General features: G+C 43.8%; 6 protein-coding genes across 10 annotated transcripts in view; 3 read left to right on the top strand and 3 right to left on the bottom strand.

The window, feature by feature from the left end:
* Positions 1 to 13,201, top strand: part of smurf2 (SMAD specific E3 ubiquitin protein ligase 2) — a 51,628-nt gene extending 38,427 nt beyond the window's left edge. The window contains exons 10-19 of the mRNA XM_086170929.1: positions 139 to 297; positions 451 to 498; positions 3,175 to 3,376; positions 5,925 to 6,028; positions 6,267 to 6,381; positions 6,511 to 6,689; positions 8,930 to 9,188; positions 9,264 to 9,465; positions 10,355 to 10,430; positions 11,385 to 13,201. Of these exons, the coding sequence (XP_086027055.1) occupies positions 139 to 297; positions 451 to 498; positions 3,175 to 3,376; positions 5,925 to 6,028; positions 6,267 to 6,381; positions 6,511 to 6,689; positions 8,930 to 9,188; positions 9,264 to 9,465; positions 10,355 to 10,430; positions 11,385 to 11,484 (1,444 nt within the window). The 3' untranslated portion in view covers positions 11,485 to 13,201. The remainder of the gene's footprint in view (positions 1 to 138; positions 298 to 450; positions 499 to 3,174; positions 3,377 to 5,924; positions 6,029 to 6,266; positions 6,382 to 6,510; positions 6,690 to 8,929; positions 9,189 to 9,263; positions 9,466 to 10,354; positions 10,431 to 11,384) is intronic.
* Positions 13,202 to 15,370: 2,169 nt separating this feature from the next.
* On the top strand, positions 15,371 to 20,989 carry ddx5 (DEAD (Asp-Glu-Ala-Asp) box helicase 5). 2 transcript variants are annotated; one of them, XM_086170885.1, is made up of 13 exons: positions 15,371 to 15,560; positions 16,268 to 16,433; positions 16,552 to 16,648; positions 16,727 to 16,860; positions 17,156 to 17,221; positions 17,387 to 17,528; positions 17,606 to 17,766; positions 17,867 to 18,039; positions 18,129 to 18,239; positions 18,315 to 18,376; positions 18,453 to 18,512; positions 19,855 to 20,076; positions 20,280 to 20,989. In XM_086170885.1, the coding sequence occupies exons 1-13, from the start codon at positions 15,490 to 15,492 to the stop codon at positions 20,663 to 20,665; spliced, it is 1,851 nt and encodes a 616-aa protein (XP_086027011.1). In that variant the 5' UTR covers positions 15,371 to 15,489; the 3' UTR covers positions 20,666 to 20,989. The 2 variants fall into 2 exon arrangements, with proteins under 2 accessions (XP_086027011.1, XP_086027012.1); XM_086170886.1 differs by having other exon boundaries at positions 15,376 to 15,560; positions 19,855 to 20,089.
* A 3,239-nt stretch (positions 20,990 to 24,228) lies between these two features.
* Positions 24,229 to 37,480, top strand: LOC147221020 (envoplakin-like). Its single transcript, XM_086170884.1, has 22 exons — positions 24,229 to 24,340; positions 25,972 to 26,071; positions 26,506 to 26,660; positions 26,757 to 26,880; positions 27,549 to 27,674; positions 27,760 to 27,801; positions 27,882 to 28,043; positions 28,893 to 29,000; positions 29,072 to 29,167; positions 29,273 to 29,383; positions 30,513 to 30,659; positions 30,752 to 30,906; positions 30,990 to 31,087; positions 31,844 to 32,016; positions 32,099 to 32,277; positions 32,394 to 32,532; positions 32,724 to 32,917; positions 33,006 to 33,156; positions 33,263 to 33,346; positions 33,436 to 33,567; positions 33,661 to 33,753; positions 33,841 to 37,480. Exons 1-22 carry the CDS (start codon positions 24,303 to 24,305, stop codon positions 37,324 to 37,326), a joined length of 6,093 nt encoding a protein of 2,030 aa, XP_086027010.1. The 5' UTR covers positions 24,229 to 24,302; the 3' UTR covers positions 37,327 to 37,480.
* Positions 37,481 to 47,783: 10,303 nt separating this feature from the next.
* On the bottom strand, positions 47,784 to 50,890 carry LOC147221019 (serotonin N-acetyltransferase-like). Its single transcript, XM_086170286.1, has 3 exons — positions 50,709 to 50,890; positions 49,646 to 49,800; positions 47,784 to 48,999 (listed from the first exon to the last, which is right to left on the bottom strand). Exons 1-3 carry the CDS (start codon positions 50,833 to 50,835, stop codon positions 48,631 to 48,633), a joined length of 651 nt encoding a protein of 216 aa, XP_086026412.1. The 5' UTR covers positions 50,836 to 50,890; the 3' UTR covers positions 47,784 to 48,630.
* Positions 50,891 to 54,493: 3,603 nt separating this feature from the next.
* LOC147221018 (myosin-10-like) lies at positions 54,494 to 124,747 on the bottom strand. 4 transcript variants are annotated; one of them, XM_086170281.1, is made up of 43 exons: positions 124,460 to 124,747; positions 123,168 to 123,559; positions 112,516 to 112,672; positions 89,627 to 89,654; positions 88,119 to 88,221; positions 87,760 to 87,789; positions 84,993 to 85,085; positions 84,120 to 84,183; positions 83,852 to 83,950; positions 82,993 to 83,136; positions 82,780 to 82,875; positions 82,452 to 82,570; positions 81,684 to 81,836; positions 80,432 to 80,605; positions 80,174 to 80,347; positions 78,022 to 78,136; positions 76,081 to 76,143; positions 73,337 to 73,530; positions 72,031 to 72,152; positions 71,797 to 71,866; positions 71,520 to 71,680; positions 71,276 to 71,384; positions 70,974 to 71,105; positions 69,637 to 69,843; positions 69,429 to 69,566; positions 69,220 to 69,343; positions 68,929 to 69,100; positions 68,306 to 68,518; positions 68,063 to 68,207; positions 67,754 to 67,960; positions 67,138 to 67,242; positions 66,561 to 66,713; positions 66,221 to 66,469; positions 63,809 to 64,021; positions 62,927 to 63,139; positions 62,689 to 62,850; positions 61,547 to 61,675; positions 61,343 to 61,431; positions 60,411 to 60,534; positions 59,330 to 59,538; positions 59,119 to 59,227; positions 58,836 to 59,008; positions 54,494 to 55,320 (listed from the first exon to the last, which is right to left on the bottom strand). In XM_086170281.1, the coding sequence occupies exons 2-43, from the start codon at positions 123,510 to 123,512 to the stop codon at positions 55,167 to 55,169; spliced, it is 6,033 nt and encodes a 2,010-aa protein (XP_086026407.1). In that variant the 5' UTR covers positions 123,513 to 123,559; positions 124,460 to 124,747; the 3' UTR covers positions 54,494 to 55,166. The 4 variants fall into 4 exon arrangements, with proteins under 4 accessions (XP_086026407.1, XP_086026408.1, XP_086026409.1 ...); XM_086170282.1 differs by lacking the exon at positions 87,760 to 87,789; XM_086170283.1 differs by lacking the exon at positions 76,081 to 76,143 and having other exon boundaries at positions 124,460 to 124,746.
* A 179-nt stretch (positions 124,748 to 124,926) lies between these two features.
* ddx47 (DEAD (Asp-Glu-Ala-Asp) box polypeptide 47) lies at positions 124,927 to 130,316 on the bottom strand. The gene is made up of 12 exons (XM_086170285.1): positions 130,167 to 130,316; positions 129,872 to 129,965; positions 129,551 to 129,739; positions 129,397 to 129,468; positions 129,120 to 129,238; positions 128,953 to 129,024; positions 128,467 to 128,583; positions 128,178 to 128,324; positions 127,512 to 127,649; positions 127,365 to 127,435; positions 127,146 to 127,275; positions 124,927 to 125,277 (listed from the first exon to the last, which is right to left on the bottom strand). The coding sequence occupies exons 1-12, from the start codon at positions 130,290 to 130,292 to the stop codon at positions 125,074 to 125,076; spliced, it is 1,479 nt and encodes a 492-aa protein (XP_086026411.1). The 5' UTR covers positions 130,293 to 130,316; the 3' UTR covers positions 124,927 to 125,073.
* Between the last annotated feature and the right edge of the window lie 12,619 nt (positions 130,317 to 142,935).

Below are 142,935 nucleotides of genomic sequence, written 5' to 3'. Positions count from 1 at the left end.
CTCGTGTTCCAGTGTATTAAAGCTTATTTTGTGAACGTGCGTGTGCCTTACCTTCTCCCGCATTAAGCCAACTGTGTTTTCTTTAAATCATCACATACTAATGGTTTATTGTGGGATGTTTTCTTTGTGATGTCTCAGAGATCTGAGTAATGTGAACTGTGAAGAGCTGGGCCCTTTACCCCCTGGATGGGAAATACGGAACACTGCCACCGGGAGGGTCTATTTTGTCGACCACAACAATCGAACCACACAGTTCACAGACCCTCGGCTCTCCGCTAACCTGCATTTAGTTCTAAAGTGAGTCACACAATTACTGATTGAAAACACTCCACAGTGAGTCCAATATACTACACACACACACACACACATCACATGACTTACAGGCAAAGCACAGACTGTCTGTAAATTATTTATTTCCTGTCCTCATGTTTCTTTGTTTTACGTTTGCAGTCCAAGCACCAATGGATCTCGGGGAGCCATCGAAAGTCAGAATGTCAGGTAAGGTTCCGGGCTCCCGTCCAGTTGTCCCTTAGACATTCTCAGACACACATACCTTGCCTCCCCCCGTTCGTCAGTGTTGGTCACTGGGATCTCATGCAAAGGTGTGTTCAGCACCTGTCAACAGTCAGAACTCAGGGGAGCCCATCTGCTGTGCAGACTTTTATGCACTAATAGACACACACACACACACACACACACACACAGACTTCCACAACATTAAACACACTCTTTCCACATAGTTATTCAAATTCCTCAGCCCCGTAGAGATTTTGATCATACATACTGTATGTTATGGCGCACAGTCTGCCACAAACACGGAAACCACGGCTGCGATGGCAAGGCCAGGAGAACCTCTCGGGTCCAGGAAATGGTGCATGAATTTGATGTCCGAGCCATTTCATTAATGGGGCATGTGTTTATCTGGTAGGTTTATGTGTCTGGTTCATGGCTCTGTGCTTTGGTACGTCTGGATGCACGTGTGTCGGTCTCCTCTCAAGTGCAGCTGCTCAAACACACCACTGTGATTACCACAGAATGTGTTGTGGCGAGATTAGGTTTCTTTTATCCCTTTCAGACCCATCCAAGACCATGTATGGGACTTTATATTAATTCTTTTTTTTTTTTTCTTTTCCCAGTTTGTCCGGGTCCTCCAGTCTATTTCGAATGTAGACTTTTAGTCATTAGCATGACTATGCACAACTATGTTATAATCTTGCCATTAGATTGTCTGTTGGATGTGTAAAAGCCTGAGTGAAAACATTATTTTAAACTACATGTTATCTCCCAAAAGCTGTGATTAGTATTATAAGGAATTTGGTGTTTCGAGAAAACACGGCTTTTTTGAAATTACCCCAAATCTCATCATCGTCTCCCAACAGTAATGAAACTATCAGCCTTTTACACAGTTTCTGTCCTGACTTGGCATTTTGAAGATTTCGCGCTAGTCTGTTGCTGATCAATCAACTCTGAGTCAGGTTGGGGACTTGACAAATGTTTACCACACATGCAACATCCTGCAAATGTGTTTGAGAATCATATCATTCAGTTTTCTGTTGTCATATTTTTTTATTTTCTTAAATTATTGGCTAAGCATTTATAACACATACTCCATGATGCAGTTCCCTGTTCATGTAGCTGATTCATATCCAAATACATTGTATCCAGTAGGTAAACACACTTTCTAGTCAAAAAAAAATCTTCTTCTCTCACAAGACTTGTGATATGTTGCAAAATCTTTGCAGAATTTAAACAACACAAGTCTGAAGCTAATGTTTTCCCACAACACATGGCAGATTTCCGTCCATCGCCATGAATTAGGAGAGACAAGGAAAATACTGGGGGAACAAACATTAGAGAGAGTGCCAGAGACAGCAGGAATGCTTGATATATGGGTGAAAGTGCAGGAAGAGATGCTCTGTGTCTCCTCTGTCTCCCCCTCCCACCCTCTGAGTTGTCTACGATGTTTGGGTGCTGTCAGGAGAGTGCCCTTCCTGCTTCCTTTCCCTCCCTCGGAGTCTAGTCTGCAGGAAATAAAGGGGCTCGAGGAGGTTTTGAGTGTCCTATGAGACCCTGTGGCGTTGTGGGAACACAGGAAGTGATTGAAAAAACAAAACCTGACTCTACTTGGCAGAGACAAGAAACAAAATGGGTTGTCATTGAGACTGCAGAAAATGAATGTAGGATAAATACCTATAAATGTTGTTGCAGGCACAAAGACCACATCCTGACTTCTATTGACCCTTCCTCTGCCAAATTGCAGCCCTCTAGCTGCTCTAGCATGAAAGCTAGCTGTAGCATCTGTCCATCTTCCAGTGCCTAAAATGTTTACATGAGAAGCCATTGTTTTATTTATATCAGTTTATAGTAAATAGTCTGTTAAGCCCACCTACTTGGGATGGCACTTAAGTGATAGGATGTTTACCCTCTGAAGACTTCCTAGGTTGTACACACGGGAAAGCCTGCGACCCCCACCGACATTCAAGAGGGCATTGTGCAAATAGTCCTGACTGCAGCCCCAGTTGAGGGTCTTTTGATCCTCTGTCTCCCTGTCTGATGCACACTGAGTCTTCTTCCTCAATGCAGCATTTTGGTCATCAAAACCTTTATGCATAATGTGTCTGCAGGCTTGGAATGGTGATTCTACATTACCTCAAATGTACAAAAGTAATGGAGCATGGATTAGCATAGTCTCATTCTTGGTGCAGAATTTCTCTTTTGCATTGCCGGGTGGAGATGTGAAGGTGCGTGTGTGTGCACACACATACACACACACACACACAGACACAGACATCTCACCTCCAACCACCCCATCTCCACAGCCATGTACTCGTCTCTGCTGGCCGAGGCAGCTGTTTGACTCGATGTGCTTCCCAGATGACCTCAGCGTGTTTACGCCTAGTTCTTTGCAGTCAGCGGAGAACAGACAGGACAATCACTGTCAGGAAGCCCCTCCGCTGAGATTTGTGGCTTTTGTTTTGTTTTTGAAAGAGCTCTTGTTTACGTCTTTCTCATTAGTAAACTTGTTTGTGATGTTCTGGAGTTTGTCTTACATCGAAGAAATACCGCTTTTGCTATTAATGTTCCAAATCTTTTCTTCTGGACTTTTTCCTTTCCTGCCGTCCTATGCCTTGTTTAACTCATTCTCTGTTTTTTGTTTTTCTTCCTCCCCGTCAGTCGCCAAAACCAGTTGAAGGATCAGGTCCAGCAGGCTCTGATGTCCCCAGGTCAGCTCCCAGAAGAGGCCGAGTGCCTTACCGTGCCCAAGTACAAAAGAGACCTTGTCCAGAAGCTGAAGATCCTCCGACAGGAGCTATCGCAGCAGCAGCCTCAGGCCGGTCACTGCCGGATAGAGGTGTCCCGTGAGGAGATCTTTGAGGTATGCATAGAGCTTGTGCTAACTGATATGAACGGGTGAAACAAAGCTGAAAAAAAAATGTACAGAAAGTGTTTTACTTCATGGGGCTGCTGTGACTCAGTTGGTTGAGTGGGGCGTCCCTCCCATCGGAAGGTTAGGGGTTCAATTCCCGACTCCTCCCTTCTACATATTGGGCGAGTCACCAAACCCCAAGTTGCAACAGATGGCCCGGTTAGCACCTTATGTGGCAGCTCTGCTGCCATCGGTGTATGGGTGAATGTCATCTAGTGTACGGCACATTGAAACCATTTCTGGCAGTTGAAATTCTTCTCAGTTTCCAAAGAATCCCAGAGTACTTGATTTGCCCCATTAATAGTTGTTACCAAACTGTTTGTAATTCTTTATTTATTACCTATTGTACGTAGGCTTTTACTCCCTTAAACATCTGATAATGCCCCTTTTTCACTTGGTTATGTATGATTGTGCAAATCTAAAGCAGACCTCCTCTTTTAGATGAGGATTTTTTTTTTTCCCAAGTAAATTTTCTCCCGCCGCCTGACTCTGCAAGACGCAGGGCCTTTATCGGCACAGCAACACCTGCAACGGACCACATGGCGCTCATAAAATATACACTGGAATGTGCTGGAAACGCTATGTCTGTTTATCTGAACTGAGACATTTTTGTCAGTTGATCTCAATGTGAAAGATAGGCCAGGGCAGAAGATGTCTAGAGGTTATGGGAGCGGCATAGCTTTTCCAGACCAGCTGAAGCATTTAAATTATGGCCAAAGACGCAAGCATTAGCCCGTGGACTCTCAGAGCTATTATTATGTGTACTTTTTTGACAGTCCAACTCCTCCCACTGCACCTCATAGTTGCCCGATGCATCCAAAGTGCATAGTCCTGATAGTCAAGAAGGATTTATTATTCTATCCTCAACCGCTCTTTTTAATTACCTCTATTGACCTGCAGCTTTTGCAGAGGATGAATACTGTGTCAGGCTGAGTGGTTTTTCAAAGTGCAAACCTGTTGCCATTTCTGGTGTGAAACATTTCACGATGCCAGTCTTGTCCAGAAAGCATGAGGTTTCCAAGGTGGTGCAGTTCCACTATATGGCCAAAAGTATTCATTCACCCATCCAAATCCTCGGAATCAGGTGTTCCAATCACTTATATGGCCACAGGTGTATAAAATCAAGCACCGAGGCACGTGGACTGCTTTTACAAACATTTGTGAAAGAAAGGGTCGCTCTCAGGAGCTCAGTGAATTCCACCGTGGAACTGTGATTGGATGCCACCTGTGCACCAAATCCAGTGGTGAAATTTCCTTGCTCCTAACTATTCCAATCAACTGTCAGCTGTTATAAAAACATGGAAGTCTTTGAGAGTGTCAGCAACTCAGCCACGAAGTGATAGGCCACGTAAACTGACGGAGCGGGGTCAGCGGATGGGGAGGCGCATAGTGCGAAGAGGTCACCAACTTTCTGTAGAGTTAATTGCTACAGACCTCCAAACTTCACGTGGCCTTCAGATAAGCTCAAGACCAGTGTGCAGAGAGCTTGATAAAATGGGTTTCCATGGCCGAGCAGCTGCATCCAAGCCACACGTCACCTTGTGCAATGCAAAGCGTTGGATGCAGTGGTGTAAAGTAGGCCGCCACTGGACTCTGGAGCAGTGGAGACGCATTCTCTGGAGCAACGAGTCTGCGTTTGGCGGTTGCCAGTAGAATGGTACTTGTCTGACTGCATTGTGCCAAGTGTGAAGTTTGGTGGAGGGGAGATTATGATGTGGGGTTGTTTTTCAGGAGCTGGGCTTAGCCCCTTAGTTCCAGTGAGAGGAACTCTGAAAGCTTCAGCATACCAAGACATTTTGGACAATTCCATGCTCCCAACTTTTTGGGAATAGTTTGGAGCTCGCCCCTTCCTTTTCCAACATGACAAAGCAAGGTCCATAAAGACATGGTTGACACAGTCTAGTGTCGATGAACTTGACTGGTCTGCACAGAGTCCTGACCTCAACCCCATAGGACACCTTTGGGATGAATTAGTGCGAAGACTGAGAGCCAAGTCTTCTCCTCCAACATCAGCATGTGACCTAAGAGAATGGTCAAAAATTCCCATAAACACCTAAACCTTGTGGACAGCCTTCCCAGAAGAGTTGAAGCTGTTCTAGCTGAAAAGGGTTGATTGACATCACATTGAGCCCTATGGATTAGGAATGGGATGTCACTTAAGTTGACATGCGAGTCAAGGCAGATGACCGAATACTTTTAGCCATATAGTGTGTATATATAATAAGTGACATTAAACATTATTCATGTCCATGCGCTCTGCAGACTTGACATGAGCACTACTGTATAAAGCATAGGGCTTAAATGCCATGAAGGTAGAAGGTATTACTGGCACATCTACAATAGTGTCTTCGTTGTTTTTTTTCCACTGAAGGGTTAAAGGCATTGATTTTGCAGTTGATGATTCGAGTTTTCAACTTCTATATTTAAGTTTTCAACTTCTATATTTAACCTAAGCTGTCTGCTAAAAAGTTCCTGTCTCTGTTTGGTTGCCTTGCAGGAATCGTATCGACAAGTCATGAAGATGAGGCCAAAAGACCTGTGGAAGAGGCTCATGGTCAAGTTCAGGGGAGAAGAGGGACTGGACTACGGAGGAGTAGCGAGGTAAGGGTGCATCGGCACAAACGGGCGGGCAAACTTCATGAGAAACGGTCCTTAGCTTTGAGAACGCTGCATCACCTTGGATACGGAGGTCTGCCTCCTAGTGGTAGTGTCAAAAAGTACACATTTAGTATAATGTCTAAAATGGATAATGTGCCAGAAACCCAGTGCACAGTGGTCTTTTAGCTGTTAACTGCCCTTCATCTCTGGTGTGCTTGTGTGTGCGCGCATCTGTGTGCAGGGAGTGGCTCTACTTGCTGTCACATGAGATGCTGAATCCATACTACGGCTTGTTCCAGTACTCCCGCGATGACATCTACACCCTGCAAATCAACCCGGACTCTGCTGTCAACCCAGTGAGTCACGGCCATGGCACACAACAAAAAAACATACTGTCGAACACATATCCAAGTGTATACCCTTTACCTCTAGCGAATAGTTTGCCCTCTCGTTTGAAAACTAAAGGTTTTACTTGTAACACACAGGAGCACTTGTCATACTTCCACTTCGTGGGCCGTATCATGGGGATGGCAGTTTTCCACGGCCACTACATAGACGGCGGCTTCACTTTGCCCTTCTACAAACAGCTGCTGGGTAAACCCATCACCCTGGATGACATGGAGTCTGTAGACCCCGACCTGCACAACAGCCTTGTCTGGATCCTGTACGTACAAGACCCTTTACAATATGTCCGTGGAGGTTCTCTGGCATATCCAGCACATGGTGAATTCTTTACGAGATCTCCTTGTCGTGGCAATTCGACTTGAACTCCTTTATCAATGATTAAGTCCCATCAGATTTAAATTACCGTATTTTTTGCACTATAAGGCACAATTAAAATCCTTACATTTTCTCAAAAATCGGTTGTGCACCTTATAATGCAGTGCGCTTTAGGTATGAATTGTTGTTGTGCTTACTGACTTTGAACCATTTTGATGTGGAACACTGAACTCAAACATCTGTTGAAATGTTTTAGTGTGACTTTGGTAAGTAGCGAAGCTGCTCCGCTTAATTGATTGTGGGACAGTTCCCACCTGATAGGGGAACATTGTGTTAAAGTCGGTCCTCGATTGAATATGGGTTGCAACGTCAGACAAAGTTGCATAACTAAACGTAGTGCTGGAAGACAACATTGTTCCAACCTCACACTAACTTCAGGTGTCCGCCAATCAGAACAGTACGGAGGGCGCTTACCTCTGCCACTTTTTGTAACACCAGTATGTACTGTAGGTCGACATAACATTACTTAACATTTGTGTGTATGAAGACCCCTTAAAAATGGCACCTGTTAAGAGACATGCTTATGAAGCATAATTAAACTCAAGGTTATCAGTCACGTAGTAGATCATGGAACTAGAGCAGCCACAGAAGAATTCAACATAAGTGAATCAGTGGCACTGAAGTGGAGGAAGCTAGCAGATGAAGTGTGCCAAGTAAAGAAGACCAAACAGCGTTTCCGAGGGAGCAAAGCAAGATGAATAGATTGAATCAAGTTTGACTAAACCGACTGTTTTGTTTCGCTTTATTTACCGTATGTTTTGTCATGCGCCTTATAACGCGATGTGCCTTACAATAATACTCAAAACTACATACAATGTGCATTATTCTGGTGTGTACAATGACCTCGGGCAAAGAATTCTTGTACTTAAGCAACTTCCAAGATAATTTAAGTTGTATTATTTTCAATCAAGGCAATATATTTGACGTTTTTACTGGTATGCAAAACCAACTAGAGGCAGCAGATACTTTTAATTGTGCTCAACAGACATCAGGTGTTTGTCTAAAAGAATCGTGTGAGATGATGATGATGGTTTACTGAAAGCAATCGTGCTCCCTGAGTATTAAAACTACCTCAAAGGCACAAATTATTTTGCTTTACATGATTTTAATCCAAAAATGTATGATTTAATTCCTTAAGAATATCGGTAAAATTTTGATTTGACTGTTGATTAAACAGCTGTTGTTCAGAAGTGAGACTGACATACCTGATAAACCATCTGTGGGTTGCAATGCGTGGCCAGCTTAAAAAGTTAGTCGATCCTCACAGACTCTCAAATGGCCAAGACTACACCAATGTTCCAACTGCTCAGAGCTTAATACAAGTTGTCACTAACTGCTACCTTTTGTCAGTTCCTACTCTCACACCACTCCAGTCCTTTGTCAAAATATGAATATTTCGGATCACAAAAAAAACAAAATGGCAACAGTCAGAAAGCCAAACTTGTGGTTTGTGGCTCCATCCATGTATTTATTCTTGTTTTTTTTTCGTACAGTCTGTGGCTGAATTGAAAGGGTCAGTTCGGAGCAGAGGAAATATAACAAATTTGAGAGAATGTGATTTTTTTTACCAGCCGCCAACACAGTAAAACCCAAGTCAGTGTTTGGTTAAAGTATGACATGAATGTTTGTGTCATGATATCATTGTCACTTGTTGATATAGATATTTAAAGCCCAGAGAAAGCTTTAAACTTCTGTTTTTGGATAATTTGGGGCATATCATGTAACACATCTGTTTGGATTTGCCAACCTGTTTGTGGAATTCCATGGGTGTTGGCCATGGAAGCCGGACCTTATTGTTGAAGTCTTGCAGAAGATTAAATCTCGTGATGTATTTACAGACTTTGAAGGTGTATGCCAAAAGAGCAAAAAATGTCTCCAAACCAGCTCAGATTAAGCAACACCACTAATATGAATTGATCACCTGAGCCCTGTATTTGCACTGTGTTTACTCACTGCGCCGTTCACTGACAGTTTCCGTTAAAGTCTGCTTTTTCCTCTGCTGTCCATCAAGGTCACTGACATTGAAATGCTTTTAAATCTCGTTTTATAATATTTCCCTTCAGTGAAAAAAAATAACTTTTTTATTTTGATAGTTAATAATAATTTGAAAAATTGTGTCTTTAGGGACAATGACATCACAGGTGTGCTGGACCACACCTTCTGTGTTGAACACAATGCCTACGGAGAAATCATTCAGCATGAGCTGAAACCCAATGGCAAAAGCATCCCTGTCACCCAGGACACTAAGAAGGAATATGTCCGCCTTTACGTCAACTGGCGTTTCCTGAGAGGCATAGAAGCCCAGTTCCTTGCTCTGCAGAAGGGTTTCAACGAAGTCATCCCTCAACACCTGCTGAAGGCTTTTGACGAGAAGGAGCTAGAGGTACCGTCTTCTCGTTCACATTCATATTTCACACCTCTTCCAAAGCGACCGTAAACATCATTCCCCTGCTTGCAGCTGATTGTGTGCGGCCTGGGTAAAATCGATATCAACGACTGGAAGTCCAACACTCGGCTCAAGCACTGCACCCCAGACAGCAACATCGTGAAATGGTTCTGGAAAGCAGTGGAGTCATTTGACGAGGAGCGTCGAGCCCGTCTGCTGCAGTTTGTGACTGGCTCTTCCAGGGTTCCCCTGCAAGGCTTCAAGGCCCTCCAAGGTGATTACACAAGTACCAAGACACATTAGTCATGTCATTCTGTAGAAAGGGGATACAGGATAACACTTATCAGACCCATTTTGAACTGGTTCGCATGTGCAGTGCTCTACCGATGAAAGGGATAGGCATTAGCGGACAGCTTCAGACACTGTGCTGGTGTAACATGGATAATATTCTCAGGTTTATGCACACGGGTTTTAGCTTGCCAAGCATTTGCTTGTTCATGTAACAAAAGATGGTTTGGAGCTTAAAATATACATACTTTTGCACAGAAATGCGTCAGACTGCATTCATCCCCAGTTTTTGGAGCCAAGTGTTTAATTTCGTAGGAGGCGTGTTTCTCCAACCTTAGGCGAACTCGATTTAGTGAGGTCAGCAGATAGTCCAATGGTTAAGCTGCACCATCCCGGGTAACTTTTTTTTTTTTCCCTAAGAGACTGACTGCATAGGAGCGAGGAGTTTGCCATGATCAGGAGCCGGCAGCTCCATCCGAAATCACTGTTCTTTCTACCAGAAGGAAAGATGTGACCAAAACAGACCAAGAAACATTTTTTATACTTCACTAGATTATTTGAGGGACCTTTTGCATAGTCCAATGCCACTTCGGTCTGGGTTTCAAAGCTACTGAATATACAATTAAATTAAAATTGTCAGTCTATATAGACAATGTAACAAAAATTAAATGGCTAAGTCTGAAGTGTGAAGTCCAATCGCTGTCAGTGTGTAATGCGTGTTTTTTTTTTCTCATAATCTGTCAGACTGCAAAGATAAGTCGGTGCCTGCCAGTATCAAATTAGCTTTAACCAAATTTCATGACTTGTTTTATATTTACTCAAGTCAATTTTACTGAGCAGTTTTGACTGAAACCTGTTTTTTTGTTTTTCCGCAGGAGCTGCTGGCCCGCGGCTCTTTACCATCCACCAGATCGATGCCAATACCAACAACCTACCCAAAGCCCACACCTGGTGAGGAACATGAGCTTTGTGCACACAGAACCTGCCTTCCAGAAAAAGAGATCTTATGTCCCTGAATTTAGCTTTCGGCCAAGCAGTATACATTTTCATATCATTGGTGAAGAAGATAAGGAATAATGTACTGAATATAGTCATGCAGTTTTCAGTAGCGATGACTATTAGCAGTGGGTGGAAAGGGTGTTGTTGTACATGTGAATTTTAAACATTACTTAGAATAACTGCAAAGCTATTGGCACACCATTTTTATGGATTCACTGTGCAGATAACGGACACTATTTTCGGGATGAGCCTCAGTTTACAGATTGATTGACGAGCATATTGTCCTTTTATTTTTAAGCACACATCCTGTGTTCAGAGGCCAAATTTGTCATTTAGCAAGTAGACGTGCTCTCACTGACCGCCAAAAGACCACTACCTGGCAAATTAGCGTGACTGACTAGCAGACTCCTTTCTCACTTCTGTGCCTCTTGTCACGAAGCTAAACGTAGCTGCAGATGCGATGGAATCCCTTAAGGTGAATTCATACGTGCAGGAAGCTTATTTGTGGGCATGCTATCGGTAAATTTGTTACAGGTACACTCCCTATTTTTCCATATCAAACACGAGAAAACCTAAAATAAAAGAATAACCTGTGCCGTCCATTTGACCAACAATGCTTGAAAATCAGTCCAAATACCTGAAACCGTTTGTTTGTTTGCACATTTTGCTCACATTTGCAAGCGAATGGATCAAACTGCGGAGCCCTGCACTGGCGGAAATTTTGAACTTCACTTTAATGTGACTTTTGGACATTTCAGACAATTCCGGAGCAGCAAGAAGTTTCATTTTGAGGAAGTGACACATAATTAATATGGATGTGAAGTGTTACATCAATCTAATCTTAACATGCACTATGTGATATTGCACTAACTATGGTTTCAAATTCTCCTCATCTGTATGTTACAGTTTCAATCGGATTGACATTCCTCCCTATGAGCACTATGACAAACTGTACGACAAGTTGCTAACTGCTATTGAGGAGACGTGCGGCTTTGCTGTCGAGTGAGTCGCCGGTGCGTATGGAACTCACCAACCCAGGAGCCACGGGTTTGGCCAAGATCAGATGGGGCTGGTCGAGGTTGCTTCACTCCGGGAAAACCTTATCCTCCCGTGGACATGTGGCCAAGCTAAAGGAGGGTGGCAGACAACCAGAAAATGCATTTGTGGTCTTTTAAGACCCAATCCTCCTTTATCTCTTTTTATTTGTTTTTTTTTTAATTTTGTTTTTTCATCATTGATAATGATCACTTCAGCTGCTAATAACTCAGACTATTTACTAACTTGTGGAACCTGCAAAATTAGCCGGCTCTTCCCTTTTTATATGTTCATTTTAGCATTTAAGAATACCGACTATTATTCCATGTAGCATCGCTCCCTCTCACCAGTCTAAACACCATCAGTCCATTCCGAAACAATAACCGTGTTTTGCTAGAGTACAGGGTTTATTAATGGTTACCACAACCACTTGGAAACACTACACTTTGATATTAAACATGGATAACTCAGGCCCATTTTGGTTCCTCAGTCATGTTAATGGGGCCGTCAGTAATGCCGAAGGATGTGCAGAAGAGAAGGCAAGCCTGAATCACAACCTGCTCCAAAGACTGCAGCAGAGATCGTCACTCTGAGTCGCTGCCCCGCAACTAACTCTGCATTCCTAAAACCCTATTTCTCGTTTTGAACACCCGGTTTTGTTTGAAAATGACTAAATGAATGAATCGCTTGAAATGTGTTGTTTTTCTTATCACAGGGTAAATCAGAAATATCCATAAAATCCTATATAATATGTATAATTTATTGCTGTTATATATATATATATATATATATATATATATATATGTCAACCCTTTTTCCATTTTACTGCAAAATGTTATTTTTTAAATTTCTAATACACAGTTGGAGCGAACAGAATTAAGCTTGACTGTATTTCAGTTTTGCATTTTAATCCTAGACCTCACCTTACTGTGCAAGGAAAGGTTTGTTTTACAAGCAAACCGATCCCAAACACACAATCTCCTGAGTGCCAAAATTAATTTGATTACTATTATTATCTTTTTTTTATCGTCAGTCGGACCCTTTAAATTCTGCTGAGTTTGTTGTGGAGCAACATGTGTTTATTGTTTTTAACTTTCCCTTTAATTTGGAATTAACGGTTTTGTAGCCGGGCTGTACGCCTGAATTCTAATGTTTTTGGTTCTGAATCGAAGAGTCCAAAGTCCATTACGATCTATTTCGTGCTGCCTCCATGTTTTTAGGGAGAAAAAGGAAAAACCTCTACTACCTTCTAGCCATTTGGTGCTAAATAGCATTAACGTTTGTCTTGTAATGGCAACTTTAACCATTGACATACTACTGTTTAAAGTGCACAATACACTACTTGTGTCCCATCTATTTGTGGCCACAAAATATATTAAGAAAGAGTTGAAGAGCTCGACCTTGCCACATTCTCAGGAGATGTCATGTAGTTTGTGATGTCATTTTCTTGACAAGAAACTCAATTCTGACCATCAGCTTGATTTCCTGAATGTTACGAGGCTAAACTGGCTGATCCTTTGCATAGTTTTGCCCACAGTAGACCATTAACAAACACTAATTGCTGCATGTCTCCATTTGTACATTTAGTTGAAAGTAAACTGAATGTGATGAAATCCTGTTTTAGCCTACTTATACAGTCATGTCAGTGTTTTTATTTGAGTAAAAAACGGGGGGGGGGGGATTGTTTTCTACAAATGAAAAATAAATTCTTGAATGTTACCCAGGGATTGTGTAGCAATCTCTGACTGTGGACTGTTAAAATTTGTACACAAATACACACAAACACACGAAATGTTTTTTTTTTCTGTTATATTAACAAGTGTATGCAAAGTGAAAAGTGTCCTCAGATGGTGCTTTGTACAGTAATAAGATTATTGTTCATATATGTGGATCAAACAACTTGTAATTTATCGTTAACTTAAAGCGAGAAGAAAAAATCCTTGGAAAAAAAAAGGAAAAAACAACGAAAGAATTGCACAAAAACACACGGAGGTTGCCCTTTGTATTTAATGGTGACTTCCAGACCAGATATTCATCCACCTTTAAGTCCAGTGCACAAGCTGATGACCCTACTGTCCCCACACTACACCGCACCGCATTGCCCCATCGCTGCCTCTCACTGAAGAACTGAACTTTTTATTAAATGAGTTGACACTCGGAGCTGTAGCTCTTGTCTATTTTCTTTTTCTTTTTTATAGCATGATCCACTAGGAGGACTATTAGCTCTCATAGCTGAATGATGCAATTTGATGTATGTTAACACTATCATTTGTAAGAGTATTTTATTTTTGTGTGTAATTAGTTCTAATTAAACTTGCCTTTGTCTCACAATGTAAGGCCTTATACAAACAAAACTAGTCTGTTTTTTTTTTTCATTCTTTCTTTATGTCCTGCAGATTTAAAGGATTTTTTCTTAGGCTGCTCACAACAGCGAGCTGCAGCCATGACCTTTGGCATGGTAAATATTTACACTGAATACTTCCAAGTGTATGGTTGGCTTAAAAGCCCTATCAAGCAAAGTTTACATCTGTATGGCCAGTGAGCAACCACCCGGGGTTTATTCACACATACCACAGAAAAGACGTGAAAGGGTTCATTGATCCAAAGCCGTTGGTAGAGAGAGGCATCAAATGAATCCTTGTTCTGCACCTCAGACATGACAAACTGAGAACATTGATCCTAAAACCTGAATTTTGTATTATCTCACCCCCGTAACCATCACATTTTACCCTTTTTCTACCAGGTATATTGTGAGAATGTTGGCTTTTTTCCCCTTTTCATAATAGTGCTTTATAGCCCTGCTAGTCTTTCATTACTATATATTTCCTGTGCTTGTTTCTGCGAGATTTGTAAACACAGAGGGGATTAATGAAGTGTCGATCTGCACTTTCAAGAAGATGGGAGAGAGACAACTTTAATACCTCCCATGGTGTTTATTTGAATTAAGTCAGGTGCCCTCTTGTCTGATGTGGCAGAGGATGAGGAAACGTGGTTGAAGAAACCAGTATCTAGGTTTGCCTGCGACAGCTGAGAGCATCCAGGGGCCTCAGCAGGGTTAGGGGTTATGCACCACCGCGATAGTGTGTTCAGGCAGAATTACATTAATTTTCAAACTATCTACAGCATAAGGAAGAAACAACTTGAACTCACGTCCCAGTTAAATTTTTTAGAACGCGTTAGTTGTAGTGAGGTAGTGAGGAAAGCTTTCTGTATTACAGTTCTGTTATTTATACACTTCAGATATAATTGATTTCTACCGTCTGTATCAACTATCGTTGCGTTGACAAATATTTGATTGTATATTTGATTTAGCTTAGTAACAAAATAATGGGACTTAACGGGTAACAAGATTGTGGATTGAAGGCAGCAACAATTCGCTATGTTAAGGCATCATCTCTATGAAAATCTATTTTATGCACCGCTAATATCATAGCTAATGATAAGAGTACTGAAAGTAAAAGATCACACGCAAAAATCTGCGTCATGAGAACGAAGTTTCAGTTCATTTAGCGCTTTTTAGGACGGAAAGTCATCTGCTTTGTGTTTCGGGCTGGTCTGGATGACGTTACTTACTGACAAAACACCGGAAGTGTATTTGAGGCCGGATTACCAGATACTGACTGGTACATATCCATCCGCTGAAGTCAGCGGGTTTGTAGTTTTAGTTTCCGCGTCTGTGTTTACGTAATTAAAGAATTGGGATATCTAAACTATTTTATTATTTGTCTTCGAATTGAGAGGACTACATATCTTCTAACTGATATTATCTCATATTAGATGTCGTTTAAGTGTTTAATTTGTCAACATTCCGGAGAAGGTAAAGTTGATAAGCGTTCCGCGGATGGATACATCAGAACGGGGACGTCCTGATACGATATAAGCCAGACCTCCTTTTTTCTTACCGGCGTTTCAGCACCGTCGCCGTTGTCCCTTTTTATCGACGTTGATCGATAAAAGTTATCTTTATATTAACAATATGCCTGGATATGCTGATAGAGACCGCGGGAGGGACAGAGACAGGGATAGGGATAGAGATAGAGACAGAGGGTAAGTACATTTTCTACCTCGTTTTCGACGGTTTTATACCTCACGGAAAATGGCTGACGAAACTTGAATGCGAATGCGATAACCCAAACTCGAAAAATGAGGAAATGAGGCTCATGGTTATGTCAGATTCCCGTTTCGTTTGATTAAATGTCCCTTCAACGTGTCAGCCGGGACGAAATATATTAATTGTTACCTTATTTGTCCGGGTAAGGCGGACAAATAACGGATTCGAATCCCGTCGCCGTCTCCGGCTTTGAGGCCTTGTCTGGCCTCATGTCCCGGCATAGCCTCTTTTTCCCGTTAGCATTAGCGTAGCTACGGGTAGTTTGTTAACCAAAACGCAGGAATTTGCCGCTTCACACCTCTGTTAAAATTATTAGTTTAGAAGCAAAAGTTCTTCCTACTTTAAAGTCGATGGCTAAGTCGCTTTGTCCTCGATACACGTGTGGTTTGAGTAACGACTGATATTGCTAATAACCGTTGGCTAGTCGGCTTTTCGCCATGTGGCAGAAGGCAGAATCAAAATGCCGGCTGTTTTATTTCCGTTGTTCCTCTGGCGACTGCAAAGTAAATTATTGCCGTAGGATTGAACCCAAGCAAGACCAAATGAGTGTAATCGCGTGTGTTATGTTCTTGCGGTACAGTCTAAGTAGTTTTATCGAAAGACTACAACTACCATTTTAATCGTCCGCCATTAACGATTTCAGCTATGGCGGTGGTCCTCCCCGCTTCGGAGGGAACCGCGGCGGAGGCGGCGGCAAGTTCGGCAACCCCGGCGAGCGGCTGCGAAAGAAACACTGGAATCTGGACGAGCTCCCCAAGTTTGAGAAAAACTTCTACCAGCAGCACCCGGACGTGGCCCACAGGTCTATGGTGAGTGCCCGCACGGCCGACGCGTTACGTAACCGCATTGTGCTCTCGAGCACGTGTTGTACCCGCATGGTTCTAACCACTGGAGTTAACTTGTCGAATTGATCTCTTAAAATTACAGCAAGAAGTTGAACAATACAGGCGGTCCAAAACCATCACCGTGAAAGGGAGAAGCTGTCCCAATCCCATCCTCAAGTTTCACGAGGCCAGTTTTCCCTGTAAGTCTCAAGTCATTAAACATCACTATTGCTGACTTTCTTTCGCCATGGTGACCTAATTGTTGTCCTTTTCCCCAGCCTATGTGATGGATGTGATCAATAAACAGAACTGGACTGAACCAACACCCATCCAGGCTCAGGGTTGGCCCCTGGCCCTTGGTGGCAATGACATGGTTGGCATTGCTCAGACTGGTTCCGGCAAAACCCTTTCAGTGAGTTTCATTTGTTTTCCATTGAATCCATTATACATAGGCTATGTGATGAGGAAAAGATGGAATTGCATTTTAACCACGTATGTACATCAAGGTTTAATTGTGACAAAGTATGTTTGTCTTGAAAGTTTTTGACAACTTGTGTCGAATGAACATGTGTTAATTTGACAAAATTGATTTAATATTTCAGTTACAGTGATGTCCCGGTGTCTTTAGAAATGTACATTACTTCAGGAAAACTTTTTTTGTGTTAGTAATGAAACAAAATTAACAGTTTCTTTTTTCTAATTTGTAGTATCTGTTGCCTGCCATTGTTCACATCAACCATCAGCCTTTCCTTGAGCGAGGGGATGGGCCTATTGTAAGTATTCTCAAATTATTGCATGTATTCCACTTGAAACTGTTTGTAATGTCACACAGAACATGTCTTTATCACACATCTCAGGGCAGTTGTCTGGGAAAAAGATGGTGTTAAACCAGCCCTCAAATATTGTTCATTGGACCCACTGTATGCCTTCCTTCACAGTGCCTGGTCTTGGCCCCCACTCGTGAACTTGCACAGCAGGTGCAACAGGTGGCTGCAGAGTATGGCAGAGCTTCTCGCCTGAAGTCCACCTGCATCTATGGTGGAGCACCAAAGGGACCCCAGATTCGTGATCTTGAGAGAGGTAGGATTTTTCTTAGTTAGCAAATGTATTTACTTTCGGTTTGTTCCTTACTCCTTTTTTTTCTTGTCCTTTTTTAGGTGTTGAGATTTGTATTGCCACACCAGGCAGACTCATTGACTTTCTTGAGGCTGGAAAGACAAACCTCCGTCGGTGTACTTACCTTGTGCTGGACGAGGCAGACAGAATGCTGGATATGGGTTTTGAACCGCAAATCCGAAAAATTGTCGATCAAATCCGAGTAAGCGTCTAGTTCGCTGGGGAAAAATTCCTCTGCCATATAGTCATTGGTGTGGAACAGTTGAAGTCATGCATTTTGAATGTGGTAATTTTCTGTGCAGCCCGACCGCCAGACACTGATGTGGAGTGCCACTTGGCCAAAAGAGGTTCGCCAGCTGGCAGAGGACTTCCTGAAAGACTATGTGCAGATCAACATTGGGGCGCTGCAGCTGAGTGCCAACCACAACATCCTACAGATAGTGGATGTCTGCAGTGATGGAGAAAAGGAAAACAAGTAAGGGCGCACACAGTCTGACATCAGCATTTATACTAATTTTCTTTTCCTGTATTTTAATAGACCCCCTCCCCCTCTTTAAATATTAGACTTATCCGTTTGCTTGAGGAAATCATGAGTGAGAAAGAGAACAAGACTATTATCTTTGTGGAGACAAAGAGGCGATGTGATGACCTGACCAGGAGAATGAGACGTGACGGGTAAGTGTTTATTCATAATACTACTTGACATTCGGTTAAGCTCTACAACTATGTAATGACGCTTGGCATTTTCAGGTGGCCAGCAATGGGTATCCATGGGGATAAAAGCCAGCAGGAGAGAGACTGGGTTCTAAATGGTAAAGTTAAGAGACTGTTCAAACTTCCTTTTGATGTTTGGTTTACAAGACCCCTCATGCTTTTTTTTCCTTGCAGAGTTCAAATATGGAAAGGCTCCAATCCTCATTGCTACAGATGTTGCCTCCAGGGGTCTAGGTCAGTATCCACCATAACCTTTTTTTTCTTTATTCTCTAAAGTATTTTTTTAAGGAAAGAAAAAAGAAAGTGTATTTGCTTTCTTTAACTCTTCTGCTTCTGAGTTTCTCCCCTTACCTGAAGGAGCAGTCTGTATGGCAGGGCCTTGGCATGACAAGCCCAGGTCTCCAGAGGGGGAAGGAGGATTCTTGGAGGTGTCCTGACTGGCGAGGCATGGGTCTCCCAGTTGTGCAGATAAACAGAGGTGACAAGGCCCAAGTGCAGCATAGCACGCTGGCCTGGCAAAAAATGGCAGCAAGTTGAGGGCGGGCCACAGTTCCTCCCCATATGCTTGTTCGTTCTCTGGCAATGGTTTGGACTGCTTCACACACCCAGGCTCTGTAACTGTCCCAGCTCAAAGCCCTGCTGTGCTGTTTTCTATTGTCTTGCTTGTATGTTTGGGCACTGCATTGCAAGTCATTGGAGTCATTTGGAAGGTGCTTTCTGTTGTGTAGACTTGTTGTAAAGCATGGGTGGCGTTAATGTTGCAGTTAAACTTCTGTCGGAAGAGCAATATGACCGATCGATCATACCTTCACCTCTGTAAAGACATGGCTACTGGCGCTTTTGGTGACAGTGGGACATGCTAGTTGGACACCCTTGGACAAAATCCAAGCTCACACTCCTCCCTCGCCTGCGTTTCAAAGTCATGTCGAGACCTGCCAACGAGAGACTATGATCATATAAACTCTGGGTCTGGATAAATCTTGCAATGACGATTGAGGATGCGCTGTTTGTAGGCATCCTGCTAATTGGTCCATATCGACACTTTGGCAAGAGACACTGCGCTGTGAGCTCGATAGCCAGAAACTCATGAGTGTACGTGACAATGGACCTTGTTTTTAAGTGCTGGTTTTGGCACATTGGAGACATTGTGTGCGTGTTTGTATAGTAGCGTGACCGATGTCAAGACACAGCGGGGTGACTTAAAGGGGTACGGGCTGCAATGGGAACGGACTAGTGAATGCATACTCCAGTAATGGGGAAGACTTGTTTTGCGCTCTTTCCAAAGTAACTCTGACCATTGGTAAAAGAGGATAGGGTTTTATTTTTAATCTTCTGGTTTTGGAAGCGGACGGAGTGTGCATCGTTTTTCTCTTCCCACCGTAGTCTCCCCGTGGACTAAGTATGTCTGTAATTTTCATCTAATGACTTTTTGCAGCCTCATGGCTTTTCCAGCCATTCCCACATCATGAAAGTACTAACACGACTTTGTTTTTGATCTGGTTGTGGTGGCACTGGCGCATGCCTCTGTGTGCTGTTCTACTTTTCCTTTATGCCACACCGCAACACAATCTTACAGATGTTGAAGACGTGAAATTTGTCATCAACTTTGACTACCCCAACAACTCTGAGGACTATATCCACCGCATTGGCAGAACAGCACGTAGCCAAAAGACAGGCACGGCTTATACCTTCTTCACTCCAAATAATGTAAGGCAGGCCAGCGACCTCATCTCTGTGCTCCGCGAAGCCAACCAGGCAATCAACCCCAAGCTCCTCCAGATGGCGGAAGTCAGAGGAGGTAAATCTAATTGGTGAGATACAGAAACTGTGCAGTGAACTGCAGCTACACTTTTCTCCGCTGCTCATTTTGTTTAACCGAGACGTGGATACCTTGATAGTAATCTCGGTGTCTCTCTGTCAGTGGCTGAAGTTTTGTTCCAGACAGCTGCCAGAGCCACGCTTAAGTGTGTCTGTTTGTGTCCTGTCCTCTTTCCTGTCCAGGTCGTTCAAGGGGAGGCAGAGGTGGTGATTACAGAGATGACCGCCGGGATCGGTTTTCCTCTGGAAGACGAGATTTTGGCAGTTTCAAGGACCGGGATAATGGTAGAGGGTTTGATAATGGACCAAATAAAGCTTTTAGCACAAATTCCCAGAATGGAGGCTATGCAGACAGCAGCAATGGCTTTAGTGGAGCAAATTACAATGGCAACGGACAGTCCTTTAGCAGCAACCAAACCGGATCTTTCGTAGGCCAGAACAACTTCCAGGCTGGTGTACAGAATGGTGCGAGTCACCCCCCATTCCCTTTCCCCCAGGCTCAGGCCCCGCAGCATCCACCACCACCACCACTGGTGCCCTACCCCATGCCGCCTCAGTTTTCTCAGTAAATACACACTTGAAAGAAGTAATTTATTGCTTTTGATGTTTTTAAGTTCTACATCTAGACTGTTCATTTTTTGTATTTACACAACAGGGTTATAATAAAACTTTGACCTAATCAAACATAAGATCTGCAGTGCAGCAATAGTATTTGCGCACAAGGTTCCTCCCATTTGCTATTTAATTTGTTACATTCTTTGGTAATGTTTAGTTATGTTTTGTACTAGGTTATTACAGATGTAAGGATTTTTCATGTTTGTCATTGAATTTGAGAAGCTCTTATCCTGGAAGTGCACTGCATGATCTTTCAAATAAAACACCAAATTCAGTAATTGCTGTCTCCCTGAGTCTTTGTTGAAACTTCAATCTCATCATAGTTTGAAACCTGCCTCTACATAATGGACGCAAAAGGAATAAGGTTGCGTAGTGCTTCTAGACTTACACATTGCTTAGAGAAATTTAAACCAGACCCTCTGCTCCTGTACTCTTCAGGTCAACCTCAAGGAGAATAACTGAAGTCTTATGACCTCAAACTAGTTTGAACAGATCTGCAGACCAGGAAGGACCTTTTTGCAGCAAGCTTGACCAGAGTCTAGAATTGCGGGGTCTCAGTCAGAGCTCCTACCCTGATGACTCGGGCAATCAGTGGAGCAAAGAACAATATATTTAAGTGCTACATTTTAACCTGAAGTGATTGAGTCTTAAGTGATTAACTGATCCAAAAACATTCCACAACAAAGAAAGCTTCAAGGTGAAATCTATCCATGACTAATAGCTCATCCATGTGTTAATAGCATATTAACTGCTTTCCTTCAATGGTAGAGGATGTGACAGCGGGCATAACAGTAACCGAAATGTGACTGGAGCAATCGTCTACATGCGTCGCCCATCAGCCATATCTGTCATCGGGCCTATGATGGGTCACAAGCGATGCGGGTGCGGCTGCTTGAAATCACCTTGCCACATATTTTCATAGACAGGACCTGGGAGTATGTGGAGAATGCCTGCAGTGAAAATACTCTTGAATGTTCCTCATGCTTTTCTTTTTTTTTTAATACGGAAATCTTTAAGCCACACCCTGTACTTAGTCATACCTGTAGTGCATGGGGTGACAATTTGTCTGCAAAAAAGAATAAAGTAAAAATGAATCAGAAATTTACCAAGTCTTACTGTCAGGTCAATGCAATGTAACCTATGGCTGAAGTGCATGCGAGCATGTTGCATGGTGACCTTTAATTCCATATAAAACCTCCAAAACAAAATAATTATAGATTTACAAGATTAAAATATAAATGCATGTTTATACATGTTTCTATTTTGCAATGTCTCCATAGAAATGACATTTAAAAAGGACAAATTCACACCATGATACCGCAGAATTATGAACAAACCTTTTTTAACCTGATATCTGCATTCTACATTCACCCTTTCGGTTTTCTTCATTTACCTTTTTACAACATGGGATCTGATTGAAATGTGCAGAATTAAGGGATTTGAGCTGTCGCCAAGTCCCTTGCTCATTGGCAAATGTTGCATTTCTGTCAATTTTCTTAGTGTAGTCTTGATTTGCTCCCCATAGAAAGTGTCATCAGACCTCTGGGTTGTGATTTGGTATCATAAAATAAAATCTAACTTGACTTGATAATGAATTTCAGATATTGTTTTCTAACTGGAAATGTACATAACAAGAAATAACCCAAACGGTAACATGGGGCAAATGATGTGATTCCACATAATGAAATGATTATCAACGTGATTTTCATGTGAAAATCTAAATCTAAAATCTCCTATCTATCTATCTATCTTAATTTTTTTTTTTTATCTCATGGTATTTGTCTTGGAACCCTTCACTTAAGATTTGTCGTTTTCCCGGCAGGACATTTTCATTGATTTACACCTTTTTTTCCAGCCATTTTTTGCTTGTTTTGGAGAAAAAAACTCACGGCCTTCCAGCAAACAAGCAGTGAAGAAAAACCAAAGGAGGCTGCAAGACTGCAAAAACCCATTATCGCCAATCCAAGATGGGTAGTGTAATTTTCTCACAAACATGGGAAGGCCACATGTTCAAAAATGATATATTTGGAATCAAAGATTTTGACATAACAATCCTGGATGGGACGCTGCGTTGCTCTCTACCAGGCAGATGGCTGGAAAAACAGGTTGCAGGAGTTCTTGTGTGTCAAAGCCCGCAGAAGGTGTTGACAAAAGGCCAGGGATGGAGGCTGAATACTTTCAGACGGTGTTTACTGGATTGTGAAACTCGCCGCGGCTCAGGATGTGCGTTTGACACGCCCGCCGCAAGCATGAGACAGAGCGGCGTCCTGAGCCCATTTTAATCTCGCCAAGGTGTGATGCCCCTGTCCCTCGCTGTGATGCACCGCTGCTACAACCCTCAGGTTTCAGCCACAACGGATACATTTGCTACATTTCTCTTTTTTCGGAAGGGTCAAGCAAGACCTCGACTCCTCAGTGGCTACAGTGCTGATGTTGCTGGGTGTGTGTCTACTACACTCTGATTACCTGTAATTACGCTTGTTTAACTAATATAAACAAATCCAGCTAAGGAATCATAGACAAGAATGTCTGTAATTATTGTTCTTTGTCTCTTAGCATTATATTTGCAATGAAAAAGTTAGCTTAGCTTTTCATTGAGAAAGTGCTTTCCCGCTGGAGGCCATTACTTATTTTTCTAGCATCGTAGTGTGTGCGGGAAAACAGAAAGGGACGTGCGAGGTGGCCTCATCTGCTACATGTGTGGGGCCAATTGTCAAAAAATATTCATTCATTCATCCATTCATCCATTCATCCATTCATCCATTCATTCATTCTTTCTCTATATTGCTTATCCTGCAGTCAGGAATGGCGCTCAATGTCATATGGACATAAACAACCATTCAACCTCTCATTCACATTCATTCATTCATTCATCTGGAGCCTATCTCAGCTATCATTGGGCGATAGACTGACCATTCAGCCTCTCATTCACACATCATATAGACAAATAACATTCACCCTCTCATTCATTTAGTAATTCTTTCATTCACAACCATTCAATGCTAGTCATGTGTCATATAGAGACATATGAGACATACAAGCATTCACTCATTCATTCACCTCTTGCATGTTTTAGGAGTGCGGGAGGAAACCCATGCAGACACCTTCTTGCTGTGAACTGTCACAAATAACATAATAACACGGGGGAAAGCAAATAGTGTCTTTTAGACAAAGTAACAGCGGGCTCATGGTGAAAGCTGTAAAATTCTGTCTTATATAGTAAACAAACAAGGAAACACCTTTTCAGGTAAGCGGGCCATGTTAAAAAAATCACAAAGAACGACTGGTTGAAAGCAAAAGCGCTTCACAAGAACACAGGATCCCTTGGCGTGACCGCAGAACAGGTCGGCCCGGTAGTCCGCTTCGCTGCTGCTTTTACAGATGACACACCTACCCGGAGCCTGGGAGGAGCCGGACAGGTGGACTGGGGCGTGTGTGTGTGTGTGTGTGTGTGTGTAGGTGTGGATGACAGGGTGGGGGGGATTCCACAAGATGACTTTAAGAAGCGGGAGAGGAAGGAAAAGCGTAGAGTGAGCGAGGAAGACAGTCCGATTCAGGTGGCGTGCAGGCCTCCGGGGTAAATCTACCGAGATGTCAAACAAGGAGAGCAACTCCGTGAAACTCAACAAGTGAGTACTCTCCACTTGTATGTGTGTGTGTGTGTGTGTGTGTGTGTGAAGTCTCTGCATTTATCTCTACCGCTTCCCAACACTTTTGCTCCAACGTGCACGAGCCAGTCCGACAAATCGGTAATACTTTAGTGGTTGCTCTTCCGGCTTCTTGACCCACCCGACGGGGCATCTTTGCCGAAGGGTCATCTCGGCGGCGTTCCGTCGGCCGCAAACGACATGTCTGCAAACGCGCGGCGCTTGGCTCAAATCCCCCGGCAAAAGCACACGGCAGATCAGGTTTTCCCGCTGACATGCGGTGGAACCGGTGTGGAAGTTAGAGTGATGCTCCCCGCCCCACTCGTCAGGCACGCCAGCACGACTTGCAAGGTTGCACAACTTCTACGACACCCCCGCCCCATCTTGAAGCGACCCATGGGTCAGTTATTAGGACCTGCGGCCCGAGCCCTTGGCGTTTCCTCACCGAGAGGGCGTCCTGGACGGTTCGAGGGGGGCCTCCATGTTTGACTCAGAGGGGCGGGACGGCGATGGGTTGTTAGTGAATGAATTCCCCCGTCCGTCTGTTTGGACTCTTGCGACATAGATAAGAACCTGCCCTGATTGAAAAGCAATAAAAAGGAGGCAGGGCAGGGGCAGCCGTTTGCACACACACACACACACACACACACACACACACACACAAACCCTCAGGTATGTCTTTACCCAGAAGGGCTATTAGGGTGATGCTTTTCAAGCAGTTAGGTAAATAGTGACTTGCACCGACTACCTGAGAAGCCCAAAGTTCTCCTCTTCGGGGAAAACCTAAACCCCCTGCGTTTAACCCCTTTTGGGTCACAAGCTCTGTATGATGACTATTCTCATCATCCAATCGCGTCTCTCGGACACGCGACCATTATACGCATCCGTGAACGGTTGAAAAGGTCACCCACGGCCCAAACTGGGTTTACGTGCTTCGCGGTTATACTAGATGGGTTATTACACCGGCATGTACTCACTAGAATGCACCATTGTATTCATTTACCCGCCCCAGTGAATGCTGCAGGTTTACCTGCTTCTTCGGTAAAGACATCACTCATCGATTTTCACCTGTACCAGGGTGGAGATGCGTACCTGCCAGGAGACCACTCAGGTGTGCAAAGAACATCCGATACCATCAGCATGCGGCGACCCGCGGGTCATCCACGCCTCTGCAGGGCCCTTTATCTAATGAGTTGAATGGTGCGGTGCAGGGTGACACGTCAGTCGACAACATTCCTGACTCTACGAGAGGGGACCCAACCCCATTCCCCACCTCCAGCACACACACATGCACACACACACACACACACACACACACACACAGTCTATCTGGGTGTGTCAGAATACAAAGTTGGCTCCATATCGCAGCCAGCCAGGAATGACTTTGCAAACAACCCAGAGAGCACAAACAGGTCGGAGGGTAGATCCCGGGGAGTGACGTGCCGATAATAATAGTCTTGCGAAAGATCTCAGTCTTATCCGAGAAAGCCGGGCATCCATTCGTCACGCCCCTTTGGACCCGCGGCCAATCGCGTTACGTGGATACACATCGACACATCGTCAGCGTAGAGATGTATTTCATATGTCTGCACATATGTCTTTTTTAATTTCAGGAGTCAGGCCACAGACCTGGCGGTGTTGATCGCTCGCATGCAGAAGAATGCCGACCAAGTGGAGAAGAACATCCTGCGTTCCGAGCAACTTCTGAAGTCGGTGAGAAATAAGCCTTAACCAGAAGAGGCTTTAAGATGACACTAACTGAGAGCAGTTCTTCAGCTTAGAACCAACAGAACCAAGCAGAAAAGACACAAAAATCTGCTTTATTCTTCCTAATAACCCGGGAATCAGGACATCATCCAAAAGTGTGAAAGATATGTAATTTCTGTCTATTAACTATCAGGTCCTCAAATTCCTTTTTTTTGTTTCAACTTCTGCATTTCAAGAGATCCTCCTTTTGAAACATATAAATGAAGATTTAACTTTCCGATGATATTCAAATGCGGCTCCAACGCAGTCAAATTTGTCCACATTGAGCAGCGGCCCGTTGCGCGTCAGATTGGATCGATTGAACAGGATTAACCAAATCGTTAAAATCTATCCATCCTGCTCGTCGATGATAGAGGCACCCTCCTTTTCTTGCCGTGCAGGACACAGCGCGCGATGAGATCCATCAGACCCTTATTCATCGCAAAGAGGGTGCGGACAACCTGGCCCAGGCCGAGGGGCTGCTGAAGGACCTGTTCATGGATGTGGACAAATCCAAGAAGCTGCACCACCCGCAGGCCTCCGAGATCGAGAAAGAGTGAGTCCAGTTATCGGTCGCTCACAGTCAGCGGTGAAAATGCCACCCGACCACCGGCGGATTTTCAAGTGCTTCGATTCTTCATGTTTTTTTAAGTGTCAGAAACCTCCATGACCGCTGGGCCAAGGACTGCGAGACCTACAGGGATCTGTATGAGCAGGTGCGGGACTTGGACACGGCGCAGAGGATCGACTGGGGCCCGCTGCTGGATGAGAAACTGGTAAGTCATTGCGCAATAAAATGGTTCTGTCTCTTGACTGGGACTTGTATCCCTCTTTCCCTCCTCCACAGTTACGCTAAACCAAAGTGCAAATACTTCTTGAGAAATAATCAGCATTGCCCCGTGAGAAGGTACCTTGTAGGAAGAAAACAAAGTTTTAGGAGTTGTTGGAAATCAGGTTTGAGACAACGTCAGCCGGTCAGCACGTCGCCGCTGAGGTTAGCGACTCCGCCTCGCAGCAAGAAGGTCCCCGGTTTGAACCGACAAGGGGCGTCTTTCTGCGTGGGGTCTTGTTCTTCCATGTTCCTTCTGGTGTCCAAAAACGATGCAGGAGGTTCACTGGAGACCCTAAATTGTGCAGAGGTGTGATGAGAGGGTGAATGGTTTTATGTCTCTATATGAGGCCCTGTGATCAACTGGCAACCAGTCCAGGGGGAGCCCTGCTTCCGGTCCAGTCACAAGCTCCAGCCCCCGGTGCTACTTCGACCAAATGAATGTTAATTATCTCCTTCGTGCTTAAGTGACTGTGCATTCATTGCGAAATAGCTGAGAATTCAAACCTGTCAGTTTACGTCTCCCCGCCCCGATCCCTGTACGCTTCCTGTACGTCACCAAGCGGTATGGTGGCCGGCTCAGGGTTGAACGTGTCGTCCTTCTGTTTTTTCCAGAAACAGTTAAAGGTGCAGAACTTCGGCCCCGGCCTGGCCGACGTCGAGAAGCAGATTGCGGAGCACAACATTTTGCACCAGGAAATCGAAGCCTATGGCGACCAGCTGCAGCCCTCCACGCCACAGGTGAGACCACCAAAAAGCACCCGCTCTCAGGCCAGTGCGGAGACGTGACATCTCATTCCCCCCCTTCCCACCGACGTCCTCATAGGAGCAGTTTGCTGCCGTGAAAGGGAAATACGCTCAACTTGTCGTGAGTCTATCTACTTTTCTTCGTCGTTGGTTGCCCCTTGCACCCGCCTCGAGCCTCAGTGCTTTCAATGTGTCCTGCAGGAGAGCTCTCAGCAGAGGCGGAACCACCTGGCGTCCCTTTACGAGTACATGCAGAGCTGCTGCAAGGAGCTGGTCTACCTGTCCAGCCAGCAGGAAAGGATCCTCCAGAGGGACTGGAGTGACACCATGGTGGATCCACCGGGCGTCCGTATGGAGTACGAGGCAAGTAAGGGGGAAATATGAAAAGATGAACGGAAAAAGGAATGGAAAAACACAACAGATGGGAAAGATGGGAAGGGTTCAGCTGTCCAGATGCTGAACTCCCACCATCCCACTCCCTCTATTCCGCCCCACTCCAAGATGCCAAACTCTCCCCTGCTTCTACTGGACTCTGATCATATATCAAAACATTACCACTTTTTTTTTCCTTTTTTTGCACTACTGCTACTTTGCACTGACAAAGCCATCATGCTGCTATTGCACCATATACCATTAGGGTCTGACCTAATGACCTTTGCACAAAAGTGTACACACACAAAAAAAAACCCCATGCTGCTATTCTCTCATGCTGTTAAATATCAGTTTGTATCTGCGTCCACTTTATACTTCATATCCCATGGTTTAATATCTACTGTTTAGTGTCACCGTGCACTTTACTGCTAATTTGCACTCTATCATTATTATTATTATTTTGTTAATTTCACGAACTGATTTTGAATAAAGGGGACAAATATGGCTGCGCATAGAAGCATTTTTGATAAGTGGGACAAGATCCGTTTAAGCGGGTGTGCGTTCAACAAAACAAACCGTGCTCGACGTCTCAATCGCAGCTGTTCCGCTGACACGAGCTTTTGTAGTGAAATGATGTCTCATTGGGAGTGGACGGTGCGGTTATGACAAATCTTGTGTGTTAGCTTGCCCCGGAGCAAACCGTTGTACTCCTGTTTGGGACCCAACAGGTGTAACCTGTATGTCGCACAGCAACTGCTCTGCCGCTGGGCAGGGGGGGGGTCTGGATACACTGTCGGGACGTGTACCATTCACCCTTTTCTTTTTTTTTTTTGCATGCAGAAATTCAGAAATAGCGGTCTGGTGGCGCACGAGCATGAGATCGCCAAGCTCCAGGAGGAGGGGGATTCTCTAATGAAGACCAATCACCCTGGGAATTCGGTCATAAAGGTACATCCTGCATCCTTGGTTCGATTTAATTTCTAAAACTGCATGAAACCAGACTTTTTGGCTCTTGTCAGGCTCACAATGACGCCGTGCAGACCGAGTGGCAGGCCTTCCTCAATTTGTGTCTAGCCCAGGAGACACATCTCGACAACATTGAAGACTACAAGAAGGTAGAGGACGTCCAGAGCCCCCTGGCGCTGTATTTGTTTTCAGAACTTTGCCTAAAGTCCCACTCAAATCCTACAAATAAGAGATGACTGTTTGTTTATGTGCAGTTCCAGCTGGAAGCAGAGACGTTGTCCAAATCCCTGGAAAGACTCAATTACACCCTGGACCCAAAATCCTTGGCCAACAAAAGCAACCCTGAGGCCCTTTTGATGCTGGAGGTATTTCCTGATGTCACGGTTGATGCCTTACCTTTAGCTAGCTATTTACTACATCACCAGACTGGTGTGTTGACACACAGAAGTATATTCATCATTAATTCAACATTTATACAATTTATCCTGCACCTCGGGGTTACAGGGGGACTAGGGCTTATCCCAGTTGTCTTTGGGTGAGAGGATTGGTTGGTGTTCACCCGCTCATTCACACATCATATTTTGATTTATCTTATTATACTTTATTATTCCCTCGCGGGAAATTATTTCCCCTCCCTTCAACCCCCTCATATGGAGACATACAATTATTTACCCTCATTCTATAATGACACTACTGCATGTTTTTTGGACTGAAACTATTAGGTCACCATGCTGCCTTCAGCGCAATGCACATTGCTTCATTCACAACATGCCGATACATATGACCAAATATTAAATATCGTCACTCGCCAAATTTCTCTTCGGTTCAAGCGATCTGAAAGTGACATGATCTCTTTTTAACTCCATTCTAAGCTTTTAATCGCCACTCAGCATGACATTCAGTGTTTGTCTAGTCGTTGCAGCTGCTCGGGTGTATCCCGAGAATCAGGTTTACCGACCTGTCCGGATGGAGTAGTGTTTAGCTCCCCTGTCTCACAGTATGAAAGTTCAATTCCGACGGGAGGCCATTCGTTTTTGGAGTCCTCCGACAGTCCAAAAACAAGAGGGAGGTCAACTGAATATCGTAAATTGAGCACACAGACATGAATGTGCAACAGGCACTGCCTTGTGTGGCTCTACATGGCCCTGTGATCGATTGGTCCAGTCTCACCCAATGACAGCTGGAATAGGCTTGGCCTGAACCTGCCACTGAGTGCAGGAAAAGCGGTAAAGACAATCACTGAATGAATGCGTTTCTGAAACTAACTTTGATTCAAGACAAATGGAGCAGTTGCCTAGGATATAGATATTTTTGTCCAAAGATTCCCGAACTTGGACTACCTTTGGGACCAGAAAAAAAATCATCATTCCCCTAACAACTTCATTGTCATACATATCCTAATATTTTCTATCATGTTTTTTATCGTATATCTTAGAGTGTAGTGCCCCATTAACTTTCAACATCCTTGTTGTTTTCATCTGAAATCATCTTCAGGGAGATGAACCGGCAGTCAGAAGAAAAGAGCAGCTCATTGCCGACCTCAAAAATCTCAGTGGCAAAATTGTACCTCTGAAGCTACGCCGCACTCTGCCAACCAGACCCACCGTCGCCGTGTCCCTCTGTGACTGGACAGACGAAGATGTAAGAAAAGCCATTGTTTTCTTCCAGCGAGAATTGCGAAGCCAATAGCGTCCTTGTCGTCATTACTTTGTCGTCTTCTCTGGCCGCTGCAGGATACGGTGAAACGTGGCGAAAAGCTAACGCTGAAGTCCAACTCGGATCAGATGAACTGGGTGCTTCAGAACTATAGTGGGAAAACCAGAACTCTTCCTGGGGTGTGTTTCATGATCCCGCCGCCTGATGACGAAGCCCTGGAGAGAGTAAATAGGTATCAAATGGCCAACTCGCCTGTCGCCTTTCTGATTTGACTTCTCTTACTTGGGCATGAATCAAACGCGTCTTTGTGTTCAGCCTGGAAGGAAAGTTGAGCGACATTAAGAGCCGTAGATCTGCGCTGCTGACCTCCTTGAGGAACCCTGTGGTGGAGGTGGTTCGGCCCCAGAGGACAGGTGAGGACAGGAACATCTTTTGCAGAGCTCTCGTTCATATTTGTGATTAAACGATCTTTAAAGCTTCTGTCATGGATGTGCGAATGATCTTTGCAGATGACACTGTGATATGTAGTGAGAGCAGGCAACAGGTGGAGGGAAATCTCGAGAGATGAAGGTATGCTCCAGAGAGGAGAGGAATGTAGATTAGCTGCAGCAAGACAGAATACGTGTGTGAATGAGAGGGACCAAGTGGAACCATGAGGCTACGGGGAGTGGAGATAAAGAAGGCAGAGGATTTTAAGTACTTTGGGTCAACAGTCCAGAGCAATGGAAGATGTGGAAAAAATATGGGGAAACATGTGTAAGAAGGTTGGAACGGGTGGCAGAAAGTGTCAGGGTGTCAGCCGGGATGAAAAGAAAGCTGGAGAAAACAATGAAAAACTAAAGAGAAGACAGGAGGCAGAGCTGGAGGCAGCAGAAACGAGGATGTTGAGCTTCTCTTCGGGAGTGAGAGGGATGGAGAGGATCATGCATGAGACGGTTTGGACAAGGACAGAGGAGGGAGAGTGAAGATCTGGGTAGAAGGATGCTGAGGTTGGAGCTACCAGGCAAGAGCAAGACCAGCGAGGAGGTTTATGGATGATGGGAAAGAGGGCATGAAGTTGGTCGGTCCGATGGTGGAAGATGATTTGCCGTGGCGACCCCTGAAAGGAGCAGGAAAAAGGAAAAGAAGGAGGCATGGATGTTTGAATAGTTGTATCACATCTTCCTTAGCTGCGGTATCAAGCGCCCCACGAGATCCCAGAGCTCTTGAGCTCGCCATCCAGGTGGACAAGCTCAATGCTGACCTTGATCAGTGCAAAAAAGAAGTCCTGGGACGGTTGAGACCCCCTGTGGACACTCGCAGCCCAATAGAAGACCTGGCAAACAGGCTGAAGGATCACGAGGTAATCTGACACAACATTTACCCCTTTTGCTCTCACTTGTTCACAGCTTGCCGTTATTAACACCTTATTACCTGCTCCACAGAAATCCTCTTTGAAACTTCAAAACTTGGAGTCTGAGAAATTTCTCATCCAGAAGAAACTGGACCCCATTCTGGCCGAGAAACCCCTGGGGCCCACGGCCTCGGGCCTCTCCGTCAAACTCGGTGCCGCCAACAATAAGATTGACGACATCGACAGGCTCATTGATCTTTCCAATAAAAAGTAAGGGATCGGGATTTTCGGTTTCATCGAAGGCAACCGTGTGGCATGACAAAACCGACCCTGACAAAAAACAATTTATTTTTATCTCCTCCATCATCCTGTCATTACTTTACCAGAGCTAAAGCCTCCCTAACCCTGGAGAGGCAGATGCAGACCGTAGACAAAACCGTCTCCGCGTTCGAGCAGAAGCTAGCCGAAGATACCGCCCTCCCCAACGTGCCAAACATCCTTCCCGGTCATATCCAAAAGCTGCAGGTATTGTGTTCCGCAGAGACGTTAGATTAATAAGCACTGAATCACGGTAAATACAACAATCAGGTGAACGTAATGCAGTCTTTGGAAGGTTTATCGATCGTTTATCGATCAGTGAACCGGTAATTCCCTAACAATCGGCAATTATCGTCCCCAAGTATTGTTTTTAAAGTCATATTTCATGCCGTTGACAGGTAATGAATAAGGACGTCATCTCAAGGGCGGATGAGATGACCACTCTGGGCAGAGACTTGGACTTGACAAAGCAGGCTTGCGGATCCCTGCAGCAGATTTTCAATGAATACAGTCTAGACATCCAGCGGCAGGAAAATCAGGTCAAGCATTTGAAGAATCGCTACACCAATGTTAAAAATCAGCTCCAGGAGAGGTAAGAGAGACAAAAACGAGTTGTGTTTTTATGTGGATGAACAGATTGTGCGATCTTTTTTTATTCACTTTGTAATTTTGTGCTTCAGGATTAATCTTATACGGCAAGCAACCAATAAAAACCAAGATTTCCAGAACGCCGCTACGTCGTTGGATTTCTTTCTGGTCAATTTGCCGAATAACAAAATCAAACCGACTGATGATCTGGAGCAGATAGCGGCCAAACAAAGCTCGCAGCAGGTAAGTGGAAGGGTCTTAGTGGACCGTGAACCCCTACTGTTGACATGTGTTACAGCAATGAAATAATCCAGTGAGTCCCAGTTGCTGAGCAATGATCTGTCTGCAGAAAGTGATTGACGACATCGAGAAGAAGTCGGGTGACTTTGACCGCGTCAAAGACCTTTCTCGGGATCTACAGAGGACCTTGAATGTACCTTCAGAAATTCCTCCTGATACATCGCAAAGTGAGACGTTATCCTCTTCTTGAGTATATTGTCTTTTCAATTCATGCATTTGTAGGAATACGAGGTCAAGTCAAACAATTACCGCGCCTCACTGAATGATGACGAGGACGATAATGACGGCGAAGACGACGAACTGGTTCCAGAGAGACGTAAGACCATGACCGTGGCTCAGGCTGTGCAGAGAAAGGTGAAAAAATGGCAAACCATTTCGAAATGACAAAGGGGTATTTCGACACTTGAAATCTGCCTGAACACGGATTGCCTTCTACTTTCGCCACAGGAGAATAACTTACTGAACCTCCGCTCTGAGGTGTTGGCAGAGAACAACCAGCTACTCAACCAGATGAGGATAGCGAAGAACATCATGGCAAGAGTATGTTCTTATGGAGGGAGAGAAACATGCTTTAGAGGTATCATTTCTGGCAACTCATTTCCATCTTATCCTCTTGCTTGTGTGCAGAATGAAGAGAAAGAAAGTCAGGTAGTCGTCAGCCAGCAGCTGCAACTCCAGAGCCAGAAGAAGAACTTGGACGAAATTGATGGGCTGAAGAGAGAACTTAGTGATGAAATTGAAAGGCGCTCGTACGCTGAAAATGACCTCGAGACGTACAGGAAAAGATTTCTCTCTCTCAAGAGCAGGAGAGGAGTGGAGAGGCTGGAGGAGAAGGAGGTGGTGCAGTACTATCGTGACCCCAAGCAGGAGGTGGAACTTAGGACCCTGAGAGACAGGATCCAGGATGAAAAAGTGAAGAGGTCAAGAACCGACTCGGAAATAGAACTCACCAAGGAAAGGATCATCAAGATAGAGACACAGCTGACCAAAACTGAGCCCAAACTGGTGACCAAAGTAGTGACCGAGTACGAACGAGACCCCCAGCTTGACAAGGAGATGACCAAGATCAAGGATGAGATGAGGAGGCTACAACTGGAGCTCAGGACAAGAGACACTGAGACAGTTCAAGTGAAAAATGAGCTCACTCTCTTGGCTCAGCAGAAACCGAAGATCAGAGAGAAGGTCGTAAAGAAGGAAGTCGTGCGGCTTGAGAAAGATCCAGAGATGCTGAAAGCTGTTCTGACCTTCCAGAGTAGTATCCTAGAGGAGGAGTCCCGATGCAAGTCCCTCAACGATGCCATTTTCAGTACCAGGAGCCAGATCAACACGCTGGAGAGGGTCATTCCCACCATCCAGCCAAAGATAGTCACCAAGGTAGTTAAGCGCATTCAAGAAGATCCAGATATGCTCGACGAGTCAAGGAAACTACAGCTGTCCCTGGGAGAGGAGAAAGACGAGAACGTTATTTTGAAGAAGGACCTGACCACGCTTCAGCTACGTCATGAGGAACTGGAGAGGCTACAACCCAGAGTGGAGGTCAAGGAGGTCATAAATGAGATTTACAGGGTTGATCCCGAGACAGAAGTTGAGCTGTTGCGTCTGAGGAAAGAGCTGCTGAACTGCGGCCAAAACCGGACGGACGTGGAGAAAGAAATAGACACGGTGAGGGCGTCTCTTACTGAGCTGCGTGCACAGAAACCCAAAGTGGAGTACAAGGAGGTGACCCAGGAAGTCATCAAAGAAGAGAAAAGCCCAGAGGTCATCAGGGAAATGCAAAGGCTGAACAACCAATTAAAACATCTGAAAGTAAACTGTGACACGACCCTGGAGCTGCTGCATCGCCTCATTAAGGAAAGGGATGAGCTGAAAGTTGAAAAATCCAAGGTGGAGACAAAGCTAGTGAATAAAGAGGTCATCAAATACGAGAACGATCCTCTCCTGGAAAAAGAAGCGGACAGACTTCGGAGGACCCTGAGAGAAGAGATTCACCAACGCCGTGGTGTCGAGGAATGTCTCTTTGACCTTCAGAACCAATTCATTGTCCTCGAAAGGCAGAAGCCGGAGGAGAAGATAGTGATGCAGGAAGTGGTCCGTCTGCAGAAGGACCCCAAGCAGATTGTGGAGCATGAGAAATTGAACAGGTCCCTCGACGATGAAGTCAAAGGACGTAGGAAACTCGAGCTAGAGGTCAAACACCTTAAAGCACTGATCGAAGAAAAGGAAAGTACCCTGGTAGAGACGGACGATCGTCAGAGGAAGATCCAAACAGAATCAGAGCTCAGGCAGATCAAATCTCGCATCCTTGAACTGGAGACGTCTCCAACACCGGTTGAGGAAAAAATAATCGTTGAAGAGGTCCTCAAAGTAGAGAGGGACCCAAAACTAGACAAGCTCACCGATGGCATTCGACTCGACATGGAGACCGAGAGGACCAATATCAGTCGCCTTGAGAGAGACATTTGCAACTTGAAGCTGAGGTTAGACATTTTGAGAAAGGAGAAGTCGCAGGAAAAGGTCGTGTACAGGGAAGTCGTCCGTGTGGAGAAAGATCCAACAGTACAGGCTGAGTGGGACAATCTGAGGGAGCTGGTCACACTCGAGAAAAACCTCAGGAGGGACCAGGAAGATAGCATTCAGGCCATCACCATCAAGATTAACCATCTGGACACCTCGAAGACCATTACGTCCAAGGAGGAGAACATTCTCATTGCTAACAGAGTTGCGCTTCAGAGAGAAAAGGAGGATCTTCTCAAACAGATCAGAACGCTTGAGTCTGACAGACAAAATACCAGCATAAGTTTCCAGCAACAGTCTAAACTGATGAGTGAGAGAAACCAGCATGCAAGGCAGAGGAGTCTAAAGAGGTCTTCGGAAATCAGGCAGCTGGAGCAAGAAATCTTGAATGAGAAAGACAAAATACACCAGAAGGAGAACCTCATCTTGGAACTGCAAGAAAGCATCAGGAAAGACGATCAGTCTGAAACGCACACCAGAGAGACGAATCTTTCGACGAAGATCACTATCCTCGATCCAGAAACCGGGAAAGACATGTCTCCCTATGACGCCTATTTGCAGGGACTGATCCCTCGCGCCCAGTACATTCACCTGTCAGAACTGGAATGCGACTGGGAGGAAATCACCTCGACCGGTCCAGATGGAGATTCAACAATTTTGCAGGATCGCAAGAGTGGAAGGCAGTACTCTGTCTTGGACGCCCTACGGGACGGTCGCTTGAAGCAGAGTGACATTGCTCGTTACAAGGGAGGGAAGATTTCCATTTCTGAATTTGCGCTTCTTGTTGCAGGGGAAACCAAAAAGCCTGATCTTCCCCCCATAACAATCCCTTTGTCACCCACCAAACCCCTCTTAAACTCCCCCCTAAGCACTATGTCAGCGTCCCTACGGTCTTCCCACAATAGTCTGAACAAAAAGATGAGTGGCAGCTTGAGTAACCTAATTCCTTCTGCGATTGACGACACGTTCCCAATCTCTGGCGTCTTCGACACCACCACCGAAAGCCGCATGTCTGTCAGAAGCGCGCTTACCCGCAAGCTTATCGATGCAGACACAGCTCTAAAGTTGCTGGAGGCGCAGGCGGCCACGGGTGGCATTGTTGACCTTGCCAAAAAGGACAAACTTTCTGTGCACAAGGCGGCAGACCACGGCCTCATTGAGAACAGTCAGATGTACAAACTCCTGAATGCTCAGAAAGCTTTCACCGGAGTAGAAGACCCAGTGACTAAAGAGCGTCTTGCGGTAGGGCAAGCGGCGCAGAAAGGATACATCCCCAAAGAAAATGCCACAAGGTACATCGAGGCACAGTACCTGACCGGTGGGTTCGTTGATCCCTCGAGACCTGGACGCCTCACAATCCAAGAGGCTCTTGCCACCGATGTCATCGACAGCACAACAGCCAGCAACCTGCAAGATGAGTCTGCGCACACTAAAGAGCTGATAGACCCCATCACAAAAGAGAAAATCTCATACAAGCAGGCAATGGACCGGTGTAAGAGAGATGTTGGCACAGGGCTCCTGCTCCTTCCTGTAGTCTCCACCAATGAGACCAATACTCCATCATACTCAAACTTTCGTTTCACTTCCAAACACATGTAGAATTTGTGGGGATTCTTCACGTTTATCTTTAATTTTGGTTGTTTTTTTTTGTCGGAAAAGGTTGGGGTCTTAAATGGAATACGAAAGCACTCGGTGAAAAAAGAATTGCTGTCTTCATGTGTATTTTGAACCTTGATTAAATTTTAATTTTCGAGGAAACCATTCATGTGATGTCGTCTTTGTTTTTGATCTACTATTGTAATTTAATTGCTCAATTCTTTCTGTTCAGTTTTGGTCTGTTTCCTCCATGAATTATAATTCAACTCAACATCATGAGACCCTATGATGGTAATGAAAAGGCTGTCTTAGTCTCCAAACATCTTATGAAAAATGTTTCAGGACCTGAACCTTGGGTGGCACGGTGGCGTAGTGGTTAGCGCTTCTGCCGTACAGTAAGAAGGTCCCTGGAGCGAAGGAGTTCAAGTATCTCAGGGTCTTGTTCACTTGTGAGGGAAGAATAGAGCAGGAGATTGAATGGCGATCCAGACCCTGACTCTTCTTGACTGAAGAGGGAGCTGAGCTGAAAGTTGACACTCTCAATTTGCTGGGATCTACATTCCCAACCTCACAAGGATGAGATTCCACAGAAGGTTGTATCGGCGCTTCCTTAGAGCGGCGGTCGGGAACCTAAAGCTTGCGAGCCACATATGGCTCTTCCGGCATATGACTCCCAGACAATTTAAAGTAGGAAAAAAAAATCTGTTCGGAACTGATTTTAAAATACTTGTGATATTTCCTCATAATACTGTGTCATTTTAAAGTAAACAGAAGTTTTGATGATAAATTTTACCCGTCAGTCAGGTCGGGAACAAATGGCTTCTGAGCTCGTCCGGGTTCTTGTAAAGGTGAAAAAATCCATTTTATCAGATAGCCAACTAGTTTATTCGTGTCAACCCTTGTAACGGAAAAGATGTTGAAAAGAAAAAAAAGACGATGATTACCGTGCATTCCAGGCTGCTTGGACAAAGGAATTTGCATTTGGATCTGCGGAATGTCTAATATGCAATGATGAAATTGCATCGATGAAACGGTCAAATATCAAGTGGCACTTCGAACAAATCCATGCGGCACCGGATGTCGCATTAAAAGTAAGACATATACATTATACGTTTAAAATACTATATGGCTCTCCATGATATATATCTAGAAGAATTTGGCTTTTATGGCTCTTCCAGTCACAGTAGAGCTGCTGCTCCTCTGCATTGAGAAGAGATGGATGACACTACTTTGACATCTGGTCTGGACACCTCACTGGTGAGGTGGTGCCCATTGGGAGGAGGCCCCCTGGAGGGACTGTGTCTCTTGGTGAACACCTCGAGAGAGCTTGACCAAAAGGCTGGTGAGAGGGAAGCCTTAGCCTTTCTGTTTCGATTGCTGCCCTTCTGACCCTACTGGCAGAAGATGGATGGATTGTGTCGAAATTAAAAATTGGTCTCAGATAGCAAAGCATAAGTTCATAGGTCGTATCTCCTTGACCTCGACAAGAAGAAGTACCATATTTTCCGCACTATAAGGTGTACCTGAAAGCCTGTAATCTTCTCAAAAACCCAACAGTGTCACGGTGCGGGGGGGCGGACTCGGGCAGGGAACCACACCTCAGAGCAGAAATCTGGATCGAAAGCGCTTCATTGGATTGAAACGGCAGGTAGGGTGTCGCTGGTAAGCCCCTTGCCCCGAGACAGAGTTGCACAGGGCTGGGTCTCACCAGGCAGGGTGGCACACAGGACGGGTTGCAGACAGGGTCAGACGTTGCACCGGCCGTCTGGGTCCGGTCGTAACAAGGGAGGAGCCAGAGGTTACTACCGGCTGGCTGGGTCCGGTCGTAACAGGGTTGGGGTCCGGTCATGGCAAGGGTGGGGGTCTAGTCATCGCAAGGCTCTGCAGTGGTCTGAGAGCCACAATCCCCCAGTGCCAGGCAGAGCGTGCCGCTGCCCTTTATAGGGATCTTGATTAGCGGCATCTGCTGCAGCTGGCGCCGATTACAAATTGGGATCAGGTGTGGTACCCTGACAAACAGTGTGCCTTATAATCCGGTGCGCCTTACATAGGGGTCAATACTGAGCCGTAGAAGAAGTACTGTGTGGCGTATGCTGGGATATATGACTGCGCGAAGCGTGCATTTTCATTTCCATTCGTCGTGTGTGTGTGTGTGTGTGTGTGTGTGTGTGTGTGTGTGTGTGTGTGTGTGTGTGTGTGTGTGTGTGTGTGTGTGTGTGTGTGTGTGTGTACCCCAAACTGGCACCTTTCAAGAGACACGCTTACTACGCAGAGTTTAAACTCAAGGTGATCAGTCACACAGTAGAACATGGGAATAGAGCAGCAGCGAGAGAATTCAACATTAACAAATCAATGGTGCGGAAGTGGTAGAAGCGACGAGGTGACCTGCGCCGAATAAAGAAGACTAAACAGAGTTTCGGAGGGAACAAAGTGAGATGGCTGCAGTTAGAGGACAAACACGCGAACTTAAGATCAATGAATTTAGAGGCAATCCTTCTTGGTGCTTTTGTATTATGAAACGCTTCAAACTGTGACAAATTGAGTTGGAAATACATTGTTTTCAACGAAGGTGGCGCCAATACCGGTAAGAGCTACCGGTACGTACAGTACCGTAATGTGAATGCATTAACTTGTTTTGGGAGTGAATGGAGTTGTCAGAACGTTGGTTTGTATTCTATCAATAAAGTTTAACCGACTGATCTGACTGTTTTGTTGACATTCCCTTTAGCACAGCTCCATTTAGTGGATGCATAACATAACCCCAGCCACTTGTAGCTTTTATTCTATGAGCATTATAATGTGGTGCGCTTTATATATGAATTTTTTTTAAAGTAGGCCATTCATTGAAGGTGCGCCTTATAATCCAGTGCGCCTTATTGTTCGGAAAATACGGTATATAAAAATAACTCCTGCTCCATACAGATATTTTCATTTTGATGATATTTCAAACCCAATCCCATCAGTTCCTGTCAGATATGGAAAAACGGCTCTTGTAGGCCGTTTCCATTTGATTTAGAGAAAAAAAATTTGTTATTTGAAATTATTTTCAAGACTTTTTTAAGCAATCAAGCACAAGAAGGGACGTCATACTTAACAAATGTAGAGTTGAAGCCATCTTGGGAAGGAAGAATGTCATGCGTCATGATTCGTAACAGGAAGTGTGTAAATGTCACGATATAACAGCAGGTGAGATAAGGAACCTTTCAGCAAGTCTTGGTGCCCGGAAGTTCCAAAGACAAGAACAGAAAGAAGAAGTGTAAAACCAATGAACACCAAATAGCAGATGTTCTATCGTATGTTTGCCAGAAGGTGGCGGCCTATCCGTTTCAAACGATGCACCGTGTACACCACAAGTCCCAAGAAAATACTAACGCTTTCAACCAATGGTATTTTTATTAGATATTTTTGGACTTAAGTCTAGGGGCACTTCAGAGAAATCCAACATTTTTGCAACCAAAATTCTCTCGGTTCCAGCGATAACTGGAACTGCTAATATTTTAAGAGGCACCTCTTTGCAGAATATAGGACATCTGCACTCTGAACGGCATGAGGAAGATTTATCAAATGAACTTTGGCTACTATTTAAAAGCACAAAACAAACATTTCAATTAGATTAAGTTAAATAATAGAATATTTTCAGCAGGGAGAACTAGATTTTTTTCTTAACATAAAAGGGAAACTCTCAAACTCAGTTTAGTCCATGTATGCACATGTATAAATTAATGTGTATATTAATGTATGTGCTTTATATATATACACAAATATGTATATATACCATACACACATACACGCACTATATACATACATACATACATACATACATACATACGTAAACATCATATTCATTCATTCACTTATTTATTATGCATACCTCTTATTCGGCTATTTTGGAACAATCATGGAGCCACATAAAGAGACACACATGTAAAATTTGTACTTGTTGTGATAATCATCATTTACCCCGGATCCAACAAATCACCAAGAACCATCAGACCCAATAAAATGATAAATTAAGCGGGATAACATAAAACCCTCACACATGTTGAGGTTGAAACAGAAAGTGGTTTGTATCTTTGTAGCAAGTCAAATCCTGCAGATCGAATATTTTCAAAGCTGAATTTGTAGTTGCTTTTCCTAAAACAAGATGTACTTTGTAACCTGGAAACCTATTTCCCTGAAGTCATCTATCACTGTTTGCTTCCCCTCTCTGCATGCTGAAGTGTCCTGGGGCAAAGACACTGAACCCCAAGTCACCCCCGATGGCCCGTTTAGCGCCTAGCATGTTGTGTCTGAGTGACTGCTATCTGGTGTAAAGCGCTTTCAAGTAAAAAATATGTTCCTAAATAAAATTTCCTTTCGGAAAATTAATTGGACATGCAATGTATCAAATACTTATATGCATGGAGACTTAAATTAAGGCTTAGGTATCCTTATGAATATTCCCATTGAGTTGCTGATGCAGGTGTAGACTCTTCACATTCCCCAAGTTTAATACAAAAGTGACCCATGCTACCATCTTCCTTTACCAGAAGATACTTCCTTGCCATGAGAGTGACGGGTCCAGACAAGGATATGCACCTTCTCATTACTGTACATGTCTCTATATGACGTGCATGAATGAGCGAATAGTTATATGTCTCTTATATGCGGCTCTGTGATGAACCGGGTAAAACCCCACCTCTCGGCCAATGACGACAAGGATGGGCATCAACCTCCCCCGCGACCCCTGGGCGACCCCTGCAAAGTGGCTTCGTTTATTATTCGCCGCTTGTAACCCTGTCGTGACTCATACGACTGAAAACGATGGATTAAGAACAGAGATTAGATATGACTCATGCGTGGTCAGCAAGGTCAAACTCACGGGTCACAGGGATAAGAGACACGTCTCAAAAACGTCACACGCTGAAAATATTTCAGTTTCACAGGAATGATTAGCAGAAAATGTACTTAAGAGCAAACAAAACCCAGCCCCTATTATCTGTCAACATATGTGACGGCAAGGGTGTGATACACTTTGAGCGTAAACTTTCAAATTCCCATTTTTTTTGTTTTAGTGGGTCGGCGGATCCTGACTCTCCAACCCGTTGCCACGGTTGCAATGGTCGGTGTTGATCAAGGGAACATGCCACCTCTGTCCCAATCCGTCTGCTCGGCAGATTACCTGGCGACTGAGAGGACTTTGGGAGATTACCGCACGTGACTGTCTAGGGGCTGATATGTCACCCATGCAGTGAAGGACATTTCTTAAAGGTTGGTACACCGCTGGTGTGATTCTGTATGCAGAGTACACTGATAGACCACCACCAAAGCCCTTGTTACAGGTACATTAAGCAGAAAAAAACATCAGCACCTGTACAGAAGTTATACACTCACGCAGCACAGTGCAATAAATCCTTTTTTTTTTTTACATCTTTATTTTTTTCTTTCTACATATTTATCTATTTATTCTTCAAGATGTTATTTATATATTATTTGTCTTATATATTTTATTGTTTTTCTATATTTTTTTTTTTTACATTTTCTGTTGTTTTTAAGGTTGTTTGTGTCTGTTTTGGATTCCACTGAATCTGAGAGCTGCTATCCCGGAATTTCGTTGCACTTTATTTAATGACGATAAAAGTTTTGAATAATACCAGATTTACCCCATATCTTCGGTATTTCATTTATTTATTCACCATCAATGGCGCTGATCATGGACCCGTCAACCATTCACTCTCTTATTCACATGTCATGTTGAGACACACGTGGTGGGAGGAAACCGGGGAACCCATGTGTCCACCATTGTTATTTTTTTTAATGAATACTGAAGCTATTATTGGTCCATTCCAGCTATTACCATGTACAGAAGTCCATTGTTTATAAATGAAAATCCGCGATTTTATTCCACATTTTTATTTTATTATTATCATATATATTTATTAGCGCTTCGGCCTCACAGCACAGACCCTGATTCGATCCCGACGCGGGGATCTCGTCTGAGTGGACTTTGCATGTTCTCCCCGTCTCTGTGTGTGTTTCCTCGGGGTTCTCCAGTTTTTCTCCTGCATTCCCAAAACATGCAGTAGGTGAAGTGGAAAAAATTGGGGAAATTGCCCCGGATGAGTGAGTGAATGCTGTCTGTGTGTATATGTGGCCCTGCGATTGACTGGCGGCCAGTCCGGGGTGCAACCCGCCTCTCGCCCCATGGCATCTGGGATAGGCTCCGGTATCCTCCACGACCTTGAGTGCAGGATAAGTAGCAGAAGACGAACAGATGGATATATTTTCAAGCTTTATGAACCTCCCCACACTCTCATTCACCTTTCCCACACTCCTATAACCCTCCTTTAAACACTTCCTATACTCTTAAATTGCACATCGGTGTGAAATGGACATGGTAAGATGCTGAATGCATGTTTTGCAGGTGAGATGCATTGAATGATATTACCGTCGCTGAGCCAATCAGAACCCGGGATACAGACCGCCATGCTCTGATTGGTCACCACTCTAGAAAATGCTTATTTAACATAAAACAATTGAAATAATAAATATATAAAAATGCATTTATATGGCAAAAAATTCACAATATAGAATTGCAAAGTCGTAAATGTACAATTTTCATATAGCAGGTTTTCGCTATACTACATGTTTGTGCAATTTTATATCTCAGATTAAAAATCCTCGTTGCAGTAAGACAGCAAAAGGTGAACCGCGATATGGTGATGGGTGACTACTGGACACACAGCCTTTAGATGACATCGTACTGAAAATATGCGGGAATGTTAATCGAGAAGTTGGTGTGTTGTAGATTTCAGTGCAATGGAGTAAAGGCTTCTCGTCGCCGCCCCTGCAATACTGCAACACACTTTTGAGGGGGGTACATAGGAAATAAATGGTTTATTGTTACTGGGCCCATTATATGAGTGTTCTACGTCATAATTGGCGGCTTTTTCCTTTTGTCGGTTTTCATAATACTGGCCCTGATTGTTGAGCACCGTTCCCATTTGACTTTTATTCACTCAATAAATAACGCAGCTTGTGATGGGCCCACTCCGCAATTACAACCGTTGGTGAGCCGCGATTAAAACACCCATTTTCACCATCCGCTATTTTCCCTCTGACCTTTTTACACAAACATTCGGTGAAAGTGACTGGGCAAACATTGCTAGCCGGCCGTTCCCGTGTTTCCTCTATGGAGACCATTGCCTCCATTCATCTATATATATATATATATATATATATGACACCTTTATATCTTCTTCTTCTTCTTCTTCTTCTTCTTTCGGCTTTTCCCGTCAGGGGTCGCCACAGCGAGTCAACTTTCTCCATCTAACCCTATTCTCTGTATCCTCCTCTCTCACACCAACTGCCTTCATATCCTCTCTCACTACGTCCATAAATCTTCTCTTTGGTCTTCCTCGAGACCTCTTGCCTGGCAGCTCCAATTCCAGCATCCGTCTACCAATATATTCACTATCCCTCCTCTGTACATGACCGAACCATCTCAGTCTGGCTTCTCTGACCTTCTCTCCAAAACATTGAACATGTGCCGTCCCTCTGATAGACTCATTCCTGATCCTATCCATCCTGGTCACTCCCAAAGAGAACCTCAACATCTTCATCTCTGCAACCTCTAGTTCTGCCTGCTGTCTTTTGGTCATTGTAACAGTTTCTAGTCCATACATCATCACTGGTCTCACCACTGTCTTGTACACCTTTCCTTTTATTCTGGCTGAAAGTCTTCTATCACATAGTACCCCTGACGCTTTTCTCCATCCATTCCAACCTGTTTGGACCCGTCTCTTCACCTCTTTTCCACACTCTCCGTTGCTCTGGACCGTTGACCCTAAGTACCTGAAATCCTCCAACTTCTTGATCTCCACTCCCTGTAGCCTCACCGTTCCACCCGAGTTCCCCTCATTCACACACATATACTCTGTCTTGCTGTGACTAACTTTCATTCCTCTCCTTTCCAGAGCATACCTCCACCTCTCTAGATTTTCCTCTACCTGTTGTCTGCTCTCACTACAGATCACAATGTCATCCGCAAACATCATGGTCCATGGAGATTCCTGTCTAACCTCATCTGTCAGCCTATCCATCACCATTGCCAACAAGAAGGGGCTCAGAGCTGATCCCTGATGGAGTTCCACCTCCACCTTGAACTTCTCTGTTACCCCTACAGCACACCGTACCAGTGTCTCACAGCTAGCATACATGTCCTGCACCAGTCTAACATGCTTCTCTGCCACTCCAGACTTCCTCATACAATACCAGAGCTCCTCTCTTGGCACCCTGTCATATGCTTTTTCTAGGTCTACAAAAACACAATACAACTCCCTCTGACCTTCTCTGTACTTTTCTATAAACATTCTCAACGCAAATACTGCATCTGTAGTACTCTTCCTAGGCATGAAGCCATACTGCTGTTCACAAATGCTGACTTCTGCTGTCAGTCTACTTTCCACTACTCTTTCCCATAACTTCATTGTATGGCTCATCAACTTTATCCCTTTATAGTTGCCACAATTCTGCACATCCCCTTTATTCTTAAAAATAGGCACCATCACACTTTGTCTCCATTCTTCAGGCATCTTCTCACTCTCTAAGATCCTGTTGAATAATCTAGTCAGAAAATCTACCGCTGCCTCTCCAAGACACTTCCACACCTTCACAGGTATATCATCAGGACCAACTGCTTTTCCACTCTTCATCCTCTTCAATGCCTTCCTTACTTCACTTTTACTAATTTGTGCAACTTTGTGGCACACCTTTATATATGTATTTATATTATATCTGACACCAAGCTGCACTCAATGCAGCTGGTGTGCCCTGCACTTGCACTGCCAACACCGTTCACAATTATAATAATGTTTACATAACCTATTTATTGTCAATACAAATGCACTGTGGACAGCAAAGTAAGAATGTCATTTTAAAGGGAAACACTCCAGATTTTACAGTAAACACTTAGAATCTTGAAAAAAAAAAAAAAAAAAAAAAAAAAAAAAAAAAAAAATATATATATATATATATATATATATATATTTGTGTGTGTGTGTGTGTGTTTATAATAACTGAAAGGTCAATATCCCAATATAGGTCAATAGATAATGCTTATGTAAGGGGCAGTGGTGATTTTTTCTGTTTCAGTCCCTCACTAGAGGACTTCATGTGTTCTCTCCGTGTCTGCCTTCCTCAGGGTTCTCCGGCTTCCTCCCACGGTCCAAAAACATGCCGTAGGTTCACTGGAAACCCTAAATTGTCCAGAGTGAATAGTTGGATGTCTCTATATGTGGCCCGGTGACCGAACCCCGCTTCTCAGCCAATGACCGTCGGGATAGGCTCCACCGCCATGGCGACCCTGAGCACAGTTTAAGCGGTATAGATATAGCAGTATAGTGAATAGATAAGTTCAATCGTTTTGTCAAAAGCACCTGCTCTGTGAGGTACGCGCCCTCCAAAATGAAAAAAAATATCAATATGTAAAATATAAGCTCCCTAATTCTAAATCTGTTTTTCTTGCTTGCTATTGGTCAGAACTCGTGGCCAGGAGCACATCTAGAAAGGTCCAGACTCTGCAAAGATGCCAGCTGGCTGCATCAGCTTGAAACCAATGAGGCTGCAAACCATGTTCGTTTCGTACATTTTATTTATTTATTTATCTATTTATTCATACCACGAGAGAAAATATGACTTTTTTTCTACAAGAAAAAAATCACTGTAATGTAATTCCGGCGACGGTTTGGTTCCCGAACCTTTGCTACGCCAAAAAGGAAATGGTGAGTCAGTGAGCGAGTACAGTGTATTTCATGACACTTGTGTCACAAAGCTGTTTATTTGGGTTTCATTGCGTTCTGCTTAGCCCCTTTGCTAGCATCGCTACACCTCTCAAACTCGTGTTTTGCCGTGCACTCGCTGTTCAATATGACCTTGGAGTGATTTCGTCATTCAGACCAGAGGGAGCGGCCCTAGGCGCATATTATTGGATGCGATTGGGGTCTGCGGATTAAAGATCCGTCCTGGAGCATAGGGATCCCTGCAGAACAGCTTCTGAACTGTCTGGTTCAGAGGCAGTTGATCTTAAATTACATATAAATAGGTGACAGATGCCGCCGGCGGCACTGTGGCGGAGTGGTTAGCGCTTCAGCAAGATGGCAACAAGTTCACTTCTGATTGGGTCTTTGTCATTGTGTTCTCCTTGTTGTCTTGCATGGGTTTCCTGTTTCCTTTCGCTGTCTAAAAACACCCAGGAGTTACCCAAACATGTGAATGAAAGACTGAATGGTCATACGTGTGTGACTTGTTAATGTAGGACTGAGCGTTTTTTTTGCCGTGCAAACGAGAGAATGAATGGTCGTATGTCGCTATCTGCAGTCCGGGGATCGGTCACTGCTGGGATAGGCTGACTGCACGCAATGCAGTAGAGATAATGAATAATCGCATGATGGGATGGATGACGGAATGAACAGAGGACACCATTCTTGGTTTGCTTCTGGTTGGAAAATGAAAATAAAAAGTAGAAAATGTACATGTTTATTGCAGAAAGTACTCCTGTAACAGAAGCACAGAGTGGACGTCCCGCTCTAAGTAACAACTAGAGTTAAACTAAGTGGATCCTCTTGCGATGACTTCAACATTCACAGCAGCTAAAGCCCCCTAATAGAGCCGCGGCTAAATCCTGGTCATTGACGTAGGAAGGCCATAAAGGGGCTAAGCGGGACACAGCTGACAGTCACGGTGTTTTCAACAAGTGCAACACTCCCTTCCATCACTTAGTACACCTCTACTGTATCACAACTGGCACTACTGAGTGACACACAGCAAACGGAGAATAGCACACAGTACATTCTGCTTCCTAGTGGACAATCTCCGCACGAATAATACAGCGATGCGAATCACGAGTAACCCGTAATTGGAATTATGGCGCCCTTAGTGAAATTTTATATCCCTCCCCATCAGCAATGTACACATGCTTACAAAAGACAAGGGAACAGCATTGGCTTAAATAATAACAGAACATTTAGCAACGCTAAACAAATGACAAATGAATACACAAAAAAGTTAAAATACAAAATAACTACCCTGAGGTACCCCAGGTACCGATCAGATATCAGTCGGGCAATGCTTTACATTTGAATCGGCGTGAAGTTTACTGTTTTTAAGGATTAATAGTAAGAACTACCTTTAATCGATTTATTTTGAAGGTGAATTTTGCCGAGGCCACCGTGCCGAACGGGCTCTGCTCGAATGCCTGCAAAACATGCGTGAAATCAGCAGGTGAAGAAAAATCCTGTGAATACTTTCACATTGGACGGGAACTCGACCTCACACGTCCACGCGTTTGTCCGTTTTGGTCAGCGGCAGTGTCAGGGGCGTCTGCGGGAAGCGTATGGCCTCGCTGTTGCGCCGCATGTACGCGTGGCCGCTGATTGGGTACCACATCTCCGTGAAGGTCAGGTTGGCCACGGTGATGGCGCAGCGGCCCAGCACCTTGAAGCCCGACTTGCGGTAGAAGGGGATGAGGAAGTCCTCGCACATGAGCACGGCGCGACGCACATTGGGCAGGCAGCGGAGGTACTGCAGGTAGCGCCACATCAGGATGGGACCTTTCCCCTGCTGCCTGAAGGTGCGGTGGACAGCCAGGACGTGGATGTGGACGGTGGAGCCCCGAGGCTTGTGAAGGGTCAGTGCTTCCTGGAGATAAGATAACATAAGATAATACTTTATTGATCCACATCGGGGAAATTTGTTTGTCACATCAGCGCAACAACATCAATATCAATAAATACGAATATAGAATGAATATAGGCTGAAGACAATAACAAGGATAGGAACAAGTAGCTGAATGACAACGGATAAAAATAAACAGGATGAAAATGGAATGACAACAAGAATTAAAAAAAAACAGAAATAATAATTACAAGGATAAAACTAAGTAGGATGAGAATGGAATGACAACAAGTATAAGAAAAAGAAAAAAAAAACAGATATCATAATTACGAGGTTAAAACTAAACAGGATGAGAATGGAATGACAAGAAGAATAAAAAAAGAAAAAAAAAACAGAAATCTTAATTATGAGGATTAAACTAAGTAAGATGAGACTGGAATGACAACAAGAAGAAAAAAAAGAAAAAAAAAACAGAAATCATAATTACAAGGATAAAACTAAACAGGATGAGAATTGAATGACAATGATAACAAAAAAAAGAAAAAAAAAGTCAACAGAATGACAATAACAAGGATAAAAATAGATGTAGGTGGATACATACATATATATATATATATATATTTTTTTTTTTTAATTTACCATGCATGCATCTCGGCAACCTGGAACTCACCGTGGTCAGCCGGTCCCGGTCCCACAGGGAGCCGATGATGAACGCCACCAGGCGACCCTCCTCGAACCAGCCCATGGAGAACTCCGGGCACAGCGTGAGGAAATGCCGCACCTCATCCAGGTGGAGGGGACACTCGCCAGACACCGAGATAAACGCTTGAGGGGAGAAAAGGTGGGGAGAACCGGGAAGACATGGGCTTTTACGCACAACATTACGCACAGCAGTGCGAGAATTGGACGCCTATTTGTGCGTCTTTTCGCGCTCGAATTTTGCGCGTTTTCACTACCCAGAGCGCCTGACGAATGGAGAAGCAGGCGGCGGCACAGGGGAGGAACCGGAGAGAAAGCGGCAGCGCGGTTTTTACGCACGGTTGCGAACTTTACGCACATTTCGCACGGCACAGAGAGATTAAACCGGAATGTCAAAGGACTATCCAACAAACTACTCGACGAACTCGGAGAAGGGAGGGTCTATTTTCGTCCGGAAGGAACAGAAAGTTGTGGAAAATACAGACTCCGCTTTTATTTAGTTTTGTTTCGATATAGATACAGATGTGGATGTAGACATGACGCTTCAGGTTCGTCGAAAAATGACGCTTGTGAACCTTCCCCATTCGCCAGTCTGGGGGACGCGTTGGAAGTGACAATGATGTACTTTTTACGCATGACTGCGAACTTTACGCACAACATCACCCACGACACCGCGCGACCCCCATCGGAATTGCAAATTAAATTTAAAGACCCTCCAACCGGGATTCGATACTGGAGAGGGGTGTAATTTGCGTGATTGCCACTTTGCACATTGCTTTTATTTCCTGCTGTATATAAGGTAAATAAATACATATATTTTAATACTTTATACTGATTATACTTTCAGGTTTTATTTTATTTCCATTCTTAGTCTGTTCTTGTTACCTTAATCTGCTGCTGCTATATAATTTCCCAATCATAGGATCAATAGTACCTCTCCCTCTTTCTTCCTCTCTAGATCTGTGCGTCTTTTCTCTCGGGTCAGATCGGCGTTTTGCGCGTCTGGTTTTGCGCCTTCCCCTCCGGACTCTTACCTTCCCTCTCGATCTCGAAGACGCTGATGGCGTCCTGCGTGTTGAGCGGCCGCACCTCGCTCGCCGGAAGCGTGTGTCTCCTCTGGATGCCGGGCGACACGGAGGGCTGGGCGCCCACGACGGACATCGTGGAGCTCGAAGACGACCCCCCCCGCCCCCGATCCCCGCCCTCCACACACACACACACACACACACACACACACACACTCCGCAACCCCTCGCCTGGAAACACTTATGCACTGTCCTCGCTTGTCCTCACGCCACGGGTGGGGATGCGGGATCGGGCCCTGCGTGGGGAAACGAGGAGCTCTTTTATAGACCGTGATTCACCAGCCTGATTTGCATCTCAATATCGGATGGAGCGTTTTTATGGTGTTTGCAAGAGGGAAACGTACAATTATCTTTTATTTTTCAGATCTAAACAGATGGTTAATAACAGTGTCCTCTGCTGTCTGGAGCGCTCTGACGCGCACACGGCACGATTTGAAAAGAACATTTATCCACCAAAAAAAAAAAAAAAATTAAATTGATTTTTTTTCTGAATTAAAAAAAAAGACCTACCTGGAGAGGATAGGGTGTGTCTGCGTGGTCGATTCTCTCTCTCTCTCTCTCTCTCTCTCTTTCCGCCCGTCTCTTTCCTTCTCTGAGATATAAGTCTCCCTTCATTATGAGTGATTATTACTATGAGTCACATGACGAGGAGGGATTATAGAAGTTGTTTCCACAACTCGGCGCTTTAGAGACTCTTCATCTCCCGCGTCTTCACCTAGAAGGACCGCTCTTGGAGGGAGGCCGGTCCTGCTCCAGAGGCCCGGTGATGAATCACAAGGTCTTATAGACTGAAAATTATCACGAGAAAGGAACACATTTTGAATCTGTAAACACCGATGAATTAATATTCGATTATAATATAAATCTAAAATAAAAAAAATCTGAAAATATTCCCCGAATGATGCACCCTGTCTCACTACTCCAGTTTTTTACATCAGCTGTTGAAAATTATTTTTCAACGCTTATTAAAGCCAGCTTTGTCAGCCGCTTCTGTGACAAAGAAAACCTCAGACGTGTTTTTATTAATTTCTGTTTTAAAAATAATTGTAATCAGTATGAAGCGGTGGAAACATCCCATAGTAATATTTCATTGAATATCACCAAAAAATCTATTAAAAAAATCACTGACCTAAGTTGGTAAATGAACTAATCTAGATGCACAAAAAGATGAAGACTCATGATGAAGGAAATGCATGAACAGCAAACAATTTTATCTACACAAAGGGTTCACACAAAGGGCTAACAATTGCCTCTGCAGTGCGGTGAGCCTCCAAAAATTGATTTATGACTGCTGAAATGTTAAAATAATGCACCCTTACACCTCTCTTCTGCACGCCACTCTGGTTCCAGGGACGCTTGAGTTTAGATTTGGATATTAAGAGCAGCAAAGACGCAACTGATTCTCTCAGTGAATCTCTAGATCTAAAACCGAGGCAGGAAACTCCACTGGCACTCTAGAATCTCTCCATGTCGCCATGGGGACTTTTCAAACCTACAATCCGATTGAATGAAGGGAAAGATATCTCTTCGCCGGTTACAATGGCCAAGTTAGGTTGGATTTTGGTTGTCATTCACTCATTCATTCACTATGCTGTAGTCAGGGTCGCGGGGTCGCGGGGTCGCTGGAGCCGATCCCAGCTGGGATTGGGCGAGATGCTAAAGTTCGCCCTGGAACGGACGCCAGTCCATCACCGGGGAACATTTAGAGACATCCAACCATTCACTCTGTCATTCACATAGAAACATATGGTCATTCACTCACTCACTCAGTCATTCACACATCGTATGGAGACACACAACTATTCACTCTGACATTCACACGTCATCGAGACATATGATCATTTACTCATTCATTCATGCATCATATGGAGGCATCCAACCATTTATTCATTCATTTACTCATTCATGCATCATATGGAGGCATTCACATGTCATATAGACATGCAATCATTTATGCAGTCATTTACACATCATATGAAGATATACATGTCTCATTTACCCCCCATACACTTGTCATATGATTACATAAACCATTCATTCACTCATCATATTGAGACACACAACCATTCACTCTGTTGTTCACACATCATCAGAGACATACAATCTTTCACTCACTCATTCATATGGAGATATACGTCTCATTTTACCCGTCATTCACTCAACATATACAGACATAAAGCCATTCACTCATTCATTCATGCATCACATGGAAATATATGTCTCATTTGACCCCTCATTCACTCAACATATACGGTCATACCACAATTCATTCATTCATTCATTCATTCATTCATTCATTTGTAATATGGAGACATTCAGTCATTCACATATCATATAGACATTAATTCACTCATTCATACATCACATGGAGACATGAAACTATTCATTCACTCATCATATTGAGACATGCAACCATTCGCTCTCTCATTCAAATTCGCTCATTCAGGCTTGTGGTGTAGTCAGGGTTGTGGTAGGCTGGATCTCATAAAGATACAAGTCAGGGTCTCGCCACTGTAGGAAAAAAACAGAACCGGGGGAAAATGCATCATGGGATATCCCTCATATAATAAGCCAATGGCAGGCTGGCCCAGCTTCAGATATAAGATCGCTCAAAAAAGGAAGATTTTAAGGCTACTCTCAAAAAGATAGTCAAGTGACTGTTTTAATTTGAGTTCTAATAGTTTATTAACCCCTTGTTGGTGCTTGCACAATCCTTCAGGCTACAGGAGGAGCTCGGGAATCGAGTTGGTGATCATATACGCAGAAACCAGTGAGGTGTGGTGAGGTTCATGGCTGGTGTGGCACTGACTTCATCGCAATCAGATTTACAAACATACAGAGCTTATTCATCATTTGATTGGCAGCTGTTTATGGGTTATGTTTAAAATCTCATATCAGCTTTCTTCACACATGCAAACCATGCTCTTACCTTTAATTATAAATGAAGTCCATGAGCTGCTCCTTTTGAACAAAAGCATTGATAACTTGATCATAGAAGTTTATAGAAGATTAAGTTTATAAAAGATTATAGAAGTTTATTGAAGATTTATAGAAGTTAGAAAATTGTCTAAGTTTGGCTATGTAATCCTCCATTTTGAAAGCGAGGAGAGGAAAAAATAAATGGATGGCTGCACTTGACTTGCTAACTGTAGCTTGCTGTCACTGTATTCTACAGCCGAAGAGTCACAAGAAGAAGCCCTGGAATCACTAGTGCCCCCTACCATGAGGCAGGGGAACGGCGTGCCTCACTTAGAGGCTTTTCGCAGCCAGCCATTTTATGATTGCTCTGCAAAAGAAACTCGCAACACACACAGGTGTTTAAACATTTTTTATAGCAGCATACAGAGAGACAGCAATACAGTCTTAGTGCAGAGCATGCCAGCAGTCAGCCGTCATTGTGCAATCTACGTTGAGGCTCAACAGTCTGCAGCCTCACTGCATGCCTGTTCTCAGTAGTTGAATGGTAGATGTGAAAATCCAGCGATTTTGAATAAAAAATTTAAAACTGGTGAAGTTGAATGAAAATATCTTTATAGTGCAATCACTGATAAATGTAATCATTAGATGTAAAATGTAAAGATTTTCATTTGACATTTTTTTCATTCGAAGATTGGCAAGTGAGGCACGGCCTCTCCTGCCTCCCCTGGCTGCACGTCACAAATTATCAAATGGAAGGTAATTATCCACGAGGAAGCACTGACCAGAAAAAGAAAAAAAAACACACTGACACCCCATAACATAGGCAACTTTATGGATATTTTATTAAAATACACCTTCACAAAAAAGTATGCGCGTCTCAATACATGAACAGTACACGTGGCATAAATGCTTTTTTTTTTCGATCGCGAGCGAGAAAGAGAGAGAAAGAGTAAAGGCACAGAGGAGAGAAAGAGATGCAAGCGAGGACACGTTCACGAAACCTTATGTTTCCATGCGAGGGAGAGGCCGACTTGTAAGGCCGTTCGTCATCCTCGATTCTCATATCGCCATGCCGTCGATGCTAAAGCAATCATCTGAAACGACTAAACGCCCGTCCGACAGGGGGAGGCGATGATCGCGCCCGTCCAGCCGTGAGCCAGCTGTGGACAACTAAATCACTACTTGTTGCTAAATGCAGGGCGGCGACCTCTACGGGAAAAAAGTGATGGATTGTGCTGTTATCCCGGTTCCTGAAGCGAACTAGAGAAGGAAGGGGAGAGGGATGTGGGATCTTGCTGCTGGTGTCTGGATAGGATTGACTACACGCTGCTTTGCTGAGGCTTCGAACGGGGTAGAATGTGGGGCGGGGGTGGTTATGTGCTGAAGTGACCCGGGGGGGGGTTGGAAGTAGGTTACTATCGAAGCCGGGAGCATTTGTGCATTTTCGCCGATACATACGGAGAGCGATAGCGGAGGCCTTTTGCTCGACTATTCTGGTTGGGGCGCCGGGGATTCGTTGGCGTTGTTGTCGGTGATCTTGTTCTCCAGCTCGTCTTCCGACAGGAGGTCGATGGAGCTGCCCTCCACCTGCAGCGGACGCCGGCCGGAGCGGCTGGAGGAAAAGCTAATTGGGCCTCCGCGCCTGCAGTGCAGAGTGGAGGGGAGGTCACATATGATGGACATCTAGCATAATCTCGATCTAAAAGGTAATAAACTAAAATAACATGATAATAATGCATAGCTTTAATACCAATAGCTAATAAATAATTGTTAAATGTAATCAGAAGCTCAAATGATGACGTTTGGAGGGCGGTTTGAGTATTTGAAGTATGTTCCACTGCGAATATTAACCTGTAATAATCACATCAAGTGTTTTTTTTTGTTTTGCATTACAAACCCATAACTTGAGACGGCAGTCATAACAAAGTGATGTGAGAGAAGATAAAAAAAGGAGATACAGTAGCTCCTTAAGATAACAATCGCTTTCTTTACAAATTTTTCAAGCTACGTAGTGTGATTTGCATATCTTGTATCCTGTAACTATCTTGTGCGGCATAATTTTATATCTTTTTGTGTGTTATGACTTTTCTTTTTAATGTCCCTTACATCCTTCTTTTTCAGGGTTTGTCTATATTAATATCCTTATTTTGAGAGTTTTTTGGGGAGAGGTTGGAACGCATTCATTTGTTTTCTGTTATTCTAAATGTGGAAATTTTATTGAAGATACGAATAAAAATCAGCATATATATATATATATATATGTAAAACGCCATCTACATTAACAGGAAATGGTGCAACCCGGGTCATATCACCATGATGGTGGGGACCCCTGATGCAGAGCTCATGGCGGTAGGATTTAACGCCTACTACCTCCCGGGTGATTTTTCACTCTCCATCCTGTTGCTCATATATGTTCCTCTGTCTGTGGCCGCGCCGGTGACGTCATCCACTCGGTGATTGTGGACCAGCAGACCCGCCATCGCAGTGCTCTCATTCTGGTCAGCGGGGACTTCAACCATGTCCCGTACACGTAGACTGTGCAACAAGAGGGAATAAAACTCTGGACCTCCTGTATGCAAATGTGAGGGACGCATACAACGCTTCCTCTCTCCCCCCTCTGGGCAACTCGGACCATAACCTGGTATTCCCGGACTCCACCTACACACCGATGGTGAAGCGAAAGTCAGCCAGCACCAGGTCTGTGAAGATCTGGTCCAAAACCACAGAGGAGGCGTTGTAGGAGTGCTTCGATGTCACTGACTGAAAGCCTTTTTGAAAAGGACATTTATGATGACATCCAGAGTCTCCCCCGTTGCATAACAGATTACATCAAATTCTGTGAGGACAACACAGTCCCATCCAAAAAGGTCCACTGTTTCAATAACAACAAGCCATGGATCAACAAGGATACCAAAGGCCTTCTTAACAGGAAGAAGAGAGCCTTCATGGCTAAGGACCATCAGACCCTCAGGGCTGTCCAGAGGGAGCTGAGGAGGAAACTAAGGGAGGCAAAACTCAACTATAAGGAGAAGGTTGAGTCCAAGATGGAGCGGAGCAAAATAAAAGAGGTTTGGAGGGAGGGGAAGAGGATGAAAGACTGCGGGAAAAAATACGCCTGGAACCAAAGGTGGCTCTTGATTTGTTGCAGAGTTAAACCTTTTCTTCAACAGCTTGCCACGGCCTCACCCTCACCTCCAGCCAGGTGCAGAGGGAGTTCTCCAGGTTGAGGCAGAGCAAAGCCAGCGGGCTGGACAACATCAGCCCCAGGGTCCTCAAGGTGGGTGCTGGGAAGTTTGCTGGGGTCTTCCAGCACCTCTTCAACCTCTCTCTGAGGTTGCTGAAGGTGCCTGACCTCTGGAAGACCTGCATTGTCCTAGTACCTATGAAAGGATGTCCGAGTGCTCTCAATGACTACTGGCCGGTGGCACTTACGTCACATGTCATGAAGTCATTCGAGAGGCTTGTACTCCAGCACCTGAAAGACCAGCTTTCTGCTTCCCTGGACCCTCTGCAGTTTGCGTACAGGCAACACATGCACGTGGAGGATGCAATCATCTTCCTCATTCATAGGGCCCTATCCCATCTGGAGAGTACAGGAAGCACTGTGAGTCACCTTCTTTGACTTCTCCACTGTCTTCAACAGCGTCCAAACCACCCTCTTCGTGGACGAGCTGCTGAGTATCAAACATCACCCTGACATCACTGCCTGGATCCTGGACTACCTCACAGGCCGTCCGCAGTATGTCAGGGTGGATGGCTGTTTCCGAGGCCGTGGCGTGCAGCACAGGAGTGCTCTGAGGAACTGTCCGTCTCCATTCTTCTTCCCCCTCTTCAACTTCGACTTCCGGTACAACTCCGGTTCCTGACACCTCCAGAAGTTCTCTGATGACTCTTCAATTGTTGGATGCATCAACGATGATGACGAGGAGGAGTTCAGAGGTCTGATTGCAAGCTTTGTTGACTAGAGCAACCAGAACCACCTCCTACTCAACGTCTCCAAAACCAAGGAGGTGATTGAGGAGTTCCGGAAGAATATTAGGAGACAGGTACCAATCACCATCCAGGGTGACTAGGTGGAGATAATGGACTCCGACAAGTACTTTGGGGTCCATGTTAACAATAAACTGGACTGGACACATTGAAGTCGTTTGGTGTCTGTAGCGGACTCTTCAGGACCATCTACCAATCTACGGTAGCCAGCGCACTCCTCTCTGCTATAGTGTGCTGGTGGGGTGGTGCCAGGACTGATGAGGTCAACGGGGTAAACAAGCTAGTCAGGAAAGCACGCTCGGTGGTGGGACTGAACCCGAACCATCTTAAATCGTTGGCAATGGGGAGGGCGAAGGACTAACTGGGAGCTATCCTGGACAATCCTTCCCACCCCCTGCACGAAGAGCTGTGGCTGACGGGCAGCTCTTTCAGCTAACGGTTCATCCCACCCTGATGCAGAACTGAACGCTTTAGATGGTCGTGTGTGTCCTCGGCCATCAGACTGTATAGCAGTCTGGACGGCACACAACTCTGACCGGCCGGAGGTGCATCTGTGCTACCACAACCTCACTACCTCATCCCATTTACTACCTCACCCATTTCTTCATGTGTCATGCCCTAACTCTGTTGTCTTTTTTTATCCTGTTGGTCTCAGCCCACTCACTTCCTGCCTATTTTTGTTTATCTTATTCTTATCACTGCTATTGTCATTCTGTTTATGTTGTTGTTTTGTTGTGGTTGACTACTTTCACCCTTACTGTCTTCCTTAATGTTGTTGCTGTTGTTCTCTCTGCTGTCTATTTATTTGTTGGTGTCTTTTGGTCTTTCTAATTGTCTCTCTATTTATAAGTCTATTCATATTTCTTTGACATTTAGAATCTGTTACGGTGCTGTGACTAAAGAATTTCCCCTACGGGGATCAACAAAGTTTTTCTTATCTTATCTTATCTTATCTTATCTTATCTTATCTTATCTTATCTTATCTTATCTTATCTTATCTTATCTTATCTTACAAATCTGTATGTGAGAATAGCTTAGCAGATTTTGCTATTTCAGAAAAGGCATCTTCATAGTTGACATCTTTAACAAAATGGGCTAAAAATAATTTCTACATTTTAATATCAGATGCATGTTTCCTGTCTTCTATCCCCAGCCGAAGTCCCCTACCTGAGCCTGTTCTTGAGAGTGTGGACCTCCCGACTCAGGCCCTCGCTGGCCTCGGTGGCTTCGTCCAGCTCCCTCTGCAGCTTCCTGCGTGAGGCGTTGGACCTGGTCGCCTCCTCCTCTGCCTCTTCCAGCTGGCGCTTAAGCTGCTTCATACGAGAGTTGCCCTTTTCCACCTTCGCAACGGACGCAAATCCAGACGAGAAAAGAAGGGGGGAAATAGAAATGTTATTCATTGCTGGGAAGTTGCGCAAAGGATGGTTGACATACGCAGAAACACACATACTTGTTCTTTAAACTGGTCAGCGTGGCGACGCTCATCTTCCACCTGCATGCAAATTTCTTTCAGCTTCTTCTCAGTCCTCCGCACCAGCTTGTTAGCCGCTGCTCGCTCTCTTCAATGGAGCAGAACGAAAGCATCAAGGGTCGGTTCGCGGCAAAAACCTTTAAATGCGGAAAGATTTCGGAAAAAGATAGAGATAGGGTGCATCTCTCACTTCGATTCCTGCTCCAGCTGCTCCTCCAGTTGAGCGATCTTGGCCTCCAGGGCGGTGATTGAGGCCTTGAACCTGCTCTTCACCGAGCCCTCCAGTTCGCCCAGCTTGGCCCGAAGCTCCTTGTTTTGTCGCTCCAGTTGCTGGCGAGCGTTCTCGCTCTTCTGGGCAACACTGCGCTCCGCACTCAGTTCGGTTGTCAGTGTGTCCATCTGGGAGGGGAGCAGTACAAGTGGTTGGTACTTGGTATTTCACATCTGAACATCTGTAAATACTGTATCCAGTACAGATGGTGCATGGATGTATGTCTCTACAAAAATGTTATTTGTTCTTTGACTCCATTCGGCATTTGGTGGATCCGTTCTCTACCCCCGAAAACATCCTTTTTTGAAATGTGGCACTCCTTTAGCCACATGAGCTGCCTTTAGCGCATCCTTGTTCTTCAGGATAATACAGATGGTTGTCTGCGTGTAACAGTGCTTGGCAAGAACAATAACACGAACACCACTCTCATGTTTAGCTGATATTTCCTTCTTCAGTTCTACTGTAATCTTTAGCTTCTACAAAACGCTATGACTAGTACTTTTCACTTTCTTGGGAGCCATACTGAGGGCTAATTGAATGAAAAAACGCATAAAATAGCGTATCAAGGGGAGAACGCAATGATGAATGAGTACTATTCACGCTACTGGCGCCATGGGGGAAAGCCGGTAGGTTTGTTTGTTGATGTTGTTCTCAGGTCGATTCAAAATGTATTTATTTGCTTGTTATGAGCTGATTTGTTCGTGATTGGGGACATACGGGGGCTACAGGGTCCGTGGTATGTCTCCAGGTGGCAAGTGAATGAGTGAGGATTCAGATGTTTAATGGTGAAATCACCGGTATTCGTTGCACAACAAAAACCCAAATGAATTCTCCATTGAGTTAATGAATAGCACTTGAACTATTTCTGATGTGATTGCAAGTTGAAGTTAGAAAGTGTAACTGTAAGTAAGAAGTCACACAGTGTTATTGAGTCAAATTAGGCAAGTTTGATTCCTCTGAAAATTAGATGTTTGTTGCATGATTTCTTAATTCTGCACACCTGCATGCTTGTCTTTCTGAAGCGGTCATTGAGGAGCTCCATGTTGCCCTGCTCCTCTTCAAGCTCCTCCTCCAGTTGGGCAATCCGACCCTCCAGTCTCCTCTTCTCCTCCATCAGAGCAGACCTGCCACAACAGGACAAAAACAGTTTATCAAGTCTTAAGGGAGCGTTTTTTTTTGTCTGGTTGGAAAATCGTGGCCTATAAAGATTGGGTCTTCCTGATCGCCATCTCTCAGGTTCAGCACCTCCAAATAGGTGGTGGAGTGTCCTCTAAGGGGTCGGGGATGACATCCTGCCCAAAAGTGGAGGAGTTCAAGTATCTTAGGGTCTTGTTCGCGAGTAAGGGAAGAACAGAACCAGAGATTGATAGGCTTGAAGGGTGTAGCGTCAGCAGTGATGTGGACTTGCTGAAAGGTGTAGCTCTAGATTTACCGGTCGTTCTACACTCTCACCCTGACCTCTGGTCACAATCAGTGGGAAGTAACCAAAAGAAGGAGATCAAGGACACAAGTGGCCCGAATGAGTTTCTCTTGCCGGGTGTCCCTTAGAGACAAAGTGGGATGCCCAGCCAACTGGGAGTGGAACTGCTGCTCTTCCGGCACCCTGAGGAGCCGGATGAAGTGGCTTGGGCCTCTGGCCAAGATGCCTTCTGGGCCCCTCTCTGGTAAGGCGTTCTGGACATGTCCCACCAGGAGGCCCTGGGGAAGACCCAGGACATGATTGAGGGAATCTATCCCTCTGCGGGACTGGGAATGCCATTGGATTCCTGCGGAAGAGCTGGACGTAGGGGCCGGGTAAAGGGAAGTCTAAGCCTCTCTGTTAGGCTATGTCTCCTTTAAGAAAACCCCGGATGATACGAAAGAAAATGGATGGATGAATGGAGCAACAAGCTCAGGCACATGTTCCCAAATGGTCGTGCGAGTGGTGCTTACTTTCCAGAGGTGCTGTTGGAGATCTCATCTTGCAGCTCATCCCGCTCTTGCTCTGCGTGGCGCCTGGCCCTCTCCGAAGCTGCAAGGTCCTGTGTGCAGAGTGGGAGAATGTCTCGTGGTTACATCGCTGATGAAGATGGGAAAGGCTTTTCAGCCCATTGTGTTTGACTGCCAGGCAGGCAGAGCAGGGCCGCTGTCCTCCACCTCATGAAGCTGCACAATTTCCGCCTCCAGACTCTTCAGTTTCTTCTCATTTTCCTTGGATATGGCAAAAATATCATCTCTAGAAGCACGGGCGTCTTCCAGCTCCCGTTGGTAGTCTTTTGTTTGGGCCTGCAGGAGGAGATACAGAAAATTACAGTGATTCAATTAGAGTCATGTTTTCATGTCATATTAAGCGCTTTCACATTGTAGGAACTTCTTCTAGGTGCATTTGGACAACATAAAAAACAGGCCACCAAGAAACATCTTAGCTCCTACTTTGAGGCAGGGTCTTTTTACAGTTCCATAGGATCTCATGTGATTGGTGGAACTCATAAGCAACACCCATTACCAGATCTTGCAGACTGCAGTGCATTTTCAAAAACTAAACTTGTCAGCTGTTTTCTCGCAGCTTGGGATAGAATGGAAAGAACCAGTGAGCAAATGGACCAACGAAGAGGTCAAGGCTCCCCAGGGCTTTGGCCAAAAAAAGCAGAGAATTAGCAAAAGGCTAACACGTGTCCTTCGCACATGCAGAACATGAACGCTGTGGCAGGTTCACTCTCTCCATGTTGTCCTTTGTCGTTAAAGTTTAACGCTTAAGGTGCATGTTGTAGGCGCTTGGGTCATACTTGCTGTACACCCCCCGTGCAAATACAGAACTAAAAAAGATCCTGGAACCAAATTAAATCCAGAACAGTTCTACTGTGTTCTACACTTCGAACGTTTACCACCCGAAAGCGGCTCGTCGACGACTGATCATGTTGCGGCCATTGCCGTTCTTCGTTTCAATCGGTCTTTTCGCTCGTGGATCAAAAGATTGGGATTGTTAGGTAAAAATAGTCACTTAGATTATTCCCTGCAAATACAGGCGACACATGAACACACTTTGATTTCACATTTCATATTTGATAAGAGTGTTGTATATGTGGCCCGGTGACGGAGTGGCGACCGTCGGGGTGACAGCTGAGGGAGGCTCCAGCACTCCTGCAGCCCTGAGTGCTGGATAAGTGTTGTGAATGAACAAATGAATAATTTATAAGAGTATCATATTGCAGTCTTTTCCTTTGAGAAGCGTCTTTGTGAAATTTCCATCACTTAATTATTCTCACCTTGTTTGGAAAGTACATGTTGTCACGACCTACCTGCAACTTGCGCAGCTGCTTGAGGGCTTCTTCCCGAGCCTTGCTGGCTCCTTCGATCTGGCCCTCCAGCTCCTTCAGATCCATCTCCAGTTTCTTTTTGGCGGCTACGGCCAGAGCACGCTGCTTCCTCTCATCCTCCAGCTCCGCCTCGATCTCTCGTACCTGAGGAGGAGGCGAATGAGTTTCTGGAAGCTCTGCTTAAATCAAAACTTAATAAAAACGTAACGGGAGTCTTCACCTGCTTTATCAACGCTCTCTTCTTTTCGTCATTCTGGTCATCACGCCCCTGGAGGTCCCTCTCATACTGGGCCTTCATGGCCTGCATGTTGACCTCCAGGCGTAACTTGGCATCCTCTGTGGCCTGCAGCTCGTCCTCCAGCTCCTCCAGCTGGGTCTTCATCTCCTCCAGCTGCTGCTCCAAGGTTCGCTTGGATTTCTCCAGCTCGTGGACCTTACCAGGAGGACATGGTTTCAGGGGCAAAAAATTTGCTCTGTCAATTTTTTGCACACAATCAAAAATAATGCATGAATGGTTTAATCTCCTTTTTGAGATGTTGATCAATCCAGACAGGAAATGTGTTCTACCAGTACAATCCATACATCAGGTCAAGCCGTCCCAAATTGTACTATATACGTTGTATACAATCACATTTTATGTTAAACTTAGTGACCGGTATAAACCTACCTTGTTATTATGCATCGTTCGCCATACAGAAGTTTATAGTTTTATGCTATTTTTTTAATATATGCATGGTGCGCTGAGCAGTGTTGCCGTGGCATCCCCATTCATACACGTACCTGCTCAGCCGATACCAATGCTGATATCGACGCTGTCTTGTCAGTTGCACAGCATTCATGCATCGCAACTTTTCAAACTACGCTATTATTTAAATGTGAAATGTGGAAACGAAAACGAGGAATGGCCGATCAGTGCCATTGCCATGAATTAGCAAATCTGTTATCGCACATACAATACTGGACTATTAAAATAACGGACGAATTCTTGTCTTATTTAATTTGATTATTTTTTAAGAGCTTCAGAGCCTGACCGACTGACACATTAAAATAATAAAAAATGTAATAAAATACCAATGCAGAGTCCCCGACCCCTCTAACTTACATTCTTGCCCACGTCGTCTTTGGAGCTCATCAGATCTTCCATTTCAGCGCGGAGCTGCTTGTTGATCCTCTCCAGCTCCTCTTTGGCCTCCAGTGCCTCGTCCAGAGCTCTGGTCATGGACAGAGCTTTGGTCTCCTTCTCCCGGGCCTCGGCTTCGGCGCGGTCGCGCTCCTCGGCGTAGCGGGCCGAGATGCTCTTCTCCTCAGCCAGCATCTGGAGAGGAGGTTCCACATGTGAGGCCGACTCTTGCAAGTTGCAAAGATCGCACCTCACAGTTACAGTGCATATATATATACTTTTATATATTCTTTACTGCCGGCGCTGTCTCGGGTCTGCCAGAGTTTCTCTTCACCTTTTCTCACCTTTTTCCTAAAGTCTCTACTTCTATTTTTCTATAACTTCTTCTTCCCTCAGCCGCAGGGAATCTTCAATCTTTGTAGTTACTGCTACCAGTTAGACAATTCATATTTCATGATATTTCTTATTCTTCCTCATTTCTACTATTATCTATTACTGTTATGTTTTTTACTTGAAACTCTGGCACAACAATTTCCTTCGGGATTAATAAAGTTGTTCTCATCTCATCTCATCTCATATATATATATATATACATAGAGTATATATCTTAAATCTTAAAACCTTAAAAAAAAAATCTCACCCACTTACTGTAAATTGTAATAATTTATCTGTGCATAACTGTGCAATATTTCATAACAGCTACATGTACAACATTTTTTCATACTCTTGAGCACTCCTTATCTTTCACTTGTTACTTAAGACCTTAAGACACTTTATAGTTTTCACTTGTTACTCAAGACACAATTAAGATACAATTTTCTACTATTATTTACTATTGTTATATTTTTCTTGTAACTCTGGCACAACAATTTCCTTCAGGATAAATATGTTCTTATTCTTATTCTTATTCTTATTCTTATTCTTATTCTTATTCTTATTCTTATTCTTATTCTTATTCTTATTCTTATTCTTATTCTTATTCTTATATACCATCATTTCCAGACTGTAAGCTGCTACTTTTTTACTAATTTATTTACTTTTTTTGGGCTAACGTCACATCGGACTGATGAAATGACTGCGAAATTCAGTGGCCGTTCAATTCCGACACCGATGAAGACGACTTTAATGGTTTCGCTGCGCAAGATAGCAATCAACTGGAGTAAGACAAAGCAGGAATGGAAAATAGATGGATGGATGGACTTTTCCTTGTGTTATTTATTATAAATCTTTTCCATCAGCCGTATTATAGGCACTGTTAGGCAAAAAGCAATTCCAGTATTTGTGGATGTTACCGGTATGCATTTAATTAAAAGTTTAAAACAATGTTTCTGTGTAGCATGTACAGAATGTAATAACATATATGTAATAACAACTTACAAGAAACTCCAGACATATTTAACAAACATCAATTATTTATATATGAACACATTTATGACCAAGATATTTATCCGGTCTCACCACATTACCTCGTCCTGGGGTTGTCGGGCCTTGACAAAGTTTATTCATTAATGATTATTTTGTACCTACTCCATCACCTCCAATAACAGTGGTGTTTGAGATCAATAAAACCTTTATAATACATGTTAGATAATTAATAGGTAAAAAGACCAAAGTGAGTTTATCCTCGCTGATAAGTCTCTCGTGACGTCCTTATGAGAAGTGAGAAACTATTGCATAGAAATTGGCTACTTGGGGTTTATAAGGTGCTTCTTGTCTATTTACTACTGCCTATCGCTTAACACTTTGCAGAGTTAGCTTCACTTAGTTAATCGCAAGTCAGTCATGAGACCACGCATATTATACCATTGGTATTTCAGATACCATGAAAAAGAAATTGAAATAAATGACGCTCGTGTTTGGTTTCTAGAGCGGACGCAGACACTACTGAGCGAGGCAATTCTTGATGTAAGACAAAGAAGGTAGCTTTTGGGGGTGAACGCCATCTCTTTGCTTAAGACCAGGTTTAAAATCTTCCTTGTTGGGACAGCTTATGGCTTGGATAATATTCAAGCTATTTTTGTATAATTTCAGCTATTACCGTGCAACTGATATTAATAGTAATAGATCAGTATGCCCTCACTCCCCCTTTGTTTCTACCACACTCTTGCTCTCTTTTTATTTCAACCAGTTGAGGCAGAAGGCCGCCTACACTGAGCTGGAATTCGTCCGAGGTTTCCGTTCAGTTTAAGGCAGTGATTCCTTGACGCGGCCGCCGGGTGCTTGATCGTGGATCATGCATCTTAAATGTTGGTCCAGACCTGCTCAGCATGGAAAGTGTCACCAGACGACTGGGTTGTGATTTGGCGCCATAGAAATCGCCTCTGACTTGACTTGATATTTGATTGCTAACGATAGAAAACCCAGCACAATATCACCAAAAAACTAGAAACTCACCTGATCGAACTTCTTCTGCTTCTTCTCCAGACTGGACACGATCTGCCTCTGGTGATCCAGGTCTACTGTTAGATCATCAAGCTCTTGCTGCAGACGGGTCTTTGTCTTTTCCATCTTCTCAAAACTGATTGTCTTCTCCTCAAGGCACTGGTTGGACAGCTCCAGGTCCTTCTGTAGCTTCTTCTTCATCTCATCCAGGCTGTCTATTGTCCCCACGTCATCCTCGAGCTTCTTCTTGCTCTCTGACAGCTAGAATCAGAAAACAGCACGTATTGATCCAGTGGGTGAAATTCAAAACCAAACGAAAATTCAAAAGTCAAACAGAAATTTCATGTCATACCTGAGCCTGCAATGACATTATCTGCTTCTCCAGATTTTTGCGAGCCTCCTCATCCTCTTCTTGCCGCTCCTGCAAATTGTTTTTGTCCTCCTCTAACTGGCGGACGCGGCTACTCAGGTTCAGCTTCTGACGCGTCTCCTCCTGGAGCAGCTCCTTAAATCAAAACATACATTCGATTTGTTCAGCAGAATGCCATCTATCTTTCCAAACATACATTCATCCGTCCATCCAATTTCTGACACTTCATCCAGAGTCGGCAGCCTGAGCAAAGAGGCCCTAGACTTCCCTCTCCCTGGCCACTTCATCCAGGTCTTCTAGAATCCTGGGGCCAGCAAAGAGTTATCATTTCTCCAGCATGTCCTGAGTCTTCCCCAGGGCTCCTCTCCTGCCGGGACGTACCCGGAACACCACACATGGGTGGCGTCCAAGAGGCATCCGGACCAAATACCCAAGCTACCTCATCTGGCTCCTTCGGATGCGGAGGAGCTGTGGCACGACTCTGAGCCCCTCCTGGATGGCCGAGCCTCTCACCCTATCGACAGAATGCCTGCTAGCATCAGTAGCCAGGTGGACTCACCTGTGTGTCTTGTTGCTGACTCTCGAGCCCCGCGACATCTTTGGCCATTTTGATGCATTTCCTCTCGGCATCTTCCAGCATGGTCGACACATTGTCCAGCTCCGTCTGTATAAGGACGAGTCCCGTTGTCAATCAAAAGCCCTCGTTACAAAGGTACTCTCTTTCCTTTCACCCCGACTGGTCGAGGCTGAAGGCCGCCCAGATTGAACCGGGGTCTGCCTGGAAGGTTTCTCCCAATGGCTGTGACAAAATCTGACTTGACTTGACTGCTATTGTGGAGCTTCATATCCTGAACGCTTGATTTGCGTTTTTTTTTAACTTTCAGGTAAAAAAAATTGTCCCCTATGATTTCTTGTTTTTAATCTATCGAAATAGATTAAGCGCATAGCAAATGTTTGAGTGATAGGACTTTTGTAAAGGAAATTCATAACTGGAGTCCCACTTTGAAAAAATAAACACAGCAAATTCGTGTAGGGAATACCAAGCTGCGCACTTGAACCTGGTTTCCAGGGGTGTGTTTGCATTAGCACGTGGAGGCTAAATTATCAGTAAATCGGTATTTCAAAGGAATCGTGAGACTGCTGCGAACACACGGTGCATTTGTTGTCCACCGAACCTGCAGTTTGTGGGAGCGATCAGCCAGCTCCCCCTTGGCCCGCTCTCCTTCTGTGACCCTGGCCATGACCTCTTGCAACTGAGCCTCCAGCTTCTTCCTCTTGTGCTCGGACTCAGTCTTGGCCTGCTGGAGGCTCTTGACCTCACTGGCCAGCTCCTTGTTGGCATTTTCTTGGCTCTGCTTGGTCTTTTCCAGATTGGCCTTGAACTAGACATCATCACAATCCACAAAAAATGGTGTCACTAGATGGATTCTTGATTTCGTGAATTTGAGACTCCTGAGATACATTACATTCAGCTGATGACCTACCCTCTTGGCCTGTTCCAGCTGTTCAGACAACTCCTCCAAGGCACTGCCGTGCCGCTGTCGCATCTCTTGGATTTGAGCCTCGTGATTTTTTGTCTCCTCCTCAATGGCCTTCTTCAATTCTGCCACTTCCTGTTCTCGCTTGGTTCTTAAAAAGGGGAACAGACAAAAAATGTAAAAAAAAAAAAACAACCCCAATCTCTTTCCTTTTGGTTCCCTTTTGTAGTGAAAAGGTCCCCTTGGTACCTGAGTTCCTGCTGGGCAGCAGTTGTATCCAGCGTGTCTTCCAGTTCAGTCTTGAGGGCCTCCAGCTCTTCACTCAAGTCCCTCTTGAGCTTCTCCGCCTTGTTCCTGGCCAGTTTCTCAGACTCCAGATCCTCCTGCAGCTCAGAGAGCTGCGACTGCAGCTCCCTGACCTGTTTTAGAACATTGTTCTTCTGGCTTGCCTCATCCTCGACCCTGCGGGACACAAAGGGCAGTGATGACCGCGAGAAGTCATCCGCTCCCCGACCGCTGGGTGGCGCCAGAGATGCGATCATCACCGCCGCCCGTATAACAGCCTTCTTTTGAAACATCATTTACCGGCACGGTTTTTAAATTTACAGTGACGCATACATACCAGACACATTGCACGCACGGCGCACACAAACACATTCCACTCTTGATGAGGCAGCCTGCTGACCAGCACATGTACGATCACAGGCTATTTTCAACAAGTTTATAAGACCTTGTCGGGAGCGTAAGTCTAATAAAATGTGCCAAATGAAGTGACGGGTGGGAAGGCATCTTGTTCGGAGGGATACTGCTCTGTGTCAGTTGCCTCCTCGCTCACCGTTACGTGATACGGCGTGTTACGAAATGTCTCCAACCTGGATTGAAACACTTGCTGCTCCTCTTCCTTTTTGCCCAGCTGGGATTTGAGCTCCTCCGTCTGTGCCTGGAGTTCCGCTATCTGGTCCTGTAAGTCGGACGTTTCCCCATCCAGCTTTCTCTTGGACTTCTCAAGCTCCTGGCGCGTTTTCTCTTCTTTCTTCAGTCGCTCTGGTTTAGGAACAACGTCGTGTTTGAGAAATACACATAAAAATGAACGTATGCGGTAAATCGATACCGATTATCGCCTTTTACAAGATAAATGTCACAAAACCTGACGTTTGTCATACCCTCCAAGTCAGCCATCATCATCTCTTGCTTGTTCTTGACCTTGCCCAGATTCTTGGTCTTCTCCTCCTCCTCAGCGAGCACCGAGGTCATTTCATTGATTCGATCCTCTATCAGCTTCTTTTCCTAAAGAGGGGCAGAAAATTGAGTTGTTAAAGACCCCTCATGTATTCACTCTCAAGACATTCTACATGATGATTTTTTTTCTCACCTTGAGGAACTTGGAGTTCTGGTCCTCCAGCAGTAAAATGTCCTCTTCATACTTCTTCATCTTGGCCTCAGCTGTCACTTTCTCCAGCTGTAACTTCTGCCTGGCAGCCTCCTCCTCATCCAGTTGTTCTTCAAGGTCCTAAATAACAGAATAAAATTTAAATACCATCATATATTTGCAGCAATAAAGGAGGTCTTTGGGGACAAACCTGGATGTGAGACTGCATCTTCTTCTTGTCATTCTGCATCCCCTGGTTCCTTTCTTCTTCTTCCTCCAGCCTGGACTCTAGATCGTGAAGGATCTCCTCTAGCTCTTGCTTCTTAGAAGCCAGGCGAGCTCTCATTTCCTCAGCTTCTGCGAACAGCTCTGTCTCTGCCTGCAACTGCTCCGCCAGGATGGTCTTCTCTTCAATTAACTGTGCATGAACAAAGTTGTCAATTATAAACCATGAAAAACCTAAGAAGACCTATTTCTTTCCTGTTCCCTGGACAGTGAATCATCCGCTTCCAACAAACCCTCTCTTCTGCATCCTCTTTTATCACACCAACTCATTTCCTATCCACTTTCATTCCATCCATAAATCTCCTCTCCTGTCTTGCTCTACCACTCCGACTTGCCACTTTCAACCTCAGCCTCCTTCTACCCTCACTGTCCCTCCTTTGTCCATGTCCAAGCTATCTCAGTCTGACTTCATCTCCAGTACAGCTGAAATGTGCTGTCCCTCTAATGGACTCATTCCTGATCCTTACATCCTCCTCAATTCCAAAGAAAACCTCAAAATTATCATCTTTGCTGCCTCCAGCTGTGCTTGCTGTTTTTTCCTCAGTGAACCAGACAAGGGCGCTGGTCTCGCCACCGTCTTCTACACCTTTCCTTTCATTCTGGCTGATACTCATCACCCGTCGCTTGTTTCTTCACCTTTTCTTCACCCTCTCCGTTGCTGTGGAAGATTGAGCTTGTGTATATGAACTGGAAGAACAGCGAACCTTCCATCGTCTTTATCTCTGGCCCCCGTTGCCTCATCGTTCCACTCGGTGGATTCGGCTACTCTGAATTTCTCTCCTTTCCAGGATATACCTCCACCTTTCTAGATTTTCCTCCCCCTGCTCCCTGCTCATACTATGGATAGCAGTGTCATCTGCAAACATCAGGCAGTCCGACACCATAGCAAACAAAAAGGGGCTCAGAGCTGATCCCTGATGTAATCCCACCTCCACCATGAACTCCTCTGTCACACCTGTTGCACACCTCACCACTGTCTCACAGCTGGCATACATGTCCTGCACCACTCTTAACATACTTTCTTTCCACTCCAGATTTTCTCATACGGTCACAGTTTCTCTCTCAGCACCCCGTTGTATGCTTTTTCTGATCTACAATGGCACAATGCAACTCCCTCCGACCTTCTTTTCTACAGACATTCTCAAAACAAATACTACATCTGCTGTACTTTCTCTTGGCAAGATACCATACTGCTCCTCACGAATGCTCCCCTCTGCTGGAATGTCGTTATTTGGGATGGCGTCTTGTGTGATATTCACTGACCTGCTGATGTTTCCTCTCCATCTCCACCAGCTCTCCTTCCACCTTGTTTTGCTTCTCCTTCACCTTGACCAGCTCCTCATCCTTAGCCTGCATCTCTTCCTCTTGTCTGGTAACATGCAGCAAGGGCTTTACCTGCAGGTGAATGTGAATACCATCTCAGCAGTCATATTGAACATTGATTGTTTTCCCGATTCTCTTGCCGTCTGTTACAATGGCATTGTAATCTTTGCACATGTCTGTTTGTCCCAAACATGCTATGTAAACATCCTTGATTGCTCTAATTCAAAGCCAGAGGAACATACCTTAGTGAAAAGTCTCCACCACTGCCAGTGGCGCAGCTTCAGGTACGCGGCGCAATTCCTCTGGAGAACTTTCAGGGCACTGAGTTGTTGTTGCTTCTTAGCAAAGGCTCTGGAGAATCATGGGAAGTCTGCGTGATCAAACCGAACAAACTACCGCCCAAGCTAAAGTCCGTACATGACAACCACTCCAGCCCACTGTTGTGTGGATTTCAAATGCAATGAATGGAAGGAGAGCAGCCATTACTTGCGTGCAAGATATCCACGGCAGACAGCCTGGAAATAAATAATGATGTCAGTGATCTTCAGGTCCCTCTCCTCCTCCAAGTGGGCCAAAACTCCAGCCCTGAAGAAGATCTTGCTCTGGCCAATACGGAAAAGGTTGCAATCCAACTCCAGGGCTTGAATCTACCGAGGCGAGAGACACAGAATCGTGTCACAATTCAGTTCGAGCACGGTCCAAGTCTGTCCTTGTGATGTCTAATAGTAAATTATTTCCATTTGTTCATAAAGATACGTCTTACCATTCTCTCACAGGCCTGCTTGCCATCCATGAAGCCTTTCGGAATGGCATTAGGAGTAAGGATCTCATATCTGAACACAGAGCGCAGGAGCGAGCCCGACATTTAGAACAGAAAGCCAGCGCGACAATGTTGAAGGACACAAGTGTCTGTTTGACTGATTATTTTTCCCATATATTGTGATACTTTGCATCATACACAGGAACTTAAACAACAGGCTGAGAGTTAAAGCATCACCTCTGTCTGAACTCCTGGAACACGATGCGGTTGGGGAAGCCCTGTCTGCAAATCCGTATCCCCTCTAGGACACCGTTGCACCTGAGCTGGTCCAGAACCAGCTGGGGATCCAGTTTGCCGGCCTTAGCGAAGGGACCGAGGACAAACAGTGGAGCAAGGATTGAGAAACAAAGACGGGAGAGGGACATTGGTTATTGAAATAATAACCAATGCTGACAATACTGAAAGATGAAGCGGCAAACTTGGGCATGAAGCAACCTTTTAAATGTGATCATACTTTATAAATCAACAAAAAGCCCTGTCTTTTACCAAGTAGAACAGGAGTTACTGAGATCCAAGGGTCGTGGCTTGATCTACGAAAGTGTCTCACTCGCCATCCACCATTGTTATTCCTTGTATGAATATCAAAACTATTTGTATGTATATTTTCAGCTATTTAACAGTGAGCACAACTGGTATTAGTAGTAAAAGATCATTGTGCCAGTCTCTCCAAACCCTCATTCCCTCTCTCTTTATCGTATCTCTCTGTACTTTGTTCGACCCCAACTGGTCGAGACAGAAGGCCACCCACATTGAGATGAGATCTGTCCGCGAAAAGAAGTTTTTCTGAATGTTTGCTTTCTGTAAATAATCTTAAACAGTGTGGTCCAAAACCTGCGCTACATGGAAAGTGTTATCAGACAACTGTGTAAGTATTTATCCTCGAAAACTGCACACTAGCTGTTAAGCGCATTTCATCCAAGCCGAGGGTCAATGTTCACTTCACAAACACCTTGTGAAAATGAAAACTTACCAAAAATAACGCAAAACAAAGCTGCAAAATCAACAAGACCCTGCCAAACGGCATAAACGAGCGAGGTGCTAAACGCGGCCAACAAAAGTTGATATTGGGGTCACATCTGGAAACATCTGTGCGATGGAATTGCAGCGTTTCATGTGGAAGCTAATAACAAAAAGGCACTACCAATTGATAAGTGTAAAAACTGTAGAAAAACGAAAAGCAGTAGATCCACATATAAATATGACATTTCTGTATCACGAAAATAAAAAAAAGTTTCACGTGGCATATAAAGAGGCCTTCAGAATCTGACAGCTGTTGCATGAAGTGTTTTTGGATGTGTTTTAAATCCTATGCAATCTTAATTCACAATACTTGAATGTCTGTTTTGCTTCTACTCACTGAGAAAAGTATGATTTTAAGAAGGTGCTGTTGTTGTTGTGTCCTTGTTTTATTTATTGATTTGAAACAGGGACCAACGCATGTGACAGCAAAACTCTGGATCTGCTAGTAAAACATTTGACTGACCCTTTTCTCGTGGTTGGGGATGATACAGCGAACAAAGTTTGGGTTGGTGTTTCTCAGTGTTGCCATCAGCTTGGACAGCTGCTCCTTGTACAGCTGCCCCACTGTGCGAAACATGCCCTTCTTGGTCTTGTATGCGGCACCGAAGGCGGTCTCATTTATTCCCGCCACCTGGTCCAAACCGACAATCCGGTCAACTGGTAAGGAGAAAAAAAACAATCATCAATATTCATGATCCGGTAGCTGCGGCGGCTGACGCATTTTTTAGGATGCTGATGAGTACAATACATTAGGGTATGTGCTGAGGCAGAGACAGTATGAGGGAAAGAGAAAAGACAACTTCTTTTTTTGTGTTAATGTTTGAAGCCCATTTGGATTTCCACCAAAACAAGATGTCGGTTTATATGTGCAGCAAAGTGGTATTTTCTCTTTTTGCTGGAATACATGGAGGCCAGTCACACCAATATGATTTTACAAGCATGCAAACAGAGGGCCATCTACTGAGCACATTGTAAAAATACACTTCTTGCATCACTATTTCATCTAAGGTAGGTCACTGTTGACAAGTGTTGATTTTCATGGATGTTTTCAATCCAGCTACACTCATTGGCCAATTTATTAGGAATACCTGTTTACCTGTTTTTTAACAAAATATCCAATCCGCCAATTTAAATTGCAGAAACTCAAAGGATATAGACAGAGCTGTGACATAAGATCATCTCTGACTTCACAACACGTCAAACCTCGACGCAGACGAGTAGAATACCGGAGCTATGATTCACGCGGGCTCGGCAAAACCGAACAATGGTTGGATTAGAAAACTGTGTCTGCAGCAGTGGGTCTGGATTTCAGGGTAATTGGGACAGTTGGGTCACAATTTGCTGTCACAACTTGGAAGCATTGATCCATCCTGTCTTGAATAAATGGCTGGTGGTGATGGTGTGGAGGGGCGTAATTGCTTGGCACGATTCGGGATCCCTTTCAACCGTTCGAACATCATTAATCAAAACCTGCCTGGGAATAGTCGCCGTCCTCTTCTGTTCTTCGATGACCAAGCCCTCTTTCTCATGGATGCTTTGCCTTATGTCAAAATGGTTAAAGCATTTTAAACTGGTTTATGGAACACGAAATTAGGACACTATGCATAAATGGCTGCCACAGACCCCAGATCTCAATCCAACCCGGTTCCTCTGGGATGTGGTGGAGTGGGGAGCACATTCCTTTTCCACCACCAGCAAGGAATACATAATATTAGTGGCCAGTGAATATTTGTTTTACCCCGTGAAGTGCTAAAAAGGAGGTCAGCCTTTATTGAGGCTGTAGGCATTAAATTTGACAGCTTATTACATTAATTAAAAACATGGCCATCATAAATACTTCGTCAGATCACAAACCTGAAACTGCTGCGGGCAAGAAAAAGTTGTGCAACAACTCCGCCTCTTGCAAGTTAATCAAACAAACACAGCGATTTCAACTGTGAGTCGATGAAAACTATTTCCAGTTCGCCGCAACGTTGTTCTGAATTTCATTGAGTTCAGTTTATAATCATATTAATATTATACAGCCTCAAGATAGCATACACAGCACAACCCATTAGTGCTGATAGACACTTTCAGACCGTAAAGTTTTAAAGCCACAATTCTCAGGACGGTCCAGCTAAAGTTTCCTTCCAGGAATGACCGTCCCCCAGGGAAAGCTTTCAGTTTTTGGTTCTCAAAGGCAGTAAGGGACCATGGTGGGTACCTCTGTAACGCAAGCGCCTACTACGTGTACCTTAAGTGCAACACTCAAAAAACCAAATCTCAGCAAAGAAGCTGTCACAGCTTTCATGTTCTCCATACGCTGCTTCACCACTCCATACTTATTTTGGGCAAAATGTTTGTGATACTGCAACCCCTTGGATCCCTGTGACGTAGTACTGTAGGTCATAAGAGCTGCAACCTCTTCATCAACCATTTCTTGGTCTGCCAATTTTGTCGCATGAAAACAGCTGACTAGTACCCACGATTGCTTTTGACAATGGTGCTCCACAGTCTACGAGAAATCTCTGGCGGTGGCCGTGGCTTACGAGTCCTACCAAGCAGCTACGTCATACAAGTTTCTATGGAACTGTAAAAAGACTCCACCTCGGAACGGGAGCTAAACTGTATCTATGAACTGAGGTCCGTGGTCACCAGTCCCTCTGCTGTCTGAATGAAGGACATAAAAGCAAAGTTCCAGAAAAGGTTCAAAGAACTGCAAAACCTTGCAACAGGGCTATTATGTCGCTTAGAAGAATGATTTTGTAGAAAAAACGTTATACTTTTCAAAATATTTGTCTTCCATCCCTCCTTCCTACACATAGCAGGGCCTAAATTTAGCTTTGCAGCTCATCAACCTGGCCTTACATTCATTTAATAGTGCTAACAATGCTATAGTTTCATTTAATAGGCACTATTTATCCCTAGTGACCTAGATCTCTGAATTGCTGCTCTTCAGGCAAAGATGTAGTCCTGAGATATCTACAGGAAGCAGCATGTGGGGTCTCCATCTATTTGACAAACACTGAGTTGGACTGGAATGGAAAAGAATCCTTACCTCGAGCCACGTGAACAATACAGTAGGAGTATGTTTTCATTTATGATATGCAACAGGGTTACAGGGTTGGTTTACAGGAAGGGTCAGGGGCGTAGTAGGCGTGTTGAGGGTGAATAGCATGCATAGCATCGTGCTGAGAGGATGAGTGGCGGGACAGAAACACCGGTCACCTGGAGCTTCATGGAGCCCAGACACATTGTCATAGAAAGAGGCTCTCTGAAACGTCTGAATGTCTATAGCAATGGAGTTGCAGAGAGAGGGAGATAAGGGAAGAGCGTGAGATAGAAGAAGAGCGCTTGTGACCAAGTCTTGTAAATACATAAACACTTCAAAAAGCAGGTTTTAGATTTTTATGCTAAAAAAACATGCCATGTAAATGTCAGCTCATTTGAAAACTTACTAGGCATGGTGTCACCTATGCTTTTCAAATTTGTTAGCATAGTGTTAGCATAACACCATGTTAAGCAAAGAAGTACAGCTAAGGTTAGCGCAACCTTCAGATACAGATTATTGGACAAACATAATTGCTGACCTGATAAATAATCACAACTGAAGTCAAAAACTGTATTTCACCAAAACACATTGAAATGTTCCTGACCCATTTCCATTGCAACCATGTAATTACAGGTTGTACTGCTTTATTTCCTTAAAAATAATCTTCTCATGTATAAACCAGGGAAACAGATGTTTCAAAAACCAAGTGCATACAACTGAATTTAACATTGAAAATACTAAAAATACTAAAAAAATACTAAAATACTAAAAATTTCAATTGAAGTTGTTGAAGCCACCGACTTCAATATTAGAAGTGGGCAATCCGCTGCCTCAATTATGAAACCGCAGTAAAAGAAAATCAGTTGAATCATCACAAAAGAACACCCAATTTTTTTGGTTGAATATAATGTTTTGGCTTTCTTAGTTTACCCCTTCACCATGTTGAAGCTCTGGAACAATAGGGCAGTTGTCCCCAACCCCTTGGGACCCCTGCTACCAATCCACAAAGAAAATCTCTGTACAAATTATATTTTTTTCATTAAACCTTCCGGATCTTATTTTGAAAAACGACTGTTTCCGCCTTCTTCTTACTCCCGCACTTAATATTGTAACTGCCCAATATAAAGTGTAATCATTGTATTCAGATTAAATACTGTGGACTGACAAATGTTTTTGTTATATGAACCCTGTGCACCTCTAACCGGTCCGTGGAAACGTTTTCATGCATAAAACGTGTCTCTGGTACAAAAAAGGTTGGGGAACATTGGTACATGGCACAGGTCTGGGTCACAGCTTTAAGAGTCAGTGAAGGTTCTCAGCCATCAAGGTGATGGTTAAACACCAAATCTAATTCAAGGACTAGACTTAGTTTTTGCTTTTAAGATGTTCCTCCTCTCATTAGAGAGGGCTCTTAGGCTCTAACGGACCCTCAGGAGTTTTTGGTGTATAGTATACCTTCTTGGGTTGGGGTTGGCCAATTGGGGGTACTCTCAGAGATTCCTCTGTTGGAATCTGAATTGTAAGGCTAATGTGTATATTGTGTGAAACGAAAGAAGTCAGTTAGTCCACTGGGGCTGAGGTTCAGCCGGGAGTCGCCACGGCCTGGTTTGGGTTGTTGACCTTCGGGTGGGTTGCGGGGTGCAGACAGATCTGGTATGTGCGTGTTGACCTGACTTGGTATGGGTCGCAGCTCGGTGTTGTATGTCAGTGAAAGGCTATGTCGAAGACCCGTCCTCTGTTCGGTGAAGGTCTCCCAAGTTTGACAAAGACACCTTCTTTGACCCTTTCAAACCATCTGTCTTCTCTGGCTAAAATGTGGACATTGCTGTCTTCACATGTTAGTGGACCGAGGAGTCCTGACCCAAAGAGGGGGGTCCTCTGTACTGGGGCATCCGTTTCTACAGAGGTTTTTTTGTCTCACCAAAATAAAGGTCATCAACCAAAGATCGTACAGTTACATCTATCGATAATTGACAGTCTTGGGACAATCATCAGCTGTTTTAAAGACGATCACATCCTTCATTGAGATTCCCCGAGCGACTCCAGCTATGATTTTCACTTTACCAGTATAGGTGTGGTGTGACTATTATTCAGTGAAACGTTTTTGAGAGACTCACCGTCTTTCCAAAGTTCGGCAACAAACTTGTCTGTAGACTGGTGCAGCAGAGTGGCAACGTTGTCATTCAGGGGATCCATGTTTTTCATAAGCCATTCATCGGCTTTGTAATCCACCTATGCAAATACATACATTATACTTTGATGACTTTTGCACTGACAGACTATAAATGTACAAACCAAAGCTGCTGTAATCTGGTATAATTTAATAGTACTACATTTAGTTCATTTCACTACAAACTGTATGTACGTTAAATGTATGTGAAACTGCTGCTCAACTTTACCGGGTCATGCTCAGAAAATGATAAGGTAAAATAAAGATCGTATTAGCACATTTTAATAACAGTCGTCCCTGACGGCATTGTATCCACATTGGACCACATCACATTAGAAGTAAGTAAGAAGTAAGAGTCCTGCATAGGTAAATTCGGCATTTGCAATAAACTTTCTTCTTAAATATCAGTGCTATGCAGGATTTATTTTAAATTCCTATTGAATGCCGTCTCTATTACTCAAGGCTGAGCACTTAATATCTGGCTTTATCTGATATATCTGAACACTTTCTCACAGCAAGCGCTAGGCCTGCTTTTGACGTTCAAACGCTGCTGATTGATGTTTTTATTCGACCGTATTCAGGAAGTGGTGACAATTAGACCTGATTAAACGAGAGATAATATCAGCTTCCATGACTGACGAGTGCTCTATTTAATGTTGTTAAATATCATTTTCTCGATACAGATGACAGAGCATATCACAAAATTTAAAACCCCTGTTACGTAACCTGCGTCGAACCGTGGACCCCAATGTGAACCAGATGTGGATATACGGATCTACTCTATTAAAGCAGTGATACGGTCAAACACACAAGCAGGGTAGCTACAATAAGACTAGCCTAGGGGTTGGCAACCTTTACTATGCAAAGACCCATTTGGACCCATTTCCCCACAGTGAAGGAAACACTGGGAGCCTTTTGAAATTTAAAATGAATTAGCATATAATGCTATTTTTTTGTCTTGATACTATGTATAAACAAAATATGTGTTGCATGTTTTTTAAAATCAATGAACAACTGCAGAGAAAACAAAGTAACATTTCTGAAAAAAAAAAAAAGCCAAACTTAAATTATCCACGGGCAGGAAACCAAAAATGCCGTCCTCTCTCTGTTTGCTGACATCCTTTTACTGGCACGTGCAGTCACAGTAAAATTACATTTTAAAAATGAACAAACTAAAATAAAATACAATTTTAATGAAATACTAAATAATAATAATTTTCAAAAGACACAGGGTACTGCATCAGATGCATCAAAGAGCTGCACGCAGCTCCGGAGCCAAAGGTGTCCGACCCCTGAGCTATACTGATCTAGACTGAGGTTATGTGACGGTTTTAAAATCTGTTTATTTCATTGTAATTCATTTTATCCGCATTAATGCCTGGTTCTTTCTTGTGGGTCTCAAAGTAATTTTGGCTGTATGTCGGGACACCACACTACGTTTATTTCCAGGTACGCAAAAGTGGGGAAATGCTGTATGAAGGTAGCAACACAGATGTGTAAAGAATACCTGTAGAAAATGGATGATTATGGAAGTAAATATAAGTATTTTGGTAGATATTTACAAGAGTTCATAAGAATAAGAATAAGAATAAGAATAAGAATAAGAATGAGAACATTTATCCCGAAGGAAATTGATGTGCCAGAGTTTCAAGTAAAACATAACAATAATAAATAATAGTAGGAAATCATAGAAGGAAATCATAGAAATAGAAGGAAATTCATCACCTTTTAATTTGCACAGTAGGAAAGTAATAGTAGTAATAGTAGTAGTAGTAAGTAACCTGTAGCCTGTTAAGATGTGAGAAGTTACTGTCAAAGCTGATGTTTTCTTTTCATGAAAAAACTATCAAGTGAAAGTGATTTTAGTGTCAATTAGCAGTTACAGACCGCTTCAGTGTGCACGCTCAGATAAAGTGCTCACATGCCTATATTTCAAGGGGAAAACAAAATGAATGATTTTAAGCTTCTGCAAGCATGGATGCACCTTTTCTTGTGCCTTAATCGGAATTGTTCTTTAAAACAGAGGCATACTTAGGTGGTCAGACCAAACAGCTACACTTTCCCAGAGCTCTAGACAAAAAATATCCATAAATCCATACCCTTCCTGCGTAGTGGATGATGCAGAAGTCAGCTTTGTCTTTCAGCTGACGTGGCCTCTGAAACTTGGTGTGCGTGCCCTGCTCCTGTAGCACCTTGTCGACAAAGGTCTTGTCTGTTGCCTTAGGGAACCAGCACTCCTCATCCAGCAGGGCGAGAATACCTGGAGGGTTATTCTGAAGGGACAGATTTTCTGTGTAGCACTGTTGTATTGATTAAGGAGTACACATCTTAAACGTGCACAGACAAAGATTACCCACCGGCCTCTCAATGAGGTCAATGCAGGGTTGCAGATCGAGGCCGAAGTCGATGAAACTCCACTCTATGCCTTCCCTCTGGTACTCCTCCTGCTCCAGGATGAACATGGTGTGGTTGAAGAGCTGCTGCAGCTTCTCATTGGTGTAGTTGATGCACAACTGCTCGAACGAGTTGAGCTAAAATGAAAATGTAAAGCCAAAGTCAGGAGAATGAATTGTGATACCTCTTTTTCTCATTATTGTTATATATGCAGGCTTGGACCCTGTTTTCTTTACAATGTTCTGTTTCATTTTAAGTCGCCATTTTAAGTACTTTCGCAGGAAACACCAGAAACACTCTGGTACACATACAAATACACAAGTTGGCGGTGTCATTTTGTGATGATCTAAAATGCTCACATGTGTACAGACACTTCCTGTTGCATTATCACCATGGGTACTAAAGGAGTCTTAACATCAATAATGGCGAGCGATCTCATTTCTGTATGTACTGACGATCAATCCTCGATTGACCCTTTAGTAGAAGGTGATGCCGTGAATCCACACTTTGCTGAAGAGGCAGGTAAAGATTCATTAGACCGAGGAACACAAGCCTTACATTGAGGCCAGCCATCGTTGTTATGGACTACGTGTCTGCGCATGTGCAGAGAAACTTCCCGTCGGAAGTGAGGAGCGTGAGCGGTAACTTTGGAGACAGCCATTGTTGTTGACTCAACCCCAAATTGCAATCGACCACAACCCAAGAAGATTACCTTTATTGTAATAAATATACATAGAGCACATTAACAAAATTTGAACATCGCATTTAACCCATCATGGATGAAGCAAAAGGGAGCTAAAGAGGTTTGGTGTCTTGCTCAACAACACTTGGTTAGCATAGGAATTGAACCAGAACTGTTTGGTTCCAAGGTCAACCGCTCTGACCCCCTGAGCCACACCGCCTCCAGGGTTTTCAGAGTGTTGCCCTTTTCCTGTCAACACAGAGATGGTGGCGCTCTCAAATCCATCCACCCTGGCGCCTGTTCCCGTTTCTGAGTTTTGTGTTTTTGGCTCAAAGTGTTGTCATGTAAAGGGAGCCTAAGAGTTGACGTCCTGTTCCGATCATCAGTTCAAGCACTTTGAGAAAATCTGCATAACATGATAAAAGTAACGATAGTTCCATCGTGTTGGCTGGATCGTTACGCTTTGTGCAATTTACAACAGAAAAAGCGACATTGTATAGGTTATTGGTTTCACTGCGGAAATGGGTTGTCACCTCGAAAATCTCAAAACCCGCGATGTCCAAGATGCCGATGAAAGACGCCCCCTGACGCTTTGTGCGGTCAAGGGCCTTGTTGATGCGATGAACCAGCCAGCGAAACAGCCGCTCATATGTTGCCTTGGCAAGCGCTTCCACCGCAAAGTCGGCCTGAGGGCGACACCGAGATCAACAATGTGTTAGAGGAGATCATAGGGTGATGTAAGCGCACATTGTACAGCACAGGAGAACATCGGCCAGATGGTTTAGATGTCCTGTGTCCTAGCTATGTTTACAAAAAGTTTAGGAAAGTCAGGTGTACTTTGAAGAGAAAGATTTAAAAACAAGCACACAAACATAAGTTCAACAAGAACGTGTTCACGGGCATGCTTTAAATTGAGGTGAGTTGGAAGTCAGTTGACTCATAATTCACAACTCGCGATTAGAGAAAACAATATTTGAGAAGAAAATGTGCAATTTGACCATGTCATCTCGAGTACGAGCAATAAGTCGTAACCATAGAGGGCATTTTGAAAATATTCTGACAATGATTCTGATAATGTTCATACTGAATATTGTCTTGTATACTGCACATATATTTTTTTGTATATTAGTCTCTACAATCAACACTTTGCACATTCATGATTGTAAAATAGGCAATCGCAGATGGGGACAAAATATATACATTTATACAGCTCTTTCACACCTTACGGTTTCAAAGCATTTTACATTTGATAGCATTCACCAAAGGTAAAGTGTTTTTAAACCAACATTTGCACAACCCACCTGTTCTTTGGTCTGTGCCTTCTGCACATAGTCACGGCCTACTTTTATCCTCGGGGTGAGGATGGCTCTGGTAAACTCCATGACATTCATCCCGAGCAGGTGGCAGAGCTTCTGTGCAGCTGCAGGTGCACAGAAAAAGCTGTCACGCAACGAATAAATAAACAGCATACGTGGATATGAGCAAGATGGTCCCTGCAACCTTTCGCGGTGAAAGCTGAAGGGACACCAACGTACCATCCCCCTGGCCCATGACTAGTGTTTGCACTTGCATGTGGCGCGCATGCATTCGCGTGCGCACAAACACGTTGACCGGATGGGAGATAGTTACCGGTGTTCTCGGGCATGGACGCCTGATCGGTGTTTCTCTCTTTCTTGAAGACAATGTTGCCAAACTGCAGAACAGCAGAGACCACCTTCAACATGCCTGGCAAGGAGAAGGACACGCTCGGTCAAGCCCGAGGGCTGCAAGGATGGGACGTGATCATAAATAAGGAAGGAGAATTACACCGTTCACTGTGTCACATCAGGAATTAATACTCACAGACGATCTCATCGTGGGAGAAGCTCATGATGTGCATAGCCTCCAGCGTCTCCTGGAAATTCTCCTTGTCTTGCTGGCCAGGAATGGGAATGTTACCATTGGACAGGAAACGGTAGTTATTAAAGCCCTCCAGAAGCAGGTCCGCTGGAAAAAGGAAGAAAAGTGACTATGAACGGTTGATGATTTGTGTTCTTATTTTCTTTTTTCAAGGTCTGCTATTTGCGCTCAGTTGTTGAAATTGTACGAGGAATTCGTTCCGGGACACGTTTTATGCCTAGCTGTGTCAACTTTATGATGATTTCCCCTTATCTTTGGACGACGGCGTTATTCGGTCGGGAGCCTTGGTTTGTCCTTTGACAGGACCCTTTCTTCACCAGAGATGCCCTCTTCCATCCAAGAAACATTGCTAAGATCTGACTTGCCTTGTCACTTAAGGACATAGAGTTCTTCATCCATGCATTTGTGACACTGGAATTGGATTATTGCACTGTGCTCTATAAATACATTTATTATCATTAACATTCTATTATACATGTAGTGCTCGACACGTCCGGGACTTCTGTCGGGCTAAAAGCCAATAATCAATGTACTATAATACTTGGTACACTTGGAAGAGTTTGGCGATCCTTGTTTAGACATCTCTGCCTTGAGTTGGTAAATGAGCAACCATCGAAATTTGACTTATATGGATGAAAAATGTGCTTTTGTTGTCGCGGTCTGAACACATCACTAAGAAACAATGCCCAAATGGGCTAAATTAGCTGTTAACAACAAAGGTACTAATTGAAACCAGTTTTCTCTCACTCTCCCTTTTGCCAGAAACTACGTCAGTGAAAACCTCACTGGTCCAGACACCCACTTCGGAGATGCTCCCCAGCTCCTGCCAACAGGCGGTAGAAAATGTGGAAAGTCCGCTCATCCTTGGCCTGTCTGATGGCCCGCGACTTCTCCAAAAGGTCTGAGAGCAAAGATCAGGGACTAAACTAGGAACTCAGAATGTGACAGAGTCAAATGATTACAGCACGTTTGTAGATACTTTATAAATGAGTTACGACAACTACGATACAGCATTTAATGACATCCTTAACCCTTATTCAACCTTCCATCGGTCTCAGCAGCAAGGATACACGTTTCAATATTGGCTCCTACGATGTAGCCTGTGACATCAAAGTTGATTCTGATGAATTTGCCCTGCGAGAAAAGAAACAAGATGCACGCTTTGGTTACAAAATGACTGTGTTTCAGCTGCAGGTTTCATTCAGATGTTGCAGTCATCCAAGAGCAAGCACTTGTTTAACGTTAGATAACTGTACAGCACATGGTCTTTTGATAATCTATCATTAGAACCTGGTGATATTGGAAAAAGAAAAGCATTTGTCTTCATCGAGCAAAGTGAATCATAGTAAAGCTCAAGGACTACAGATCCTTCTGTGTTATTATAACTTTGGAATTCTTGAGTTATTGTGGCTTCCCTGTGTTCTCCCCCCATGGGTCGGATAACTCATGGAGGAGTGCTGCTGCACACCTGTTTCCTATCTTTTATCAAAAGCCCAGGTGGACTCCCTGCTTGGCTCCAGATCATTCCGTTTGTCTACTGTGTCATCTTGTCTTCTGACTCCTTACACAGGAGGATCCAGGAAGGTACTGACACCTTCTGCTGCTGATGTCCTTCAAATTCCTGACCCTCCTGTGCTATGTACTCCCTATCCTGGAGCATCCTGGAAGACATTGGAAAATCCTGACCACCTGCATACTCCCTGTGCTACGTTGCTAACGTCCTTCCAGCCCCTGACCCCCTCCTTTGCTTCAAACCCTCCATACAGGCGGATACTGGAAGATTCTGACCCCTTACGCTATGTTGCCTGCCCAACCTTCCAGTCCCCAATAACTCTGTGCTACTTACTCCCTATCCTGGAGGATCTAGGAAGATCCTGAGAGATCCTGGATGATTCTGATCGAAAATAATGGAAACCTTCATTTAGACATGAATATGAACTCACAAAGCGGGATGAATTGTCGTTTTTCACCGTCTTGGCATTGCCGAATGACTCGAGAATAGGGTTGGCTTGAAGGAGCTGACGTTCCAACTCGCCCTGTGGAGACGGACAGAGAGGTAATGAGCCACCATGCAGTCAAAGGTTTCTTACGCTTGGAAGACAGCGTCCAATCATTTGCCTGCATTTGCCAGATTCGCCGAAGCATACCGACGGCAAAGCAAAATAAGCTCTTTTCGTTTAGTCAACTTCAGCTCTGTGTGATTTCTGTCAAGGCAGGCTTTCGGAAGGCTGTGCGGCAAGTGATGCCCGCACTTCAGCATGCTGTTAGTTTGAGGTGATGGACGGCATTCAAGCATGCACGTTCCTCCGTGTAGGGATTTGACAGGCAGTTGAGACATTCCCGACAGCCTCCGAAACCCCCAATTCCCCAAACACGACTTCGTATCCTCCACAAGGAGGGTACAGACCCATATCTGTACCCTCAGAGCAAAATCGGTGAGCTTTGAATAGACCCGTGGTTCTTCTCTACACACTCGTGGCGGAGGGGAACATCACAACCTTCTTCTCTTTCTCCCAACGTTCCACTTGGATGGCTGACACTGTACCTCTGGCCATCAAAAATAAAAACCTTTGTACTTTTCAGATTTTCTGAGACGGGATGTTTGGCAAAGGGGAAAAACGGACTTGATTGGAAGGACAACAAGACATTGAATTCCTTTTTTGAGGACCATGAGCAAAGGCAGGCTGCAACGCTCCCAAATCCGATTCAAACTCCATCAGAACATTAATATAATATTTGTCCTTATCATAGAGGTGGATATTTTCTAACCTTGGATTTTGCATGGGAGGGCAAACTCTTCAGCTACGCTATTTACCACGACTGTGGTTTCCATATTCCGACCAATTTAGATGGGAGAGGTATCAACCTCTGTGAAGGAGTCTGCAAAAAGCACCGCCCTTGTAGGTGACGACCAACAGACGGAAATGCAGCGCTTACATCAAAATGCTTGTCTTGGTTGAGTTTAGGTCATCGAGCCTGGAGACTTTCCCCTTGGTGTCTGAATAGTCTACGTGCATAAGGGCCAGCCTGGGAGAGTGACAGCAGTTCCAAGCAGGTCAGCACTAGCGTGCACTCTGGGTGCAACACTTCTGCTCCACTTAGTTTCGACTACAACAACTAACATACCCAACAAGCTATCCCTTGTATGCTTGTGCCTGGAGCTGCAGGATATGAGCTCTGGTGTTGGCTCCTGTGGTTATTAGATTTAAAGGGGCCAGAAAACACCAGGCAACAGAAAAATCAAATTAGAAAGGAATTAGATAATATTGGGCTGCGTCAAGTTACGCTGAAGTTGGAGGCACTTTGTGACTGTTTTGGATCATAGCTGGGAGAACACGCCGCGACTGAGTGGAATTTCATGGAAGAGAGTCACATTTGCACCGTTTCCTCTTGTGAAACTGTCTTGCAGCAGCCACGCACAGATGACATTCGGCGCTCAAAGGCTTTCTCCAGTTTCCTCCAGCCCCCGATAGGTAAATAAATATCTTGCAAAGGGATATGATATTTACATGCCTTTCATTTAATTATCAATATTTGGGAGACTGTATCTTTGACTGTAAAAGAGGCTGATTAAAAATGGCATTTGGCCCAGCAACAGTACGGAGAACAGTGAATGCTCTAACTGACATTTGCATGATCCAGCTCGGTAAATTTGGGTGCGGCTGCCACTAGCTCCATCAGCTAACAGTCAACTCTCAGAAAGTGTCGATCTCCCACAGTGTGATTAGAAACGGGAGTGGAAGATCAAAATTCATTGTGTTCTGCAGTGACCCTAAAGATCCAAGCATACCGACTGCCTGGTTTTTCCGATCCTGAAAACAGACAGTCTACTTCGTTCCACCTCTGCAACACCTGCAGCCACATGGTATCTCGGTATTTACCACAAAGTCCGTTTTGAGAACCAGGTCGCTCACCGTTCTGTCCGCCCTTTGATTGGGCCCTTGAGTTTCCTGGACCCGACCCAACCCGTATCTGTGTTCCCCATGTTACCTCCAACCCCCCTTCGCTTCGGAGTCTGACTGTAAAACCACTAATCGCACTCTAAACTAACAAAAAACTACTCATTACTTCACATTTTACCGCTTCGACCTCCTCCTCCTCTTCGTCTGTGCCCGAGTCTCTCCCGGGCTGCCACGTGACTCACAAGCAATCATCCTTAATGCAAGCTTTATCTAACCACCGCAAATAACAACAACCGCACTTTACGTCTATATATAATGAAGCTGAGGGCATTCCTCTGTCAATGCGCACACACTCAGTCACAGACACACACACACATATATATAAAGGTTAGGCTTGGCATAAAAAAGGATGCTGGGGAGGTGTTTGTCTTTGCTTGATTTTCATAATGGTCTCTTTTTTTATACTGTGTTTATAGGATCACAGAAAAAATGGGAAGGACCAACACTGCACATCAACAGTGCTTAATGGGGACTAAGGTTTATTCAAAATTGACCAGACGCTTCTGGTATTTTGCGTTTTCTAATATTCTCTTGGGGCTGAACAAAGTGCCCGTTTCTTGCTTCCTTCATTGATATTATGTGATCACTTGAGGCGACCAAGCAAGCAGAAACAAAAACCTCACCAAGAAACAAGCTGAGATTAGTTAGCCGGTCCTTTCGTCATGGAAAACGGCGCAGATGTGGAGATAAGCACATGCACACACACACGCAGACACACACTCAGAACTGATGGTGCAATCCCACTTGCCTGTAGCTTGAACACTTTGGGAGATTCTGGCTGTTTGTTATGGACAATCAAATGCAAGTGTTACAAATCCGAAAGGGCTTACATCAGACACAAAAGTATAAACATCAGTATTAGCACGTTTAGTCCACTGGCGTTTAAATGAAGCATTAGCGGTGATACGACAGGGTAGATCGAAATCGGTTAGTTTGGATTTTGATGAACAGGAGGTGCGTCGTGTCTACAGCAGTGTGCAATGATAATACGGTCAAATCTAATATAGCTTTCAGAAGGAATCTATATTTGGGATTCTCTGCGAGATTATGACGGACAGAAAGCGCCGGCTAATCAAAGGATGATACTGTGAAAATGTCAGCTCTCACAGGAATGTTGTGGTCTTTTCGTCCTTTGTGTGAGGAGGCAACGTGGGCCAGGTACTGGATGACCTTCTTGGTGTTCTCAGTCTTGCCGGCGCCTGATTCGCCTCTGAAAGCAAACACGGATATCCACACAAAATGAAAGAAAAGAAACTTCTGTCAATGAATGGAACAAATTGGGAGCTACGTCGCGGGAGGTTCATTCTGTGGAACAGAAGCCCTGCTTGATACGTCGTGTTCCGAAATTGTCGAAATACATGAATTGTGAGGCCTGGGAAATGGACAAACTACCAAATTGGAAAAATCTGAGCCCATGAACAAAAAGGACGGGAATTCTCTCAGGACTCACTTATTCTCTTACTTGTAATCATTATTGTATTCACGAGACTTCTCTGTCTGTATGTCCAAGAGCGTCTGGGTGAATCCTCAGTCGGAAAACGCAAAGCCAGAGAAGGGGCGGATGACTGTCAGCTGTTGTAGTTTTGCTAAATCCACCCACTTCCGCGGAAAACCCTGTAGTTTTGTGGGCCAGTCTCCAAAGATTCCCAGCTCTCCTTCTGGGCCAGTTTCTAATGATAGCTGTGTTGAAAAGCAAGACCACTTGCCCCGCCAGGCCGCTCAAACCCCAAATCCCAGAAAACCAAAGCAAAGCCAGACTGGCCAGCACTACACGAACATACCAGTGGCTTTAACACAGCTAGCTATTAGCTCCACGACCATTTTAGATACTTGAATTCAAGGGGCGGGTCCTTGAAGGCATACCAAAATAGGTCACACATTTCAAGCCTTGATGTCTTCATAGCTTCACGGGAGTGAGAGAATCACACGCCGAACTATGTTTTTCCGCGGGATTAAAAATTCTTCTGGTTCGCTCACAAGGAGCTTGGGCTTATTTGGAAAGAGGGTAAAAAAAAACAGAGGTTGTAAGTTCACTCAAGATCCCTGACCATGACCTCTGTTGTATCAGAGAGGTTACCCACAGAAGAAAAGCTACTTTTCAGTGGCGTCTTGGTATTAGGTGTCATCATGAATCTATCATATCTCAGCGCATCGCTCCTAAACCGCGTTAGCGCACAACTTTGTGGCATTTTTATTGGATTAAAATGATTGTTGAAGATTATGGGGTGGGGGTGGGGGGTGTGAGTGGTGAGCTGGCTCGTGGATCCTGATCAGATAACTGCAGGTTTTATAACTCTCTCAGGGATTTTCCTCCTTGGCGGAAGAGTCATATCTGGAATAAAATTTGGATTTTGACGGACTGAAGCCTTTCCTTGCTGTTATCTTAGAAATACGTGTTTTTAGGATATCTGAGAGCAACGGCTCTGGGATTGTATGCTTAAAATGCCATCTGAGAGGTCTACGCCACAGACGACGAGGGCGGGAGCCACTAACCCCAGTCCCCCTGATTTTCGGGCGGGGCTGCAACGCATCCCATCATAAACAAACACATTTTGAAAACACTTGTTGAATTAAACACATTGAGAGATGGAGGAGGGGCTCAGGTTAGTACTCACGTGCAAAGGATTGATTGGTCCTCCCGATCTGTTGAAAGAAGCAGAAGACATTTTCAGCCGCCAGCACTTTATAATAATCATGATATAATAATTATCATGTAATAAGTTTTATATAATATATGGAGGTGGTGGTTTATGGGATATAGTGTGCAGTCAACCAAAGCAGTCCGCAGCCCTGAGCAATGATATTAACCTGCAAATTTTCATTGTGCTATGGTCATTCATTCATTCATTCATTCATTCATTCATTCATTCATTCATCACCTAAATCGCCTATCTAACATAGAGACCCCACACAGAAAGCTTGCAGTTGGAATATATGACTAACATCATGTCCTTTTTCCCTCCTGGTCTTACTCTTGACCTGGGGTCTCAGACTCATGGCTCTCTGGACAATATTTTGTGGTGCCCTGCCTGAAATCAGATCTTCGTGTTAGTGCGGCCCGCATATTTTTTTCTTACATGCATCTGGGGGATTTATACAGTGGGTTTCAAAAAAAAAAAACAGGCAAGGAAAAAATGAAAAAGTAACTTTGCAAGGTATTTTTTGCTACATAAATTTTAAAACAAAATGATTTTTTGATTAAAAAAAACGTCTAGTCACATTGTTAAAATGATCTTTTCTTATTTCTATAAAAACCACAAAAATGATAGCGAAAAAAACAGGCAAAATTAAAAAGATTAGATTGAGAGATTTAATAACCAGAATAACCACCATTAGCCTTGCAAACATTATACCTCGTCTTATACATGCTACTAATCAATTATCTCATCAATTTCTGTGGCAAATTTTCCCACAGTGACACAATTTTCTCTTTTAACTCAACAATATTTTTAGGGTGTCATTTCATCAATTCTTTTTTAATATTCATTTTTAATATTAATTTGTCATCTATTTTTTTAGAGGAACAGTTCATTACACATAAAGATTTTTACCCGTTTGCCTCCGTTACACTAAAACAAAGGAAATATTTGAACTTAGTGTTACTTCTAGGTAATGATATTACTGGTCCGGCCCCCTTGACATCAAATTCGTCCGTATGTGGCCCCTGGACCAAAATGAGTTTGACACCCCTGTCCTAGAACCTCCTTGATTGTGAGGTGAGAGCGCTAACCACTACGCCTCCAGGAACACGATGAGATAGAGAAGATATACACATGGCTCTGAGTAAAGATTTATCTTATATCTATCTCGATATGTCACGAGGAAGGTTTGGTTTAAGCTTGTCAATACAGCGCTGCTTTGAGCGAGAGTGTAAAATTAGCCCCATGCCGCTTTGGCCGAGGGATAGCCGAGGGAGTAGCGGGAGATATGGCAGACTGTATCTGGCAATGTAATCAATTGCAGATGGCGGTCGTCAGGGTGGCTAGGTTGGTCAACAGTCAGTCCTTTGTGATGGCTAGGTAGCTCCAACGAGCATCCTCCTACCCAGACCTTCACCATCCTTCCTCTGTCCATGTACAAACCAAAACCTTCTCTCCAAAACATCTAACATATGCTGTCCCTCTGATGAACTCATCCCTGATCCTCTCCATCCTCCTCGCTCCCAAAGAGAACCTCCACATCTTCATCTCTGCTGCCTCCAGCTCTGCCTCCTGTCTCCTATGTGTTTCTTCTCCAGACAACATGACTGTTTCCTCACTTCTTCTCCACTACTCTGGAATGTTTGATCCTTAACACCTAAAATCATCCATTCACTTGGGGGAAACTTGGGGTTTAGTGTTTTTCCCGGAGTGGCCGGGAATGGACCATCATGTACATTACGTTACTTTCATCAACATCATTGATAAACGGTCATAAACTCTTTAGGCATACATAAAAAATAAATAGATACATGAAAAGTACATAATGCTGACACCTTGATAGATGATAATAAATGTTGGTAGACAGTGTTTACCGGATTTACTAATGTATAAATGGTGCAACACCAGTTACTCCGAACACACAGGTGCACCAAAGCATAGGATGCCGTCCTGAGATGTATTTGCACGAGGATCGATATCATTTACAGTATTTAATCTTTAGCCACACTATTGTCCTTCGAAACCCACTCAAATCCACGGTAATGTAAACCCCCAATAGACATCAAGACACCACATAAAAACAGTCATAACTGTCATTTCCAGGAAAAACAGTCAAATATAGTCACGATATCTCTCATTTGGCAGGTTCCCAGGGGGCATGGCTTGATTGACTGTCGCGTCTTGCCAGGTTTCAACCAATGTAACTTCTTTCCTGAATATTTTAGCTATTATTGCGATATCATTTCAGCGATGACCATATCAGCGCTACTTATATAAACACTAAGAGATCATTTCTACTTGTCCCTCCCAACCCTGATATCCATCCTTTCCATGCTTTCGCTTTCGATCTCTCTCTTTTCCCCGCGACTGGTTGAAGCAGAAGGCCGCCCACATCGAGCTGAAGGTTTCTGCCCGTTAAAAAAACGGCAGGTGCCTTGCTCATGGGTGAACGCGGGGTTTCTGTTAGTCATCTTAGAGAGTAGCGGTCCAGACCATGGAGTCATAAAACAACTGTGTTTTGATTTGTTGCCGTGTAAATAAAACCTGACTTGACTTGACATATTTCAAATCGCAGGTGTGTAAACACAGCATCAATCCTCTGCCATCAATCTGTTGAGATTCCCTCGCTATCCCTGTGGAACACGGGAGATGGGGCCTGTGTTCCACATTAGGGCTCCATTTGTTCTTAATGATTTATCACCAGTCAGAATTAAACAATGTTTCAAATTCCAGAGAACTCTGACTTTCCTCTTGTCTCCTCCGAAGCCAGAATCGTTGCCATAATATCAACCTCATTTAACCCAGACTCAAGAAGCACTTTCCCTCATTGCTCCTGAATAGACAGCGTGTTTAAGAAGCCTACCAGTCCCCTTAATGTACATGTATCAAACTCAAGGCCCGTGGGCAAAATGTGATTTTAAGTGGCCCACGAGAAAGTCTTGAAAGGTCTGACTGTATGAAAATAAATAAGACAAATGCGTGCATTGATCATAAACTACATTTGCCATAATACATGCTGATCATGTTACCCGCGTAGTGATGGAATCCCGCCATTAGATTCCACATTGCTGCAATTTTCAACAAGTGGAATTGAGAAAAACAAATGATCCTCAAATGTCCAGGAAGAGAAAAGTTGATGCAGATAGAAGGCTTTTTCAAGAAAGATGGGAAGGCGAATACATCTTGGTGATACAAGGAGAAACACTGGTATGTCCTTTGTGTTATAAGACAGTGTCTGTTGTCTAAGAATACAATCTACGTCGGCACTTTGACACCAAAGACAGAGCTAAGTATGCCAAAGTTAGCCTCTCAGAAAAGCAACAAATTGTCTAAGAATTAAAGGCCAAAATGTTACATATCGTCATCCTCTTAAAATAATCGCCTGAGTCAATCTTTCAGATTTTTCAGGAAACACAAAAAACTGAACCATTTGACACACTCTTGACATACGCAATTTCTACTAAAGGGGTAGAATGGCACTATCTGTTTAACTGAGGATGTAGGCAATTTTGCCAGAGGTGGTCAGCATCATGAGATGATTTAGGCAAAAAAACATTTTTAGTGAAAAAATGACTTAGGCGATTATTTTAAGAGGGTGATGATATGCATTAGCATAGATTCTATGCTAATGCATATGTAACATTGCATAGATTCTATGCAAATGCGTACAGGTATGTAACATTCTGGATTAGACTGAGGAATAAATTCAGAGTTATTTAATATTAAGGAGTACTTACATTTATTTTACATTACATTTGGCTACATTTAGTTACATTTATATTACATGTGGCCCTTTGAGGGCAACCATTATACTGCTGTAGCCCTGGGTGACAATGAGTTTGAGGCTTTTGCCTCAAAGTATGAGCTATCTGCGGGCGTTCGGCTTAAACATGCAGGAAATGGTATTGATCATCTATAAGTAAGAATAGGTTAACTTTCTCGTCATGTTTCCATAAACCGGGAGAAGCGTCTATTTTCGGGACGCGTCAGTGGAGGAATGCGATATGTCATTTAGAACAGACAGAAGGGCAAAATAGAAACTCTGCTTTTATAAACACAGATGTTGGTGTAGACGTGATGCTCCAGGTTTGCCAAAAAAATTACACTAAAGGGGCTCTAATGCATCGGTATGTGACGCCCAAGGGTACCGTCCCAATTCACCAGACAGTTGCTGCACTGGGAGTGAGAACATGTTCTCTATCACTGCTAATAGCAGTAGCGTTGACAGGTACTGTAATTCCCTGACTATTGAGCACACCTGAATATAAGCCGCAACAACGAAATAAATAAACATATAAATGTGTGTCTGTGTATGTATATTTATATATATACATGTATATATGCCGCACTTGTCGATAAGTTGTAGGTGTCCATGTTGTAACATGAGATATTTCCACAGAAAGATGTTACACAGCAACATTCCTTAACCTTTAATTAAATACATACTGGTAACATTGTTAGTGGCTATGCCCCACAGGTGGGATGTGAGTTAGAGGAGAAGCTCTGGAATCAGTTAGATGAAGTGATAAGGAATATACTCAGAGATGAGAGAGTGGTGATTCGTGCAGATGTCAATGGACATGTTGGTGGAGGCAGTTATGGGGTTGAAGAAGTGATGGGCAGATTTGGTATGCAGGATAGGAACATAGAGGGACAGGAACAAAGGGTAACTTATGAGAGCGGAGGAAGGAGCACGCAGGTGGACTACATCTTGTACAGCCGAGGTAACCTGAAAGAGATCAGTGACTGCAAAGTAGTTGTAGGTGAGAGTGTAGCCAGACAGCATAGCATGCTGGTTTGTAGAATGACTGACAAGGAAGATCAAGAGGACAAAGGCAGACCAGAGGACGAAGAGGACAAAGAAGCTGATAAGCGAGGAGTGTTGTATGGTTTAAAGGGAGGATATGAATGCTTGATGGCGAGCCACCACGATAGTAGGGTTTGTACCTGAAGTAGATCGGGGGAATAGCAGTTAAAATGGTTACAAGATAAAGAGACACCACAGACCAATGATTAGTTTAAATGTCAGCTTGTTTATCAAAACAATTCAAGTAGTTAGAAATAGTAGTAATTACAAATCAGTACCATAAAGACATTTATACAGACACAACTTTTAGTCCACAAAATGATATGCATAGACACACAAATAGCGAACAAGTGAACAGTGAACAAAGAAAGAAACAGATATTCAGTATTTCTGATGTTTATTTTATTATTATTTTCAAGTGTTTAATGTTCTGTCCATGCTGATAAGACTGTGGTTACGGTTACGTCGAACATTTCCCAACTATGTTAAGGACTGTATTGCTGGAGACACGGTGAAGTGTGGAGTCCGTGCGTCCCGCACATGGATAGGAATGCTTGATTTTTCGAGAAAAGACAGGATCATAGGGTGATTATAAGAGTGGAAGTAGGAGCACACAGGTAGACTACATCTTGTATAGACAAGGTAACCCGAAAGAGATCGGTGTGAGTGTAGCCAGACAGCATAGGATGACTCTGGTGACAAGGAAGATCAAGAGGACAAAGGCAGAGCAGAGGACAAAGTGGTAAAAGTTGAAAATCGAGGTGTGTTGTATGGTTTTCAGTGAGGAGTTGATAAAAACTCTGAATGGTCAGGAAGAGCTTCCAGATAACTGGACAACCACAGCTAATGTGAGACAGGTCGGAGAGTACTTGGTGTATTGTCTGGAAGGAAGGTAAATAAGGAGACTTGGTGGTGGAATGAGGAAGTGCAGGAGTATATGAGAGAAAGTGAAGAGCAAAGAAGAAATGCGATACTGAGGAGACTGAAGAGAACAGATAGGAGTACAGGGAGATACATCGCAAGGGAAAGATAGAGGAAGTAAAGGCAAAACAAAGGGCGATGAGTTGTATGCTCGGTTGGACAGTAAGGAGGGAGAGAATGATTTATACAGGTTGGCAAAATAGAGAGAAAGAGATGGAAAGGATGTACAGCAGGTCTGGATGATTAAGGATAGAAAGGGAAATGTATTGACAGATGCTAGAAGAGTGATGGGAATATGGAAAGAGTACTTTGAAGAGCTGATGAATGAAGAAAATAAAAGAGAGGCAAAGGTAGAAAATGTGACTATTGTAGACCACAAAGTAGCAAAAATCAGTGAGGTGAGGAGGGATTGAAGAGGAAAAGGCAGTTGGTCCTGATAGCATCACCACTTCCATACCCGCGGCCTGTCCTAGACACTTCCATACCTCCACTGGTATGGAAGTGTCGATGACAGGCAGCGATAGAAAAGAAGCAGTCTTCGCAGTCACGATAAAATGGTTATCTAAACACAACAAAAGTCTTCTGCGAATCAATGAGGTGAAGACGGAACTCACTGAGAAGAACATTTCAACCTCAGGACACCTTAGGTTCTCCGCCCTATCGGAGTCTTTAACGCTTAATGTAGTGTGTGTTTTTTCCACACGTGTGCTTGAACTGAAAAAAGCTGTGGAAGTCAGCGCCATGGGATGATGAATCGTCCACCAGGGTGACAGCTTCGGGCACATAAGCCATCCTGAGTGCCCATGAGCCACTTGCTGTTCATCTCATCGCAAATATATTCAGCCGGAGGGAGGGTTTGTTACACAGTTACATTCAAGCACACTCACCCACATACCTCTTCCTAGTCATAGGTGAATAAAGGGAGTGTGATGAGGAGGCGTCTGATCTCATGAAGGCAAGACAAACCTCATAGTGTATGTCTGTCTTTGTCTGTGTGTGCGTGAGAGAGAGAGAGAGAGAGAGAGAGAGAGACAGAGACAGAGACAGAGACAGAGTGCCCTTTCCAATGCTAGGCAGTGAAGATAGCAGATAGTCTGATGGCCACCTCTCCCTTTAGGGTGTAAAGCAAAAGATGAGCAAGAGGCAGGACTTGTATGCTTGTTATAACTAAGGAATATTTCTGCTTCCGCTTCTGCTTCTGCTTCTGCTTCTGCTTCTGCCTCTGGTGACGCTATCAACCACCTCGGCCGTGGACAAGACCTCTTCTGCTTCTGAAGTACCAAATAGTCTGTGTTCATCTTATACAAGTCACGATAATCAAAACATCCCTTGACTTGACCTCTTTTGCTAGCAAGCACAGAAAGCAGTTGCAAGCCAATTCACACCAAAGTGCCAACACATAGGAAATGAAAGCAGTGGTGTTTACTAGTCCTTTGAGGTTGCTTTTATCTCTGAACTTACGTATTTATTGCACACTTACATTGCAGTTTACATTTAAGGTGTAATAAATGCTTTATTACTACTTTTTGTTCCCTGCCACCAATGAATTGCCTGTTGCGGACGGACTGTGTTTTTTTGGACTCGGCTGAACCTACAGAATGAACATTTGTAACCAGTGGGTGATTGGACGGCTAAGCTGCATTAGTCACTGTCAAGCTGTTGAGCCAGCTGCCAGTTAGGCATTTATGAGCCTACATACAGACGACCCCACAGAGCTGACTGGCCATTTGTGTGAATCAAGTGTGTGTTTTTGTGCACGGGGTCGTGTGCTGGAATTCACCCCCACCGCACCCCACCCCAATGCCACCGGCCGCTTGAAACAGCCCCTTGGTGGCTTGGCAAAGGTGATGTTTGGAGGAAACGAGGGTCGGATGGTCAGGGGTCACAACGTCTGGGCCATGTCTGTTTATTTTTTCATTCTCTCGTATTTATCCGCCAGCTAATTTCCGACATGATATCACGGTATCCTTCTGTTGCAAAGCAGGGACAAGAAGAGATACAGGCCACCGGCATGCATCGCCTCATCCACACAGCGATAGACGGGGTGGAGACCATTTGGGAATTCCCGCTGGGCTGCTGTCCTTTGAGTCTGGCGCAAGGGAACACAACCCAGACGAGGGAGGAGTGTGTGCGCTGGCCAGACGGGTGCGGTGGGAAAGGACCAGATAAGAGAGCGTTACAGGGGGCGGTGGAAGTGAGTGGGATGAGATCAGGGCGATGCGGTCATAAGAAACTAGAAAGAGCAGCGGCCTGCTTAGCGCCTTGGTTGGTAGCTCCGCCGACATGAGTGTGTGTGAATGGATGAACACGATCCACTGTAAAAGGCGTCGAAGCCGCAAAGGTGTGAAAGCACTGCATAGGTTCAGACCATTTACCAGTTATAAATAATATTGTGACGCTCATGACGCAGACGAAGATCTGCGGGAGCTCCGTCGGGCTAATCCACTTTCAGGAAGCGGGAGGGATGACGGTCGGCAGCTGAGATTGTAAACCCAAAATAGGTCACCGTCAAAGAGGGGGGTCCTCACCCACTGCTGGACCACCTGGATAGGTGTGTGATGACACACACACACATAGCGTGTGTGGTAACTATCACTGTGTGTGACAGTTATGACACCAAGAAAAGTGGAGGTCTTTAGAAAAATAAGAAAATAAATCAACATGATTTTAATATCATATGATATTAAATCCTGGTTCAAAGTCAATCATCTGGTTTCAGTGTCAAAATGCGATTTTTGTGTTTCACGTGAAAAGGCTCGGAGTGTTTGTTTAGGAGGCTTATTCATCAAGACAGCTGTTTTTGGCACTGGATACACAAAAAGAAACGTCTTGATGTGAAAAGATGAATGGCCTTAAACCGGTGTTCTCACTGATGGCCAGCTGATCACTCACTCACACACACACACACACACACACACACACACACCAGACAGGCTCATTCATGCTCACATGACATACGTAAGCGGCTACCCATGTTTCAAATGTTACCAAAATGTCACTGCCCTCGTACTTCCCATGCGTGCTTTACGTTGTCATGGTCATGACAGGATGTATCCACTAGAGGGCAGAGCACAGTTCATACAAGTTCAGACAATTACAAACATGGTGACAATGGAGAAGCTGGTGATAATGTACAGTGTAATAAAGAGGCAGTGCAGTAGACGCCGGCGGCCATTAAATACATGGCTGCATGGGGACAAAGATTTCTCTCCCTGGTTGTACCGGCCCCACTATGTCTTCCTCTTCTCTGTTTCTTTTGCCGATTGCACTTGGGCATACCGTAGAGCACTGCCCCCCAACTCTTCCTGTGCTGCAGCTCCGTTTGAAATGTGGCATGAACGTTTTCCTTGAAAAGACGTCGACATGAAAAGGACTCACTTGATCCTGGACCCGATTTAGGAAGTAGGATTGGCGGAGCTAGCACGTTTTCCACAAATTTAGGGCTCTTCTCAGCTGAGTCTGTAGCCATGGAAACTTATGTTGCGACCTACCCCAGATCAGGTGAAGATCTAGGTAACACATTAAATCCAACTCCCATGGAAAACAGCCAATACACTTAGGCCGTGGCATACAAGCACCCTGTGGTCTGAAATGTCTTTTTTACATCTGATTTGTCCATCTTAGTTCTGATTCCAGCCAGTGAGGTGTTGGCGAATGGTTGGCTGTCTCCACAGACATGTGAAAGAGAAGGTGAATACTTGTATGTCTCTCTATGTGGCCTTGTGTCCGATGCAGGGGGGCAAAAGGTGCACTATAAAAAAAAAAAAGACAAGTATCCGATTGGTTTGTGAAATTATTCAAGATGTCATCGCACCTTTCAGCCTTTACTGCTGTCACTCTCAAGATACTCAAGAGTAGTGTCTCACACACAGGGGAAGGAAGGAAGAGTCTCTTGCATGTTCTTCGCAGACATGCCGCCCCATGACCTGCAGACTTATGTTTGGCTCGGGCCGATGGTTTATCCAGATGAGAATTTACAGACGATCTGCTGGGGCCTTTCCTTCCCCACATCCCACAAAGTACATTTTTAAATGCTACTGACATGAGGGGGGACCAATTAAGGAGAAAAAAAAAAAACAGTCAAGGAGGAAAAAGAGGGGATCCGAGTGCAGCGGGGCGAAGAAAACCAGGAAGCGGAGATTTCTCGTGGAGAGGAGGTTTAGCTACTGTGGTAAACCTCCTTAAACATTTGGACTTCCTGTAAACCCAGTTCACAGACTGTGCACAAACATCTCAGGTGATCTGAGCAACTTTAAATGGAGAAAGGGACATGCTAAGAAGGGATTATTCAGGCCATATTAACAAACGGTTGTTGGTACAATGTGTGATTGTATGGCTTGTGAATGCCAGAGTGAATGGCTGTATGTTTCTGTATGAGGCCCTTGGATCGACACTTGACAAGTCCACGGTAAACCCTGACTCTTGGACAATCACAGCTGATAATAAAATAATAAAATAAAATAATTCATGACCCATTTTATAGCACTTATTAGCCATCTATTGCCCTTGATTAGCCTAATGCTAGCCATGTATTAGCATCTATATCCATATATCAACCTCTGATATTCGTACACAACCTTCGATGACATGGAGCTGCTCACCCATATTTGAATTTTTCAGTATCCGTACGTCATTTCAGTAAATCGTTGCACAGAGTTCCTTCTTAGGTGAGGTTTAAGAGTGGTCAGCATGCAGAACAGGCATCGGTGGAGCGCTCATTCTCGGCACCGAAAAGACTCAAAACATACAATCGGAACAGGACTGATCAAGGATGACACTCTTCACTGGCAGCGATTTCCATTGAGACAGAGAGACTTTTAAAACTGAGGGAAGAAACGGAAGACTTCTACAAGCAAGTTATCGATGCTTCACAAGGAGCGGCGCATGGACTTCATTTATAAGTAAAGGTGAGATAATAATGTTTTTTTTACATGCGTTTTTTTCTATGCTACGGATTGTGTATGTAAAGAATGCTGATATGATATTTTAAACAAAACTGCTGCCAATAAGTTACTCCGTAGGTTCATATGTTTGTAAATCCGACTGTGATGACGTCAGTGTCTCACCAGCCATTAACCTCACCGCACGTCACTGGTACTAAGGGTCCAGAGCAATGGAGATGGTGGAGAAAAGGTGAAGAAACATGTGCAAGCAGGTTGGAACGGCTGGAGAAAAGTGTCACGTGGGATTAAAGAGTATCGGCCTGAATGAAGAGAAAAGTAAAAGACGGGAGCGAGAGCAGCCATGTGGTCCGGTTTAGAGTTTACACTGAGGACAAGCAAGAGGCAGAGCTGGAGGTGGCAGAGATGACGATGTCCAGGTTCATGTTAGATGTTCTGGAGATAAAGTCAGACTGAGATGGTTTGGACATGGGCAGAGGAGGGAGAGTGAAGATCTGGGTAGAAGGATGTTGAGGTGGGAACTGCCAGGCAAGAGGACTAGAGGAAAAGAGGAAGTGAAGTTTATTGGTGTGAGAGATGAGGCAGATGATTGGCTGTGGTGACCCCTGAAGGAAGAAGATCCTTTTTTGGGCCTCCATCCAATTCTAATATAAACATATCCTCATCAAGATCTCTTCTTTTCCAACATTTCAAATAAATGCATCTTTCCATTTCTTACAGAAGGTTTGGATGAGGTAGAACATTCCCACTGACCACCTCCTTTCAAATCTGTCCAATTGTGACCACATGCGCGAAGTCCCTGTCATCTATCGACCTCTTTCTTGGATTGTGTTTTTCCCTCAGAAAAAAAGCCGGGCGCCGGACCAACACGTGTCATCGAGTGTGTTAAAACCTTCATGGAGATGTTCAGGAAAGGTATTTTACCTTTTGTTCTTCCCTCGTGTCCACACTGAGTAGACGGCAGAGCAGTCTGAGGTGATTTTTCATTTTCTTTTAGGTCAGATGTGGTGAACTTACGTTCTATGTATTCCTTGAGCCCAAATATGTTTCTTCAGAAAAATGTAAAATTCAAGCCATGTGTTTAGAATGCTCGGTGTTATTGAATTACCGCTTTTTATGAAAAAAGATGCAGAACTACAATTGATCTGGACCCGTGTCTGCTATACATATATGGCCAATTTGTATGTTTCCATTCATGCAAGTATATTTTTGCACTAGACACTGAATTTTATTAAATGGCAAACGTTCTCTGCTTGTATCCGCTGGATTACGTCCACCCGTTCACAAACACGACTGCTGTGCAAGGCGCTATCGGGAGTCGGGTGTCTTGCCCATGGACACTTTTGCACGGTGACAGCAGGACGTGGGAATTGAACCGTCAACCTTCCATTGGAGGGATCCCCCAATTACTCTGCATAATGTCAATAATATTACTAGCCATAATGTCCCATCACTTTAGGGTATTTAGCAAAGTGCTCTTAAGAGTTCAGTTACAGATGACAAGCTTTAAGGACTGATAAAGATCTTAAACCCTAGCTTATCGGATAAATTCTTGTCCAAATGAGAACGTACTCACTCTATCTGGAAATATTGGTGTGAAGATTAAAAGCAGAAAATACCCGACTGCCTTCAGTCCACGTCACCTGATTGGTCAAATCACCCGAGGTGATCATAGAATTTTCCGTGATTGTTCGCGGGAAGACTGGAAAGATGCTTCTTTCCAATAATTAACACTGTAGTTTGAAGAACGTGCACCTACTGTAAAAAGTCAGGGTCGGGTTGGCAACACTTAAATATTAAATATTATAATTGGGACCGCTACGGTACGAATGGCTTCGTTAAAGGCGGCAAAAGAACCACATGAACCACAAGGATGCATTTCCAGGAAGTTAATGGGATACTTACGAAGGCATGAAACTGGAATGAACGCTTAACCCATAGGAAGCATCCCTCTTCCCGCCTTACTCCATTTCGAAATAAAAGGAGATTTCCTCCGGGATGTAGTGTTACATTCCAGCCATTGCACAATAGAAGTATTGTAGTCACTAGGGCATAAACCAGGGTATTTCAAGTCAGTGCAGATTTTATTTATGTGGCGCCAAATCCCAACAAAGTTCTCTCATGAGACTTTCGATGCAGAGTAGATCTAGACATCCCTCTTTGGGGTGAGTGACAGAAATCCAACATTCCCAGACGATAAAGCAATTGGCGACGCCAGTGAGGAAACGCTGCATTTTACAGGCGGCCTTCTGTCTCGACTGGTTGGGATAGGAAGACAGAGAGCGTGAAGGACAGCAATGTAGAATGCAAGAGTGTGTGTGAGTGTGTGTGTGTGTGTGTGTGGGGGGGGGGGGATCCAATTCGCCCAAAGCAGCAACACGGAGTAGCATTCACATATTCCAGCTGTAGGAATGTTACTGCTAACTGTCTCCAGAGTCACCCTTGGCTAACATTACCTCAGATGCAGTGAAAATTGATATTAATGACATTATTATCATTGTTTTTTTTTTTTTTTTTTTTTTTTTAATGAATTCCATGTGCTCCAGACAAAAGATAATATAAGGAACATCTAGGATCATTCCAGCAATAAGTCCAAGTCCTGTCTTGGTATGTGATTTTTCATCGCTTTGTACCAAATAGAAGTTAAATTAAACACATACGCACACACGTACATAGGGATTCTGTTTACTACAACACATCTTTCCCACATTGTCTTTTCCAAGCCTGAAAGTTGTCTTTTTTTAAATCGTTGTAACGATTGTGTCAACAAGGAGCCTTTCTTTGTGGAGTTTGCATGTTCTCCCCATGTTTGCCTGGGTTTCCCCCGGTTCCAAAAAAACACAGTGGGTCCATTGAAGACCCTAAATTGCCCAGACATGAATGAGAGAGTAAACATTTGTGTCTTAGTATGACGTGTCGATGAGAGGATGAATAATTATGCGTCTCCCCATGTGGTCCAGCGTTGGACTGGCGATCGGTCCGAGGTCGACCTCACCTCCCGCCCAATAAAACCAACCCAGACTGCAGGACAAATGTTATAGATAATGAATGAATGAAAGAAAGAAAGAAAGAAAGAAAGAAAGATAGAAAGAAAGAAAGAAAGAATGAATGAATGAATGAAAATCAGTTTTTTTTTGGTACCCATTTCTGAGCACATAATTATCCATCCACTATCCTTAAGTAGCCCAATGCTAACCATGAATCAGAATTATATCAGGCAGAGATTCGATCAGGCCCGCAGGATAATTTGAAAGTGAAAAAATGCATAAAAGACATGGATTTATTTTTTTTTAAATAAATGTAATTCAAGAATTATGTTTTGAAAGAAAGAAAGAAAGAAAGAAAGAAAGAAAGAATGAATGAATGAATGAATGAATGAAAAATCAGTTTTTTTTTGGTACGCATTTCTGAGCACATAATTATCCATCCACTGTCCTTAAGTAGCCCAATGCTAACCATGAATCAGAATTATATCAGGCAGAGATTCGATCAGGCCCGCAGGATAATTTGAAAGTGAAAAAATGCATAAAAGACATGGATTTATTTTTTTTTAAATAAATGTAATTCAAGAATTATGTTTTGGTCAGAGTGGAAGACAAGCCGCATCACTGAGACAAACCAAACAGCAGACGGTATCAATGTACCATCTGCTGCTTGTTGCGATGTTGTTTCTACCCTGTTCTCCTCCCCACTACACCCTCATTAGCCAAAATGTCGTTATCAAAACAGAGAAAAGAAGATAAAGAGTGTAGAATTTTCAAAGAAAAATGGATTATGTTCTATTTATTTTCGGTATTTAAGTAATATAATGTTCCGCGGCACTACAAGACTCATCACAGCGATAAATATGACAACTTGCAAGGAAAACTGAGAAGATATAACATCAACGAATCGCTGGCGGGTCTGAGGAAACAGCGGTCCAATTTCACCCATACCTGAGAAGTCAGTGAAGCTAATTGCTAGCGAAAATGTGCAAGTCAATGTTAGTCAGCGGCTTCACTACAAAAGAGTATGGTGGAATTCTACTGTTTATACAGCTCCATAAATTTTCAGTTTAGTTTACACATTTACAGGACAGGTTAATACTTTCTTCCTTCCACATTTAATAGCACTCTCATGGTTTCAAATCCCTTTCTTTATAAGTCTCATTTAATCTTAAAGTGCATTACTATATTTTTCAATACCAATTACTTGTTAGAGTTTTGTGCCTTTGTACGATCAGCGGGATCAGTTGCAATGCATGCATGTGTATGATAAAAGTAAATTGCACGTTTGTCTAAGGAAATATGGGGTTTTTCATGAAATGTTTTGTAAAAGTTCATTAAATTTCATGATTTTCCTAATGATCTTGTACTTCTTTGCACCAAAACAAAGGACAGACATGACATTTTGGTTATTTATAGCTGAGTATGCTATCATTTCAATGGTCCGGCCCAATTGACATCTACCTAGGCCAGGGGTCAGCAACCTTCAACACCCAAAGAGCCATTTGGTTTCCACGGAAAAGAAAACACTGGGACCCGCAGTTACTTTTTGATGTCTAAAATAAAGTTACCACGGTATATATTGCTTTTTTCATATTTTGCCTACCTGGGGTTGAAAGTCTCGACAAACGGCGTCTTGGCGGGCATACCGGCTTCCGCGAGAGAGTAACGTATATTTTGAGCATCAAAAAATAATAAAAATAATTTTATTTTAATATTTCAGGTCACAAAAATCTTCAAATTTAAAACTAAAACATATATAATTTATTTTCCTGAGCCACCCGGTGCCGCGGTGTAAGGATGAAAGAGACGCATAAGGCTCCGGCGCCGTGGGTTGCCGACCCCTGACCTTGGCCGTTGCCCGCGATGTGAAATGAGTTTGACAACCCTGATCTATATCGTATTAACCACTGATACTTGAGTACAACCTTCACTGCGCATGTTTATATTAGCATCTAACCCAACAGTATGTCTAATGAATGACTGAATGAATGCAGCACAGAGCTGAGCGTGAGGAACGAACGTGAGTTTACAAATGCTAATGATGCCGAGCAAACGCTAAATCTTGTAATTCCCTCACCGCCAGATTTCCTGACTTGGGATTGTATTTAATTGTCGTGTTTCGAATGTTTCAACACTAATTCACCGAGATGAATCGCTCGTTCATGCACAGTCTTGAACCGTGACACAGCCACCCTTTTGTGATTGAACCCCCCCGACCGCTCCCCGCCACCCCTTGTGTGTCTGGATCTGTGTGCAGCGGTATGGCTTAGCGCCGCGATATTAGAAGTGCCGACATAAACAGACGTGCGCCAACGTGAAAACAGCTCTGTCCTGTCGGATTACAGCAGGCCTAGCCATCACAAAGGACCGACTGTTGACCAACCTAGCCACCCTGACGGCCGCCATCTGCAATTGATTACATTGCCAGATACAGTCTGCCATATCTCCCGCTACTCCCTCAGCTATCATTGGCCAAAGCGGCATGAGGCTAATTTTACACTCTCGCTCAAAGCAGCGCTGTATTGACAAGCTTGTGACATATCGAGATGGATATTAGAAAAACCTTTATTCAGAACCATGAGTATATCTTCTCTATTTCATCGTGATCCTGGTGGCGTAGTGGTTAGCGCTCTCACCTCACAATCAAGGAGGTTCTAGGACAGGGGTGTCAAACTCATTTTGGTCCAGGGGCCACATACGGCCGAATTTGATGTCAAGGGGGCCGGACCAGTAATATCATTACCTAGAAGTGACACTAAGTCCAAAGATTTCCTTTGTTTTAGTGTAAAGGAGGCAAACGGGTAAAGATCTTTATATGTCGTGAACTGTTCCTCTAAAAAATACATGACAAATTAATATCAAAAATGAATATTAAAAAAGAATTGATGAAATTACACCCGAAAAATACTGTTGAGTTAAAAGAGGAAATCTTGTCACTGTGGGAAAATTTGCCACTAGACTTTATTAGAAAATGGATTGGTAGCATGTATAAGAGGAGGTGGCTAATGGTGGCTGGTCTGGTTATAAAATCAATCTTTTTGATTTTGCCCGTTTTTTTCTTTTGTTTTGTTTTTGCTATCGTTTTTGTGTTTTTTCTAGAAATAAGAAAAGAAAAGATCATTTTAACATTGTCAGCTAGATGTTATTTCAATCACAAAATCATTTTGTTTTCAAATTTAAACAGATTACAAAAAGAAAGATTACAAAAAACAAATTACAAAGTTACTTTGTAACTGTTATCTAATTTTTTCAGTTTTGCCTGTTTTTTTCACTATCATTTTTGTGGTTTTTATAGAAATATAAGAACAGAAAAGATTGTTTTCACAGTGGGAATGGACTTTTTCTTGTTATCAAAAAATCCTTCTATTTTCAAATTTATGTAGCAAAAAATAGATTAAAAAGTTACTTTCTCATTTTTTCCTTTCCCTTCTTTTTTTTTTTTGAAACCCACTGTATAAAACCCCCAGATGCATGTGAGAAAAAACACAAAGATTTGATTCCAGGCAGGGGGCCACAAAATATTATTCCGCGGGCCGCATTTTTCCCGCGGAATAATAAATGATTGCAGTAACCAAATGGGGCCACTTCGTCTGCAGTTTTCTTGCCTCCTGGTTCTCTGGCTTCCCCCAGCAGTCCAAAAACACTCAATTGGCCGTAGGTGTGGCTGAGAATGCGAGCGGTTATGTATTTCTATATGCGGCCCTGTAATTGCACTAATGGGTTGCAGTAACCCTCCTTGGCAGCTTGTCAGATCGGACTCGCCGGATGTGACTTCGGGTCCATTCATTCATACATTATCTACTGTTTATCGTGTGTTCGGGGTTGCGGCGATGCTGGAGCCTATCCAAGCTCTCATTGGGCCCTCTGGACAATCAATCAAAGGGCCACATAAAGAGACATGCAACCATTCACTCTCTTATTCACACATCAGGGCAATTTTGGGTCTCCTATTAACCTTATGTGAGGATAATACAGGACTTCAAGTCCAGTATTGGTTAATGTTCAACTGCAAATGCCAAAGATACTTTCGTAACGTCCCCTATGGGAATCCCGGAAAGTATGAATGTTATGCTATTGTTCTAAAACGCTTAAAGTTAATTATAATTGTTGTCGTAATTTTGATCACCTTGTTTTATCCTTGTTTTGTTGTCACTCTTTTACCTATCTTTATCCTTGTTCCGTTATCTAGTTTTATCCTTGCTGCTATTGCTGTCACTTGTCTCTTCTCTTTATATATATATTCATATTGATTGATACTGTTGTTGATACTGCTGTGACAAACGAATTCTCCGTATGGGGATCAATAAAGTATTGCCTTATCTTATGCTATTTCTATTCATGCCTTAATTCTGTCTCCATCGGATGCATCTCTGGGTCATGGACTATCATGGATATGACATGGGCATCTCTTGATGGAACCCATGTGGTTGTTGGGTTGTTGGGGATTTTAGCTTGAAGGCATTCATTCTCCCGTGTCACGGCGCACTTTTTCTGTGCGCTATTTTCAATGCATGGTAGTTGTAGCATTGCAGACGTTATAATAACATTGCGTAATGACATAGCTTGTAAGTGCATTTTGGATGTTCTGTACTTGTATTGTCCTAGAGATGTCACCAGTAGTTGGATGGTAATTGTATGTAAGCTATACGCTCAAGTAGTAAATAGTGTGTTGGTGTGATGGATTCTGTGAAAACACGCTTCCCCACACAACCAGACCCGCATTCTTCCACTGACCCGCCACACCTGTCTTGTCGCTCACGCCTTGGGTGTGCCCTGCGCACCCTTCTATCCAGCCCTCAGCTGCCCTAACAAGAGGCCTCATTTCCCAGGGAAGTGCTCACCAGTTCCAGGACTATCCAACTGCACTAACAGACACGCAGAGTCCAGGTCCCAGCCCCCTTCAAACCGCACAAAGACCCCATTGTGAGGCACAATGTTGGCTGCCTCCTCTGAATTTCCCTCATACCCTCTGCTCTGTTTACCCCATAACTGTGTCCCTTCTGCCCCCGCTTGCTTTTGTGTGACTCCCCATTTTTTTGGCTGTCCCTGTTCTTTTTCCTCTTTCTTTACTGTATGCTTAAATCCCCGCCACCGATCGGGCAGATAAGTGTCTTTCGGGGGGGCCTCCTGCACCCCTTTTATCCCAGCTCAGCCGTTTCCTCTCTATCTCCTTCAATATGAAGGCCTTCAACATTCCAGCACCCCCAACCCCCCCAACCCTTGCTCTCACAGCACACCCCTCTCCTGTGCCCCTGTACTCAAAGACATTTTCCACTTCTGTGATTGTTTTGTTACTTCCTCACCTGATAAGCCGGTCTGGATAAAACAAATCGCATCTCCAGGAATGCATCTGGCTCATGAAGGCAGGACTGGCGATTATTACTGGAAAATATACACATTTGTGCATTGTGCTGTATCTTGCAACGGCGGGCGTGACTTTAACCTCGCTGTACCTAGCGCGTTTCACAGCAGAAAACCATCGGCCCTGACTGGTTTAGATTTGACGCGCGGCAGTGATCGACTCACACTAAGACTGCCGTCGGGTCGCCGGCGCGTTCAAAACACACCAGGCTGCCTGCACACACTGCAGGAATGAAAGCCAAATGTGAACATAATTGCTCTGTTATGCCTGTGTGACTACGTACAATTCAGTTGGGTTCGACATAAACCGCCAGCTCGGACTCCTTCCTTTCGGATCTGTCGGTCACAGATGTGTGGCGAAAGCTCGGATGCTTTCTTTGCACCTGTTCCGTCTCACGCTCAACGTCTCGCGCCGTTCAGGAACGCCAACCTTTCATTTTTTTCTTATTTTTTTTTAACAACCACAGCAGTGAAGAACGCCACGTTTTTCAGCCAATTCTGTCACGGTCATGTTAGCGGCGCTAGCGGTGCGGCTCCAGGGGGAAAATTCATGGGAGAACATTGGCAACCTGTGTAAAAAACCTGAAACCTGGACTTGCACGCCAGTCTCTGCATGTTACAATAAAGTCAGATGTACGATGTTATGAAAGGGAGGAGGGTCGCCGACCATGGCAACGTTGGATGTACCTTCACACCGAGAAGGTTGAGATTCCATGTGATTGTACTCCTGGGGATCGGGATCAAAAGTGTGCAAAACAAAGCAAACGGCGCCCGGAGCCAGAGAGCTCCCAGCGGAGAGCCGCGGTTATATCTTTCATGCTCGGTGGAAGGCCACCAGAATTCTGTCAGGGACGTGGGGAATTTTCCCCTTTAGTGTCTTCCGAGCCAGAACATTCTGACTGAAAGAGATGGAGACTGAAAACACAGAAAGGTACAAAAAGGAAGACAAAGTGCCCGCCTTGCTTTTCAGTAAAATAAAGGACTTTGACGAAGCGTCGCCATATTACACAGACTGGAGACAATTCAGTCAGGAATTGACTGAATTGCTGAATCCCCCCTCCCTTTTTTCCCGACAGCTGCATTACTGTCACTCAGCCGTTGCCAACTCCACCTGAGGTCTCGGAGGACGGCTATTTCGGTCAAATGCTAATGCGCGACGTTTCACAAACAAACCAGGTATCCTTGGCAACATCCACCCCGTTCACAGGAGCTCACAGCGGGACGCCGACCACTCCGACAACTGCGACAACTTGACGATGACTCAGCTCATAGAATTTAGCACGGCGTGGCGTGCCAAGCCGGGACAGCGATGACCTCATTCCATTGGACGCCGTGCCCCGCCTCGCTGCGAGGACCGGTGGCCCGAAATACATTTACACCCTCGAAAGGGGAAAACAGGGGGTCATGGAGCAGAACGATTGCGGATGAAGGTGCTCCACGTCAGGGGACACATCCACATCTTGCATAGCGACGATACGATGGAAGGAGTGCATGTGAAAGAGCCTTTGTGTGTTCGCAGTTACGAGTTAAGCTATATTTAGAGGGTGAGACGGAGGGTTAATGCACGAATGAGATTGTACAGGAAGGAATATGCAGTCTGAGGGAAAATGACTTGATTGGCTATTTTGAGCATGTGCGAGTCGGACCTTTGCACCGCATGCGCAAGTTTTGAGGACAACCCCAAAAGTAATGGACTTTTATTTACAGTATATAGGCCAATACACTAAACGGGTAGAGTGGTATTAGTTGGTAGGGCTGACATCCCTTCCACTGGAAAGTTGGCGGTTCGATTCCCGGCTCCACCTGCCTGCATGTAGAAGTGTCTTCGGGCGAGACACTGAACCCCAAGATCGCCCGATTAGCACCTTGCAAGGCAGCTCCGTCGCCACTGGTGTGTGAGAATGCTATCCAGTGCTAAGTGCCGTGAAAGTGCGCTATAAGTTGAAACCATTTACCATCTGGCACCAACTGACAACACAGTTGTCTCATGACACTTCCCATGTAAAGTAGTTCTGGACCACAATTGATAAAACAATTGCTAGAAACCCTAAAATTCTATTCAACATACGTGCTTGGCCATGAAGCAGCTCAATGTGGGTGACCGTCCGTCTCCACCGGTGAAAAAAGGACAGAGAGAGCATTGATAGTCATAAAATAAATTGCGGTGGCTGACGGCTGGCGAAACACTGCAGCAGATCAAGCCGCCCCTGCAATGCGGCCTGCGATGACCTGCGATTTGAGACGGGCCCAAAGGCCTCCGACGACAGGGAAACTACAGCACACCGGTCACACACGCGTAAAAACTCCAGGGCTTTATATCCACAGCTGTCCAGATCCACCGGACGATGAGAAACAATGACGCATCGTGACAATTGGGACTAGTAAAAGGAGAGGGAAATATTGGCTGGCGTTCTAAATAAAGAAACAATGCCCTAGATTTGGAGCCCTATTCAAGAGAAACAAAAGGAAGACTCTAACTATGTGGTTCCACCGTTGTACAGTGTTGACACAAAGGGACAGATGCTTTTTAAACAAGGATGAAAGATAATGCTCAACACAGCATTGAATCATTATTACTTCAGAAACATCAGATTATTGAAGGTTTTTAGCATTTGGCTAACATTTTTTAAGCATCTATACTTATTAACAATTAGCATGAATGTGCTACTTTTTCCCATGGAGGTGAAAATACTGTCCCGTAAACTTTCTACTTTACCCTTGTTTTTTTCACCTCCACTTTGTTAAATGTGAATAATTCCCCCTTAATGTTTTACACGTTTATTTAAATAGATAATCGGTTTCTTCCTCATAATGATGTCAAAACCTTTGACCCTCATTACGTGGAATATAGCATGATTTATATACCAGTTCAACTTGTACATATGATCAACAGCCGGGTGGCAGCACTTCCGCCACACGGCATGAGGTTCACGGGTTCCAACAGCGACCTTTCATTGGAGTTCTTGTACATTCTCCTCACGGGTTTCCTCCAATTTCTTCCCACATCCCCAAAAAACATCCAAGGGTTCATCAGTGATCATAGGGTTACCCAGATGCGGCCCCATATAAGCCGCCTCGATGAACGACTGAATAAATGAATGACTGACCGGTGACCTCGTGTCTGTGTTGATTGAATGCTTGATCCAAAGAATGTGGAAGCAGTGTCCCTCGAATCAAACAAAGCTCCTAGCGCTGTGTTCGAGATCAGTCCCTTTCCTAAATCCCTCATTGGCTAAGAACTGATCTAACCACCCGGACCAACAGGGCTGCTACTTGTTGGTCTTTAACAAGATGCCAAACATTTTTGGCCGCCTCACCGTTAATCGGGGGGTGACACAACAAGGAATCAGACTAATTGCAAGCTGTCGTTTATCCGTAAATTGCAAACAAGCTAATGCCGAGAATGATGACGATCGCGCTCTCTGCCCTTCGTCTATCCTCGGAAACGCTTTCGCGATGACTCCACGCCGGGCGCCGCGACAGCATCGGACGTAACAAGGGGTGTCACGGCCGCTCTGACCTTTAGACCTTTCACACACTTTACACACTTTCTTCAAATGCTAATCCGCTGGAGTATGCCGGCAAACTCTACTTTGCTTGCAAAGTGAGCTAAACTCCAGGCCGGGGGGAAACACAAAAACACTCTGGCAGGAAAACTGCCTCAGTTTTGTTGCTTCTTACCATCATCGAGATGTTAGCCTGTCAAAATGTCCCGAGAAACTAACCTGAAGCTAAGCTTGCCTTAAAAAAAAAATGTGTCGACAACACCCATGGATGGCATGTTTTAGAATTGAACACTTCATACCAAAATAAGGCATTTTAGCCTGTGAAATCCATCCCATCAATACCGACTTTGGACATTTAATGGAAAACATCTGCGTGCCGTACCTTGAAGCATGCAGCGGTATGCCGATTCCGAGATGGCATATATATGCGGAGGCATCTCGTGCCTCTTCTTCCCCCTGTACATCTCAATGATGTTCTCCGAGTAGATGGGGAGGTTCTTGTAGGGGTTGATGACCACGCAGAACAGGCCCGAGTACGTCTGTCGTAAAAGAAACAAAACGGGGAAGAGTTCTTAGTGAGACACACGAAGATTCACTTCACAATACTTTCATATCAGCGACCCCCGATTTCCCCGAAACTGTTGGAAATAAGCAATTGTGTAAAAACAGAATATGATACAATCGGTCATTGGATCCGTATCAAGCTAGTTTAGCAAGAGACATTATGAGCGTTTTTATGGCGTTACGTAATCATAGCGACAACAGTAGATGGATAAATTCCAGTGAAACCGAAGACGCCTGGATGAAACACTGACCACTCTTTATCAACAAATAGGGCTGATGTTTATTGGTTGATGTGAAAGTATGTTATATCAGAGGTTGTGTTTCGACTTGTGGTCAGCGATACCCTGAAAGTTACTTTTCTGACTAAAATTCTTCGGCTTACCTGAACCAAAATGGGAAAAGGGTGACTGCAAAACCAACACCGAACTTCCAAAAGTAACCACGCGTGCTGGGGACGGCATTTGGCCGACTTGTTTTTTTGGAACATCAGCATCTGTGCTGAGCTTGAAAAGCACGGCACTGGTTTAGGCCTCAGCAAAAGACCAAGACGATCCTTACTGACGGTGAAAGTGTCTTACACAAGAGGAAAATAAATGATTATGGTTCAAAGCGTCACGCCGAAACATTTTTATCATTACAGCTTCCATTTGGCGATGTAATTAGCGTGGGTATTTTCCCCAGAGACCCTAAGCTGCATACAGACTTCTAAGCTATGCTGCAGGTTGAATCGAGCAGACAGTGCAAGAAGGCAGCAATGAGTGAGAGGCCCTTGTGGCCTGTCTCTCTCATTCTCCAGATGCTATAGGGGGTTTGCACCCCCCTATAGAAGACGCAGATGCGGAGCTGAGTGCTGCTTACCACTTGTATTACTTTCACCACTGGCACTTCAGACTAATCCCGAGGACAACCACAAATGCCAAGCCTCATGTATATCATTAAGTACCCAAAGTATGCACTTACTGAGCATTGAGGCTATCTACAAGTACCAGTTTAGCTTTAGATCACATTTTAGTGCTAAAAATGGGATTAATTTATCATATTATGTAGGTAAAGTCATTTTTATCCCAAAACATTGACATATGGAGCACAGAAGTCACATCTACTAGCCAAAAGTAAGCATCCTTGACATAGAATATACAGCTTGCTTTTTGTTGGCTATCAGCCTGGGACACCTGCACATTTTACAGACACAGGAGGATGAATATTTTGAATTTTCTCTCTGCAGCCATGTCTTGGTACTAGGATCTCTGCTAAAGACCCGTGATCTCCTCCTTCTGCTTTTGTTATGAATGACTTGATTCCTATTTAAAGGGCTTTTATTTTCTCAGTAGTTTTCCACCGTGCAGCCGTCTCTGCTTACTTCCCTTAGCATCAAATGGTATCAGACCGCTTAACTCTGATACAAGTGAGCCAAGAATCAGAGATGCATTTTAACTTTTGCTACTACAACAACTACTCCTTCTCCTACTACTATTGCCACTAATAATCATATTAATGACCATAATTATGCTTCTGTTGATGATACAGTCTTTAAAACATCGTCATCGCTCAACCCCTTACTGGTGGCACCAGACTGATCAGATCAATCCTGATGTCCCGACATCTCCGGCGACGTGCTCTCAAGGCGTTCACAGGTGAAGACAGGATATCTAATCCCTCCAACGTGTCATGGGACGTGCCAGGAATGCTTCAAACGAGAGGTATTCCATGCGCGTCCTTATCAGATGCCTGAAACGCTATAAGTAAGTCCTTTCAACAGGATGGAGTAGAGGCTCAGCTTCATTCTATGCCTGCATGAGTGTGCGTTCCCCATCCTATCTGTCAGGCTAAGCCCGGCCACCCTGTGGACACTTGAATTCAAGATTTTATTTTTTTCCCGGTCATAAGCCGTAAACCATGGGTGATAGTGGGCACATAAATGGACTGGTCGACTGGGAGACCCGCCACCCAAGATACTTGCGGTATTTCACTTGAGACAGTCACCCAGTTTCAACACAGTTGGGACAATTTGCCAGTTTCAATCCCCCAAGACCTCTGACATGGAGGCGCGGAGTCCACTTCACACTCTGCTTCATGTTAAGTCATATAAGAATAAGAACAACTTTATTAATCCCGAAGGAAATTGCTGTGCCAGAGTTACAGAAAATATAACAGTAATAAATAATAAAAGAAAGGCAGAATTAGAAATAAAAATAAACTATAAACTATAAAGTGTATCAGTGAAACTATAAAGTGTCTTAGTAAGCAGTGATAAAACTATAAGTGTCTTAGTAACAAGTGAGGTAAGGAGTGCACAATAGTATGATAGAAGGGAACATTGTAGTGTAGCTGTTATGAGATGAGATGAAATATTGCCCAGTGTAGCTGTTATGAGATGAAATATTGCACAGTTTCTGAATCTTGCACAGAAATGAGATATTGCACATTTTTGTTTGTTTTTAGGTTAAAGATAGGTTTTTATGGTTGCAATATGATGATGATGAGGACCAAGCAGAGAAGTGATACTGAGGTATCCATACCGCACACTCCTCCCCATTATGTTGCTAGAGAACCAGACGGAAGGAATCATCGATAGCATTGGTAAAGGGAGCGCCTGGAAATGTGTTTGACAGCTCTGAGAATACGGACAGAGCTCTGTACAACCGTGTTTGTACAGAAATTGCATGGCTTGTAGCGACCACCCCATTCTTCCCCAGCAACCCCAACAAAACACCAACTACACACCTACATCAGGTTCACAAAGCACATGTTTGAAGGATGAGCCTGTTTCCTACAAACCCTCCAGGATCCCTGTATAATTAAGAACTAGTCCACTTTTCCACAGCCTTGAAATTAGTATAATGCCCAACAACTAGCCAACGGCATACTTTACAGTACCCTAGCATAGGTCTTCCATGTAGGCTTAGTCACGTACTTAGCTGGATCGCACCCACTGGTCTTTTGGAACCTGTGAGTGGACCATCATTCTGCCACCCGTCGCAACTGTCCATGATCCCCACATAACAATGAGGAGGTGTGTCAGCGAAGACATTTCCACAACCCCTTCGGGAAGCTTCTTTTCATCTTTGCCAGGAATTTGGAGGTGGGCTTTCATGGGCTTTCAGTTCTGCCTCCTCCACAGTGGAGTTGAGTTAAGGAGTCCATGAACAGGTGTATCCCACCACCTAATGATGACCCCTATTGAGGTGGGCAGGTCCCCTAACTGTCCCAAGTGGACCGCTGCATGACCCATGTGAGAAACAATACAAAAACTCGGGAGAGGGTGAATAGAATTGCCCGTGTGATATAAATCTGAGTGTCGCCTTGCTATCGGCTTTTTTATGGATTCGAAAAAATAAACACCATGCTTGAGCACAAGGTAGTTCTGAAGGGTATCAAGACGGTGAAGGCCAAAAATCAATGATCAACCTTGTAGACGTGTCATTGAATCCGCCACCACATGTCTCCGACATCCGTTCAAAGAAAGGAGCAACCCTATCGAATGATCACCACCTGGTAGAGAGTTGGATCGTGTGGCAGAGAAGTCCGGACAGACCCAGCAAACCCAGTCAGTTATTGCAGAGGAATTTTGGGTGTGGTCGGACCCGGTGTCTCCTGACATTGCTGATGATCAGAGAGCTGGAAGGGCAGCAGCTTTTTGAAGTGGTGGAAGCAACGCCAGGGCGTGGGAGAAGTTTGCAAAAAGCGATGGAGGACTTTCAAGTGGCCTCAAGGAGATCCTGACAAAATGTCAGATGACTCAGACCAAAAAAGAAGAGGAGGCGGATGAATGCTGCAGGTGGAGCAATGATCGACCTGATCCACAAAGCTCCCAGGGGTCTAACCCTGTTAGATGGAGAGGTTTTAAAAATATTGTTCTTAGCCTTAAATGTAAGTTGCAGGAGGGGCAGGGGAGCTGAGAGATCAACTAGAACAACTGAAATTCTAACGCTCCACTCTCCATGTCAGGGCTAATGAAAAATTTAGTTGTCCCTATCTAAGAACCGGGGCTGCTATAAATAGAGATCAGTTTCTGTCTGATTTTGCAACTTGCAGCTGTGAGGCAGCTGGCTAAGCTACATGCGGATATTTACACACCAAGTTAAAGTAGCCTGTCAGGAGTACAGTGCTGTTTGATACATGATCATACTACTCTTGCCACCAAAAGTTCTTGTTGAGCAGAGGGTTTTAATACAGAGATGGCCAAATTGACATGCTTTTTGCAACAGAGCAAGGCCACCAGGAGATAAAAAGAAACAGGAAAATCCTTTATAACCAGTTTAAATTGAAAAACATGTACCAGCATTGTGAAGAAGAAGACAACAAACTCAATACCACAGGCCAAAACACCATGTCGGGCCCAGTCCAGGAAAGGGAAGGTAATATCCCCATGGTGAAATTGGACCCAGACGAAAGGATGTTGTGGCCCTAGTAACAGCTGAGCAACACACAGGCAACAGCAGACGTAACAGCTGACCCCCTCTGCCGTCTCTGGTTAGTCAGGCATGGTGCATACATGGATACGCTGTCCTGTGCTGCAGGGGACAGGGCGCCCCGGGTGTCATCGCAGACCCCCGGCGTCACTGACATGTGTTGCGTGTTGGAGACATTCAGGATTGCGGGGGAAGCACTCCGCTCCGCTGACTTCTTTCATGAAATAAAATACTTCAGTGTAGGCTTTTGAAACTCCATCAATACCCTTGAGAACGGAATTATAGCACAAGGCTGCATGATGTGCACAATGTAAAAGAAGGTCAAATGTATTCGAATTTCCCATAATTTTTAGTTTAATCATCACCCCCTTGTACATCTGTCTACCTTTCTTTGCCCTTTAAATAGAATTTCTTACATCAAGTAATTTCAACTTCATCATCATCCCGATCTACAGGCCCCGACCAAGAGGCAGTTTACATCGGACGAGTCACGTGCGAAATTCAAGGCATTTAGCCATTCGCTCTTGCGCTCACACCGACAACACAACTGAGTCTTCGGATGAGCTCCAGCATGTATCTGTGGGAGGAAGCTGGAGAACCCAGAGAGAACCTAAGCAGGAGAGGGACACAAAGCAGGGCCCTGGTTTGCTGCTTGAATTGAATCTTCATATTTTGAGAGATTGGTAACAACAGCACCTTTTAAATATTATTATTATTATTATTATTATTATTATTATTATTAGGATTATCAGCAGCACCATCATCATGATCATCATCATCATACTGATAATTATTATTGCACTATTGTTAATTTTTATTAATGTTGTTGTTGCTGTTGTTGTTATTATTATTATTATGATGATGATTATTATTATTATGATTATCATTATCATGATATTATTACTATGATGATTTGGATTATCTTCAGCACCATCCTCCTCCTCATCATTATTATTATTATTGCGTTAGTATTATTATTATTATTGTTGTTGCTGTTATTATCATTATCACTTACAATAATAATACTTGCATTTATCATTGCTATTATTATTATCATTATTATGATTATCATCAATGCCATCATCATCATCATCAACATTATTATTATCATTTCCTTATTGTTATTACTGTTGTTGTTGTTATCATTATTAATAATAATAATGATTGTTATTATTATATTATCATTGATTGAGTAATAATTATAATGAAAGTAATTATATATTGATAATAATAATAATAATACTTGCATTTATTATTGTTATTACTAATATCCATACCACTTATTCTGCACTCAGGGTGGCAGAGGGGCTGCAGTCTGTCCTAGCTGTCATTGGGGGAGAAGTGGCATTCACCCTGGATCGATCACAGGGCCTCACTCACTCCATTCATATCTTTTGGCCATTAAGGATCTTCAACTGACCAACTTTTCGGATAATAGGCCTAAACGGGACTCAGGAAGCCCCCTTGTTGGAATCAAACCAGGGACTTTCTTGCTGTGTGATGGGAAGCCCAAATAATTGCACCAGCATTTTTATTATTAATATTGTTATTGGATGGCTGTGGCTCAGTTGCCGAAGTGTCCTTGGGCAAGACACTGAACCCCAAGTTACTCTCGGTGACCTGGTTAGCACTTCGGATTGTTGGGCGAGTGGGTGTGTGAGTGGATGAATGCAATCCTCAAGGTGTGAAGCGTTGCATAAGTGGAGACTATTTCCCATAATTATTATTATTCATGCTATTGTTGGTGTTGTTAAAATACAGTGACACGCAGTAAAATCAAAGAAAGACCATGCACTTGAAGATTTTCTAGAGTGACTCCATCTAATTTGATGTATAGATTATTCCCACACTGCTTTGCCTGCCTGTTGGCTACAGATTGCAACTGCAAAGTGATCAAACTGTCGCAGAGTAATGGAAAAAAAAAAAACATAATAACAAAAGAGAAGGAAGGCAGACACTGCGGGCGGCAGCGGACGGACACACAGACAGACAGACGGACGGACGGACAATCTTTTTGGCCATGGAAGAATGCTGAGGCTTTCTGACAGCTGAGGCTTATCTAACAACACAAACGTCTGCTTGTGGCCCTGCTAGCATGGCGTAGTTGGGCATGCGGCGCTGCGATTAGCCTCTGACTCACCAGCCCTAACAAATAGCAAGCTGCTACAATAAATGAGTTGGCTCAACAAGCTTACTGACTTCACACGAGCGAAGTCATCAGATTGGCAAAAGGCCACGGAACGAACCAGAACGGGAAGTGGGATGACTCCCGCAGCCCTCCCCCCCCCCCAAAAAAAAAAAAAATCCGAAAAGAGCAGTTGGGAGTTTAAGACCTCCATAGGTGATGAATTTACCTCTAAGGCTTTGGATTACGATGCCCTTCATTATCGGTCTTACCGGGCAAAGTGTGAGACTCAGAGAGAATCATTTATGATAATTCTTACATAAACAGATTTATGAAAGGAAATTACCATAAATTGTATGTGGAAGCCATAAAACTGACGAGGAATGTGATTCATTTCTCTCGTTTTCAACAGAATCGGTCGACTGTTCTTACTATCATGAGAAATTGTGACGCTCGGCAGGAAATTAACTTAAGAAAACCCATGATCCATCCATCTATCCATCCATCCATCCGATCGTTCAATCATTTATCCATCCATCATCAATAGCGCCAATAACTTTCTCGCTCCCAAGTCTGCGTCAGGCAGACCTTTTTACGTCTTTTTTCGGCATTCTTGGAGAAGCCGTCTATTTTCGGGGCGCAGCGTCAGCGGAGGAATTCTCCGAAATACAAGGTGAGTGGAAATACAAACTCTGCTTTTATAAAAACAGATGTTGATGGTATACATGATACTCCAGGTTAGTTGAAAAACGACGATAAACAGATTCTAATGCGTTGGTACGTCCCATTTGTTCATACATTAGGAGAATGGATCCGCATAGAGAGATATAAACCATCCACACGTCAAGCATTAAACACTGTAACCGAGAATATAAAAAACCAGTCAGGTAGTTAAATAAATGTTCTGAAAAAAAAAATAATATGGGGAGACAATAATGTGCAAAAACACAGGGGCCCCTTTTCCAAAGATCACTTGGTCTAAGAATACAGCCTGGGGAGGTGCTATAGATTGACTGGATGTAGCCGGGCTCCCGGAGTGTGTGTGTGTGTGTGTGTGTGTGTGTGTGTGTGGTGTTGGGGTGAAACACAGGAGTAGAAGTTGTGAACTCGTCCAGCAGCGAGGGCTGCACAGGGACGTGCCCCCACCCCCCATCCCGCCCCCCCGCCGGTAGAAAAACAACTCTGACACATGTTTTCCATTTCTCCACATTCGCCGAACAGCCAAATAACTCCAGGATGAAACAGTAGAAGGTTCTACGCCGCGGGTCGACGAGGGAAAACAAAGTGCGAGCCGATGAGGCCGGACTGCCAATCCCAAATTTATTTTGATCCTTGTTATAGGCGGCGGATGATAAATAATCTTTGTTATCTGACTGACCGAATCATCGTTGCAACGAATATGCCTCTGCATTCCGCGAGCGAGCGTCTCTGAGGCGATAAACTTACCCTTATTCTATTCCTGGAAAATGTGTCAACTAAATGGGTCAAGATCGCTCCTGGAAGGTGGCAGCTCGCTGGCTTGAGCGGACGGTTCGGGGCGCCGAAGCCGTCCGGATCCAGGTCAAATGTTTACAGGATGCGAAATGTGCACGTTGCATGTTTCTGTATGACGTGTGAATGAGAGGGTGAACGGTTGTTTGCATGACGTCTAAATGAAGGAGTGAATTGCGTGTCTCTAAATGACATGTGAACGAGAGAGTGAATAGTTTTATAGGATTTCTTAGTGAATCAATGATACTATACCTTTATATGACGTGAGAATGAAAGGGTGAATGGTTGCTTGTTCTTATATGACACGCAAATGACGCAGTGAATGGATGAATAACTCTTTATGGCAGGGCTCTCAGACCGCGGGCCAATTGTGGCCCTCAAATAATATTTTGTAGCCCCCAGCCTGGAATTTTTTCTCACATGCATCTGGGGGTTTTATACAGTGGGTTTAAAAAAATGAAAAAGTAACTTTGCAATGTATTTTTTGCTTCAAATTTTGAAAACAAAATGACTTTTTGATGGGAAAAAAAAGTCTTTTCTTTTCATATTTCTATAAAAACCACAAAAACAATATAAAAAAAAAATAGGCAAAACTAGAAATTGATTTAATAACCAGAATAGCCACCATTCGCCTTGTAAACATGCTGCCAATCAATTTTCCAATAAATTCTAGAGGCAAATTTTCCCACAGTGACTTCCACAGTCTTGTTTCGATAAAAACCACAAAAATGATAGTGAAAAAAACAGGCAAAATTAAAAACATTAGATTACAGTTACAAACTAACTTTGAAATCTATTTTTTGTAATCTTTTTTTTGTAATCTATTTAAATTTGAAAACAAAACGATTTTGTGATGAAGAAAACATCTAACTGGCAATGTTAAAACGATCTTTTTTTTTCTCATTTCTATAAAAAACACAAAAACGATAGCAAAACAGAACAAAAAAAAAAAAATAAAATGGGCAAAATTAAAACTAGCCACCATTAGCCTTGTAAACATTATACCTCCTCTTATACATGCTACCAATCGATTATCTTATAAATTCTAGTGGCAAATTTTCCCACAGTGACAAGATTTTCTCTTTTAACTCAACAATATTTTTAGGGTGTAATTTCATCAATTCTTTTTTAATATTCATTTTTAGTATTAATTCGTCATGTATTTTTTAGAGGAACAGTTCATTACATATAAACTTTGCAATGCACTAAAACAAAGGAAAAAATTGAACTTAGTGTTACTTCTAGGTAATGATTTTACCGGTCTGGCCCCCTTGACCGTTTCATCCATGCATTTTTATCATTTCTTATTAGACATACCACGGATCCAAATGCAAATTCCTCTGTCCGTGCATCATTCTCTTTTTTTTGATTTGCCATCTTTTCTGTTACAAGGATTGAAGCGGATAAACTACTCGGTTATCTGATAAAATTCATTTCTTTGGGTGATTCGTGAAATTTATCTTCAAAACTAATTTTTGATTACTTTAAAATGACACAGTATTGTGAAGAAATATCACAAGTATTTAAAAATCAGTTCCAAACTGATTTTTTTTTTCAACTCAAAAGTGTCTGGGAGCCGTATGCCGTCACCAGAAGAGCCAAAAAAAGGTCCGCGACCCGTAGGTTCCCGACCGCTGGTTTATATGTTATGCAAATGAAAGGGTGAATGGTTGCACGTCTCTATAGGTGACACTGCAATCTAGGCTCCACCCACTCCGAGTGCACGATAAGCGGTATCTATGATGAATGAATGAATGAATGGGCACTCGTATGCTAATCACAGAACCAATTTCTGTTTGCTACATTGTGCTGGAGGTCCGGTCTTGTCCTTCAGCTGGAAGCTCTGCTGCCTTGTGACCACCCGGTGTTCTACAAGGCGTTCGAGGCGTTAGATCATGGGTGTCAAACTCTGGCCCGCGGGCCAAATTTGGGCCACACTGTAATTATATTTGGCCGGCAAAGCCATACCAAAGACTATTAGAGCTGGCCCCGCCGATACAGTCTTCAGTGAATGTACCGCTAATTCTACAAATCCCAGAATTATCTGCTGGTGTTTTGGCACAAAATAACAACAGGACCCATAAACACCCTCTCCTCTGTGCACAGTAGTCACAGCGACCTTATGCTAATACTGGCACCCTCCTACTTAGGCAGAAAACAGGATTTTGCATGTGTGCAATATTAAGTAATGCATTGTATAATATTAAGCTGTGCTTGTTCCATATTTAGTTTTTAAGCAAAACTTGTTTGGGTCCATATGAAAAGGTTCATTGTTATATCTGGAGGAAGGTTTTTTTTTGGGGGGACTTTGTCCCAGTTTTGAATTTTGGCCCACTGTGTATTTGAGTTTGACACCCCTGCGTTAGATGGTCGCTCGACAAAAGCATACGGCGAAGCCGAAAGATGCGACCCAAGGGGTGAACGGTGGGTGCGAACACTCACGTATATCAGGCCGGAGTAGTAGCGGTCCTTCAGGTTGTGCAGCACGGACGCCTCGTTCAGGCAGGTGAGCTCAGCCATGTCCTCCACCTTGCTGAACTTCGGGGGATTCATCTTCTGGATGTCGTCCTTATTGATCACCACCTTCTTGCCGTTTTCCGCCAGCTCCACCAGCGCCTCCTCGCCGTGCTCCTCCCGGATGCTGGCCGCCTCGAAGCCGTGGCGCTCCGAGGGGACCCAAACCAGCTTCTTGGCGGTCCAGTCGGCCTGCGTGGCCGGGTTGTTCACCACAGCCCGGTCCACGAACAGGTACCGCTCGGGGTCTTCCTGCCCGCTCCGATGAGACATCTTTTCCCGTGGGGTGTTGTCGGGGCGTATCAGACCAACGTGACCACCTGGAGGAGACACCGGAACAGTTTGGACCTCGCGTTTTCGGGACGCGTGGGTTCCTCGGCCCACGGACCGAAACATCCGGCGGGTCAAGGGTAAGACAATATCGTGTAGGCCTGAATAAGCATCTCCATGGCAACAAGTTCAATTCCACGCTGTTGACATGTTCAACTTTAACAGCCTCCTGCTGCAGAGCCTCGATGCACAACATATTTTTTGTTATAAAACAGTAATAAATGGGGCATAGTAGAGGAGACCGTTATAACGGGGCGAAGCCGGTGTGTGTGTGTGTGGGGGGGGGGGGGGGGGGGGGGTCTGCATGACTTAACGGAACCGTGGTGCGCAGACTGCGCAGGTTAACGCGGTGGATCCGATCAGACGGGCGCCGGGTGACGTCGCGAATGGCGTATTTCTCCGCATGTCCGGAATTTTAAAAAATAAAATAAAATAAAAGGTTAAAAAAATGCGCAGATGGTATTCGAAACCCCACGCATTTTTTTTTACCTTTTTATTCCCGTGGGATGGGGGTCGTGTACCCGAACATTGGCGAACCGATCGGCCGGCTCAAACTTGCCGCCGAAGTAATAACGCGGTAATAAATGGTTTATTAAATAGTTATTACAAATAAGCCAAGTCATACCTCGATGTAGTTGAAATAGGGTCGCAAAGTGGGTGCAGAGCTTTGAGCCTCGATATCACGATTCAAAACGTCCCACGCGAGTAAATATGCGAGAGAATAGTTTGAATTATGGATGAGAGGCTGGATGAAACATGCACGGTGAATTCAACGCGTCTCCCACGCAGGAAAAAATAGAAATATAAATTAAAAATAAGGCTCCGGCTTCCAGATGGGGTAACCGGGTAACCCACGCCACCCCGGCGTGGATCGTGGACATGCCGCTTACCTGGAACCGTGAGCGACGCAGCAGTCGGATCCCGTTCGCCGAAACACTCCGGTCCCCCTGACGCGCAGCCCGCAGAGGCTTCACACACACACACACACACGCACACACACTCACACACACAATTGAGATGCAGGCATGTGTTTGGGATTTGGTATGCACCACAGGCGGAGGGCTGCCTCTAAAAAGTGGGGCCCCTCCTAAAAAAAAAAAAAACACACGCACATACGGGCCGTGGGAGTTACCCACCACAAACTGGACCATCCAACACACACACACACACACACACGCACACACCACTGTTGGCATCTTCTCATTACCCAGTAATGACTGCTGTACCTGTCAGGATGCCACTGGATACATTTGATTGACAGTCGCTCCTTCTGACGTCACTCCCCCCCAACTTCAGCATCACTTGAAACCGACCACTTTGCAAACCCTCTAATAAACACTGACACTGGACACGAATCATGAGTTTAAGATTTTTTAATACAAATCAACAAAAGAAAATAGGTGTGTGTGTGTGTGTGTGGGGGGTCATAATATAATTATAAACATTGGCGCAGACCGGATATGATCTCCGGGAGTTGGAGGTCAAATACGTGCTAGTGGTTTGGTCAGTGTCGCTGGCCCGAGCGTCCACCCCTCCAGGCGCCCGTCATCCTCCCACCCTTGCGTCCTCCTCCTCCTCCTCCTCCTCTTCCTCCTCCTCCGCTGCCCCCCTTGACCTTCTTCCTCACGCCGCTGGCCTGCTCGGTGTCGTCGTTGTCCCCGTCTCTCCCCCGGGGTCGCTTCCTCTTCTCGCCTTGCTCCTTCATTTCCTGGGGAAGGCAGGCAGGCTCGTGTTTTTTTTTTTTTTTCCAACATCCCGTGTGTTAAAATGACAAACTCTTCAAATGAGGAAGAAAGAAGGAAAAAAAAAAAAAAAAAGCCTGATGCGTGTGACATTATGATTTTGACCTGATTTTTAAAACAAGGACTACATCGGGAAATACAAAAAACAAAGACGAAGCGGGGAAAAGAACTGTTTTGATGATTAGATCAACTTTTCTCATTCTTGAGGGGATTAATTTAAAAGTCTCAGGTGTTTTTGTTTGACGGTCCTTCCCTGGGATCCAAAGATTTTCCCTCGGCGCTTTCACAAATTTCATGAATTTGTTCGCTATCTTATCAGATTCTCCTGCGCTCGCTGAGCCTACGGAGACAAATAACGGTCCACCCTCTCATTCACACGTCATATAGAGACAGTCAACCATTCACTCGTCTGGACAATTTGGGGTCTCCGTTGAACCTCCTGCATGTTTTTGGTACGATGGGAGGAACCTGGAGGAGAACATGGAGACTCCACACAGAAAGGTTGTAATCAAACCGGGGACCTTCTTGCTGTGAGGAAGCGCTAACAGCCGAGCCGCTGTTAATTTTGGAAGACGCGCTGCATGTGAATTCTGGCCCGTATAAACTGTCTGCTTTGGCATGTATTGATATATTTATCATATAAATACAGAACCTTTTTAATTCCTCTTCCCTCAGCCGCAGGGAATCTTCAATTTTTGTAGTTACTGCTAACAGCTAAGACAATTCATATTTCATTATATTTCTTATTCTTCCTCCTTTCTACTATTATCTATTACTGTTATGTTTTTTACTTGAAACTCTGGCACAACAATTTCCTTCGGGATTAATAAAGTTGTTCTCATCTCATCTCAAGCTTACTTACACTTTGCATAATTCTGTACAGTAATTTATTTAGTCACATACATACACATATATTTTTTTATAATTATTATATTCATTCTTCGACGTTCATCATTTGATGCTGCTACCCCATGTGCCCTCCAATTGCCCCTCGGTGACAAATAAAGTTTTGTTCTGATTCTGATAATAATACTAATAACAACAACAACATGCAGCAGGTTAATTGGAAAAAATTGGGAAAATTGCACCGAATGAGTGAGTGAATGGCTTTCTGTCTGTATATGTGGCCCTGCAATTGACTGGCAACCAGTCCAGGGTGAACCCCGCCTCTTGTCCCATGACAGCTGGGATAGACTCCAGCATCCCCTGTGACCCTGAGTGCAGGATAAGCGGAAGAAGATGGATGGATGGCTATTACTCATAAAACTCTTTCAGTTTAAGTGTTGTACAAACACTCCCAGCGGTGACCAGCGGAACTCTGGAGCTTATTCAGGAAGCGGCGGCCCGCTCGGTGTTCAGAGCCCCCGGCTGCTGATTGAACCGGTCTCGGCTCTTCTCTGTCTTGGCTCCTCGGTGGCGGAATGAACTCCCGAAAAAGGTCAGAGAGGCGGGGGTCGCTGCCCATCTTTCGCCGTGAGCTGAAAACATACCTCTTCACCAAGCACTACCCCACTAATCACACTTAGCCCCCAACCCCCCCCCCCCTCCCCGAAAAAAACAAAGAAATGAATATATGTATGTATATGGTTCTGAGATGGTAGAGTGGTCACTTCTGACTTCCGACTACTGGTACTTCGGATCTTCGGTGACAATATTGCACTTTTTGTGAGTCGCTTTGGATAAAAGTGTCTGCCAAATGACTGTAATGTAATGTAAACAAGAAGGAAATAAGAGTAGGAGACGATGGGACTCCCCCCAAAAAACAAAAAAAGGTTTATTATCCATAAGGGCTAGGATGTGATAGCCTATTGGACTAGCGGTCGTAGGAACTTACCAGCCTGGCAAACCTCTGGGCCTCGTTGACCCTCTCCACCAGCATCATCACTTCCTCCTCCACCGTCGGGAAGGCGGGCAGTTTCTTCCCAATCAGCGTTTCAATCCGCTGGAATAGCTCCACGTCATACCTTGAGAAATGCCACGGTTAGCGAGTCTGGCTGGCATGCGCACTTGTCAAACAGGAGGGGGCGTTGAACCCGTGTAGGCGCGTCCTTACTGGGTCACAAAGGATATGGATTTCCCCGAGCGGCCCGCCCTGGCTGTCCGGCCCACCCTGTGGATGTAGTCCTGCGCGGCGGATGGGGAACGCCGGGTTAGCGGAGCAAACAAAGTCATGCCGTCTCCACGTTGGCGAGCGATTTACCTTCGAGTGCGTGGGGATGTCGTAGTTGATGACGCAGTCGACGTGTGGAATGTCAAGGCCCCTGGACGCCACATCCGTCGCCAGAAGCACCGACCTCGCCTTGGACTTGAACTTGTTCAGAGCTCCCAGTCGTTTGTTCTAACGGCAGACATTCGAGCAGAGGGCGAGGTGTAGGGGCGGAAATTAAAACCGCAAAGGCAAACTTTAGCAGCACCAATAAATTAGCAAGATATCTAACAGGTTTGTAGCCATGCAGAAAAGTCAAGACTATCTGTGGTGCAGAGGTCTCTGTGCAAAGACCTTTACATCCTTAAAAAAAAGGTTGCCATGGAGATTTGCAGCATAGCCTAACTGCGGGCGTGAGGAATCAAGACACAAAAAACTCTTAAAATTAACAGGTTGATTGGAGTCTGGGTTTTTTGAGTTCAGGCTGACGGGAAATGAGACTGAGAGGAACAAATCACTGTTGTCTGCATTGAAGACAAAATTACCCAAAATTAAAAAAAAAAGCCTGAGAAATTAATAATAAGCACCCTTAGTGTTTTTTCCTTTGTTCTCAAAACCCACTTTAACTGGTAATTACAATGAGCAGCTCTGAATTAGCTTCAGATGTTGCCAAAGGCCGAGCGGGGTCTCCAGAGATTCAGAGAATGCCGCGATTTTTACCTGACTCATCTGGCCGTGGAGAGAAATGGCAGTGATGCCGAGGTTCCTCAACAGTACCGCCACCCGCTGGGCGTTGTTGCATGTGGTGCAGAATATGATGAAGGAGTTGCCGGCCAGCTCGTTCAAGATGGACACCAGGTAACAATCCTGCGACGGGGGAAGAAAAACCCAAGCTCTCATTTGTGATTTTCCTTTATGCTACTCCTACTAGATCAGAGAATGCGTTTTAAACACACGGTGATGAGGGTTTTTGTGTGAGGCTGCAAAGGCAGAAAAAAAAAAAAAACACCTTGTATTTGGATGGTATGAAGATGTAGTACTGCTGCAGTTTCTCTACTGTCGTGTACTTCGTGGACACCGCGCACTTCACGGGATCTTTCAGGGCCACTCGCTGCAGTTTCTGGACCTGCAGACACAAGGGGATGTTCCAAAAAATGACTTCTCAGCCCCAACTCTTGTTCTGACCGTTCTCTGTCACGAAAAAGCAGGTGGCATGAACATCTAGCGAGGTGGAGGTATGCACTGGAACGGCGAGGAATGAAGGTTAGCTGCAACTAGACAAAATACGTGTGGATGAGAGGAACCCAAGGGGGACATGAGGCTACAAAGAAGGGAGACAAAGAAGGTGTAGGACTTTAAATAGGGTCAACAGTCCAGAGCAATTGAGATGGTGAAGAAGAGGTGAAAAAACACGTGCAAGCAGGGTGGAACGGGTGGAAAAAAGTGACTGGTGGCACAGTTGAATGGAGTTAGAGTAAGAAACTAAAGAAATTACCTTTTTGGTCATGGTTGCACTGAATAAGAACGTACGTCTTTCTCTGGGTATCAGCTTCAAGATTTTGTTCACCTTGAAAAACCACACACAAGGAGATTATTTCTTTCAATGCATTCCAGGGGTTTTAAAATTTGGTTTTGGATCTCCACCGAGGGCTGCCGACCAACCTCGGTCTCGAAGTCCATGTTGAGGATTCTGTCTGCTTCATCCATGACAAGGAACTTCAGCGCTCGCAGGTTAAAGCCCTTGGTGTTCTCCAAGTGATCTATTAAGCGACCGGGTGTGGCTGGAAACAAACATGGTCAACTTATTCACCATTATGTCGACTTTTTGCGAAATAGCAAGAGAGTATCTTACAAGTTCGCGTGTGAAACTTACTATGCAAGGATTTATTGCCTATCTTCGTAGCATGCTTAAGAATTAAAGGACAAAAAAAGTACTTACCAATAACAATGTGAGGTTTTTTTGCCAACACCACTGACTGGGACATCATGTCAATTCCTCCGACGACAACAGCTGCAACAGAGATGAATTGTGAGTCAAGCACCAAGGTTCTCTCCATCAGCACACTGCAGGTATTCTTTTACAGGACACGTACCACACTTTACGCCAATGCTGGAGCCGAGGGCCTCGAACTGCTCAGAAATCTGGAATGCCAGCTCTCTGGTTGGAGTGAGAACCAGGGTATGGAGCCTTTGTGGGGACGCCAGCAGTGACTGAAGGATGGGCAGTGCAAACGCGCCGGTCTTCCCAGAACCGGTCTCTGCCAAGCCAATTACATCTCTTCCTGCAGTGTACAGAAAATGGCACAGGTTTAATGTAATGCTTTACGAAGCAACACTATGTTGGCTTGAACACATTGGATTAATAGCCCAACAACATACAGCTACACAACAATATGCAGGACCATGTCTCTCACCTTCCAGTGCCACTGGGATGGCTTCGACCTGGATCTTTGAGGGAGTCTTCCATCCCAACTGCTCACAAGCCTCACAGAGGACCTCGGTGACACCCTGTCCACGGTCAGGAAACCACGTGGAGACCATTACAAGACGTGGACAAGATTTAAACTTCTTTCAATCCTAGCTAGCTGGTGGTCGGTTGTGGTAAAAGTATTGTTTACGTTGAAAGCTAGCCGAGTGTTAGCATGTTTTGGCCAATCGATTTCATCTGGCAGTCTGTGTCAGTGTATTTCTCTTTGTCATAAAACTTACCAAATCCTTAAAGGTCTTCACTTCTTCTTCACATTCGTTGCAGTCATTGTTTTCAGTATCGCTTACTGAACCTTCGGTTGTTTTGTCCGTGTTTCGCTTCGGGGATGCCTCACCGTCGTCGGCCATGCTTGTTATCCCAACGTGTCGTCAGCTCTGCACTGCGCAGATGCGGAAGTGAGCCAAAAGCATTGTGGGAAATTGAGTTTTAACATTTTATTTCACTACTGTCTGCATCTTGTACCGTTTTTAATCCTATATGACGAATTAGAGACCGGTTATATTCATATTAAAGCTAGCTATTTAGCTTTCTTGTAGCCATCTTGTCCTATCATTATTTACATTTCACAGTTAAGTCAAAGTAAACAGTCAAAGTCAACTATATCGTCAATGTCTCCACATGTGGCAGACATACAGAGGAATCTAGAAGATGTTTATTATTTTCCCCACAATGGCAGAATATAAAAGCACAAGCACAAAGAAAATTTCCTTAAACTGAAGTAAACACTAAAATCCACAGCAGATCACATTTACTAATGCAAAAAAAAGAAAAAAACATATAATAAAAAGAAGACTATGTGCTGTGTATAAGTCATGCATATTCACATATTGTTAATCTTTCATTGTGACTTTGACACTTTGTGTTATGTTGCATATGAATGTGAGTCTCTGTGCACATGCATGTGTGTATCTGTGTATGTCTGTTGTCCCTATTTTTAAAAATTAAATACTGCCCATGGCCAATTATCATTGTTTTTTTTGGAAGATATTTTGCCGATTCTTTTTTATCCAGAAACAAGGGGCAAATTGTAATAGATTGAATGGGCAACTAGCTCTTTACAGTAGAACTTCAGCTTATAAATGTTCCTAATTATGAACAAATTGGCAGACAAACAGAGTATTCGTGAACAAGCCTCAGTGCACGAACACACGAGTAAACAAACTTGTGAGCTTTTGGTGTTGTAGCGTAGCAGCAGTCATGCGTGGTATTCCATGTTGTTTTCACCGTTCACCATTTTGTTGTACTGTAATAATGTTTTTTTGTGCCCTTTTCAGTAGGTCAGCCATCATTATGGCTACCAATAAGGTTAAAAGTGTGGGTGATAGTGGTGTTAAAATGAGTTAAGAGGAATTCCGGAAGTCGATCTGAAGAAGGAAATTACAGCTTCACGTGAGAGCGGACTTTGTGTTACAGATCTCGCCAAGCACTACAAAATGGCTAAGCCACCATTTGTACAATGAAGAAAAAAGATATGCTAAAGGCTGTGGATGTGACTACAGTGATGACTGCGTTGACAAAGCAAAATCATTGTGGTTTGGATAATAGTGTTGGCATTAGCGTTAGTGTTGGCGTTAGTATTAGAGAGAGTTTCATGTATGGCTTGACTTTTGCTGATTTAGTGGAGGAAACGAAATGTGCAAGTGCCGGCAAGATAAAGAAAGAACACAGAAAGAACCCCAGCAATAATTAAGGTTATCTTTAATTCCAATGAATTTTTGCCACAAAAAAAAACAACATAAAAAGGTTTCAAAAGAGCGCAGTTTGTTTTTTGGTGCTTGAGAACAGTTAATAGTGTGACCCCAGAATCCTTCACAAATGACAATGATGATGACAGTTGGGAGCGTCGACATTGTGCTACATTGTGATCTATAGTGAGAGCAGAAAACAGGTAGAGGAAAATGTAGAGAGGTGGAGGTATGCTCTGGAAAGGAGAGGAATGAAAGTTAGTCGCAGCAAGACAGAATATATGTGTGTGAATGAGAGGAACTCGGGGGGAACAATGAGGCTACAGGAAGTGGAAATCAAGAAGCTGGAGAGTGAGGAGCAGCGGAGAGTGTGGAAAAGAGTTGAAGAGACGGGTCCAATCAGGTTGAAAGGGTGGAGTAAAGCGTCAGGGGTACTATGTGATAGAAGACTATCGGCCAGAATGAAAGGAAAGGTGCACAAGACAGTGGTGAGACCAGCGATGCTGTATGGCCTAGAAACTGTTACAATGACGAACAGACAGGAGGAAGAACTAGAGGTTGCAGAGATGAAGATGTTGAGGTTCTCTTAGGGAGTGACAAGGATGGAGAGGATCAGTAATGAGTCAATCAGAGGAACAGCACATGTTCAATGTTTTGGAGAGAAGGTCAGAGAAGCCAGACTGAGATGGTTCGGTCATGTACAACGGAGGGATAATGAGTATACTGGTAGACGGATGCTGGAATTGGAGCTGCCAGGCAGGAGCTCTCGAGGAAGACCAAAGAGAAGATTTATGGACGTAGTGAGAGAGGATGTGAAGGTAGTTGGTGTGAGAGAGAACGATACAGAGAATAGGGTTAGATGGAGAAGGTTGATTCACTGCTGCGACCCCTGAAGGGAAAAGCCGAAAGAAGAAGAAGAAGGTGAAGAAGAAGAAGATCACTGTAGGAAGCTTCTTTAAGTTCTATGTTAAAGACCTCTATGGTTGAATGATTGTAAAATGTGTTCAATGTGTGACACTGACCTGCGCTGTTGGTTACCCTAACGGGGGAGTACACCCTTAGGCTAACTGTTAGCGCTGAGAGAGACACCCCCTGGGTTTCCACTGTTTGCTGTCTGTGAAATTGAAGCTATCTTCTAAAGATTGAATTATCCTTGACTCTGAGTGTTGTGTTGATAAATTTCAGTTCACCACATTGGTGTCAGAATTGATATTGCGAAATGACAACCATATTCGGAGAAATGGAGGATATGATGAATTTACATTGATTTCAATGGGAAACATAGATTCGGTCTGCAAACTGTGGGGAGTCTGTTGTATATAGCTGATGGGGCTGTCATTCATTTGAATAAAAGAGCATCTTTGTGGGATTACCTGGATTGGAATGTGAATAGGTAAACAGGTGAATAGGTAATAACAGGTAAAGGTAATAAACAGGTAAACAGGTAATAGGCAAACTCCCTCAACAAGGGGGTGAAACCTGTTGGATCACCACATGGTGGTGGTTCTTTCCTGGTTGTTTGGGGGTGTCGACGGGCCTGTGTGTCCCAGTGTGCAAATCCATCTTGGTCTTGATCTCAGTTAGGCGTTATATGTTTGTGAAAGGTTGCGTCTGAGGCCCCCTCCTCTGTTCAGAGATTGTTTTTCTGTTCGGACGAAGACGGGTTCTTTAACTCCTCTCTTGAACCACCTGTCTTCTCTTGCCAGAATGCAGAGATTGCTGTTTTCAGAAGAATTGTCTTTGTCCTTCAGGTGTAGGCAGACCATGGAGTCCTGTCCTGAAGTGGTGGCTCTCCTGTGTTGGGCCATCTATTTGTGCATGATGATCCTCTGTGCAAGTGACAGCATACACCATGTTCTCATCTTATGCCTAGGTACTAGATTGGTTGAACTCATAATACGCACCCATCTGTCATTTCGTGGCATCCAACACGTATTTGAGCTCTGTCTAGACGTTCTGTCTTCATGGCGCGAGAGCTTCTGTGTCAGCCGGACAGGATAAAAAGATAAAAAGGTGAAACTGGCAAGACAATATCCAGCTGGTCTCAATGGATATATGCCAAAGTCCACAATCCTTATGAAGTATGACTTGGAAGTAATTAATGTGCAGTTGTTTTTTTTTTTTTGTTTAGTCAGAATATCTGGTGTCTCACAAAGAGGCATCGCCTCAGTATCGCACACTTTCCATCTCGAGTCTCAGTTGCAGCATGTTCTCCATGGGAAGGCAGGGACTCCTCTGTCTTCTTAGACAGGAGGTGTTCGAGAACGAATGGTACGATTCTGGGATTCCGCATCCTGTTTTGTTTACGATAGCGATATTTACACGGTGAGGAAGGAAAGCCTTTTCTGCGACGCTTGACCACCTTCCGCTCTCAAGCTCAGTGACGATGACTGGAGGTTCAGGGAGACACGATCCCATTCAAAAAACGAAAACTCAGCTCTTCTGTTTGTGATTGTCTTATAAGAAATGAATGTTAAAACAGTGTATGCGGTAAATGATTAAAGAAAATGGAGTTGAAGGGAGGGGTTGGCTGGTTGGCCTGCTCCTACTTCCGCCAGCCACCTCTGGTTACCACCTCACAGTTACGAGGTGATCGGTGCCGTTTCCGTGGCGATCGCTGGCAGTTTGGCCTGAGGGACAACTATTGAAGTGGTGAATCCAGAAGGATCCACAGACTGAAGACTAGAGTGGGCTGCTCTGGGCAAAGTAAGCAGACCGCCACAAGCACTCCTTTGCCACTTGGGGGCGGCAGAGCAACTGCCAGCTGTACTGCAGAATAATGTGGAATCACAGATATCTTATCTGAAGCGCACACGCTAAACAAAACAATAAGGAATAAGGTCATGCTCATTTTTAGGTTTTTGAGCGACATCTGGCATTTTAGATTTCAACTGTTACTTGCAGATTCCTAACTCAGCGCTGGAGGGCCGACTAATTTGACGACTCAGGCTGGAAACAGTTGCCTGACAACGCGAAAAACACAATAAACGTGTGAGTGGTAAGAGTGAATCAGAGGCGTAACACATGATCTGTTGGCAGCTATAGTGATGTAATAAATGAGAGTTATGAGCAAGCTAGCCCGGATTCTATTTTTTTATAATTCATATTACTCTATTATTACCAGCACCACGACTGACATGACCGTGGTGCAAGCAGCTCTAACAAGGTAAACAATGTTGTTTCTTGCTCACCTGCACAGGTTGTCCCTCCAAGGTTTGGAGCACTTGCTATTCTAAATTAAATTAATTAAATTACATTAAATCAAATCAAATCAAATCAAATTAAATTAAATTAAATTAAATTAAATTAAATTAAATTAAATTAAATTAAATTAAATTGAATTAGTAATGCAACCTTTCAAGGTTTAGATATTCTGTTCAAGGCTACTTTACTGTCTATCCAAACATGTCATATCATATTTCAGCATTTAATCAAGGATTTTCTGAAATGAATCGTTGCAAAGAATCAGGTAAATGATAATTAAATCAATCAAACCAGCTCCCCCCCCCAAAAAAAACAGAATGTTATTTAGTTCAAGTTGTTATTCCATTTTCTTTTTCTAAAATGATGCCGCAAATGTTTCGTTGACACTTTCTTGCCATGAAAGTAATCTGAGGACAATCGTCCCCCTGCCTCTACCAGCTCTTGACATTGTTACTTTTGCCGCAGCATTTATAAATAGCAACGAAAAAAACATTTTGCACAGAAATGCCAGTCGTTCTTTTGTTCACTGTCTCTCTGACAATGATGATGGTGAAACTGATTGCCTGACCATGTTCAGATAGATAACACGTGTTAGACACGTGTAATAAACATAGAAAAAATACTCCTGACAATGAATGAAAGGCTGTACTTAACACATTCTACCCATTTGTGTGTTTATGTCATCTCAAAAGCATGTAGTTCCTATTGTGTATCATGTTCAAATGACATATAATAAGTGGCAGGGGAGGGGACCGTGGATTGAGTCGAGGCAAGGAAGGAACACAAACAAAAATAAAATATGATGTGGTTGAAAGGGCCTCCATGGGTCATCTACATTCATTTCCTGAAAAAAAACAGAATTACCTCGAGAAATCAATTCAAGTTATTTTGTGCATCCTTTCACCGAGACCGAGCTTAGGCCGTGGCGTGTCGCTCCAACCATCTCGGCGACAGATATCTGAAGACCACTATTTTCACACAGTCACACCCTTTACCTCCCACATGCACGGGGCCTCAGAAACTTTTTGAGTAGGTGTGAGATTCACACATTCTGGAAAGATGTGTGTGAAAATGTCGAATGGTTCCAGCATTCTGCAGCATAACAATAACACCCATCTGAACAAATATGTGCTTGTGTAGGTGTGAATGAGGGGGCGTGGTTTTCGATTTCATTGACCAGAGAATCAATATTTTCTACTTCATCCAAAAATGGAAACAACTGTAATTTAATTTAATTTAATTTAATTTAATTTAATTTAATTTAATTTAATTTAATTTAATTTAATTTAATTTAAATTTTACAAAGTGTAGATCAAAAATTATCATTGCACATCATGTGCGTTTATATCCAACATTCTAATTGTATGTTGTGAGTCTACAGTCAACTAAAATGTATGTTGAACCCGAACTGTCCTAAAATCAAGAATAGGTCCTTTTTGGTCATTCAAACAGATACAACATGCAAGCATAAATGTGAAAACCTTTTCCACACTCTCTGCTGCTCCGGATTGTTGACCCCAAGTACCTGGAATCCTCCAACTTCTTGATCTCCACTCCCTGTAGCTTCACTTTTTCACCCGGGTTTCTCTTATTCACACACATACTCCATCTTGCTGTGACTAACCTTCATTCCTCTTCTTTCCAGAGCATATCTCCACCTCGCTTGATTGTTCTCAACCTGTTCTCTGCTCTCACAACAGATCACAATGTCATCTGCAAACATTATGGTCCATGGAGATTCCTGTCTAACCTCATCTGTCAGCCTGTCCATCACCACAGCAAGCAGGAAGGGGCTCAGAGCTAATCCCTGATGTCCCAACTTCCACCTTGAACTTCTCTGTTACCCCTATAGCACACCTCTCCACTGTCTCTCAGCTAGCATACATGTCCTGCACCAGTCTAACATATTTTTCTGCCACTCCAAGTTTCCTCATACAGTACCAGAGTTCCTCTCTTGGCACCCTGTCACATGCCTTTTCTAGGTCTACAAAAACAAAATGCAGCTCCCTCTGGCCTTCTCTGTACTTCTCTATTAGCATTCTCAAAGTGAATACTCCATCTATAGTGCTCTTTCTAGGCACAAAGCCATACTGCTGCTCACAAATACTGACTCTGCTCTCAGTCTAGTTTCCACAACTCTTTCCCATAACTTCATTGTATGGCTCATCAACTTTATCCCTCTATAATGGCCGCAGTTCTGCACATCTCCCTTATTCTTAAAATTGGGCAGCGTCACACTTTGTCTCTATTCTTAAGGCATCTTCTCACTTTCTAAGATCCTGTTGAATAATCTAGTCAGAAACTCCACTAGTCAGACACTCTGCCTCTCCTCTCTGCCTCGACACCTCCCGACCCCCACAGGTAAATCATTTGGACCAACGGCCTTTCTACTCTTCATCCTCTTCAATGCCTTCCTTACTTCACTTTAACTAATCTCTGCCACCTTGCCCCTCTTTCATTTTCCAAATCAGCTCTTCAAAGTACTGTTTCCATCTTCCTATCACTCTTCTAGCATCGGTCAATACATTTCCCTCTCTATCCTTTATCACCCGGACCTGTTGTACATCCTTTCCGTCTTTATCTGTGTTTTGCCATCCTGTATAGTTCCCTCTCCCTCCTTACTGTCCAACGGAGCATACAAGTACTCATATACGTTACCGTATGTTCCTGTCTTTTCTGGAAAAAGTTGTTCACTACAGCCATTTCCATCCTTTTTGCAAAGTCTACCACCTTAAGGCAACTTAAAGAGTTGTGGCCAACATCAGGGCCTTCTGTATCACACAAATTTTAAGTAAAGAAGGAAAAGTGACTTGCTTACCGATGATAAACCAGATTCAGATACCATGGATCATTGTCTATTATTGGACAGAGTAGACAGGAGAGTTTTTTTGTTTTATTTTGTTTTGTTTTGTTTTGTTTTATTTATTTATTTATTTATTTATTTATTTATTTATTTATTTATTTATTTTGTTTTGTTTTGTTTTGTATTGACCTGTTTGCATTTCTCCCTTTTCTTTTGGCTGTTTCTGTCAGGGGTCACCACAGCCAATCATCTGCTTCTGTCTAACCCTCTCTTCTCACACCAAATAACTCCTAGTCCTCTTTCACTCCGTCCATAAATCTCTCTGGTCTTCTTCAAGTCCTCCTGCCTGGCAGCTCCAACCTCAGCATCCCTCTACCCTAATCTTCACTATCCCTCCCCTGTGCATGTCCAAACCATCTGAGTCTAACTATATCTCCAGACCATCTAACATGTACTGCCCCTCTGATGGACTATTTGAAGAAGTCTGGAGTGGCAGAGAAGTATGCAAGAGTGGTGCAGGACATGTATGACAGTGGTGAGCTGTACAGGAAACTCCCGGAGTATGAAGTTTTGAAGATAGCACTGTTATCTGTGGTTAGAGCGAGGAACAGGTGGAGGAAAATCCAAAGTGATGAAGGTATGGCCTGGAAAGGATAGGAAAGATGATTAGCCAGACAGAATCCATGACAGGGACCAAGGTGGAACAGCAAGGTTACAGGGAGTAGAGATAAAAAAAACAATTTTTGAAACGCCAAGGTTTTAGCCACAAGAGGGAATAAAAGGAAACTCTTACACTCTTGGATCAGATAAACCGCAGTTGAAAAGAACTACAAGTCTGGTCTTGTTGATGACTATGTCGCTGACACGTGTTTTCATTTGCTTGGAAGTGTCCTGCTTGTTTGGAAGCATCATTTTCAAGGTTTCGCTCCCTCCTCCTTGTACTGACATTGATACTCACAGGCACTGTGAGTGTAGGAGGGGGAGATACCTGTGTGTGACGTTTACATTCATCACACTTCTGATAACTCGTGGTAGATAGAATGTGGCACATTTATCTGAGGAAAACTTCCTAACAATTCTGTGACATCCATTAAGACAATGTGACCTCAATTTCTCCCTTTTCTCATCGAGCCAGTAGAGAAGGAACATCTCCCTCCTCTGCACAATGGAGGGAGAATGACTAAAAGATTCAGAGAAGATAGCAAAGAAAAAGATGATCCGCAACAGTGACACAGAAGCTGCTTTGAAGTCACCAGATGAGTATCTTACCACGGCAGGCAAAGGGAAACAGGCATGTTGTCGGGCAACCTTTGCTCCAGTCATTGAAAGACCTTAATGAACATGGACCTAAATATGATCAATCTGCAAATAAGGTACATAAGACCTAGCAAACTTTTTTTGCTCGGCATGCTAAACAATCTGACCCTGAAAGAACAGAAAATCCAGCTTAGCTAGACGGTGCTTGGATGCTTCTGACATTAAAGAAATGACTAAAGCTTTAAAGTTTTCCATGAGAACCTCTTAAGCACAGACAGAAAAAAGTTCCGGATGGGCCAACTGTCAAGCCTCCTGAAGAAAACCTTGGCCAATCTAGATACAACTACAGATAGATCTCCTTGCAGGATTGTACTCACCCATCGATGGCGGCGGACCTGCTGCGCAAGGTGCCAACCACACCATCGGGAGCAACTTAGGGTTCAGTGTCATGTACACTTCGGCATGGAGGCAGGGGGGAGCCAAGAACCGCTAATCTGCGTATCAAGAGGATGTCGGCTTTACCCACTGAGCCAATGTTGCCCCATTGAAGAGTTGAGAGATTTGTGGAGGTAGTGGAAGTGAACGTGAAGTTTGTTTGAGTGAGGGAAGAGGATGCACAGGAGAGGGTTAGACGGTGGCAGATGGTTGGCTATATGACCTGACAACCTTACCCAAACAGACATGTTTCATTATCACATAAGTTTTTCATGTGCAAGCTTAACACATCCGTAGCAACTTGAATGTAACAGAATTAAATAAATACAATCTCCAAACTATTGGAATATAAGTAGATGAGTGGCTTATACATAATGCCTGCATAGTTGCACCACTTCGATCCTTACATGGTTGCCTTAAATCTAAGGATCAAAAAGGCACCCTATTTTGGATTGTCCAAGGATTTTCCCCTTGTTGAAGAAAGTGTACCTTTCTACTCAGATCCCTGACAAAGAAGTGCCTCCTGGTCTGAAACCGTGTTTCAATCAGGTCTCAAGTGAATATCTTTTTTCTTGAAATCAAACAATAGCACATTCATGGGGAATCCAAAAAAAAACCTGCACCATGTCAGGATGTGCAAGGAGGACACAACTTTTCACCAAGCCTCTAGGTTACATAACTACAAAAAAAATAAAAAAATAAAAACAAGTTTTGGGAAAATATGGATTGTATCGCCCAACTCCCTTGAGAATCAGAATACAAACATGAGGGTTGGCTGAAAAATAAAGTAGGATGTATGGTGTGTGGTTTAAAATATACACAGTACCATATTTTCCGGACAATACGTCTCTCCGGAGTACAAGTCGCACCAGCCAAAAATGCATTATAAAGAACGAAAAAAAAAACATATATAAGTCGCACAGGAGTATAAGTCGCATTTTTTGGGGGGAAATTTATTTAATAAAATCCAACACCAAGAAAAGACATTTCATCTTGAAAGGCAATTTAAAATGAAAATAGAATAGAGAACAACAGGCTGAACAAGTATAGCCTATGTGATGCATAAACCATGAACTGAGAACGTGCCTGTTAGGCTATGTTAACGTAACATATTACGGTGAGAGTCATTCAAATAACGATAGCATATAGCACATGCTACAACCACACAATATGTGTCACTCTTCATCACTAAATCCAACGAAATCTTCCTCTTACGTGTCACCTCTGAACAACTCCACCAACTCCGAAGGTTTTTTTTTTTATGTTAAATTGAGAACTAAATGTAATTTTACGTTACACCCGCAACCTTTTTTTTGAACATAAATAGTACACACAAATTTACATATGTACAAATAAACATGATAAACATGGCAAGGTAGAACTGAATGTCAATGAAACAACCAGGGATGAGGAAGCAAAGGACATAATGACATTCGTTCTGTATGTAATCAGAAGTTAACAGTGTTAACGGGTTGTGAAAAATGTATAATGCTAGACAAAAAAAAAGAAATTAAAAGGAAATAATTGAATAAAAAGATAGACAAATAAAATTAAAACGAAAGGGGAAAAAAACTTGCAAGGGGAATATAACATGTAATTAAGTTGGCGGCTCACAGGGAATCTCAGACATCAAACTGTATATTTTTTGGTTTATGGATTTTTCCATAAGTTTTAAGGATTTTTTTATACAATTCAAAATCGTTCATGAAGAAATTAAAATTTGGGGAACATTTTTGCAATCTATTTTTGTGAATGTAGAACTTGGCCAGGCCTAAAATAACATTGAGCCAACTCCGAAGGTCGACAATGCGCCGCTTCCTCTTCTTCCGGTACGTCGCTGACGTCAGAGTCACCGTCACTTGCTGTTCCGAATTATTCCAGCCTTTTTGGATCCCGACAGGATGGCGTCCTTGCTCTGACAGAAAGGCGATTGCGTTGCATGAAGCGGTAACACCAGGTTCTCCCGCAAAGTCATTTATATTCATCTCCTTGGCAGACGCTGTTGACCAGCCTCTCCCGGCAGCACGTTGTTCAAGCACCCAAGTGAGAACTCGTTCCTCTAGCCGTGGCAAGCTAGCTTTTAGCCCGCAATTAGCTTTAGCCCGTGATTAACCTTTTCGCTAGTCCCTTACAAGTTTCAAACTTTCTCCTGCTGCTCGATCGCCATTTTCGGCTGCATATCTCACCATTTCCAGCTTGTAACCTGCAGAATATGATTTTCTTTTCGGTGCCATTTTGGTTCAGCCCTTCTCAGTTGTTTTTATAAGTTAGCGCGAATGTTGAAATGATCAATTTTCATAGGTACAGAAGTAGCATCTTTTTTTTCACAACGCACCTCTGCCATGAGCCGCCCCCCACTGAATTTTGATTGGTTGGCGTGAGTGTGTGTGTGTGTGACGATCGCTGTTATATTAAAGACACACAAGCAGACACAGACACACACACATCAGAGCGAGAGAGCTCAATTATTTCACACATAAGTCGCTCCAGAGTATAAGTCGCGACCCCCCCCCCCCCCCCCCCCCGGGCAAAATATGAAAAAAAACGCGACTTATAATACGGTATACAGGACTGTCTCAGAAAATTAGAATATTGTGATAAAGTTCTTTATCTTCTGTAAAACAAAAATCTCATACATTCTGGATTCATTACAAATCAACTGAAATATTGCACGCCTTTTATTATTTCAATATTGCTGATTATGGCTTACATCTTAAGAAAACTCAAAAATCCTTTCTCAAAATATTGGAATATCATGAAAAATAAATGTTTGTTTTTTTAATTGCATTACAGAAGATAAAGAACTTTATCACAATATTCTAATTTTCTGAGACAGTCCTGTATATAATGGTTAGTGTTTCGGCCTCACAACACGAAGGACCCTGGATCAATAATGAACTCGATTGATTTTTCTGTAAATCCTATAAGCAAGCATGCTTATAGGATTTATAGGATTTTGCTCAATACACGGCAGATAAATTTTAGCGGTTGTAATCGTCCGTGCGAAAGTGGACTCTTGTCATGAAAATAGCAACTTTAGCTGATTTAGTGCCTGTGTGCTAGCAGTTCATTAAATGTTATAACAATAAACAAGTTATATCTCTCCTAGTACCAAAATGCAGTTTCTTCTTTTGCTTTGAAGAAGAAAACATAGGAGACAAATGACTTCTTTTTTCCCTTCCCCGAGTTTAAGGTTCCTAGAAAGACTGCCTTTTACCACCACCAGGCAAACATGACGCCCCGAAATCTCCCCAAAGCACGAGGTTTTGAACCCACCAGCTCGTCTCAGGTCCCTGCACCCCGCCACTCGTCTCCCCCCGACAACCGACAACCCCCCGAGAGTAGGTTGCGATCCCCCCACCGCACCGACCACAGGACGCCAACGTACCTCCTGTCATGCACTTCAAGGCACGCTGTGCTGAACTACAAGCTCGTTGCACTGGGAATGGCAACACGCAGACGGAAACATGTAGCCACGTCGAGAGATGATCTGATTTCAACATGCGGCCAAATTCTTAGATTATTTGGTCGTTCTCTGTGATTGCCGTCGCGGTTTTTCTCGCTTATTTATCATGTGTTCGTCGGTATCTGATGTAGCGGTATGCT

The sequence above is a fragment of the Fistularia commersonii genome, chromosome 23 (assembly GCF_037954325.1).
Source record: "Fistularia commersonii isolate RoL2024-O1a breed Wild chromosome 23, RoL_Fcom_v1.0, whole genome shotgun sequence".
In the NCBI taxonomy this organism is placed as follows: domain Eukaryota; kingdom Metazoa; phylum Chordata; class Actinopteri; order Syngnathiformes; family Fistulariidae; genus Fistularia; species Fistularia commersonii.
Note: the sequence above shows the minus strand (reverse complement) of the source record. Positions and strands in the feature narration are given on the sequence as shown.

Excerpts from the sequence above, each read along its gene's own strand:
- ddx5 (XM_086170885.1), top strand. The coding sequence starts at position 15,490 with ATGCCTGGATATGCTGATAGAGACCGCGGGAGGGACAGAGACAGGGAT. Across the intron at positions 15,561-16,267 it reads GATAGAGATAGAGACAGAGG|CTATGGCGGTGGTCCTCCCC; the intron begins GTAAGTACATTT and ends TAACGATTTCAG. Across the intron at positions 17,767-17,866 it reads AAATTGTCGATCAAATCCGA|CCCGACCGCCAGACACTGAT; the intron begins GTAAGCGTCTAG and ends TTTTCTGTGCAG.
- LOC147221020 (XM_086170884.1), top strand. The coding sequence starts at position 24,303 with ATGTCAAACAAGGAGAGCAACTCCGTGAAACTCAACAA. Across the intron at positions 28,044-28,892 it reads GCGTCCGTATGGAGTACGAG|AAATTCAGAAATAGCGGTCT; the intron begins GCAAGTAAGGGG and ends TTTTGCATGCAG. Across the intron at positions 31,088-31,843 it reads GGTTCGGCCCCAGAGGACAG|CTGCGGTATCAAGCGCCCCA; the intron begins GTGAGGACAGGA and ends CATCTTCCTTAG.
- LOC147221019 (XM_086170286.1), bottom strand. The coding sequence starts at position 50,835 with ATGTCCGTCGTGGGCGCCCAGCCCTCCGTGTCGCCCGGCATCCAGAGG. Across the intron at positions 49,801-50,708 it reads CTTCGAGATCGAGAGGGAAG|CGTTTATCTCGGTGTCTGGC; the intron begins GTAAGAGTCCGG and ends TCTCCCCTCAAG. Across the intron at positions 49,000-49,645 it reads ACCGGGACCGGCTGACCACG|GAAGCACTGACCCTTCACAA; the intron begins GTGAGTTCCAGG and ends TCTTATCTCCAG.
- LOC147221018 (XM_086170281.1), bottom strand. The coding sequence starts at position 123,512 with ATGTCTCATCGGAGCGGGCAGGAAGACCCCGAGCGGTACCTGTTCGTG. Across the intron at positions 69,344-69,428 it reads AGAACTCCAAGTTCCTCAAG|GAAAAGAAGCTGATAGAGGA; the intron begins GTGAGAAAAAAA and ends GCCCCTCTTTAG. Across the intron at positions 68,519-68,928 it reads CAGCAAGTGTTTCAATCCAG|GGTCGAGGATGAGGCAAGCC; the intron begins GTTGGAGACATT and ends TGTGTCCCGCAG.
- ddx47 (XM_086170285.1), bottom strand. The coding sequence starts at position 130,292 with ATGGCCGACGACGGTGAGGCATCCCCGAAGCGAAACACGGACAAAACA. Across the intron at positions 129,966-130,166 it reads TGAAGACCTTTAAGGATTTG|GGTGTCACCGAGGTCCTCTG; the intron begins GTAAGTTTTATG and ends GACCGTGGACAG. Across the intron at positions 129,469-129,550 it reads CAGCATTGGCGTAAAGTGTG|CTGTTGTCGTCGGAGGAATT; the intron begins GTACGTGTCCTG and ends TCTCTGTTGCAG.